The following is a 143768-nucleotide window of genomic DNA, read 5'->3' as shown; positions in this document are numbered from 1 at the left end:
TCCCTCTGGTTTGGAGACCAGCGGTGCTAGATTTGGAGCGTCTTTAACAGCTTAGGGGTAATAGGGCCTCAAATGTCCCTTTCAAAGTGGCCCTCCCCGTATCTCCACAGTATGAGAAGCTTAAGAGCCGGGCAGTTATCACTCAGCGAGCCCCCATCCTATCTTACGACAAGCAGTAATTGTTAATTCGGTGAAATCGATGTCAGCGTCGACCCCCAGCCCGGCGACTCTGCTGGTATCCTGTATCGGGCGTCCGCACGACTCTTTGACCCCTTAACTCCAGGACCGCTCTGAGGTTTTCATCCCGGCGCCGGTGCTGAAAAACAAAGAGAGCTTTCGTTCGCTCTTATCAAGATGCAGCGGTATCATCAAGAGATTGTCGAGGCTTTGTGAAGTGTGCGGGAGCAGGAGTGAAAAGAAAAGCACAATTTCTTTTTAGTGCTGCTGTGGCTCTCCTCTGCACAACTTTGGGAAGCCTTGAACGGTTTGTTCTTAGGCGTCTTTTGTTCCGGATAACAAAAACAGACAGAGAGCAAAGGGACTGTCTTTAACAATGTAGACTTCCAAATAGTGCAGGCTGCTCTTTAAACCACAAAATAGTTCCTCTGTATTCACAAATTGTGGTTCAAACTAGTGTTTTGCTCAATAATACAGGCCTGTGTCCTGTGAACAACGTGCAGAGTTGCTTCTGCATATATTTACATTAGAGCCGGGAATCATCGCTCCACCTTACAAATGCAGCATTATGACTGCTTAGAAAACCTAATTACACCTAAAACAGCTCCACAGCATGCTGCCCAGCAGGCCAGGTGTGCAAAGAAACACCTGTACACCTGTAAATGTTTGTGCATCAATCTTACCATCACATCCTCACTGACTTTAAGTGTCCTGATCGTTGACTGTATAGAAAAGATGAACCGCCAGCAGGAAAAGTTGTTGGAATAATAATTCTTGTGTAATTTGTGACCTCGACGAACGATGAAGGCGCAGCCTCGGTCACAGATTACAGTAGGAGTGAAATACATGACAAAGTAGGATTTAAGCGACTCGGTGTTTCCAAATCAGATCGGCTCGCCTGTGACATCTGGTTGGTTTTACTGAACCGGGAGCTTAGGGCTAAAATGCACTACTGGAATCCACAGAGCTGATTCATGCACGATTCTTGGCATAAAACCATTCAAGCCACAGCTGGGAGATCAAAGAAACAAAGAAACTCAGGTCACTATCCTGATAAAACCTCCGTGCAAACCAACATGGAGGACTTTATGCAGAGTATCCTAATGTGCTTTAGCATAACACCCTAAATACCGTGCTGTGGTCTGACTGTTGCCAAGTCATGGTCAGTGGACAAATGAAAGGCGCCGTGGCGGTCCAGGGCAGGCGTAAATGACTGGCAGTTTGAAACTCGAGGCGCTCGAGACTCATCCTCGAAGCTCGTGGCACCAGGCAGAGGTCTGTGGGCTGGCACGCTAACATATTTCACTGCCTGCTGGGTGCTAGCCTAAAGCCCACATGGGTTTTTGGCAAGCCTGAAGCATGGCAAACATCTCTGCAAAGAGTTCCCCCGAGTGTATTTGGAGTCTCCGTGTCTGCCTCTCGTCCTCACAGAAGGTTTTACTTTGATACCCTCGGGAAGTGGCAGAGACTCTTCACAAACTCTTATCTTCACAAACACGCACATAAATACATCAGCACACCCACGTGCACGTATCCTGCACAGGCTTGTTTGCACAGTCCTGCGTGAACGAAAGAAAAATATTAAAACGGTGGCACGATGTATGATAATGCGCAGCTAGCGAGTGTCTAAATAATCTTCATTTCTATCAATTCTCATCATCGTCACCAATTACCATCATCGCCGCAGCCTCGGTACACATTCCAGCTGATTGACATCAGAGAGGGAAATTATGGAGTGGGTGTTATGTTAAATCTTCCTCCACAAAGTGTCTCTCTTCTTCTCATTTCTCTTCTTATTTCTGTGCTTAATAGCACTTATTGAAGGGTATTACGGTTTGGTGCTCTACATGGGGCATCGCATTAAAACCCTCTTTCAAACACACACGAGCGCAGACATTCAGCAGTCCATTTGGATTCATTTGCATGGCATTTCATTTGGATTTTGCCTCAATCTACGGTTTGGGGAGAGGATAAAAAAGCATCTTTGTGTAATAGCGTTTCCTCTTCGTCTCCAGTGCACCATAAAGATAGAAAGTACTGCGGCCGGAGCCGATAAACGAGCGCGGCGCTGCCGTGAGAAGACCTGTCCCTCAGGCCTGCAAACGATAACTATTGGAGTTAATTACAGTTTACATCATCGTATTTACCCAGAGAAGAGAAACGGAGAATAAAACCGGCCTCCGAGCCCACCGAGGTGTTATTTCAGTGCACGCTGCAGCACGGCGAAGCCGAGCGCGCATTTTTTCAAGGTTTAACATCATAATGGATTTCACTCTTGACCTGTGAAAGCGGGTCCTGTATGGATGTATAGTCACACCGGTAAAAAACATCAGCGCTGTAATGAAATGCACACTGAAAAGAATTCAAGGTAATATTCACACTTCACATTGAAATGATACTCCCGGGTTTGCGCGCACGCTGAAAAAGGTTTGATCGGTTCTCTTTAGTCTTTTACACGTCTGTGAAGAGAGATGTTCACGGCACAAAAGTCCGCGGAAAGAACTGAGGGACCAAATAGGAAGTATTCCCACAGCCTCCCCCAGTGCAGTGAAGGGCTTTCGATCTGTGGTGCCAACAGCATTAAGAAGTGACATTTAAATAATTCAAAAACATCATTTCCAGAAACAGAGTCCCCGTGAACACTGCTGACAGCTGTTCTCTGATTATCTATAGTAATAGGAAGCCTGTTTCAAGAGATGTTGCTGCTGAATTTTTAAAAATGTAATCCTTCATTTGTGCAGATATTTCACAACCTGTGTGCCCAGAGACTCTCGCAGCGAGATCAAATATTTATGTGTAGTAATTTGACGGAGCTGACCGCTAACGACGACGAGTCCGTATTGGACCAAAGGAAAATATTAGGAGCCGTGTTCTTATATTTGGTGCCGAGTTATAAAAGTCCATATGAGGGAGGTTGTTTTCGAAGGCTCGGTTGCTGTGTTTGAGTGTGTTTCAGGCTCGGGTTAGCTGGAGAGCCAGCTGGTGGAGAGCCCTGAGCCATGCTGCACCTCTGACTGGGGCAGACAGAAAAAACAGGCTTTATGTGTAGACGGGAAAGAGAGGAGAGAGGCTAGTTTCTTCACTGCTCTGTTTTCCTGTAGCCCACAGGAAGCTGCAGCCATTGGCTCCTCCCTGTCTAGACAGACAAGCACATTTACACACACACACACACTCGGTGCCTTCCTCCATAGCAACTTTGATTAATTCCCAGTGTGTGGTGAGAGGAGACAACATCAGCACCATGGTCAGGGGAAAAGGCCTGCAGTCTGCTGGATGTGACAGCTCCCTGCTTCACACTGATGCCTTATCCCCTCCCAGGGTGTGTGTGCGAGTGTGTGAGAGTGAGAGCAGGTCAATAGTATGAGTGAGGAATGGGGGAGTGTGTGTGTGTGTGTGTGTGTGTGTGTGTGTGTGTGTGCGCGTTGCCTCATCTGTCCCCTCGGCCGCATCAGTGCTCAAGCATGTCTTGCTGTGACAGCCCGGCAGCCTGTGTTCCTGTCACGCACACACAAACAGAGGAGCGCTAAACGAGAGCGCAGGCAGGCACCGACACCAGCGAGGTGAAGGGTCATGAGCGACTGCCTCTCCAATGTTGTGTGAAATGTGTAGATGGCGGTCTCGGCCCATTATGTGTGCGTATATGCGACCGCATTTACGCGAGCGTGCGTGCGTGTGTGTGTGTCTCGAGGCCGGGCGGGGGGGCATCTCAAAGTAACTGGTTATTATCACCTCAATATTTTTCTTATTATGACAATTACATGCTCCAGGAGCGAATTAAGCGATACAGGACGCCAAGCGGGAGTGGTTGACAGCTATTTGGAGACTCAATGCACAGAGCAATTTGCAGCCCTGAGCCAAACAAATTGGATTTGGGCCACTTTGGATTGGGGCCCCAGATTGTTGGGCGTTTGGATCCCCCGACCGCGTGCCTGCCTGGCTAGTTAACTCGCTGGCTGCCTTTGATTCTTTGCACATGCCAGTTAGCCAGGTAGCACGCAGCCCCGTGAACGCTGACGGTGAGGACGTCGATTAAAGCGTCCCTTAAAATGCGCGTTTCTATAGTAAAGCGCACCCGGCTTTTTGGGCTGCATAGTGCTTCTTCCTTTTTGGTCTCGGGCCACACAGCTGTGCTCAAGTGTGTGTATAATCCAAATGAGCCTAACAGTCTTTAAACGAATTACTGGTACGCATTTTCCCACCCCGAAACTGCCACTGGAAAAGCTGGCAACAGCTCCCAATTAGGTGAAATGCAATTATTCCCATCCATTCACACAATTAGCCTGTGGGTTAACAACATAGCTGTACGACCGACTAGCTCTCAGTGTTTTGGAAAAGCCATCACCATGGTTACATCAACTCTCACGGTAACCCCTCTGTGTCAAACGGCATGGACCCGAGGCAGCCGGTCAGCCAAAAAATAACACTCGGTCCCATTGGCGGAGGCGGCGCGTTACATCACTGCGCTCAGAACACTGGCTGACGTGATTGGCCGGGACACAGAGTGGTACCATGGGCGAGGAAAAGAAAAGGGAAGGAGAGAGAGCATGAGAGAGGAAAGCAAGTGCCCCGTGTGCTCAGTTGAGCGGGGGTAGATAATGCCAGGCGACAGACTGGCAGGCTGGCAGAGCGGGTGGGCACTCGCAGCAGCATGATGGAAAACAAAGGCTTTGTGTGTCAGCGCCGAGATCGCATTAACCAAAACAAGCAGCCGTGGACAGACTGCCACACTGACTTGGTTGTCAGTTCCACAGGCTAAGCCACGCTTGATGGATGGAGAGAGATGGGGGACGCCTTTTTCAGTTTTTGAGATTTTACACGCTGGTAGAGGAAGGAGAAAAAAGTCGTTTCGCTGTGACACAAAGAGCCTCTGCTGCAGATAAACTCCAAGCACGCGTGCTGGTTTCAGCCCACGTTTCTCGAGTTCGCTCTGACATATGTAGAAAAACAAGCTTCGTGCTTTCTTTAAGTGAACACAATCTGAAAATACGTGTGCAAATGAGCTGATGACTAGCCTAGGAGAAAGTGCCGTTTCAACACCTTGTGTTAGATTTTCCACAGTCAACATGTCAGCACATCTTAACCATCGCCAGTGTCAGTAGGAAGGCTGTAAAACTTTCCTAACAACTTCCAAAACGGTGCGTGCTGGTGTGAAAAACAGCAAACCCCTAAAAATCATCGAGTGGCTCGACTGGAACCGCCGAACCATTTTCACATGATTTGAAGCCACTTTAAGTAGAATGGACCACATTACAGCAAACATGTCAGATATGACAGCCTCTCTGCTCGTAGGCATAGATCTGGGTTTATTCACCGTCTGTGTGCGGTGACAGGCGTGGCTGTGCACGCAGGGCTCAGGTGGTTCACGAGTACATTGGTCAACAGGCCGGGCGCTGCAGGTAGGATCAGCTGGCGTACACCCTTCCCCTTCTCCGAGCAGGCACCAGCCAGAAAACCGAGGTCATTCAGGTGACTTCCCCCACAGATATCTACAGCTGGGACAGAGCTGGCGTCCTCCGAGTGTGTGTGGCAGCCATCACATTCCATCACAGCTCATCACTTCACATCACATCCGGTCTTCTCTCTACTTCCTTCTCTCCCGGTCTGCTGTCCTTCCCGCTTCCTGCACACCTTTGTGTTGTCAGGATCCTGTCAGCGATATTCCCGGGGATTCCCTGGAATTGTTTTGGGGGGGTATCTGCTAAGTGCACACACACACACTCGCTCTACTCACCACAGGGAATGCAAACTGTAATATGAACTCACCCTTGGTCTGAACCAAAGCCCATTACAATTCATTTTCACCGCAGCAGCCGGTGTAGCGGTTTCTTCTGTGGGATTTTTTTCTCTGCCGTGTTAACCGCCGTCGTTAAGACTGCAGTGACTTTTTCTCAGGGATAAAGTAGCTCCCAGAAAAGCCACCAGCTCTTGTTCGTGCACACGCAAACTAAACCTTTAATCTTTTAACCTCTGCCACCTTATGAAATCCTGTGAAATATGTTGCATTGTTAACTTTTTGTTGTAAAGGAGGATTTCGCAGCACAGTTGTGCGTTTCTGACACGCAGGTGGAAACTTTTGCACTTGCTGAAGCTTACATTTACATTTGCCACCTGCTGCACGTCAGCTCTCATCAAATGCTCGAGCGAGCTTTGTAAATACTCACTGGAAGTCTTTTCTTCTGTTCCAGGATCTTTCCGGCTCCATCGACGACCTCCCCACCGGGGAGGCTGGCCTGGGCTCGGCCATTGGCGCTGGGGGCTCCTCCAGCAGCAGCAGCAGTAGCCAAGGGGAGCAGGGAAGCACCGGTAACCAGGGACAGTCCCCCTTCTCCCCTCACGCCTCCCCCCACCTCCCCAGCCAGAGGAGCGGGCCCTCTCCATCCCCTGTCGGCTCTCCGGCCGGCTCCACTCAGTCCCAGCAGTCCCGCTCGGGCTCGGGCCCCATCTCACCTGCCAGCGGACCCTCTGCCAACACCTCTGCACCAGGTAGGGTTCCCATTAGAGCAGAAAGTACGCGCATCCGTATCCTGATAATCTAATCTCGTCTTGATGAAATGTGCAACTTGAGTTGATAATTGTATTAGTTTAATCACTGCAAACAAACAAAACTGTCACTGACAGGATTTGCAGCTGAAAGCAGACGCTACGCCGCGTTTTACATCTTGTACCTCCGTCTTGGATTCCCTGGGAAATTTCCTAAAATTGCTTTACAGCTTAAAGGGAAATTGCTTTGTGCCACCAAACGAGGCTGTTGTTGGAAAGCAAATTAAAAAAAACTGTCAAAACACGACCCGGGCCATGCGCACTTTGACAGCTGATGAAGACGAGCAGCTGTGACATCACTGATTGGGGCGTGGCTAGGATCGTGTTTAGATGTTTCCGTTTGAGTTTTTTCTGTGCAGCATCTTTACAGCAGCTCCGTCACTGCACTTGTTGCTTCTTGGAGAAAATCCCAGTCATCACGCCCACCTCTCTGCTTGACCTTTACATTGATGCTGCTGTTTTCATTTGTTTTTAAATAGGATTTTAAAAAGGTCATGTAGAAAACTGACCCCGAAGCGGAACCGCGATTTCACAAATAACAGCGTGCCATTTGGAGGTGAGGATAAAGCTTTCGCATCAAAAACTTGAACCTAATCAGCGTCTTCGTTTAAGATGGTTATCAGGTGTTTGAAGAGCAGTTTCACCCCTTTCTTTCTCAGAGTGGCGCCGATAACCCGTCGCATAAATCTGCCAACATCTTTGTTTAATAGCATCTCTTTCTTCCCCTCGTCTCCAACTCGGCATGTAATCCATCCAGATCAATTTTCATTCTGCCGGGTAGAAGTCGGGATGAAGCTGCAGCAGAAGACTAAATAATATCAATCCCACACGTCTAGACTTTGATATCTCGGGCCCATTTGAACTCATAATTCACAGTGCTGAGGAATATTATGGCACAGGAATATGTCCTGTTCATTTCCTGCACAGTTTTTGTCCTAGCACACTAGACATTTGTTAAGTCTTTGATCACAGCGTTGTAGAAACGCGTCCCTACATGGCAGGGGAATTTTAATCACGTCCGTCTTCCTTCCACCTGTGGATCCGACATCCACGTCCGGGCGATATTTCCCATCCACTCGGAGCCTTAATGAATTGAGAGCGACTGGTAGTGGAGGACCTCCCATCGGATTTGTAGCCTTATCTGAGATATGGCAGGCTAAACAAGGCACCAACAGGATTATCAGACAATGCACGGTGTGCCTGTCTGTCTCCCAAGGCCATAGTGGAGCACATAACCATTTAGATAAACACAGAGTGTGGATTTGATTTGCCTGGAACAGGCGCGCGAGCGTGCGCGTGGCCTCGCTGTCATTCCGCCTCCTCTCCTCACAGCTGAGCGGCTGACCGGCACATCGGCATGTCTCGGACCCGTCAGTCACTCTGACGAGGCGGGGCGAAATGTCTTGAGCGAGATCCCGCCGCCACCTCCTCCTCCCCCTGCTGTTCCCCTCACAGCCGCTTACCGGAGTGATTGACGCTAATGAAAAACTGGGACAGTGGTTTTCCAGGCGCGCGTGCCAAGAATCATGACGAGAATCCGGAGTGAAGCGGCAAAGATGGGAAGCGAAACCGATCGCTGGGACGTGATTAATAAGAAAATATTCAAAAATATTCCCTGTGCCAAATAAATGGCGATAAAGCGTGGAGCAGTGAGCAACATCTGGCGTGTTTTAGAGGCTGTACTACAATCAGTTCGGATTAGATCAAGGAGCAGCCAGCCTCGCAGAGACACGGGAGAACTAATGTGGTTAGCACACATCTGATTACCAACGCCCGGTTTTCTAACACTTTGTCACAAGTTGGGACGTTTTAGCGAACGTTGTCTCTTTATTTCGGAGCGAGGAGAGATGGGAGCGCTGTTCCCAGAGTGTTGCTCCGGTGCCATCAAATCGTGCTCTTTAATATTCAAAGTAGTGCCCTTTAAAAAACAACAAAACACAAGCATTAATAAACGCTTTAATTAGTGTGAAAAACCTGTCTGCAGTAGTTTCAGCTCCACTCAAGAAGTCACAACACAACATGACTTGTTGCTCTGCTCCATTCTGCTCCATTAGGGCCGCTGTCAGCGGAAACATCGCAGCCGCTTATAAATTGCATCCCTCGGCTGACGTCAGTGTGCGCTGCTGGCATTGATGGTTTCGTCCTATTAAATTATTTACAGGCGTGCTGTATATGTCAGCACATTGTGTCATGATGCTAGGTGGACGTAGCTACCCTGACATCACACGAGAGAACTTTGGTCGTCACATCTGAAACTGCAGGAAGGAGGACTCAGGGACTCAGCTGATAGTTCCTACTGATCAGCTGATGGTCAGCTGATGCACATCCTCAGCTCCGTCTATCATGACCCTGCTCTCTGCTGTGTGACGTCCCAACACAATCAAATACAGATTACTGCAGACAGAATGAGATCAGCTCTCTTTCTGACTGAAATTAGCGACATGTTGCAGCGAGTAAGGCGTAAAAGCAGCCAAACAGCTGGACTTGTGCTGACGCCAGCTGCTGGCCATTAGGAAGAATGCAGGTCTGGAATACACTCATCTTTCTACGTGGTCTATATAATGTGTGCAGTTATTCACAAAAATATAAAAAAGTAGGTTCAAGTGTGCGTGCGCGCATGCACACATGCATGTGCGTGTGCCCCGTGTTTATTTGTCACCTGTCGGCCCCACTCGGTGGACTGATGCGACACGTCACATGGATGAGCACACACGTTACCCCTGACAACGGTCGGAGGAGAGCAACTTCATTATGTCATCCTTTCACCTGGCTGCCAAACACACACACCAGCAGAATAACACCGGAGTGAGCGCGCACAGCTGCACATAAGAACACGAATACCTATAAAAACTTGATTTCATGGTTTGACTTTACATATATTGTTGAACACATAAATCACCTCTGTATATACGCTCGCTCGGATGACTGACGGTGTCATCTGCACACGCGTGTGTGTGTGAGAGAAAATAAGAAGGAGTCGGGGTGAAAAGAGGTGGAGACTGACAGATTGCCAGCCTATCATACACCCATACACTTGCACAAATCTATCTTGTCGAAGCTCCGCAGCACGCCTGTGATTCCCTCGTCTCCTCGCTTCTCCTGTTCTTTGTCCTCTCTCTCCCTCTCTCCCTCTCGCTGTCTCTCCATGAAGCAAATCCAATACACTGTAACATTATCCGGGCCTCGCCTTGCTATTTGGATTCTCTCCCGGAGCCAAAAAGGCACACACAGGGATAAATTGATTTTCCTGTTGCGCTAGATTTGTGACAGTCAAGCAGAAATCACATTGCTCAACCGCCAACCTCCACCTCCTCTTCCTCTACCTTGTATGCACACACACACACACACACACATCTCCTTGCTCCCAGTGTCTCAGAAGCAATTCAGAGCATCTTCAGAATATTTTTCTCCCTATATGAGACTTTGGGGACGAGGCGGGCAGACATTTTTCTCTCATCCGGATGGATGGTGTGGCGGAATGGGAACGCCAGTGTTAAAGCTTCCAAAGCTGACTCTTAGCTGTGGGAAGGAGAGCCGAGTTCATCCAGTAGAAGAGCAGAGTTTTTAAAAAGCTCGCTGACTAGTCTCTATGTTAATAAAACCCCAGCAGCCCCAGAATCCATCAGACATGCTGCATCGTTTATGTGCATGTTTAAAGCTCTAAAAACTTGCATTTGCTGCAGATTTCGAGTTGTGGGTAACGCAGCGGCTGCTTTTAGGCTTGTGTGCATGCACAGGTTGGTGTGACAGGTTGTCTCCAGGTTGGCAGCCTGTCAGTGTGGCGTCACTTCCTGTCAGGATGAGGCTGACTGTCGTGTTTCCCAAACAACGAGCTGAAGACATGTTCATTACCAGACTGCATCTGATACGTATCAAACTTCACACAAACACAGCCCCGATTCCTCTTTGCTTTCCTTTGGTGTGCAGACAGTGAGTGAAGGGAAGGGAACATTTCTTCAATCACCACATATGCAAACAATACACTGTTCTTCTGCCTTTGGACCTGATTGGAAGGAGACTGTAAAAATCATGTGTGTACACCAGGGGTCCCCAATCCCAGTCCACGAGGGCCGGTGTCACTGCAGGTGTTAGATGTTCCTTGATCCAACACAGCGGATTTACATGGATAAATTACCTCCTCAACATGTCTTCAGTTCTCCAGAGGCCTGATGATGAACTAATCATGTGATTCAGGTGTGTTGACCCAGGATGAGATCTAAAACCTGCAGGGACACCGGCCCTCGTGGACTGGGATTGGGGACCCCTGGTGTACAACCTCAATTCCAAAAAAGCTGCAACACTATAAAATGCAAAATCCCCAGGATGCATTAAAGTGCAAAAATGAACTATATTAAGAAAATATGAATTTGATGGCAACAGCATGTCTGTAAAGGTCTGCAGCTTCCTACAGTCTGTGACAGAGGAGAGCAGCTGCTGCACTTTAACAGAGGAATGTTGTCCCATTGTCTGATGTGGGATTCGAGCTGCTCAGGCTTCCTGGATCTTCTTTGTCTGGTTTTGGTTTCACGATGCTGCAGATGTTCTGGAGGTTTAGCATCATCCTGCTGAAATATGAAGGGCCTCCCTGAAAGATGTCTGGATGAAGCAGATGTTGCTCTAAAATCTGTATCTACCTTTTAGCACTGATGGAGCATTTCCAGATGTGTCAGAGATGCAGCTGTTACCTTGGAGTTGGGGATGTAAATGTGTGGCTGTCTTCTTTAGTAAGATCACTGAAGAGGCAACACAGAATCTGACATAGAAATATTTGATATCCACTGTAGGTGATCAGAGATGAGCACATATGTTTCAGCACGCACGTTTATTATTCCTTCCCCACACTCTGTCCTTGAGGCCTCCACAGATTGAAACCAAAAGATGCCCGGCAGAAGATTGTCAGGTCACCGTGTTCCAGAAAACGTTCAGACAGGCCTGACCTTTTAAATCCGCCACAAAATAGCAAAACCTCACAGAACCGAGAGGGTCTGCTCCGATGAATCCCTCACAGTAACTCTGAAGGTCTTGTATTCTGCAGTGAATGTGCACCTCTAATAATTCATTCAGGTGTCAGAGAAACTTTGGATGAATCTTTCATGCTGCTGAAAAAGAAGGTGATGATGTGTTATTGAAGCTTTGTCTTGTTGGGATAATTGTTGGAAAAAAAGTGATGCAAAAAAACTACAGTGGCTGTAAGTATGCACACTGTGTCTGTGTGCCCGGCTGCTTTTGAAGGCCAAACTGCAATATTTTTCACTTTGTGCAGCTACTAATTGACACAGAGCACATCCACACTCCTGCACAGGCCGGCTCGCTCTGTCTGCTGCACAAAATCACAAATACTCTTTGTGCTTCCACCGAGGTCCTCCGAGGTCCCGCTAACAGTGTCTGCCTGCTCTCCCTCCTCCCTCTTCCATCTCTCCTCAGCCCCTCCAAGTTTTTATTTTCTTCTAATAAGGTGATTGGAGCTTGCGGGCGAGCGCTCAGGAGAGTTTAAGCTGTTTATCTGCGCTTCGCTTCAAGAGCTTCCGGGGCCCAGAAAAGGACAGAGAGGTCAGGGCGAGGGGAGGCGAGAGGGGAAGGGGGGATAGACAGAGGGAAGGCCAGATCTGTCCAGTATGTTACCTCGAGCGTCCTTTCATATGTGAATCTCCTGAAAAATGCTTTATATCCACTCCTGCCTTTACATCATCGCGCGGCCTAGTCTGTGGTTATTTTTTTAAATCTGTAATTATGGCAGTGACCACAGATGGTTGTTTTTTTTTTCCCTGTTCTGGGGTCAGAGGTTAAGCAGCGATGCCCCAAAGGTACCTGAGCGCTTACTTGCATGCAAAAAGGTGGACGTGCGGTTAAATTACTTCCCCAAAAAGCTGCAAACCATGAGCCCAGAGCAGGCTCTGCAGGGGTGCTCAGCCATAGCTCGATTTCCCCTCTGCTTGTGGTGCACGTTATTAGAAGAAAGCATGGGTAAAAGGGTGGGGGCGAGTTTTTGTGCAAGTGTGTTTTGCTGGGCAACTTTTCCAGTCACACCACTCCCTGAGAGGCTGCGTGGTGGGAACACCGCCGCTGGCTGTCCCTGTCCCTCTCTCTTTCTCTCATTATTTTCATCGTGCTCGCCTTCTCTCATGTTCCCTCTTGTGTCTCGCGTTCCCTCGTCCCCACCCTTTCCTCCCCAGCTCTGTTTGTCTCTGCTTTCTTGGCTCAGAGCGCTGCTGTGGTACAGGACTCCCACCGAGGAACAAGGCTGAATTTTCCATCCTTATTTCTGCCTCGGTTCCTCTCTCTTATTTCTCCACATCTCTCCTCCAGCTCTTTCTCTCTGAATTTGTCCTCCTTTTATTCTTCTTCATCCATCACCACTAGCAGCACAACCGCTGCCATCTAGCCAACTATTCCCTGTCTGCCTGTTGTCGTCCTGAAGGCTGCTCGTGTTCGCAGTGAAACGGCTAAACGCGCTCCCTGCAAGCATTATATTCACAAAGCACAGCGTCGGCCAAAACAGGGGAAAAACAGCACCTGCTTGCTGCGTTAGCCATTTAGAGAAATCCCATTCTAACTCTGTCCGACTGGAAAACCCTAACCGGAGCACAGTGTGCAATTATTTTCCCTCCCCAACACCTATTTTCTTGCTTTCTCTCCACTCCTTCGCGCTCTCTCTCCCCCCGCATCCCGCTCGCTATGTTTTTAGCTTAAGCTGCACTTTTGCTTTACTTACAGTTGCTGCTCAGCGTTGGAAGTAATGAGGATCTTGGGAGAGGGCTTGTTTTGCGAGCCACTGCAGGCCTGCGTTTGTCCCCTACAGGGAGTGTTAACTGACATTAGCCCCCGGCTCGGAGAGGCATTGACTCGCACCCATTGAGATCTAAACCACCATTATTGGAGCCCGCTGTTTATCTGCCTCTTTCCCCTAAAGACACGGCAAATAGGGGATATTACCTGGGTGTGTGTGTGTTTGCAGGGCGGTGCAGGTGTGTGTGCATTTATAGCCTGAGGGTTGTATTAAGAGATGGTGCTGAAGCAGCCGTTTCTCTGTATTCTGTGTCAGTCTATTAGTGCTCAACACAGTTACCTCACTTTAGCAAAAATAGCCCTCGTTGCTCCGGGGGTCGGCTATTTGTAAGAAACAGTTTGGACGTTTGTGTGTGTTTGTGTGTGTTCACGCACCGAGCGGCCACAACCTCAAATCCACCAGCGGTGAATAACAGTCATGGTCTCAGTGCCACTCGGCGGGTGCTTCTCTGACACGTGCACCTTAAAATTGTAGCAGGCCAAGCAGCACCCCCCCATCCCCCCACCCCCAGATGGAGATGGATGGCAAAAAGCCCAAGCTATTGACTCAGCTCCCAATCCACTCGAGCGTTTGCAGGATGTGCACAAGTCCGATCTACACCAGTAACCCCCACCTCAAAGGTGCTGCAGGTCTGAGCTCCTTCCTTTTAGTATTACACAGTTTTAATGTCGTGGCTGATACGTGCAAGCGTGCACACACGTCTGCTAATGCACCGGCTCTTTCTCTGGCAATTATTAAAAGCTTTTTCATTGAATCTCAGGTTGACTTCATTAGCACGCACGCACACACATGCAGAATAACTCCTAAGCTTTATATTTCCAGGGCCCTGAAAACAAAACAGAAATATGGCCACAAGTGCTCTCCCTCAGCTTTGAACTTCAGCAGCATTTGTGTTTGAAACCCTGATGAAAAAAGCTTCAAAGACCACACTCCCTCTCTTCAAAGGAGACTCGGGGTTGCCTCAACAGTCCTCGTGGAAGAGAAATTTAAAACGTGGATTGGGTTTTAGCGAGGAGCATTATCTCCAAAAACGCACTGAACTCCCATTACTCTTGGCTCGGCTGCCTTGTATCATGAGGAAAGAGTCAAAAATGGATGTGTTTGCTAAGTGGCTTTTTACAGAAAAAGGAAATTACAGTTATTCGACTTTTCCGCCGCATTCCAAAGAGCATTCCCGTGTTAGAGATCTCCTGGTTCTTCCTGCCGCAGGTTCAGTGTTTTCTCCGTCGGCACAATCGGCGTGAAGTCCTTAAAGCCCCGAGGGTCAGAGTTAAAGACAAACAGTGGCACAGGTGCAGTCAGATCTCTTATGAATGAGTCGTGTTTGAAGGCAGCAATCAAAGAAGAGTCTAAAAGAATTAAAGTACAGAGAATTAAAAATAAGAGCCCGATCCATCTTTGATACTCTCAACCTTTAAAGGGAATATGCATGGATTTGATAAACAAGCCTTTTTTTATTCATTGGAGCTGATTTCTTTGTGAGAGTGTAATTTGCAGATGAGTGGGTGAAAGTGGAGGATGAGAGCAGAGATATTCCTGCACCAGAAACATCCAGACTGTTGGAGCACATGCAGATGAACACATGAATTCTGCTCTTCTTCAAAATCACCGTCTCTCCCACCGAAGAGGAAACAACGTTGTTAAATCACACACACGTGTACCAGGATCGCCTGAACTCGGCATCATTTCTTCATCGTTTCATTCGTTTTACATTTTCATCCACAGCTGGAAGACTGCGGACACGGAGAAGCTATACTTTGAGCTCCTGCTGACATTTAGCTTTCTCTTCCGTCTCTCGGCAGCACACGGGGAAGAGCTGCACGTCAAAGATTGAGCATATGAATTATTAATGGCGTGGATTAAAAGTGCCAGGACTCGCCGTGGCGCCTGTTTGTTTTATTTGGACGTAATTATTTAATGGCACCTTGTTAAAAATGATGGTGAGGAGGGGAGAGACGAGAGCCGAGACAGGAGGGGAAGAGGGGGGAAAAAATGTGAGAAGAGACGAGAGGAGCTTTGTTTGGACATTAATTGGTAGTGAAATAATTATAAAGTGCACAAAGTTTAGTCTTTGCTGCAGAGCGGGCGGAGCTGAGGCCTCGTGTTCAGCAGTTTGCTTTTGTCGGTAATCTTCTTTTATTTTTCGGTCTTCCTCTCTCACGCACACATTTGTCTTCGCATTAATTTATCTCTGGTGACAGTTTACATGAGTATGTGGAGAGAGTAGTGGAGCATGCAGGGCAGCGTTCCCTGGGTCTACCTTGGTAGTGGTATACACACACACACACACACACACACACACACACACGCACACACACACACACACACACACACACACACACACACACACAGGCTCTGCCATCCAAACAAACAGAGGCTGACAGCAAAGCTGGTGCCTGGCATGCATCCCTACACACACACGCACAGCGAGGCCGGCCTCCATCGTTGGGTCGACTTCCGTAGTTTAGGGGTTCACTAAACTCCTGCTGACTACCTCGTCTTCCCCACCAGCCAATCTAAAGCGAGGAAACCAGAACTGCAGCTGAACATGCTCCTCCGGCTCTAACCTGCAGTGACCCTTCACGTTACTACATAAACTGTACACTGATGCACACGGAGAGTAGAACATGCAGTCTGCTCTATCTGCACTCCCTTTATTCCAACCACTATATAAATACAATAGGCAGTGATTTATTGAGCCGTATGAATCACTGTGAGATGATGGCGGTCGAGTTGCTGTACAGAGAAACGTTGTTGTTAGATGCACTTAGATTATGACAGCATCCTGTTATTAGACTGTTACAAGTGCTGCTGCTGTAATATTGCACATAATGACTTCTTTTGCGTACATTTAGCTGTGAATGGATCGAGTGTTTCTACACTGTCTTTTTCTGCCGGCACATAAAAGCGTGCAGCTGGTGTTTTTAGCGTTATCTCCGAGTCGCCTCAACACTCGCGTGCTAACTTTCCCCCCTCTCTCCTGCAACACGGTGACAGACTAACTAATCGAATATTCTCTCTTTGAAGCAGCGCCGCTGGATCTATTCATGCGTGAGGCAGGGGGTCTTTGTGTGCGAGTGTGCGCGAACGTTTCGCTGCGTACCCTATGTGGCTTTGTGCACTCACGTGCATGTCTTTGTGCACTTCACTCTGTTTATTTACACTTGTTTGTGGAAGTATTTCTGTGTGTGTGTGTGTGTGTGTGTGTGTGTGTGTGTGTGTGTAGGCGGGGGTTGGATGGAAATGTTGTTTATGTATTTTTATGCAAAGCAATTATGTTGACTTAATTGGGTTTGTTTATGTGGAGAGAGTGTCACCTCCAGTCATGTATTACCGCAGCTATGGACAGACATATAACACACACACACACACACACACTTGTGGAAAGAGCACTTTTCTACTGAGTGATTGAATAATGGGAAGTGTTTCCTCTATAATAAGGGATTTATATTCAATGTGAGTTTTCGGGAGCAGCGACAGAATTGTTTGTACTTCATCATGTGTCATCCTGAGGAAACACCTAGTTTCTTCATATATTCCCACTGAGACGGGTCAGCCCGTACTCTGTAATCTTGAAAACACGCACCGATAGTCATCACAGAACATATGTTTCCCTCATGATTGCACTCGCTGCCTGTCACTCGCTGCACATCGTATCCACAGAAAGACAGAAGCGGCGAGTTTCCCTCGCCTTTCTCCCCGTCATCGTCGCCAGCCTGAATTCGAAGATAAAAGGTTAATTTGCCATCTCTCTCCTTCCTCTGGGCCAAATCAATCCGCCGTAGTCTCTGTCTGCCATTGTCCTAATCAGACCCTCAACTCGCTATTGGATTTCAATGGAACAGGCGCAGCCCAAAGACCCGCACAACCACCTGATCGATGCTCCTGGAATGGTTCCGGTTTTCTATAGGGGATCGCTGCAGCTTTAATGCTTACACAAGGAAGTGGCACGGGGTCCAATGACTTGATATGTCTCCTGGAAGTGCATTTGTCATTTAGCTGATAGTGAATCACAAACAGCTTCATGTGTAGTAATTGTGCTGAGCCCGCTGTGCGTCTGCAAAGGCTAAATTTGGCATCAGACCCTCTGACTCGATCAATCGCTGCTCAAGAAACAAAGGCAGTCAAAAAATAACCTTCAGCTTGATACGCAGCCCTTATTGTTTTCCTTTTTTTATTCGTCAATCAAGCGGGAGAAAACTTTTTGAGAACTTTGTCCGTCTGAGACAAAAGCGGACCTTCGGGGCTTAATTGTTGCATCGCTTTTGAAGCAGACAGAAAACAAATATGAATCCGTTTCTGTTTCCTTCAGTTTTTGTGCAGAAAGCGGAATTTAAATGACACTAAACATTTTCTTTGAATGTCAAAGCTTTTCTTAAAACAACAACGTCAAAGATGTCACATCCATGTCCGCAGGTTCAGCCATGGCCCCGCAGAGCTCTGGAAACGGACCCGATGGAGGTCACCTGCCAATCACACGCTCACCTATGGCTCAGGAGAGAGGTATGTCTGTGTGTGTTAGCCCGTAAGTCAGCCTACCAGGGGCACAGCTACCCCAGGCTTAAGTTAAAGGACTGGAATCGTTGTTTTACCCAATGTTTAAGGATGTTTTACAGAAACATTTAGTGGCTAGCACACATGCTCTGTACAGTACAGAAATATATATTACAGAAAATCCACATTGTGCATCAGGCTCAGATGAAGAGCTTGTATACTTACAAAGCGGACGATGAAATAGAAATAATTTCTTTCTTTACATGAAACACAGGCGAGCGGTGCAGGAGGATTAGAGGCCGTAACAAACAGAAGACCAAAACGATATCTTAGTGCACCACGGACGAAACCAGCGACTGTAATGAAAGATTTTCTTAGGAAATATGAAGACTTGGAGTTTAAGATGTTAGCAAAGAGATGTAAACAAGTCATTTGACACAGCTACAAAGAAAGACAAAGACAGAGAAAGAACTGTGGGAATTTCCCACTCGCCACAATAGTGAGTGCTTCTCTCTAAGAAGATCATTCCTTCAGCAGTGATTTGTGGTTCTGTTCTAGGAGACCTCGTCGCTCTTCCATGGGCATAACTGAGAAGCTGTAGGCAGGTAGAGCAGCAGGAAGACCTCCAGACCTGAGCAGGCATCCGTGACAACAAGCATCACGCTGCACGACACTAAGGTGGTTTGCAAAGCAGCTTGCAGGCACTGAGCACAGTAGGCTGGCTCAAGCTTATTAAATACTGCCTTAACCTTCTATGATAGGCGACAACCCAGTGGATGCATAGGATGGTATCAGCTAAGACAAATGTGAACAGGGCCAACTGTCCAAACTGGGAGGGGCCTGAAAGCTGAAGGCTCCGCCTCCCATTCTACTGTTAGGCTATGTCTACACTAATCCGGATACATTTGAAAACGGCGTTTCCTCTGAAAACCGCGTCCACACTGTCGTTTTCAGTCGTTTTCACAGAGTTGTGCGTCCACATTGAAACGGTCGAAAACACTTACGTTCCAGATTCGACCTGCCTCATTTCTGTCTGCCACTTATTTACTTTCCACTGAGTTTTTTAAACGGACTCACAATGAGGTGGAGTTGTTGCTGCGAGTAACACAAAAGTACAAAGTTGCAAAAGCGAGTGAGAATTAAAGAATTTGAAGAAAAGCTCTGTGGAGCATGTACAGACTGATATTAGTCTTTAATAGGGCTGTCAAACAGCTGCTGTATAACGCCCTCCGCTGTCTGAGTTTAATTGGTCACATGTCTGCATCACATGACTAAAATGTGTCATCGATTCCAAAAGCCTGCGGTTACGCTGTCCACACTGCAACAAGAAAACGGCGTTTTCAAATGTATCCGCTTTGGAGAGCGTTTTCAAAGAGCTCAGTTTTCCTTGACCAAAAACGCTTAGTGTGGGCGTGGCCTTGAATACTCCAGAAACAACAAGTGAGCCTGCAGTGTGAGAGTGACGATACGAAACACCGAGGTCTTTATGTCGTGATTATTTAAGAAGAAATCTGGATTTGACAGGGAGCCAGTGAAGAGAAGATAATGTGGGAGGAAACCTTCATGTTCCTCTTTCTAGTCCCTGCTGGTTTATCAGGTTTTTAATATTATATGCAAATAAAACAACAAACACTTGTTTGTATATGTTTAAAATATTCTGCACTTCATGTAGTTTACACACACGCAGCAACATGTTTTAACTTCACTCTTATGGTAAAATTGCGGTTGTGTAAAAATGTCACAGTAAACATTGAGATAAGTCTTTCATTCAGACCCGAGCGTGCGCTCTGCCGATGGAGCCACTTCAGCTTTGGCCCCGACTCGCTGCCAAAGGCTCGTAACACGAACGCTCACCCGCAAGCCACATGTGTTGGCCAAACTGCAAAATTGTTTCCAGCAATTATGGCCACTTCTCAACTATTACTAAAAACAGCAAAATTGCTCATGTGAAAAAAAATCTGCATCCACACAACACTGAAAAACCCCTGAAAGAGTGGGATGCAACCTTAATGGAATTACTGCGATGCTCCCTCTCTATCACCCACCAAAGAGCAGTTAACATCACAGAGAGACAGAGGGAGTGGATAGATGAAGACGGAGAGAGCGGGAGCGGCACTGTAAAAGGTTATTTCCCAACATGATGAAATCAAATCGGAAATTTAGTGCTGCTCTCTAATGCCTGTAAACCTCACGCCCTCCCCAGCCCAGTCCAGGAAAACACGGCGAGGTTAACAGGGTTGGCTGTTGTTTTTGCTGTTTCCCTAGCTAGGATTAAACCTCCCACCGCCCCCCCTCGTCCTCCTCTACACGCACGCCCCACTTTGCTCAAGTGGCTGCCTCCCTAAGAGCCTCTCTCCACTCTTCATTTCCATAAATCCGCTGAATGTCCCTTTTCCCCCCCGCTTTCTCTCGCGTGCTCCGCCGCTCGCCTGTTGTTGTCCGGCTGAGAGCTTCATTCACTTTGCCCGAAAGAGAGAAAGGTTTGTGTGCGTGTTGTGTGTTTGTGTGTGAGTGTGGAGAGCGAACGAAGCAGAGAGACAGAAAAATCCTTGAATGTGTTATTTGCTTTTAGCACTGTCTGCACAATGTTCCTCTCCCCATCCATTTTCCAGGCAATTTAAAGTGCGGTATTACACACTGTATTTTTCTCCTGCTCTCCCAGAATCCCCTTACCCTAATGGAAGCAAAACATTACAATAATGTCCTCGCTCCTTAAACCCAGCACTCGCAGCCTAAGCACTTTCAGGCCCCGATCGCTCTTTCCCTCTGTTACACTGTCTTTCCTCCCACACACACTTTCTCTCTCACTGCCTCTCTTTCTGTCTTGGCCTTCATCTCTTCGCTGCACACACACACACACACTTTTATTGCTCTCTTTCTCTGTTATCTCCCCCACACACCGAGAAACACAAACACATGTGTGTGTGCGCACACAGCCATCATGCAGTGAAACTTCCATCTCCCTCTCCTCATATTTTCTCATGCTCTCTTAGCAGAAACAAGGAATTAAACAAGTGTCAACTTGCACTTTTCCAACTCTATCGTTTTTCCCTAAACCCCAAACTCGCTAAAGAGTCGGCGCCCATTCAGCAAAGCGGATCGCTATCACAGTTTACAGTCGAGCGGGCCCGATCCATTTACGCCCTAATCTGCAATCCCCCTACCGCACGCGCTCGTTTCCACACCCACGCAACCTCTCTTTTCTCTGAATGGCCGCCCGGCGACCTTTCCGCATTCGCGGTGGATCGGGAGACCTTTCTGTGGGTTTAAAAACCAACGGCGCAGCTTGAAAGAGCGAAGCCCAGGCGAGGATCTCTCCAAATGTCAATTTGAATGGTGCGGGCGAGTTTGGGCCTGAGAGGCTCTGACACATCTATTGACAAAACGGTTTAGAAAAACATAGTAGCTGCGGTCAAATCGCCGGCTATTCTGTGAAGAGTCGAGCAAACGGTTGGCTTTTTTCAACCCTGCGCACAGACTGGGCTGCGTGCGTCTTTCAGAACATGCGTACACTTGACCCTCTGCTTCTGCCCGTGCTAAAATTCTCTGAGCGAGCGAGCCTGTGTCAGCCTGCCGCTTTCTTTATGCGCCGTCTAACACCTGGACCGCGCCGTATTACTCCACAAAGTGTATCTGCGAGTAACAGGAGCCAGCGCTGAGGTAAAAGATTAGGGTCGTTATCAGAACACGGCTCTTTTTACACGAGGAAATTGAATAAATGTCCCACTTTGTTGACTTACACAACCGCTTCAGACAAATCCTCCGCTGGTATCTGCTGCTTTCATGCCTGTTTTTGTGTTTCAGGGTTCAACATGCAGAGGAACCAGGCTGCCTCTCAGTTTGCTTCTCCACAGACCGGACCTCCCATGTCCCCCCACCCATCGCCAGGGGGCCCCCTCTACTCTGGAGTGGGTCCGTACTCCCAGGGTGGCCCCGCGGGCCCTTACGGACCACACGCACCTCAGTATGGACACCAAGGTTGGTGCCTGCTATAATGTGATCGTCTGAAAACATTTAAATGAACAGAAGATTTTGGAATATTTGTTTGTCCTTTATTATTACAGGAAACAAGGATCTCACATAGTTTTCTCACAAGGTGAGAAATTGTAAAGCAGGATGTCGGGCTCAGCTGTGGAAAAGCCTTGAAATCATGATTGTTTAATGTTTTCTAAAACTGGCAATTTCGCGTTACTCTGAGCTCCTAATCTGCCGAAGACATAAGAGCTGATTCACGAGTCTATATTTAGCACGTGTCAGTTTACCAGAAACTCTGTTAAAAGTCGAGCGAGCACGAACGCCTCAAACGCGAGAGTCTAACTTTCAGGCGATAGTTTAAAAAAGCAGAGAAAACTGCGACTGCTGTCAGGCTTCGTGCTGAATTATAATCACGAGAAGCATTAACAGGCCCCACGCTGACTTTAACTGACATCACATTTGTGCAGCAGCCTCTGCTTCCTGACTGGTCCGCTGGGAGGGCGAGTCCAGCCTATCATCCATTCAGAGGGGTTACGCAGGAGTTTGGCCCCAGATTGGAGAGTCACATTTGTCATTTTTGATTACCGCTGGCCTCGCGCTCACCGTCACACCGGGCTTGACTTCGGTGTCACTGGTGTCAAAGACAGTCTGCTAATGAGGAATACAAAAAGAGTCCTTTTGAAAGACATTTCCATTGGCTGTTTCCTACAATCTCGACGCACACAGCTGTTACAGTCCTCTATCATCCTGTGTGGCAGGTCTCATCGTGGGCATTCAAAGCCAGACTATATTCATGAGACACTTGAACCCTGGACACACCTCTTGGCCCTCCTCGTGATAAGATTATGAGCTCCAGACTGACACGTCACGAGCTTCATCCACTGAATCATGATCTGGAGAAATATCGGCCTCAAAGAAAAATGAGTCGTTTTTTAAAAGAATTGAACATAATGAATCTGTTTTAGCTTCATTTCTTTCAAATACATACAGTCCAGTGTCACACCTGCAGTAGGTTATCATGTCCATAGAGAGAAGCTGAACGTGTTCCTTTAACCGATCGCAACGATGGCTTCCCTCGTTCTGATGGGGGCCGGCCTGTCTTCTAATGAGACACATGCTGTGCATAAAATGAACCAGTTCATTCATGTTTACTGGAGATCTTAGTTTAGAACAAGACGGCTGCAAGAATGAGTCACAAAAACCAGAGGAAGAAGCTTTTTGGAGCAAAATGCACAGCATGCAAACATGAGAGGGCAAATGCTTACAGCTGAAATATTCATCTAGAAACATCTCAAGAGTTAAAAGAATACATAAAGTCGAGTTGCAGATGGACTCTGCAGAGTGCAGCGTGTCTGTCTGAGAGTCTGCAGTCAGCCTCAGTTGGACCACGATTGTTGCCTCCTACCAGGTGACCTGTGCAATCAATTTGCAACCTACAGGCAACCAGTAGGTGATGGGAACTAGTTGCCATCAGTCACCAAATGCAAAAAAAGTTACAATCTGCGGTTTTTTCCTAGTCAAGCAGAGGACTTACTTTTACTGTAGTTTTACTAATGATCAAGATCCTGATAACATATTAGATCACGAGACCGGCTTTCTTATCTCTTTTTGTGCTGTGTGTGTACATATGTCGTCCTGAGGTCACATAAATGTGCAGTGATCAGTGCAGGAAATCCACATCCATCTCTTCCTGAGTATTTATTGTTTCTTTGGCCTCTGAGCAGTAATCAGATCTTCCGCCACGTTCTCTCGGCCTTTCTGACGAGCCTTGTGGCGTTCCAGTTGCACTGACCATCAGTCTAAGCTTTTTCAGATTTTTCTCAGGAGAAAAAAAACTTGGAAAAATGACGAGTCTCAGATTCCAGGAAAACTGGAAAAAAAAGAAGTTTGGATCGCTTTGTGTAATTAAACGTTCTGCGCTCGCTTGTTTCTCCAACATGAAACTCCCAGCCAGCCGGCAAACGTCGACATCTGCTGTTGTAGTTCGTTTTCTGCCTTTGGCGCCACACCAGACCAAACATTATGGTATTTTTTTGATAAATGTGTGTTTTAATGTGTCACCTTGATAAATGCACCCATCCGCGCGTGTGTTTTTCCAAATTTGCGGCGTCTCCCTCGCATTTGTTAATCTTGATTAATAGCCCTAATGCGTTTGGTATTTGGTCCTCCTTCTCCACCCACTCTTATCTCCTAATGTGACTTTGGCTGCGCTGACAGCCCAGTAAGCAGAGAGGAGAAAGAGAAATGAAGTAAGCAGAGAGCAACAGCGAGGCGGTCTAGCCTGCGAGAAGCTCTGGAGGCAGATGAGCGTGAAATCTCACTTGGACGTCAGGAGAGATGTTCCATCAAAATCAGAAGGAGCTGCTCAGACCTGCACATGTGTGCTTCATGCATGCAGATATAGCAAACGTGCAGGTATCCTGGTGTTTTCTTTATGCAAACTTGCTGGAGAGCCAAAGCCAACACCCTTAATTCACCCTTGTCCTGTAATTCTTCAGCTTCCCCCTAATTTACTCCTTTTGTGGCCGTCTGTGGTTATTTTTACAGGTAAACAGCCGAGTTCAGATTACCACTTACGTGCACTTTCACATCATAATGTTTCATATTACTTATTTTTACTTTGATGTAAACTCGTCTTAAGCTTCATATTGAGTCCAGGACATAGCCAGGGCCCCGGTCCTTAGCAGAGCGAACAGGCCAGACAGCTGTTGGTCATTGTTCTTAATGACAGCTCCATCTGCTTCCCTTCCCTCTCCCGAGCGAACCAGCAAATTAGCCAACACAGAAACTAGCTCCAAGTTCCTGAACTCTGCTCTGCTGTTTCTCTTGGCCTGTCTGTGCTGGGAGAGGTTGTTTCCATGTGTAATGGGTAACAGCATTTTGTCTTTCAGCCATTTCTCACACACACACACTAAAGCAGTTTGTAGCTCAGCAAAATACATAAAACAGTCTGGTGTCTGTAACTTTAAAGGCTACAAGACTGCTTTTGTTGTCCGCGGGTAAACGACTGTAGCTGGACTCGTGTAATCAGCTACATAAGCTCCATCCTGCACACAGTTAATGTGATACATGAGTCTGCCGGAGGACACGGCCTCTCTGCAAATAGTACTTACATATTTTTCTGCTTTTTCAAGCGATCTTTGATCAGATAACACTAACCAGAGGTTTGCTGTTTGTGACTGTGTGTTAGAGCTGTTGCAGTGAGGCGGTCCAAACATTTAAGCTGCTCCGTGTTTATCGTGGTGCTTTGAAAGGCCGCTATATCCCAAGTTTACCTGATCTCAGCTGATATCAGGCTCTCCTCGAGACTCACATGTCCTCAGCAGCTGTTTCCAAGACCTGCACTTGGACACGGTGCAGAGCAGCATGTTGAGAACAGCACACACACACACACACGGGGGAGGAGGATATTATGCTATTACAGGAAAAAGATTCAGAGACTGTCTCAGCTCTGCTTTCTCTCCCACCCATCGCATAGTTCCCTCCACCACATACCCCCCTCCAGGGGTTAAGCACTCCACTGGTAATGACCGTGCTTCAGACTTTTAAGCCTTGGTGCCTTGCCGGAGCCACAGAGTAATTCAGCCAAAAAAAAAAAGAAGAAGAAGAAAGAAAAAAGCCATGACTCAAGCCAATGCCTAAGGGAGCGAGTGGATGTTTTTGGAGGAAATTGACAGTATGTGGAGCTCAGCAGCCCCAAGGCGCACCCCAGCCCGGCTCAGGCTCAGAAACCCTGCCGGGGAAGGTGCTGAGGTGGCTGGTAGAAGATGTGGGGGCCTCAGGCAAGAGGGGATGCTGCAAAAAAAAGAAATATATATATCCATCCCACCAAGCTGTACATGAAAGCTGCAGTGTAACAGTGAGCTGTGTGAAGCAAGGAAGGAATCTGTTTTTTGTGTCTGTATTGACCCGTCTGATGTCAAACATTGGAAGTGCTAAAGCTGATTAAACAGCTTTAAACAGACTTACAGTTATTTTATTAAGTAAAGCAGTTTCATAACGATTCGAGGAGGAAACAGAGACATCCTTGCTTCCTAAAGTATGATTACCGGCTTGATTATACTTGACACACTCCCCGACTAAGCCCCACTCTCCCAGCTCACTCCCACCACATTCACAGAAAGGAAAAGAGGAAAAATGCTATTGAATTTTTGTATTTGTGTTCAGCCACATGTGCACAGCCTGCCCACGCTCCCGTCCTTGGCAGCTCAAGCATGTAGCCATGTAATCTGCATTCCACTCCTCACTGATGGAGTTCACAGGTCCAGAGGGTGCACCATCACACCTCACTCCGCCGCAGACGGCAGAGCGACCGCCTCGGCCGTTAGCGTCGGCGGGTCCGGCCTGCTGAGGAAGCAGTCGACGGTAATCTGCTCGGTCACGCTCCAGCTCTCCCGCGGGACTGCGGGGATTAAACCCGGCGCAGGATATAGCGTCCAACAAATGCGTGACCGTGCCGGGAATTTCCATGTAATTGTGAACGAAGCACCACGAGCGCTTCTCCTCCCCTCTATCGCGCTATAAATACCACCAAGACTCCCCAAAGGCACAAGTGCTGAGAAGCAGGCGAGAAACCAAGACTGAGCTACAAGGACACGAGAAGGTGCAAATAAGAAATGGCATCCTCCTCGTCCTCCTTGTCCTCCTTTTAGTTTCCAGAGCAGCAGGAGTAACAGTCAGAGTAGGCAGAGCCACGTCTGTGAATGCATTTTAATGCTAACATCGTATGCATGTGCATAATGAAAGCTAGCACTGCACATTTTGAACCTGGTTTCTCGTGCATAAAACCAGAGTCAGAAAAGATGCACATTTTTATATGAATTTCCTGACAGGATGTGCTTTTTTCTGGAAGCATTTGGAAGTTAACATTAAGTTGTACTTTTTTTCTCTTTTCCCCCTGAAGCGTTTTAAATATATCAGCACAGAGTCATTATTGCTTCTCTTTTTTCTAAATTGGACAAAATTTTACCTCAGCAATAATCCATCTTCCCCTTTTAATGTAATCTTACAGCACTTCCAAAGTCATTGAAAGCCCGAATGTCTCTTATGAAAACACCTACTGTAGGATTTTGAGGTTGAGCTCTCAGTCATTTTAAAAAGTGGGTTAGCGTGCTATCTGTCCTTGAAGAAGCATTCTGGCTCGGCACCAATCCTTCAGGAAGTGAATCATTCTTGTCAGGACAGAGCAAGGCTCTCATAGGAAAGCTTTACATTAACCCCATCCCGCAGTTACTCTGTCTTTCTGCTGTCAGCCGAGGCGACTGAGCCCACATCACTTTGAATGGTAGTACATCAAAACTGATAAGTTCCCTCAGTGCGGCGTGCCGACTTAATGACACAGTTTTTCAAAACAGATTTAGCTTAGCACCTCGCAAAAAGAAGAAATACTAAGACAGCGAGTGAACACGCTGAGATGGAAAATTCCAGACGCTTCCTCGTTTTTAGGACTTCAGGCAGAAGAATTCAGAGTCCAGATGCTATAAACGAACCCCTGGAATAGATGGCGGGCGGCCATGACGTGGGTCCCATCAGCCGTCCAGAGAGGGCTGAGAGAGGTTGCTGACCGGGGCCTTGTTCATCCAGCTGAGCAGTCGGGCTGCAGGGCACCGCTCCCAGGATTTTCCACAGCGTCTCCGCTTCATTATGAGTGGAAGAAACGTGGAAATGCGTGTTTCAGTGCTCGCAAGGTCTCCAAAGTATTACACATGCATTCACACAATCAAGCAGATGCACACACGCACACACACACACACAGAGCGCACCATACATATCCTCCTGTGTTCGTTAGCAGGCATCCTTTCTTCCTGAACGCTTCCCTATTATAGCCCCAAAACCCTTGACAGGTGTCAGCTGTACTCAGCTCACCGACTCACCAGAGCCTCCCCACAAATAATCCGCTTTTTCTTTTCCCATCTCCCACAGTAGATTTCATCACAATTTCTGGACAAATTCAGGCGGAGTTGCTGACTTTTATGGGAAAGACTTTTATTTTGATTCAGTATAAATCCTATCTCGGGGGTTGGCGGGTGGGAGCGTTTCCCCCTCCCTCGCAGTCTGTCTGTCTTCCTCTCTTTCCGCCCCCTCGTGCTCCCTCCATCTCTGTTGGACAAGCGGTCTTATGTCGTGTGGAAAGTGTCTTTGCCGAAGCAGCTCGAGGACACTGTGAAGCCATTACCATATTCAGTATCGCTCTTTCCCCCCCCCCCCCCCCCCCCCCGTGGAACATTGTCATCTAACTTTCCCTCGTTTGAGCGCACAGAAAAGCCTTCAGGTTTTAAAGAGACTTGATCCCCTTTTCCAGACATATTCTCAGGGGATTACGCAGTGAGGCCCAACTAAAGCACCCTTAATCAAATCAAAATAAATAGCCCCCTTCACAATGGAAGATGCCACTTTTCTATTTTGCGGGGGATTTGTCCCCTGTGGAAAAATCTCAGTGCCCAAATAGGGAATACGCTGTTATGCGCGCTGCGTGCCGTGGGTGTGGACGGCTCTCACATGTATAGGTGCCTGCTGCTGTGTCTGCTGCATGCGCGTGTTGTCTTTCAGCTGTTATTGAGGCTGGAGTCGAGCGAGGCTTTTAAAGCCAAAATGGAGGGGTTTAAGTGTGCCTTAGGAAAGCTCCTGGCATCGTGGCTGCGTGGCACTCCAGGGCAGCAAGAAAGCATTTACTGCAGATTAGAGCTCCTCTCAAGTGTTTCACAAAGTCAGCCTTAAGCTCGCCAATTGTTCCCAGGGCCACACAACTCACCGGGCCACACCTCAGAGAGGGTCTCCTCGCATACACAGGTTGGCGGCGGCCGTGAATCACGGTGTAATCCCGCTCTTTACGCTCCGCGGCTGTCGCGGCATTATTTTCTTGATGGATGAAATTGCTGTATGTGTCACTGTGGTAGGTATATGAGTACCAGCTGACAAGCACACCCCATTTGTCTCAAATGAGGTGATTGATAAGACCCATCTGCAGCTCCAGTTTGTCATCATCATCATCATCATCAACTTTATTTATAAAGCACTTTAAAACAACCACAGCTGACACAAAGTGCTGTACACTGGAACTGTAAAATAAAATTACATGAGATATAAATAAAAAACAAATAAAAAAAGAGTGAAATCATTAATTAAATAACTACTTCAATTAAAAGAGAAACTAAGTCTCACTGAGGTTAAAAGCCAAGGAATAAAAGTGGGTTTTAAGATGTGATTTAAAAGTGGACAGTGAAGGGGCCTCTCTAACATGCATGGGCAAATTATTCCATAATTTTGGAGCCACAATAGAGAAGGCCCCGCCCCCTCTGAGCTTCCTCCTGGATCTCGGTACCTCCAGGAGCAGCTGGTCAGTTGACCTGAGAGACCGACAGGGTATGTGGGGATGAAGAAGCTCAGAGACGTAAGGCGGGGCAAGACTGTGAAGGCATTTAAAAACAAACATAAGAATTTTAAAATGAACTCTAAAAGACACAGGCAGCCAGTGCAGAGAGGCTAGCACGGGGGTTATATGCTCTCTTTTTCGAGTTCCTGTTAGGAGTCGTGCAGCCGCATTTTGAACCAGCTGCAGACATGAGAGCAACGACTGACTGACCCCCACATAAAGTGAGTTACAGTAGTCCAGGCGGGAAGAAATAAAAGCATGGATCACTGTTTCAAGGTGCTGCCTCGAAAGAAAAGATTTTACTCTTGCCAGTCGCCTTAAATGATAAAAACAGGACTTCACTGCTCTGATTTGGTTGTCCAATTTAAAATCACTGTCCAACTTAAAACCAAGGTCAGTAACAACAAGTTTAAAATAGACTTCCAGGGATCCTAAATCAACAGAGGTGGACTCACAGGGACCACTGGATCCAAACACCAACACTTCTGTTTTCTTTTCATTAAAATTTAAAAAGTTTAGAGCCAACCAAGCTTTAATGTCATCTAGACATGTCAAGAGAGGTTTTATGGAGATGCCATTCTTGTGTTTTAGTGACAAATAAATTTGGCAGTCATCGGCATAACAATGAAATGAGATCCCATGCCTTCTAAGGATAGAACCCAGAGGCAGTAGATACAGTGAAAAGAGCAGTGGCCCTAAAATTGAGCCCTGTGGGACGCCGCATGACAGAGGAACAGAAGACGATTCGTAACCGAGAAGGCTGACAGAGAAAGTTCTATCTGATAAATAAGACCTAAACCAATTAAGTGCAGTGCCACCAATACCCACTACATCATGTAATCGAGAAATTTGAATATTGTGGTCTACGGTCTCAAAGGCAGCAGTTAGGTCAAGCAAGACAAGAACAACATGGTTACCAGAATCACATGCCAGAAGGATGTCATTAAAAACCCTTAATAATGCAGATTCTGTGCTGTGAAGGGTTTTAAAACCTGATTGAAAAACCTCAAAGATTCCATTTTCATCTAGAAAATCTTTCAGTTGACTAAAAACGATTTTCTCTAAAACCTTGGAGACTAAAGGCAGATTGGAAATAGGCCTATAGTTCGCTAAAACTGTGTGATCAAGGCCAGGTTTCTTAAGCAGTGGCTGTACTACTGCATGTCTGAAATTTGCAGGAACCATACCAGAAGACAGACTGCTGTTAATAATGTCACTGAAGCTATTTTGTGCCGTTCTCATAGCCAAATCGTGGAATTTAGGAGGACGTCTGAAACGACAGCGAGCCATGTTTTACGTTTCAGGGACACCGTCTGTGTAGCTTCTGATTTTCTGTGATCTTAATGAGCTTTTGTTGGCTGATTCACATGTCGTCTTCTTCCAGGCAACTACCCACGGCCCTCCAACTACAGCGGCACAGCCAGCACCGGCTACAGTGGCCCCGGCCCTGGCATAACCAACAGCCTGGGCATGAACGCTACCAGCCCCATGCACGGTCAGGGGCCCGGCCAGCCCATGCCCGGAGGACGCGGCCACGGCCCAGGCAGCCAGAACAGGGTGTACCCGGCCATCGGTCCCACTTCTCCCAGCGTACCCCAGCCAGCTGGGCCCGGGATGGGTCCCCCTTCTTTGGGTAGCTCTAACCGCAAGATCCAGGAGGCAGCAGCGGCTGCCGTGCCAGGATCTGCCAACTCAGTGCACAACAGGTAAGAGCGCGGCAAGGGCTCCGGCTGCAAACTCAGCACATTAGTTGTGCATATGCTGCATGTGAGTTAGTGAATGTGCATGCGAGCTAACGTATCCCAGCTGTAGCTGTAAGTGGTCTTGATGGTGAAAAATGTATTTTAGTGCGAATTGTGCCGTATGGTTACTGTACGCTACAATTCTGGGCCGTCGAGCTTCTCTGCCGTGCGTTAGCGTCTAACGAGAGGCATCGATCTGCCGGTCGTCTGTGTGCTGAAAAGCCCCGCAGAGGCTTTCTGAGCCAAACACTTTCTTTTTCTCTGAGACTCTTTTCAGACGTGCAGGCAAGAGTTGTTCTCAGGGGTTCCGCTCTTCTATGAGCCACTTGTGCAACTGTCCCTATTTTCACACATCTCATAAAGTACCTGACATTTTGATATCTGGCTCTGTGCACCGAGTGCCATTTCCTTGCAAAAAGAGATATATTGGCACGAGAGCAGGCAGCGCGGTCTCGACGCAGCACCGTCGAAACATAAGAGAAGAAAAATGCAAACTGACTGTAAAAACACCAGAGACCGCAGTGACACCGAGCACCTTAACGCACATGCACAGCTCTTTGAAGCTCTAACAGCGTGTGAGTTCAGGGTATTATTTTCCATCAGGGCGGGAGCTCTGACTGTACGAGCGCTCGCAGTGTTGGAGGCAGAGGGGTTGTTGTGGGATTGTGTGGGCAGTAAACTTTCGCTGAACCCTGCCGGGGGAACTTGTGAAAACATCGCAGTCTTCTGAGAGGAAAGATGGCTTTCTGCATTCGCGCCATTCTGGGTGCGCTTTTCCTAACAAATGCATCATGGGAGCAGCCTCGGCGGCACTCAGATTAGCGTTTGCCAGTGTTCATCGTGTGGGTTTCTCTTTTCTGTCGGCGGTCTGCAGGACGCCTCTGTGCGCGAGGCCCCCGGCCCAGACGCAGCCCACCTCCACCCGCTGGCCCACACCCCACCATTCCTCCACCTGTCCACCGCCTTCACCCCCACCCCGACCTCATCCTCCATGCATCCATTCGCATCAACATAGGTAGGTCCACGTCCATCACCACACTTGTGTGTGTGCGTGCCTTAAAATCAGTTTGTGTGTGGAAGTCGGTGTGTCATGTGACCGAGCCGCGCTAAAACGACCATGGTGGCTTTTCTCGGCGCTGCGTCTGACAGCAAAACAAGAAGAGTCATCATCATTACCATTGTAATTGCTATCATCACCTTCATCATCATCATCACTGTAGTCATCACAGGCTTCTCTTAGTCACTCTAATGGCAACAACAAGTGAGCGCCCCAGTATCTCACACACACACACACACACACACACACACACACACACACACACACACACACACACTGAGATACTCGGGGCTGCGTGCACTGTAACAGCATCGTGGGGGGAAAGGCAGGGGAGGGGAGGAGTCTGACAGGGGGGTGATTAATTGCGTGCATCCGGGAGGCCCAATGCTGTACACACACACACACACACACACACACACACACACACACACACACACACACACACACACACACACACTCACTCACTTGCAGCAATGCAAATGCTACTCGAGCCGTTAAGAGATGGCTGAGTTGTCAATAAGAAGTGGCACGACATGATCCCCACTGCTGGGACCAATCAGACGGCCTGTCAGTCTCCCCTCAGACAGCAGCGAGGTGTCGCTGGCTGCGGTGGGCCTCTCTCGCTCTCTCGCAGCGTGTTTACAAATCTGCCTGTAAAGTCTGTTCACGTCTTCATCTGTGTCTCAACCTATTTTGATTTATTGTCAGCTGTGCGAGTATCCGCGGGCTCCTTCGTTTGCCGTTTCATCTCCATCTCCAGCATTAAGCCATCGTTAATGTGTGTTTTTCCTTCTTTCGCTGCACTGCAAAGATCACACTGGAAGCAAAGAGTCCGGTGCAGTGACAGCCGTCTCCTTTTGATTCTGCTCTTTGAAACGTGTGCCGGCTCGCCAGTCGTTAGCGTTTATTTAAACCGCAGCATCACTTCCACGGCGCTGGAGAAAATAATGGAGCAGACGCCGGATGCTTAGAACAACAAAAGACTTTTATGAACTAGCTAGTGTTAAAAAAGAGAAATGTGCCAACAAATGAAACTATTGGTTTCCAAAGCAGATCGGTGTTCACAAATGTGAATAATCTGCCGCCTTCTTTATTTAGAATACCGAGTTGTTCGGATAAAAACGTAAATTAGTCTCCTCTGCTGGCAGAAGTGTGTTTTTGACTTATTCCAGACTAAAATGTGCCAGAATGTTTTGTCGTGATGGACATTTTTGCAGAGCGCCTGGCGCCTGTCTCACCTTCGCTGTTGTTCTCATCTGCTGTCGATCATTCCGATCCTTTCATCCCTCTTCGTCTGCTCCTCTTCCCTCTCCTCCCACCTGTTTCGCTCTTTTTTACCAACTGTATCGCCCTCTTTGTCTCCGTGCAGCTCTGTTCTCCTACCCAGACTGTTTTATCTCGCTCAGTCTTTCTTCCTCCCAATTTGCTTTTTCTTCTCCGCTGTCTCCAGCACAGCCTTGTTATGTTTTTCTTCCTCAGATCCCACTTTAGAACATCTGAGGGAGATCAGGAGAAAATTGGCCTCCGAAAAACCTGCAGTTAAAGGCTCCAGCACCCTGTTTGCGCTCCAGAGCTCAGTGCAACATTGTGAAACATTGTCAAACCCGGTTCTTCTCTGTCTGAGAAACAAGTTGTTAGTCGTACCGCGTGTCTAGTTTTGCTCTTTGATGCATTAACCGGGACTGCCACAGTCACCCGCTTCCAACCTTCCAAATCAGGGGCTAGTCGAGCAGTGAGATCACTGACTGGTCTCTGCTTCCTTTCCTCTTTTCCTTTAACACATGCCTTCACTACATCTCCACTAATAATCCTCCACATTTCTGCCTCTCATGCCTCATCTTCGTCCTCTGCTGGCTCACGCACTCTGGCTTCATTACACCAACCAACAGAATTTTGAAGAGAGGGCCGCGTGCAGCTGCAGGTTGGAGCTGCGTTTAAATCTTTGCAAAGTGTACAATAGGGAGCGTTCCCCCCCCCCCCCCCCGAGCCTTCCACGAATCAGAAACAAATGTTGCACTTTTGTGGGTCTGAGTCAGAGTCGAGGGATGTTCCTGTTGAACCTCATAATAAAGTTTGGTGACGATGCAGTTCAGTGGGTCTCATGGAGAACGCTGAGGTGAAAAGTTTACGTTCAAATAAGGCGAGTGAGGTCGGAGTGTGTTTGGAAAAATGCACCAGTACACTTTTTTTTGGGGGGGGGGGGAGATTGATGTTAGGGATTTTTCGTTTTTGGAAAAGAGGCAAACACAAAGTATTAAAAGGTATAAGCTTTTCTTGGCAGCAGCTTCTGAGGACAGAATTGGGTTTTCAAATGACTTTCCAACGCTGCTGGCGACACTCTACAAAAAGTTCCCGGAGCTATAGGAACGGCGAACTGTCGGAAAAATAAGCACTTAGCAGAAGAAGAGCAAAGCTCGGGAAAAAAAAGGAGCCGTAAATAAAAAGGAAATTGAAGGGAGAAAAATGTTGGAAGAGGGAAGAAGAGAAGAGAGGAGAGTGCTCCCAGGCAAATCCTCGCCAAATAATTCATTTCTGACCTCCTTAGTAAGTAAATTTGCTAAATAAATAAGAGCAGCGCTTGAATGTCAAGAACGGGGGATGCTGCCTGTGGCGCTTTGTCGCTCGCAGTCTTGGCAGCGCTGCGGAGCGCTCTGCTTTCATTAGATGGGTAAAATAAATGGCTTCTCCTCCATCCATCCATCCTGAGCCGTTTGATGTTTGGGAAGGAGGGGCGGGAGAAGGGAAGAGTAGCTTTTTTTCTGGATTTAATATGTTAAAAGCTGTCCTTTTATTTTTTGTTGGGGGTTTATTCTGGTTTACCCTGTGTGTGTGTGTGTGTGTGTGTGTGTGTGTGTGTGTGTGTGTGTGTGTGTGTGTGTGTGTGTGTGTGTGTGTGTGTGTGTGAGAGAGAGGGGGAGTTGAGTCAGGAGTTTGGAGGAGCAATGAGCCCAAGCTGCCCTGACAACAGATTGGGTCCATATATAATTCATAGCCTCCAGTCGATCCACTCCATCCTTCCATCCAGCAGCCTCTCCGGCTCTTTCTTTCGCCTCCTTCTGCACACACACACGCAGCGAGCTCAGGGATCGATGGAGAGGGCCGCTCAGTCGTCACACGGTCCTGCAGTCCGGCCGCCACCGCCGCTGTCTTGTCCGGTTAGCCGAGCCGAGACGGCGTCAGCGCGGCCTGTCACTGCAAATGAAGGACAAAGGCGCCGCCACTTCTAGAGAGACACCGTCAGCTGGTTGGCTGGCACCTCGTAACCATGGCATCCCCTTGGCAACGGCACCCACCCGAACACAAGGACACGCTCAAACACACTTCGGCACACACACTCACCCATGGTGTGAAAGTGGCCTTCTCCGATGCCCTTCACACATGTAGACTGAATAGACGAGAGCTCTCTCTGCGCGCGTGTGTGTGTTTGTGTGTGTGTGTGTGTGTGTGTGTGTGTGTGTGCGTGCGTGCGTGCGTGTGTGCGTGTGTGTGTGTGTGTGTGTAATTAGGGAATAAACGGGGGGTTAGTGAAGGACAGTGATGGTAGAGCATCAATCCGGTCGTTAAGTGATACTTCCGGGTCTAAAGTAGTCTGCGTTTAATATGGCTTTTGTGTTGTTAACATGTTTAATGTTTTGTATTTTCTTCTATTTGATCTCAAAAAGCTCCTAAAACAGTCAGTGATCACTGTTGACCTCCCTCGGCTTTTATTACTGCTAATCATTTATTTAAGCTCAGTTTTTAAAACCTTAGGATGTAACTACAGCACAGCCCATGCAGCAGTATGACTAACCTCGTATTGTGGATGGATTATCTCAGTTGTTCTCCTGGCTGAAGTTTGGTCCTTTTACAGCATCCTGCCATGCGATTACATTTGTTCCTGACCACCGAGAACACTCACATTAACTTTTATCAAGTGGAAAAAAAGTTAGCTTGTTTATATTATGCTAACATAGCTGTGTCGCTAGCGGTCACGTAGCACATCATTATATACCAGCTAGCCAAACTTCAGTAACCATACAAACGTCACTGCTGTTTAGTTTTCTGTCTTCATTTATGCTGGAAGTGATAGCAGAGCTGTACGTTTTAATTTGTTTCCAAAACCCCGCAGTCAGGACATGCTATATTGTATTTAGATAGAAGCTAGGGAGCTAACTCCCTGCTAACTTCTAACTCCGTTAAATGTCATAAATTCTGTTTTCATGGATGCCTGGATGTTAAACTCAATTGTTACACCTGGTAGAGCAGAACGCTGATCATTTTATTAAAGATGAAAGACTTTAGACAGTTTTTCAACTCTCAGTAATGCCATAGTGATCGTTTGATATATGGACCTGCAGCAGAGTTTAGGCCCAGACATGGCTAGTGACGTCAGACTTAACCAGATAGGATTCTTGCCGCTCTTAAAGTGACAGGAGTCTTTTTTTTTTTTAATCTGGAGACCCAAACAAAAGCTTGAGTGAAAAATCTGCATTTTCATGTGTTTCCCTTTTAGCACGAGAGCGCTCCAACTTAGCCAGCACTCGTCGAGTAAACTCATACTTTCCCTTCACTGTTTCACTACTTTTTTCCTCAGGCCACTCCTCGACAACAAACTGCGAGTGCAGTGGACTGATGGTGCTAGGATGGATGTTTCTGTGTGTGCGTTCCCTCAGTTTAGTCTCATGGAACAGCGATTACCTCCAGCTCTGGCTTCTTCTTCCCTAATTTCCTCCTGCCTCCTTTCTTCTCTCCTTCCTCTCCATCCCTCCTTTCTTCCCCCTCTCACTCTCTCTGCGGCAACAGGATGCTTTTTTTTCACCCGGCACAAAGGTGCCCAAGAGCAAGATGAATGCGCCGTGCTTGCCCCCACCCCCCAACCCCCGATGGCGGCACATGCATATATTAAGTGTGATTAAACGCTGTGCGGTGCCTCCATCAAGTGCTTTCTAATGGGCTTTTTTATGACATGAATTAGTCATAATGGGAGAGCGCCACAGTCGAAAACCACCAACCACTGTTGTTGTTGTTGTAGTTGATTTGGATTTTTCACCGTTCACACGAGATAGCTTAAGTTCTGGTGAGGGGCGTTTTTACAGTATGCGGATAAATGAGCTTCGGAGGCTTTTGGCGCGTTTAAACTCATTTCTCGTCGCCTGCTTTGCTTTGTGGGAGTTTGCATGCAGAATACATTTTTGCTTGCTTGAGAAGGTGCAGCGATCAAAAGGTACATTTATTTCTGTGACTTGACTCACGCGGAGCTTTTTAGGGAACACGTAGGCAGCGAACGAAGGAGTCTATGCCCCCGCCGCCGCCCCACCCCATTATAGGGAAATGGGGCCAGATAAGCGTGGATTTGGTGTGCTTGTTTCTTTGCCACGGAGCTCCCCTGTGCACCTCAGCCCCCATAGAGGGATTACATATGTATCATCAGCCGTGCTCTATGACTAATTACATCTGTGAGATGAGATTATGGGGAGGTTTACCAAGCCAATCCCTCCTCTCAGGCAATGTGTATCGGTTCCAACACGAGGTATTACATTATGTGTCTGTGTGGAAGAGAGAACGATGCCAGTTAAGGGGGATTGAGTGACAGAAATCCGCACAAACATTTTTCCTTCTTTACGTTTTCCGGCCTTTTACGTGTGGCTTCCTTCCTTCCTTTCCTCCTCTGCTCACCTCTCTTCCTCCCGCAACTCTTCCTCCCGTGTTTGAGGCCTCTCCTCACCTCACGTCCCTTTTCTCCCTCTTCATACAGTTGTCCGGGAGATAATCTCGAGTCAGCAGGAGATAGAGCAAATTGTTCCAAACACGGTGTTCCCTTTCAGCCTCTGTGTCACCGGCCTGGCATGCAATGATAGACGCCGCCTTCAATCAAACGCACATGGATGGCTGGTGTTCAGCAGGTTGCAGATAAGCCCCTCTGATGTCACTCGCGACACCATGTGATGAGCACCCGAGAGAGACGGGGGAGGCTGAGCGGCATTGATTTTTGCTGTCACTATGGCAACAAATAACATGATCCTCTCCAAAAGCACACCTTAATTAGTTAAATTATGACTTGTGTGATGGAGAGGAAGGAAGAGAGAGAGGGAGGGAGGCTGTGGAGGAGACGGAGGATAGGAGAGCTTTTCCTTTTCTGATGTTCGGTGCTCATCTTCAATCTTTTGGAAGAGCTGTGTGTTTGATCAGGGATCTGTTGCGCTCTTTGCTTTTTATCGTGACTCTCAGATATACATGCAGCTCAGTTTTCACTGCAACAATAAAGCAGCGCAGCAGTGACAGGCTGCCAAATATCATCCCTGTATGATTATGTGACTTCTGTTCCTCTGCAGCTTTCACTGTTACTCGCTTATTTCTCCACATCGTGAATCCAGCTGGAGTCAACCCGAATAAATCTCCCAATGTCGTTTTTTTCTTTCTATTGTAGGCAGAGCAACTATCAAGGCCCCGGCATGAGCCAAGCCAGCGCTGTCCCCTACAGTCAGGTGGCGGGCAGCAACGCCGCAGCCACAGGCAACGCACAAGGTCCGGGCTACAACATGCCTCCTTCAGGTATTTCACTAATGCCAGCGTGCTGTAGAGGTAAAAGCTCGTAAACACAGGCCCACAAACATTGCCATCCCCTGCAGGACATTCTCTTCAACGTCTTCTTCAGGACAGAACGCAGCTGAGCTGCAGTTTTAAATCTTTGCACTATTTGCATGCAGTTGTGTTTCTGCAGCATGAAACCTTGAAATCCCCACATGGCTCTCGTAACGCTTCCCGGGCTTCTGTGCTTTGCTGTTTTGGCCCAAAACATGTAAAATGAGCCTTTTGTATCCACACGTGTACCCCCGCCTACAGGCCGCCTTCAACACATATCCAAGGGTTGGGATCGCTCCTTCTTCCCTCCTAGCTTTACTTTAGCTTAAATTAAGTTGATACTTAGATGAAGTTACAGCTGATCTAATCTGGCTCGTCTTGAATCAGCAGAAAACATGTTGATACAATAATGTCGAACCTTTACGGCAGCATCGAAGTGACGTTTCTATCAGTGCACCTACTCAGAGACACAGCGTAGGTCACATGACAGAGTCAAAGACTAAAGAGTTTCGTTATGACGCTCTTCTGAAGAGCTGGCCCTTCGGCGAGGAGAGCGTAACGCGGTGCCTCGGTTTTTCTTTCCTGCCCGGCTGCATTGCTGCTAAACACACATCAGAGATTTTCCAAAATGAAGCTCTTATTTAAAGCCATACATCAGAACGCATGACATTTGTAAAACTTGAGCCAAATTAGAGCGCCAAGGTTCCTCAAAGCTCATCTGGTTTGCCCCTGGGCACGTAAAAAGCCTTCGGTTTGCCCGCCGCGGCACAGCGTACACCGGAGGAAATACAGAGGGGAGCCTTGCACCCAAGGACCTCTCCTTTCTGCTAATAAGAAATATGCAGCTCGCACTTTGAAAAGTAGTCTTAAGGATCTCAACTCTTCTTCACTTATAAACCTAATGAAGGCACACAAACACGTCTTGTCAGCCAACATCTCGTCAACGCTAACCTTTACATTCTCTCCGCACTTTGAATATGTGAGAACATGAATAACTTCTTCCAAGTTGACACCGGCTTGCTTTTAGTGGATTCTTATCTTATTCTCTCTCTACGTCTTCCTTAAGAAACAGTCTTTTTATACGGCTGTCTTCCATTCAGGATAAATGGGCGGACAGGCTTTAGGGAGGCCTTGAGAGCACAAAAGCAAAGAAGCTCAGCAGCCGAAAGACATTAAAGCATTTTCCATTGTCTGACTGTGCCTGTGACATTATACAGACCATTGTGCAGCAGCTTTCAGTCCACACGGTGAAGGCACCATTCATTTAAGGAGTTAAACCCAATTGAATGTAGCAGAATACACAAACATGCCTGAAATCTCTCTTTACTCTTTATTCTGCTCCGTCGTGGAAAAACTTTAAAAAAAAATGTGCAAATTCAGAGCATATTTTATGTTTGTGAGAAGTTTGGTGCAACTGCTTCGAGTCAACGTTTGCTCGTTGCTGTTGAAGGATCCACGGGAATGTCAGGAGACGGGATAATGAGCCCAGATGCCAAACCGAAAACGGAGGTGAAAGATGACGGCGGCCCCGCCAACGAGCCCCACAAACCAAAGGTAACTCCTTGACAGTCTTCCCCATTCTCCCACTTCCTCTCCCCTCTCTTTCGTTTGTAAACGTTCTTTCTAATCTTCCTCCGCTAACGAAGCAGACCAGTCCCGATCAGCGGATGCTGCCTCAGCGCAGAGGGCCGTCTCGCTGTTGTTTTCTCACCATATTTAATGATTTGTTTAACATTTACCATTCCTAATGTTTTCCTCGCTTTGTTTTTGCCCTCAGCACTCTCTTCTTGCTGATGTTTTGGCAGCCAAAGCTGCACAGACAGAGGGGGCTTGGCATCTGCAGCACACACATGTACATACACGCAAGCAAACACAGCGCCGACACACACAACATGCACGCAAAGATGGAAAACACGCACTCTAACTAGCCTTCTCCGTCTGTGTCACACACACACTGCTGACTTCTCATTTTGCCCGACAATAGCGGCTCAGCAACAGCAGAACTCTGCTCTTTGCTCTTTTCTACCCCCTCCTCTTGTTTTTCCTTAACAACAACAACACACACTGCCTCCATCACATCCACTACACATCTTTTCCCTCAAAAATCTGTGTCTTTTCTTTTGCTGATTATGGTAGTAGGTCTTCTGAATTATTTAAGGCAGTCAGAGCAGCCAGAAAGACCCCTGGTGCTCCCGAAAGAGATGATCTGTCTGCCAAGAGAGGGAAGAGGAGGGAGAACGATAAGGTTTTGCTGACATGAGCGTTCTGCACACAGTCCAGAAGCACTTGTCAAGCTGTTGTTCCCTCTTTTACACACTCTCCCTCTCACACACACAGACACACATTTAAACTGGGGAGACTAAATGCATGTTAAATTCATTATAGAGTCTTTTACATACAGACGTCTTACACATGCATGAAGCCTTGCTGTTCCTCTGCCACACACTGCACAGACTTATGGTTTCAGTAAAGCAGAAGAGGTCCAGCTTGGGTGTGTGAGGTTTTGCAGGCTGGCCCCGTGTAAACTGTTTGATTGCAGCTCGGCTCTCGGAATGAGAAGAATTCCTTTCAGCTCGTTTTTGTGAAATATTTCCGTTTCTGTGGTCCTGCTGTAACCTCAGTCCTGTTTTTGGAATTCCAGAGGAACTATTCTTGGAAATTCCTATAATATTTTTCATTAAAAACAACCAATCCCTAATGCCGCTGGAAGCTCGGGGTGTCTTTAAACAGCGCGCTTGGTGCTGTCACAGACTAGCGCTGATATTTCATTATTCGTCAGGATCAGTTTGGCCGATCTGGCTTCAGGATATGAAACAAACTCGGGGGGATGCAGACTGGTTGCATCTGTGGTATCCTGTTACAGCACCACGCTCTGATTCATCCGGTGAGATCGACCTGTTCTTTCACAGATGTTTGTAAAGGCTGAATGGCTCTGTGCTTGATTGATGTCTGCAAACAGCTGAATTCAAAGATGGGGAGGTCTGACCCAATGCTTTTGTCCGAGTAGCGACACTCATAAAGTCAGGAAAACACTCAAAATCAAATTCTCTGATGTTGTAAAGGTCTTCCCTTTAATCAGTGCACCTCTGTACTAATGATCTCCTATTTCATAAATATCCTTGAGTAGTTTTTGTATCCACAGTCCAGAAACCCAGCGGCTATCATCTGACCTCTGAGGCCTCTGTTCTGTCAGTGTGCACGGTCCACTGAGGAATGAGGATCAGTTATAATACAAAGCTAAAGCATCGTCAGGCGATAGCTGATGGTTTTGAATTGCCTTCTTTTGTTGCCTTCCACAGTGACTGTTATCCTGCATTCAGCCAATCAGATGTTTCTGTGCAGCGCTGAGCAGTAATCCCGCTGCTCTCTCTTTAACAGCTCCCGGACGTTTACGTCAACAATAACAGCAGCGGCGGCTCCCAGCAGTGCGTGTCCCAGCCACCCACTCCGGGCGGCGCCCTACCCGTGCCCTCGCCCCTCTCACCCAGCCCCGCCAGCCTCTCCTCCTACCACGGAGATGACAGCGACAGCATCAGCAGCCCCCCCTGGCCTCTCAAGATTCCCTCCAGCCCCGTAAGAACCAGACACCATCCTGCATGGATGCATTTATGCACTAAAAGCGTGTTTCCGTGTAGTCACTGGAAACCTGCTTGTTAGAGCACGGACAACCTCCTGAAGCAGGATTAAAGTTTGGTGCAATTAACTCCACCGGTTTGAACTTGAATGCTCTGTGCAGGAAGTCTGTAAAGGCTCCGGCTGCACACGCTAAACCAAATGCTTTCGACAAGTATTTATTTTTACTTGGTCATTCAACCAGCAGCCGACTCAGAATGTGTAAATAAGGAATGAATTTTTAATGATGCCCGTGGGAAGAGTGGCTTACTGTGGAAAAGAACACTATCCTGTAGAACAGAGCATGTACTGTATATCACATATAACATACACTGACTCTGAGTTTTCCTAATTAGCACGTCTTTATTTACATTATGCATCTGCATGAGAAGGCAGAAAAACTACCTGACGTAGTGCTTTTATACATCTTGTATTCAAATAAAATGTCACATATTCAGATTCAGAGTTTAATCAGGTACTTTTCTCCTCTGCTTATGTGCATCTCCAGAAAGCCAACCCTAACGCCTCTCCCTTCAGCGGCGACCGAATCGCACGGCTGTACGAGCTCGGTGGAGAGCCGGAGAGGCGAGGCTGGGTGGAGCGATACCTGAACTTCATGGAGGAGCGGGGCACACCTGTTAGTCAGCTTCCCACTGTGGGCAAGAAGCCGCTGGACCTGTGGAAGCTCTACATGGCTGTTCGGGAAATAGGAGGCCTCGCCATGGTAAGGCGCAGGAAGCGTTAGACACAGACTTGAATGTGGAGGAGCTCGTATTCTCACACAGCCAAATCATTTCGCTCCGCTCGCTCTTTGGCTGCTTAGTATTCTTCATAAATCTCCACGGCATATGGTGAGCTTGTAAATGTTGAGAAATGTTCTCAGGAGAATGAGATACATCAAATTAACCTCAGAGAAAGCTGCCTACGTCCTGAAACCAGCTCCAAGCATGTCATTCCTCATGTGATAAAAATGTGAAATTAATATACCGGCAAGGTCAGGTTGGGCAGAAGGACGGAAAACAGGAAGCAAAAGTATACGGACACCTGACAGATACTCGTGTTACACAGCGGCCGGCGTTTTCTGCTCTTTGATGGACCTGAGAGGCAGATTCTCTGCAGACGTTCAACAACACAAAATTAGGAAAAATGTTTCGTTGCTTTGGAGAAACATAAAATTTAACATGTTTTTTTTTCTTTATGTGTACAAAGATGCCGTCTAAGTGCAAATCTGTAGTTGTTTTACACCTAAAACCTGTCAGACAGTCTTCAGATGTGTTTTCCTGTCAGCTAGAATCAGCTTTTCATAGTTTTAGCAGGTTCACCACTTTAGTAAACCAGTAATATTTTTGCCCTTTTGACCTTAACCCATCACCTTTGCATTCCTCAGTTTCTACTGCTGACTTTCAGTTTGTTTAATTCTCAGCTAAAATCAGGTCCTTAGTCGAGCAAATCTTTCTACACCGTGAAAAACAGGCTGTGTGTTCAGGTCAGGCCCACATACTCTTCTCTTGTGTAACACAGTGCATTTTTTCGCTTTTACATTAAAACGTACAACGTGAAAATTATCTGCAAGTGACCTGCGACTCCTGCAAACACGGAGCGCTGAGCCGCGGGGTTGATTATTCTGATTAGATTAGCAGGATGTGATCGCCCATTCTCCAGGCGAAATTATAAGTGTGCAGCTGATACTACCAGGATGGCGCCGAGAAATTATCTCAGTTGTTACGATCTGTGCCAATCATTTCGCTTCCTAACATCGTGTTGTTCTCTGACTCAGGTAAACAAGAACAAGAAGTGGCGTGAGCTGTCCAGCACCCTGAACGTGGGTACATCCAGCAGCACCGCCAGCTCGCTGAAGAAGCAGTACATCCAGTATCTGTTTGCCTACGAGTGCAAGATGGAGAGGGGAGAAGACCCGCCAGCGGACAACAGCAGCAGTAGCAGCAGCATGGCTGGAGGGGACAACAGGAAGCAGGTCAAGATCCAGCCGCCTTCACCTGGTAAGTCCTGATAACACACTGCCTCAGCCTCCAGTCTGTCAGCATGGGGGGTGCAGAGACTCAGACCTTCCTCTGTAGCCGTGCTGAATGGCAGAAATCTGAAGTATACATTTAGAAGATTGGATGCTTTTATAAGTCTAAGAATCTGACTCCTTAACGACCCTCCGATAGCAGTGAATATTAGATTACAGTTAGGATTACATTTAAAATTAGAAATAGCGCTCAACATTACGCCCTGATTACACGTACACAACTGGAACCCCGCAGAGATGAGTGAACATTAACACTGCTTTGGTGAGATGAGTCTTGGTTTAATAGAGGTGAGCGAGATATGATCGCCACTTGTGCCTCCACGCGGAGCCTCGCCTTTATTTGATTACCCTGCGTCGGAAGGTTAAGTAATATTGTTTTGGTGCACTAGCACAACACAAAAGGTTGCTTTTTGTTTGTGCGAATTACCTGTTGGAGCCATGTGCCTCTGCGCACAATTACAACGGGAGGACGAGGACGGGAGAGAGAAGGAGTCACGTCTCTAATTTGCAGCGGAGATGAGAAAAGTGACCCTTGCTTTTAAATAGAACATTGGAGCACTTCACCCGCCTGCGACGCCACAGATTGCTTTTCCTGGTGGGCGGAAAAGAGCACCAGCCATCATTTGCATACACACACACACACACGCACGCATGCATGCATGCACATGCGAGAAGTTCACGTAAAAGTTTTACAATTCATAATTCAGTGCCTTCTCATCTATTCGAGGGGATTTAAACATCTCAGTTTTTACACAAACTCATTTTGCCAGCTGATGGTGCACGTCATCTGAGATGCAGTCTGTAAGGTAAAACGCGAAGAGGTCGACGCTCGTGACGTTTAGGTTGGCTTTTGGGTATGCAGCACTCGACTGTGAACTGCTCACGCTACGACACTCCTGCACCACCATCAGAGTGGGTGGAGAGCAGCATCTGCAGCTAGCACTGCGATTCTGAAGACCAAGAGACGTGTCTGTGCAGCAGTGTGCCCACAGTGCACTCAGACTACAGTAAAGCATGTGTTTCTAATTTGAGTTTCACTTTTACAATCGTGTTGCTGAGTCTGATTCTGTCGTTGCATTTTTTTCTCTCCTCGGTGTTTCCCTGTTTTCCTTCACCTCTGTCTTTATATCATGTCCATCCGTGTTCCTCCTGAATCATCTCCTTCATGGTTAGGATTTGATTTTTATGTTTCATTTTCAGTATTGGTCATTTGTTCATGTCCTGTTTTATTTTGATAGTCAGTTTTCTTTTGTTCATGCTTTGTTTTTTTTACTTTGACCTAATGTGTTATGAACCATAAGCAACAACATGAAACAAAGAGTGACGCCAGAGTTTTTGGATACATTGTTTCTAAATATCAAGATGAAAACAGCAGCCAGTAGAGCAAAAGGAGCCAACCACAGATGACCTTTACCCCAAACCTGTCAGGTGTAGGTAACGCCCAAAGACTGTTGCACTCCAACCAGCAGCAGAGAGGCAGAACACATCCAGGACTCAGGACCTCTCATATACCAAGCCAGACTCATACCCCTGAAACTGCAGTGATCATAGGACCGTGAGACCCACACCCAGGATAACAGACGAGCAAAACAAGCACAGCCACACACTGCAGAGAGTTTGTGAACACCTGTCGTCAGCCATCGTTCATCCTCGAAAAAACTCCCAGAAAGGAGCCCGGACGAGCCCCCAATTTATGTTACAATCCAGCTCATATCTGTGTATTTAATGAACAACTTTACTATTAGAAAAGAAAGAAAATGAAAGAGATTTTTTTTAGCATTTAATTCTGTTTTTATCTGTTTTATTTCATTAAATGTGGCAGTGGGCAAGCTTGCCCTCTGATTAGCTTTACCTTTAAAAAACAGAGTGATCTCCTGTAGACACTAACTTTGCGGTTCGTCTTTGCCCTGCAGGGCTCACTTTGGTTGTTTTATGATTAAATATCCACTCAGTGATGCACTCAAGGCATTTTTCATTTTTCCCTGTTTTGAAAACTATGAATAGAATGAAATGTTTGCAGTTTGTAATATAGACAAAGTTTAATTTAAGTGAAAGAAACTTAATAAATTTAACCATCGTGCAATAATGTTTGATGTTTAAGAAGCAGACTGAATATTTATTTATTTATAAATTTGCAAAAAGACTTTTTAATTACTGCACTTGCACATAAAAAGGGAAAATTGTGTTATGAAAAGAAGTGCGTATCGCGCGTGCACACGCCAGGAAAACCTCCCGTTTTTGTCCTTCATGTTGCTTGGTGTTAATGCGCTCTCTGCCTCTGTGCGCTTTGAACTGCCCCACTGACTCCCTGCCAGCCTATATATAGACTGACAGCCCAGTGATGTCACTGAGGGAGCGTGTCCAGCAGGGCGGGTGGGGGTGAGTGGCGGTGGGGTGTGGGGAGTGATTAATGAGGGCTGGAATGTAGAACGTAAACAAACCCGACCTCGCCGTCACCTTTCATTCACAAAACAGCTCAGCTGACTGACTTTTTTCCCCCCTTCTCCACCCCACCCCCACCCTCCCCCTTAACCGCTGCCACCCCTCTGGATTATGTCACCCGCTGACACACACGCTTTTGTGTGCGCACACATCAAACAGCCACACACACTTTTTCCCCCCTTACGTCTCGCTCTAAAAGACGAGCAGAGGGCACTTAAGTTCACGCTGTCCTCCGTCCTCATACCGCCACCACCCCCACCGCTGCCGCTCTTAGAATGGTAAACCTCTTAGCCCCGACTGACCCCGCAATTGTTTGCACTTCCCCACGCGTGCTTTCCGTTTGACGCCGGGATATCCCAGGAAGTGAAGAATCCCTAATGCTCGCTGACCCCTCTTTGCCCCCTCCTACCTCCTGCTCATAATCATGGGATAACCATCTCTCCCTGTCTCGCTCTCCTTCTCTCTGTCTCCTGTGATGTAGAGGCAGAGGGTATCATTGAATAATTCAGAATTAGCATGAATTTTTAAAGCTTAAGTCTTTCTATGGAAACGTGTGGTGCAGGGAAAGGCCACTCAGGATATTCGAGAGAAAGGCTTCTTACACTAAATGCTCATTAGGACACTTTCATATTCTCTCTGTCTCCGTCTTTGTCATGATTTCACTGGAACGGTCCACGTCTTCTGTTAAACCTGCTCCTGGGAATTTGGATCCGTTGCTTTTATCGGGCTGGGGGTTCAAATTTCTTCTGATTTCCTCATCATCAGGAGTTTAGGTGTCATAACAAAAGTTTGCACTAACCCGCTCTTAACCCCAGAGTTTCTGTGTGAAACCTCAAGCTTTCTGAAGCGTTAGCTTGAACATGTCATGATTCCATCACATTGGCTGTTTAATTTTACATCTGATACATCTGTGGCCTCGAGCTTAGCTCGCCACTTGAAGTCGATGGCACACAAAGACAAAAAAATCCAGCTAAACCGTCTTCAGACAGCTTTCACATTAAGAACAGGTCTGTGAGTGGAGGCATCCTTCCCTCTTCCTCCTGCCTCCTCTTCCTCCGCTCGCCTCCTGTAGGCTCATGTCTCGTGTAGGGCATCGCTGCGAGTGCTTTGGCCTTAAGCCCAAAGGTATCTCCCTATTACGGCACATCGCTGCAGTAAAACCAGCTCTAACTCAACCTTCAGATCGTATCTGAAGACTTGTGGAAGACCAACAGTGTCAACGTGTTCTTATGATACAGAACTAATACTCCTACTTGTGTCTCCCAGCTCATTCAGGCGGCTCCCTCCAGGGCCCACAGACACCTCAGTCCTCTGGCAGCAGCTCTACAGCAGAGGCAGCGGGGGACCTGAAGCCCCCCACACCTGCCACCACCCCCCTGGGACAGGTCACACCACTGCCCCCCAACAGGTACACACAGACGCATGCATGATGCTCCTGGTGCTGCATTTACTGACGTGTGCTGCTGACTCATTTTCTCTAAATAAGTTGTGTGTTTGTGTGATATCGTTTGTGTGTCAGCAGTCTGTTTGTTGATGTGTGGTATCCAAAAGTGTGAACATTGTCTCTAAAATTAAACAACAGCGTAGTGGAGCGAGCTTGAAATAAAAGGGGATGCTCTCAGTGTGCTGCTATGTTTAGGTGAGACTGGGATGTGTGATTTGGTTCTTTCTGCTCTTTATGTGACGATTCGAGTCGCACGCCTTCATCTCTGCTGGTTTTAATTAGAAACAGCAACAATCACGTTTGCTGAGCCTGAGAGAAGCACTGTTTAATCGGTGATGGGAGAGTGTGTGTTTGAGCTCTTTACCTGGATGTCATTATTATGCTTCCTATTTTAGATCAAAGGTTTTATTTTGCACACAGTTGACTGACGGCCTCTTGTCACATTTAAATTTAAGGTTTTTTCGTGCGCATCACAGCGGGGCTGTCAAACTCCGTTTCCTTCAGGGCCACACTGGGACACGCTGGACAGTTAATTAATGTGTTTTAATCTAATATAAAAAGCATGTCCCCCACAGCCTCCTCACAGGCCTCCCAGTCAAGTCAACAAAAGCCAACAAAAAGTAATCGACTCGATTTATTCACACAAAATAAAACAGTTTTGTTGTTGAGTCTCCGAGTTCCTGTTTCACAGTCCTGAATGTGACACATCGATGGCTGCGTGCGACCTACCTGTCCTTGTTTCCACATTAAAAACCTAAAAAAAGTTTTTTCAAATTAAATGTTGATTTTGTGTTGTTCTGTGTCCTGAGCCGCCCATTATTTCTTTCTGCTTCGTTTCCATGGAGCATACTTTCTTGTCATTTGTAACGTGGTCCTGAGTTCTCTGAAGGTCTTTCAGATTGTTTTTATTTTTTTGACATTGGCGGCTTTTTCACTCGTTTTCAATCCAGGCCTCGTACCTGTTTGTTTTTAAAGCAATGTTTTTGTTAGTTCAGCTGCATAACTCTGACCTCTGAGTCATTCATGCATAAAAAAGCTCCTTGCAGATGAAACTGTGTTGTCTCTACACATAACAGACAACCTAGCAAAGAGACTATTTTAGATGATCTCTTCATGTCACAAAAACATTTGGTCTCATTTCTTTACTGTCCTCACTTGAATCTGTGAAAAGTACCCAAGATAACACACTTTGACATGAAATAGTATTTTTGTACCAACAAAATAGCTCAATAGCTGTGAGCTGAAGAGCTGGCTTATCTCAGAAAAAAATTTGAGGAAACTGAACAAGAATCAGGAAAAAAGTAAAGACCTGATTCAGGACCTGAAAGATGTATTTGGACCTTCAGCTGATCCATCTGCTGTTCACTGAAGCTTCAGCAGAAATGATCTCAGTCGAAGGACAGCTGTCAAGAAGCCAAGACTGAGGTATTAAATTACACAAGAACTGGACTGAAAATCAGAGCAATGGGTGTGACGGTGTGAGGAATATAAATTTGAAAAGGTTTGGTTCAAATCATGGTCAGTATGTACAAGGAGGTCAGGGGGAGGTCCAACAGTGAGTCTGCAGCCATCTGTGAAGCAGGGTGGGGGGTTGAGCTGCATTTCAGCCAGTGGTGCTGGGATCTTGTCATGAATGCAGAAAAGTACCATCAGATTTTGATCCACCATGGAGTAACATGTGGAGAGCATGGCAGTGAGGCACACAGGGGAACACCATCAGTGTCCCCAGAGCCCAGACCTCAGCATTACTTGGGCAGTGTGGGATCATCCTGATAGAGAACAAAAGGCAGAAACATCCAAAGAAGAGCTTAAAACATCCTGGAGAACCCACCTGAGAGAGAGTTGAGTCTGTGCTGAAGGATAAAAGCGCTCACACCAAATGATGACCGTTAGAAATGTGCAAACTGTTTCATATTCTGCATTTCTGTGTATGTCTGCACGTTTCAGTACATCTCTGCACCTTTTTCCTATTTTCAAAGGAAAAATTAAAAAATACACGAGGAGCGGCTCAAATAATAAAATGACCAAATAGTATATGTCATGATTGACTCCCGCTCTTAAAAAATGAAACTGACAACTTTATTATTTTTGTATCCAAGCATTCAGTGTGTTGTGTCGGTGCCTCTCATCCCCCCTCACTTCCAGGAGCAGTGTGAGCGTGCAGGACCCCTTCTCAGAGGTGAGCGACCCAGCCTTCCAGAAGCGGACTCCCGCCCTGCCCCCCTCGGCTACGTACCAGCAGGGCCTCAGCATGCCTGACATGATGATGAGGATGCAGTACGATGCCAAGGACCCCTTCGCCGGGATGAGGAAGAGTGAGTGAGACACATGCAGTAATAAACCTTCACCCAAACCCGATTCTCCATTTTTATTGTCCTTAATTGAACTTTGAGGGAACAGCGTTGTTCTGAGATTCATTTAATCCACAGGTACGACAAATTAGGGGGGTCGTTCTCAACTTCATCTTTAAACTGTGCAAAAGCTTTCATTTCAGTGAATCGTGTATCCCAAAGACAGTGGGCTTTCATCTGTTTCAGTGGTCTAATTCATTATCTTGTCACTGTGTCATCTCACATCAGGACAGATGTGTGTGTTTGTGTGTGTGTTTGTGTGTGTGTGTGTGTGTGTGTGTGTGTGTGTGTGTGTGTGTTTTCCTACTAGAAGTATGAATCGAAATGAGAACTGTTTGTCGCTTTATCCAAAACACACCAGCTCGTTTTAAGTTCTTGTAGCTTAGTCTGCGTCTCATCCTAACTTTGTTCCTCCTTTTCATCCTCTTGTTTCCAACCTTTCATCCTTCCCCCCGCTGTGAAGCACCTGCTTCGACCAACTCGTGCGGTTTGGTTTTCAGAACAAACGGGAGTTTTAGAAAGAATGGCGGCTCCTCTGAAGGCTGGCGAGAATGGAGTCTGAATGAATAATATGGTGGATGATAGCTGCATAACAACTCAGAACAATAGGTTTAATCATGCAAAGTGCAGAATATTCATAGAGGCATGCTGCCACCTGCTGGTCAGCAGAAACATGGTTCGTGCATTCAGAAATGCACATTTAGATGCTGTTGGATATTTCCAGGAGAATGAAACCATTTCCCCTCCTTGTTCTTTAACGCGTTCATACAATTTAGATTATTAGGTCCAGTCTAAGGTCTTTGCTTTCCTTCCTCCACAGTGGCAGGAGCCGATCCTTATATTCCAGCCCAGATGCCCGGAAGCGGTATGCAGGACATGTATGGTCGACCCCCATCAGCCCTGAGCATGAGCCAAAGGTCACAGTACCCGTACGGGCCGGGCTACGACAGGAGGTAAAAAAACACAAAGTGGGGGAATCAGTTTCCTCTTATTTATTCTGTCCTGAACGTCGAGGCGTGGTGTACTGCACAGCATCAGTAAAGCATGTCCTGCTGTCTTTAGGCCGGACCATATGATGGGGATGGAGGGGACCATGGGCCCCCCTGGGAGTCAGACCAACATGGGACCTTCCAACAGTGAGGGCAGCATGTACTCGCCCAGCAGATACTCCTCACAGCACAGGTCAGCGCTCTCGTACGTGTCTCCAGCAGAGTGTGCGTGCCTCTCTGGAGGCCTGTGCTCTGTAACAATCAGTGAGTGATACTCTCTTTCCCCTCTGTCCTCTGCTTCAGACACGACGGCTACGGTCAGCAGTATTCCAGCATGCCGTACGGGATGCATCCATCTGGGATGTACCCACAGCAGCAGGTGAGACAGCTCGTCACGGCGCTCTCAGTCAGAGCTTTACCGTAATCATACCTGCTGTAAACAAGACGTTTGATTAGAGTGTCAAATCTCAGCCCAGAGATAATAAATTAATAAGATAACAGCACAGTGGGTGGGATGTGTTTTGTGACTGTGGTTGTTTCTTGTTGTCATTGTGATCACAATCAATTTCTGCTTTTTTGAACCATCAGAATGAAGTAAAGCAGAGCGATGATTGCTTGTTTTGAGTCCTAATAATGACCCTCATGAATGGGCCAATCAATGGTCCTCTCTCGCACGTCATTTGTCAAACTGAAGATTATTAGCCACGTAATTATGGTATCGAGTAGAACTGTTTCTTTGTGTCTCGGAGGAAAATAGTGTGAGGTAATTGGCCATTAGGTGACCGCTCTGAGCAGAAGCCATCGCGTGTTTTTGCAGCGTCCTGCTGCGTTTCTGCCACACGAGCGTGGTTTCAGATTTAGTTCACAACTCAGAATATTTCTGAGTCTTTGATAGATCGGCGGAGCTCCCGGCTGGAGGTGTAATGGAGCATCGCGGTAAAATAATTATGGTAATGGAAGTACGAGCCACGCGCCTCACCTCTCGCCCACTGACAGGTGGATGTGAAGAAAAATGGATGCTCTCGTGAGCTTTGTGTGCACGTCTCATGGAAGCATGTTTTCATCGTGTGATTGCTTTTTGTTAAGCGTCGTCGCTAACGATCTCCCCCGTTGCTTCAGCAGGGCTACAAGCGTCCGCTGGATGGAATGTACGGCCCCCCACCCAAGAGACACGAGGGCGACATGTACGCCATGCAGTACACCAACCAGCAGCCGGACATGTACAACCACTACGGCAGCGGTTACTCTGAACACAGACCGCTCCAGGGACAGTTCCCCTACCCGTACCCCCGCGACCGTATGGCCCCCTCGGGCCAGAGCCAGCACAGTATGCTGGGTGGGGGGCCCCCTCCTAATCACGCTGCCGACGGGCCCAACATGTGGCCTTCGAGGACAGACCTCGGCTACCCCTACCCCAGCAGGCCGGGATCACAAATGCCCCCGTACGGCTCGATAGGCAGAGACGACATGGACGGGCGGCCCGGGCCGGAGCAGTGGCACCGTCAGTCTCCGTACATGTCATCATCAGGCGGCATGCCCCCCCTGTCCTCGCGTCAGCCGTCGTCTTATTCCAACTCCCCGTCCATGGCCAACCACCTGCCCAGAGCGCCGAGCCCAGGGGCCTTCCAGCGCTCCATGGACTCTCGAATGTCGCCCAGCAAAGCGCCATTCATGTCCCCCATGAAGATGCCTAAACCCGGCCTGGCCATGATGGGATCGCAGGGCGGTGGACCCATCGGGCAGTTTCCTCCTAATCTGAGGAGGGACCTCAACTACCCACCGGGTTCAGTGGAGGGCACCCTGCCGATTCTCAAGCCTCGACGCAAGCTAACATCCAAGGACAGTGGTAAGATCGTGTTTTAGGTTCTCAGCAGCAGCATATTTGCAGCTTGTTTAAACCTGGTTCTTCTCCGGTGGAAGTTTTCCGTGTTTTCCAGCTGTAAAAGAAACGGTGTTTTAGCTCCCCTATCGCTGCACTGGTGCAGCTCATTGTCAGCTAACGGTAGCACAACATGAGCCAAATTTTATCAAAGAAATTACAACCATCTACTTTGGTTAGCGTCCCTCTCATCTTCAGGACGTTTGATTGCCAGTTTTTTTTCTTCCTGGTTCCAAAAATCCCACTGTTTTAATCCCAGGAACGCCTGAGGCCTGGCGCGTGATGATGTCTCTGAAGTCTGGCCTGCTGGCAGAGAGCACGTGGGCGCTAGATACCATCAATATCCTGCTGTACGATGACAGCACAGTGGCCTCCTTTAACCTCTCCCAGGTAAAACCAACCCACAGAACAGAGCCTGTCTTTATCATCATCTAGATCCTGTTTTTCTTTTGCAATAAAACTCCACGAGAGTCAAGTTAGTTATGCACCTCTGAGGTTTTGCAGTATTATATCTACTTAAAAATTCTTGGCTCGTATTCAGAGTCTGGGACTACTTGATAGCTCGTCTGACTTCTTTCTGCTCAGCATTGATCACGTTTTATTTTTCTCTGTCCAGTTGCCTGGATTCCTCGAGCTCATCGTCGAGTACTTCCGCCGTTGCTTGATTGAGATCTTTGGCATCCTGGAAGAGTTTGAGGTGGGGACTAAGAAACTGTCCTCAAGTCCAGCGTCTGCACAGAACGAAAGACCTGAGCGGGATTCTGGCTCTCCTGTCCAGCCTGAGCTCTCTAAAGCCGAGGAGACCCAGGTGGAGCGTGCCGAGGGCGTCACCGAGGAAGTGACACCTGTTGCTGCAGAGCCGGCCGAGGTGAACGGCGAAACAGAGGAGTCCAACATGAGCGTTAACAGGGAGGACAAGAGTGGAGAAGATGGTGAAAAGGAGGGAAAAGAAGAAGAAGAGGAGGCAGCAGAGTGTGAAGCAGAGACCGTGGATCGGCCCGTAGCAGAGGCGGAGCATAAACCCAAACAAGCCAGCAAATACGACAAGTTCCCCATCAAGATTGTTCACAAAGAGAACCTGACCGATGACATGTCCGGTTACCTCACAGAGTTTACCAGCGGGCTGCTGCACTGGCAGGCGGGTGGAGGCGACTCCACGGCACACATTCAGACACACTTCGAACCCCGGAGCGAAGCGCCCGAGGATGAAGGCAGGAGAAACGAGAGCAAACAGGAGAGCAAGATGGACCACGAAAAGAAGCAACCTCTGAAACACATCACCGCGACTATCGACGACGTTCTGTGCGCCCGCGTTGACGCCCTCGCTTACGGCCATCCCGCGCGCTCTCTGCCCTCTTACCCCTTCAGGGTGCACCCAGATGGGGAGGAGGACCACATCACCTTGCTGGAGGATGAGCCACGCTGCCTGGACGAGGCTCCGCTCACCACCACATCTGCCTGGCAGGACTCGCTGTCCAAGCGGTGCACCTGCGTCTCCAACATCGTCCGGAGTCTGTCCTTTATCCCGGGGAATGACTTGGACATGTCCCGCCACCCTGCTCTGGTTCTTCTGCTGGGCAGGCTGCTTCTGCTGCACCACGTGCACCCTGAGAGGAACAGGTTACCTCCCAGCTTCCAAAGAGACGAGCAGCAGGAGCGGGGGCTGTCGAGCAGTAAGGACGAGTGGTGGTGGGAGTGTCTGAGTCTGCTCAGGGAGAACGCCATGGTCACTCTGGCCAACATCGCTGGCCAGTTGGATCTCTCCACTTACCCAGATACCATCTGCCTTCCCATCCTGGACGGCCTCCTCCACTGGATGGTTTGCCCCTCAACCGAAGCCCAGGACCCCTTTCCGTCGGCAGGACCTCATTCCCAGCTCACCCCCCAGAGGCTGGTGCTGGAATGCCTCTGCAAGCTGAGCATCCAGGAGGGCAACTTGGACCTCCTGCTGGCGACGCCGCCGTTCAGCCGACAGGAGAAACTGTTCACGGTCCTGGTGCGCTACGTGGGTCAGAGGAAGGCCCAGGTGTACAGGGAGATGGCGGTGGCTGTGCTCTCCCACCTGGCACAGGGAGACCCCACAGCGGCGCGTGCCATAGCCATGCAGAAGGGCAGCGTGGGTAACCTGGTAGTTTTCTTGGAGGACGGCGTTAGCATGGCACAGTATCAGCAGAACCCTCACAGCCTGCTGCACATGGGCCATCCTCCCATTGACCCGCCCAGTATAAACATGATGTGCAGAGCAGCTAAAGGCCTGCTGGCTATGGCCAAAGTGCAAGAGAACAAGAAAGAGTTTGTACTGTATGAAAGCAGATTATTAGACATCTCCATCTCCTCGGTGCTCAATGTGGGAGTGGTCGCCATTATTTGCCAAGTCCTGTTTCACTTGGGGAAGTTATGACATGAGGAGAGGCGGGACTGGCGCGGCACACGCTGAGGCTATTTCTGTGGTTTTTCTATTTTTATTTATTAAAATGACAGAAAATGTTTGTGTTTTTTTAAAAGAAGTATCTGCATAAACAAAATGTCTCTATCTATATACACATATATATATATATATATATATATATATGTGTATAGCTTCTGGGCGATGTCGGGATTTGAAAGCTCGTTTTAATACAAATATTTAATACCTGCTGGTGTCGGATTGCTGCGTTTGGTTTGGCATTATTTTCTTTTCTTCCTTTGTTTACTTTTTCAGCCAAAGCTGCCACCAGATCTTGGTGCTCGATTCTGTGGTTCCTTTAGAGTCGATGAGATGTTTTTCAGTTTTATAAACGCCAATATGCTCATCAACTTTTTGTTAATGGAGAGTATTTATTTAAAATGTGACACTGTACAGTAGTTTGAACTTTTTGCCAACAGCGGTGGAGGAAAAAAACACAGAGAAAACACTGAGTTTTTAAACTGAAACGTCTCCATCGCTGGAACATACGTTGTGCAATAGGACTTGGAGCAAGTTGTCCCTTTGAAAACCAGAGGATGTAAAAGCTTCTGACACCTGCAGTGTGCGCTCATGGCCACGAGGAGGCAGCATTGCACCAGCCAATCGACATCAGAGAAGAGCATCCGTCAGAGAAGCGTCTAATTTATCAATCATAGCCTCAATGACTTTCACAGATGAACTTTGTGTTTCCTGATCACTTGTGTTATGTCTGTATTTTTTCATCACCGTGTATATAAACTGTTGTACACACGATTCTTTCGGTCTTTATCTAGCATAGCAGGAGACGGGACTTTCTGACTATTATAACAAATGCTTTTATTGTTGGTAAATTTGGTATTGTTATTATACATATTTTGTTAATGGGGTCAAATATTTGAACATGGCAGATGTATCTGATGTTTCACCGTTCAAAAAAAACACACAAAAACAACAAAAAAAGAAGAAAAAAATCCTGTATGCGTTGTATTATAGCTGAGAAAACAATCGCTTTGGTAATGAAACGTGGAAGTGCCAGGGTGAGGGGGTGGCTGTGGAGACGCCATGCGAGGGAACCGAACATCTTTCTGTTTGTTCACGTCCTGCGTTCATGTCAGTGGGCATATTTTTGAATCTACACGATGCTCGAAAACAAAACACGTGAAAAGATCAAAACATCCTGAAAGCTCATTGTAAAAAATGCCTTTTTTCATATGACTCCTGTCTTTTATTCAGTATACACATTTATACTCTGTGCTGCACATGTCACGAATAAATGTACGATGAACATCGTTAAGCACTGGAGACGTTACATTATGTCCAGACAATCTTAGGCCAATAAAACAAACATCAACTGCTTACGTGGGCTGTCTTTTATTGGCTGCATCCGGATCCTTCGTGGCACAGGTTCAAAAAGGTGCTGAAAACATCTGAGAGTTTGGTCCAAGCTGAGAGCTGGTAGCGTCTCACAGTTCCTGCAGATTTGTCATTTGCATCCGTAGCGAGAATCCCCCGTTGATTCTGTTGGATTGAGATCTGGACGCTGTGGAGGCCGTTTGAGTGCAGTGAACTCAACAAACCAGTTCGAGAGGATTTGAGCTTCATGACTTGGTGTGTAGAAGATGGTAGACTGGTCTAAAGGGACGGACGTTGCTCGGGTAGGCTGTGGAGCTTTAATGATGCTCAGCTGGTGCTCAGGGGCCCAAACTGTGCCGAGAAAATATCCCCACATCGTCACACCCCCACCATCCTATCCTTGTAATGATCAGCTGTTGGTACGAGGCAGGATGGATCCATGCTTCTGGTTGTTTACACCGAACTCTGACTCTAATCCAAATGTTGCAGCAGAGAAAGACTCATTGGATCCCGAAACGTTGTTCCATCGTCTGTTGTCCAGTTTTGGCGAGCCTGTGTGAATTGTAGCTCCAGTTCTCCTCTGACATCAACAAGGATTTTCTCCTGGAGAGCTGCTGCTCACTGGATTTTAACCATAGTTGTTTGGGAAAGTCCAGCAGATCAGCCCGCCTGGCACCAAAAACCTCACCACATTCAAAACACCTCAGCAGCTCACCACCACCCAAAAGCATCTGTGAAGTGCAGCCATATGATTGGCTGATTACATCTTTGTGTTAATGCAAAAATATCCAATGTTTCCCTAATAAAGTGTATAAGTGAGCACGGTGATAAGTTGCTGTTGGGAAGAGTAAACAGCAGAATGTGATGATTCTCCTGAAAGCTGACTGTTCCTTGGACAACGTTACAAACTGTACATCACAGCAGCTCTCGGGCTGTGTGTCTAACGCAGGTCTTGGCATCAGTCCCGCCCTTCAGTTAGAGTCAGATTTTATTGTGTCATGGATCATCTCACTCTTCAGGCGCTGCAGAAACACCAGCTCTCAGATTCACTGGACTCAAAGCCAAACTAATGTCCTCCAAAGACTTCATCTCACAGCCTTGAGATGCCATGAGAACAGTTGTATTACTCCGTCTGGACGTTTCCTCATAGCCGTGGAGAAAAGACAGCTGTTTGTCTTTATTCTTTATTGTGGTTTGTTTTCCACTACACACACAATGCTAAGTTCTCATATTTGTCCTGGCATTATGTGCTGTCACGTTGTTGTTTAGCACAACTGAGGTCCTGGATGAAGGTGTTATAGCCCAAACAGATCTATCGAGCAGTGGCTGCACGGCCACTGAAAATCAGGCCTGTTGACACCATGCAGGGTTTAGCTCAGTTATTTACACCCATTTTCTTAGTTAACTCTGCTAATTGTGATTAAAAATATTCTGTTTTTGTGCTGCACACTTAGATCAATGGAACATGGGAGGTACAGCTACCCTGTCTCTTTGCTGCTGCTTCCCATCTGTTATACACATTACTCCCTCGCTTTCAGAAAGCCTCCATAATTACCAGTTTCACTCATTTTGGTTTCATTTATTTTACAGTTTGCTTTGGAATTAGTTCATTAAAATGTGCAAAATTAACCAGCACAAATCAAAGAACTAAGCTGGATTTAGATTTGTAGCATCTGAAAAAGTATTTTTAGAGATGGAATTATATTCATTCTAATCTGCTCTCAGAGGAGGAACACTGAGCTCATAAAACCTTACATATGTGCATATCATCATCATAGTTTAGTCCGACAATATAAGGAACAGTCACTCTGTGCTTCCCCCTGTTTTCAAGCTTTTCACATTAAAACACTCACAGTTTGTGTTTGACCTTAAACAACTTGAGCTTTACAAGCTTTTACTTTACGAGTCCACAGAAACGTCTCAAGCTTACATCAAAGATGATAATGTTGTGACGAATGATGGAAAGCTAATTTCTTATTCTCTGCAGAAATCTGCTAATCTGCTGTGTTTCATTAATTATCACAGGTTATAAAGGTTCCTCTGTTAATGAAGACATGCACATGTGCAAACACGATCATCAGAAGTGCTTTTAGGAGCAGAAACTCATGACTGATGCACTCTGTGTACCCCCTGACTTTAATGCGTCCTCTTGCAGCGTTTCCAAGAAGGACACAAACCATCAGCCACTCATCTATCCAAGGGTGTTTGAGTTTTTACTGAATAGAGTCTACAGTTTGTTTGGTGTTTTCTCTTTTTTGTGTCTCCCCAGTGTCGTTACTTCCTCTTTAGTTGGAATTTGACGTCTCTCTCTCGTCTTCCTTTGCCAGGGGAAACATGGGTATGAAATCAAGTCCTATTTTAGGCTGATTTTAATAATAACATTCCTGAGGTTAAGAACACAGCTGATAAGTGGTCCCATCACAAGTTTGGCTTCAAAGAATGAGAGCGAGTCTGGCTGCTTGGCAGCAGAGAAGCGTGATCACTCATCTTCGTCTTATTTAACTCTTACTGACACTTTGAAATTAATTACAGCCTGCCTGAGACATGGTTAACAGTTTGATTGATCTCTAACTGAAGCCAGTTTCTGCAGAGAAGGAAATGACTGATATGCTTCTGAGCGCATCTTACAGGTACACACCTGCACATTATAAATAGCGCCCACATACTTCAGAGTGTTTTTGATTTCAGCCCGTCATTCAGAGTTTGGAGGGAAAGTGGGCTGCTGTACTTTTTTGGTGATGGAGGATGTGTTTCACGTAGGCAACCAAGCGCAGGAGAAAACCTCCCACTCTCCCGTGCCTCTGAAAAGCTGAGTCACTGAGCTCTGACAGGATGGATGTGGTGGCCGGGAGGAAACCGAACCTGTCATTGGCTACCGCTGGCTGGGGTCCGCTGCCTTGCTGCCTCTCACTGCTCTTGTAGGTAAATTAATGAGCACTGGGTGGAAACAAAACAGACAGGACTGACCTTTCTAGTGATGTGCTACAGTACACGTAAGGCAGCAGCGATGAGTCAGGTTTGACTTCATCCGGTAATTTTGACTATAGAGAGTATATTAGCCCCCTGATGAGGCTTTGATCTCGCCGTGTTCTTTCATCCAGTCCAGCTTTTTAAACTAAACAATACTGTCAGCACGAGGCCTTGGCAGGATGTAAGTCAAGCCTATGTTGTTCTTGGACTCTGACTCAAGGGGCCTATCATGTCCACCCGTTTGCCAACACAAACACGGCTCCTGCCATATGTCATCGGGCTGCTTAACGAGCTCCGTGGTTAAAGAATTAGTCTGGAGGCCTTACAGATCATTAGCAGCCATTACAAACATCCACAGCTTTGCAGCAGATCAAGTGTGGCATGTGCCACTTGGTGGATTCACATGGCCGGTGGTGGAAGCTTTGCAGATGCATGACGGAAGCATGTCGCAGCAGGGTAAAAGACCACTTCCTCGGAAAGCACACCGTGGCTGCTCACTCTGCACTCACACGGGGGGGGGAGCGTGTTAAACCTACAGCCTGAGACCGGGCGCGGCATGGCTAACACGACACCCAGCTTTCACATCAAAAATGCATTTGCAGGCTAGAAAAGTGCAACGAGAACACACAGTTTCCCTCTTTGCATGGTGTTTGATTCTGGCCAATTAAGTCTTCTCACATTAGAGGAAAAGCAGCAGAGCTCCTTTCAGAGAAAGTGGATAATTGCAGCCAGTGACTGATGATGAGGAGGTGTGTGTGTGTGTGTGAGGGGAGCATGGATGGCAGAAGAACTGTGGGCTGATGATGAAATCATCTGTACTAATCTAGCCGAACAGGAAATTGCATCACTGCTGAACTGCACTTGGCATCTCAGCAAGCACGAGTTATGTGCAGCATGGCTGCCTGTTTTCAGTAGAAACAGTAAATATGAGCAGTGGTGGCTCCATTTAACAAACAATTTACTCTCAGCAAATGTTTGTTGTCTTCAGCGCTCTTCCTTCCTGGTTAACCTGCGTGTTAGGACGTTTCTGAGGACATGCTGTGGGACATTTTTGAAGGTTGATGTCTCTTTGCAGGTGAGGACTATAAAGACAACCTACTATATGGAGTTTGCTGGAGGACACTTAAACCTGTGACACACAATATTTCACTGACTTACTGACCATTTTATTAGAGTTGGCTGAAATCATCAGTGTAATATGAGAACCTTAATATCAATGGTCTGTGTTATATGCACTGCGTATATGAATTATTGTCTCACCCTGCAGCTGCGCAAAAGACCAGTACACATTTAACTGACTGGAACTGCAGCAAAGTAACAACACAGTGAATATGAAGTGACTATATATAAATGCTGCTTCAGCTGTGCTGTCATCAGTTTTAAAGAAACAGTCATGATAGAAATCTATGGTGAAACTTTCCTTTATTCAGTTTCTTTGCTTGTTGCAGTACCACAGCAGGCCACTTGGATCTGCTTCTCTGGGTCCACCTTGAGCTGTGTATACACTCACACTGCACGTAGTCATCACAGCCGTAGGAACATAAATAAACCTGCACTCTTTTCAGTGGCCACCAAAAACTAAACAATTGTGCTCATTGGCTAACAATGTTCGACTGACATTTGAATTTATTTCAGTTAAATTCAGTTTTATTTATAAAGTTGCAAACAACTAATGACTAAATGCAAAAAATGAATTTCATATCTGAACACAGACATGAGAGTGAAGGTGAGAGGTGAGTGAAGAGGAAACAATGCATCATGGGAATCCCCAGCAGCCTACGTCTATTGCAGCATAACTAAGGGAGGATTCAGGGTCACCTGGTCCAGCCCAAACTATATGCTTTAGCAAAAAGGAAAGTTTGAAGCCTAATCTTAAAAATAGAGATAGTGTCTGTCTCCTGAATCCAAACTGGAAGCTGGTTCCACAGAAGAGGCGCCTGAAAACTGAAGGCTCTGCCTCCCATTCTACTTTTAAATACTCTAGGAACAACAAGTAGGCCTGCAGAGCGAGAGCGAAGTGCTCTAATAGGGTGATATGGTACTACAAGGTCATTAAGATAAGATGGGGCCTGATTATTTAAGACCTTGTATGTGAGGAGCAGGATTTTGAATGTGTGTTTTAGAGCCAAAAGCTCCCATCATAGGACAAGTGGGTGGATCGGTGGATCGCTATTAGCAAGCTCTGTACGGGTGCATTGCTCAGGCACAGATACTTTCTAATTAGTGCTCAGTAACACACTCATTTAGAACGAGACTGGAGGAAGAGAAGCTTTTGGCACTTTGGCTTCATTCCTCAGCAGTGGAGTTTGCTGTTTGAGTACTCACTGTGGAAAAAACTAAAACAAACCCTAGTGGCACAAGTGAAGGTAAAAGGTTGAGATGCCAACAAAGAAAAAAATTGAGTTGAGTTGGTGCAGCAGAAGCTTGTTTGTTCGATGTCTGACTCCTATCACAACAGCTGCAAAGGAGCTGCAGCGCAGAAATGAACGTCAGAGGAAACAGTCATGCCTCTTGGCCCCGATTCACTGGAGGAACCTGTAAAACTGCTAAAGTCTCACAGTGTGTAGGCACCTTTAATCGGATTTCCTCAGCCCACTTGTGGTTTGTATCACCATTCAATTTTAGCAATGTACTAATCTTCAAAAATAGATCCTATCAGTCCAATTAGCCATTCAGATATAGTTTTTAAGCAGAGTCTGAATAACTGAGGCTGTCTGTATTCACACCTTTAAAGGATTATTCTGCCCGGTGGCTTTTGGTGTGTTATGGTGGAGCTGTGCACAAAGAAATATAGTTAATGAGGCCTTGGCTAGAGCCTACACTGCCAGTGCTTATTAAAAGGATCAAAACTATAGCTGTCTTTATTTGTTATCTTTCTACTGTATTGGAAATACAGCAAGGTGTTCAAAGTACAACTTATCCCCAACATTAGGTTGGGTTTTTAAAGTCTGGCAACATTTGAGCTATCATCTGATAACAGAAGGAAAACCAGCGTCTGTGTTTGAAAAGTTAAACCAGGATTTTTCTAATGGCCAGCAGGGGGCAGCTTTTTGTGTTACAAATAAAAAGTCGGATTCTGTACACATGCATGAGATATTAGCCTGTGCTCCTGTAATCTATGACTTCAGTAAGACGTTTTCCATGACTTTATGGTCTGACTTGCTAGTTTAAGGTCTCATTTAAGGTTTAAGGTCACATTAGTATCAAGAAGGAGAATACAGCAGGCTATGCAATAAGATGGGCCTACTTTAACGGAACAATCCGGTTGTTCAGTGATGACGCGACGAATCCTACTTCCGGGTCTAAAGTAGTCTGCGTTTAATATGGCTTTTGTGTTGTTAACATGTTTAATGTTATGTATTTTTCTTCTATTTTATCTCAAAAAGCTCCTAAAACAGTCAGTGATCACTGTTGACCTCCCTCGGCTTTTATTACCGCTAATCATTTATTTAAGCTCAGTTTTTTAAAACCTTAGGATGTAACTACAGCCCAGCCCATGCAGCAGTATATGAATGACTAACCTCGTATTGTGGATGGATTATCTCAGTTGTTCTCCTGGCTGAAGTTTGGTCCTTTTACAGCATCCTGCCATGCGATTACATTTGTTCCTGACCACCGAGAACACTCACATTAACTTTTATCGAGTGGAAAAAAAGTTAGCTTGTTTATATTATGCTAACATAGCTGTGTCGCTAGCGGTCACGTAGCACATCATTATATACCAGCTAGCCAAACTTCAGTAACCCTACAAACGTCACTGCTGTTTAGTTTTCTGTCTTCATTTATGCTGGAAGTGATAGCAGAGCTGTACGTTTGAATTTGTTTCCAAAACCCCGCAGTCATGCTATATTGTATTTAGATAGAAGCTAGCGAGCTAACTCCCTGCTAACTTCTAACTCCGTTAAATGTCATAAATTCCGTTTTCATGGATGCCTGGATGTTAAACTCAATTGTTACACCTGGTAGAGCAGAACGCTGATCATTTTATTAAAGATGAAGGACTTTAGACAGTTTTTCAACTCTCAGTAATGCCACAGTGATCGTTTGATATATGGAGCTGCAGCGGAGTTTAGACCCAGACACGGCTAGTGACATCAGACTGAACAATCGGATAGACAATAACATTTCAATTCAACTTTATTTATACAGCACCAAATCACAACAACCCTGAGCTCAGTGTCTTTGGTTTTGCCATGTCTGGTGTTTTGTGATTGGGAAGAGAGGTGAACTGGATCACTGAGCATAGCCTGAATCATCCTCCTTTCTGATACCTTCAATGATGATAATTTATTGAATAAGTTGCGTTTTTCGGAGCCTTCAGTTCATCAGGTAAATGTTTACAGAGGTGAGGGACAGAGGGTCATTTCCCCATAGACTTTTATAGAATCTGTCTAATTTGCAACCACAAGTATCGCCCCCTGGTGACCACTAAAGAGAATGCAGAGTTGGGTTTTACTCTTCCTGAAGCCAACTCCACCTTTTTATACAGTCTATTGACACAGCGCAACGGTGGGGTTCAAACTGCACCCACGGTCACTTCCCCTCTGGACACACCCCTGCTCTCGGGGATTCATTATTCCGCACCTTTCGCGAAACAACCACCCGGAGGATTCCGGAGCCCGTTTTGGGAAGCCCCACTTCATCGGCTCCTCCTCCCTGTGCATCTCATCAGTGTGGTGACTCGGGCTCCAGCCTGGGTGGAAGGGGAGGAGCAGGCTGAGGCTGTGTGCTCTGCTCCCATGTTGATATTTGTTGTTTGCGAGGGTGGCAGCGACGTGCGTGGACAGGAACACAATGTGAGCGGAGGGCTGTCGACTGGCCTGGCAGCGCGTTTACCGGGAAAAGCTGTAACTTTTCTTCCAAATCCCTGGCTGGATGTTGACGGTATCCGCGGATGGTTGCTGTAGAAACAGTTGGCCATATGGCTGCTCGGTCGGTGTTGAGCGCAGGGACTCGTTGAGGATGCTGGAGCTCGTCTGAGAGCACCCCACCGTGTCTGGATTTCCCTTCGCTTCCACAACCAACTTATTTTTTTCTTTTCTTAAACCGACGAGCCAAATTAAAAACTCATTTGTTTAAACTTATTTTTTTAAAAAGATGGTGTCATTCGCTTTGTCCTCGGCTCGTAACAAACCCGGGTAACGAGAGGAGAAGCTACGCGACAGCACACCGACACGACGACTTTCCCTCGGTGAGTCGGCTCGGCGGCGGGCGGAGCAGACATACACCACCCGGGATGTCTGTGACCGTTAAGCCGAAGAGTGCCCTCAAAGGTTCCCAGGGACCATGCAGGACAGTTAGGAGTAAAAACATCGAAGTCAGTACTTGTAACTGTGTGTGGGTGAGATGACTGGCCAGAGGGCTAGTCGTTAATTGCCAGAGTTGGCCAACGTGTATAACGAGAACTTATCTCAGCAACTTGCTAGCCATGTTAGCTCCTTAGCGACACTTTGGATTCGGTTGCCGTGTCGTAGCTAGCCAGGTTGCTTGCTAACAGAGGGGCTGTTAACGTTAAGCTGTGAAATATGAGCGTAAGTTAGCTAACTTTTTTTAATAGCTAAATTTGCATTTTTTACGAACCCGGCTCCATAGCCAGGACCTGGGGCGCTACACAGGTGTAAAGTGAGCTTTAGCCGAGGTTTTATTAATAACAGGAAGTGTGTGCTGCACCCCTCACAAACTTTTTTTTTTCTTCACCCCCACCCTGTGTTTCTGTGTCGGATAAGTTGCTCTCCTAGCCTGAATGCTAAACTGAACTGGTGTATTTCCTCCACAGAGGCTGCTCTGCCCCGGGATTTGTTCAGCTCTGGGGATTTTAATCAGCTGTTGATGCATCTCGGGGTGTCAGAGTCCATGAGAGAGTGCGAGTACAGCCAGATCAGTACTCGCAGCTCGACACCGATGGAGACCCCGTACAAGAAAAGGACCCCAAAGAAGAGGAAGTGGGAGATCTTCCCGGGGCGGAATAAGTTTTACTGCGATGGCAGGATTATGATGGCCAAGCAGACGGGGGTTTTCTACCTCACCCTTATCCTCATTCTAGTCACTTGTGGACTTTTCTTCAGCTTTGAGTAAGTACTGAGCATGTGCGGTCTCCCATTTGCTCCCATCTGCTTTCTATTTGTGCAAAGCAACATTCAGGATTACATTTCATAAGAGCAGGTGCCAGAGAAACGTCTAAGACACAATTCAGTTATGTCACCGGCATCGCCGTGGAGTGGGTGTATCAGGAAAATGTTACTATAAGCCGATGGGAGAGGTGGAGGCATCCATGTTGGGTTTTTGTTGTTGTTGTTTTTTTTTATCTATTTATGTGGGAGGTGTAGCTCGCCAAGTACAGGGTGTGGGTTTCCTTGGTCTTAATCTGTTTACAGGTTATAGTTTACGTGGTTTGCGTGATGATTTCAGCCTAAAGGGGTGAAAGGCAGTGCTCAGTGTCGGCGTCACTATTTTCATGTAACTCTACAGCTAGAGTTCTTCAGGTCGTTGTGTGCAGGCATTCATTTAGCTGGAATGACCTGATCATCTTAGAGTTGCCCGATGAAATTCCAGTGATAAGTTACCCTTCTCAAAGGGAATTGTGCAAAAAATCAGGTCCCTGCTGTCGCTAGTCTTCATTTTAAAATTCCATTATGAACAACACTCCTTGAGCTGTCATTGCAGTGTTTCAGGGTAAATATCTGGAGCTATGGCTCTTTGATTATGGACACTCAGGAGGGGACCTCGGGGTAACAGGTTGAAGTCTCTAAATTGTCTGGACGTCCAGTCTCTGTCAGCAGATTTGGAGACCTGTAGAAACAGCACTTTTGCAGTTAGGGGACTGATGTCTGATCTATAGATATGTAAAACTCATAATATTCTTTACACGGTTCAAATCAGGTGAATGTGGAGTCTGGCACCTTTCTGTCATGAACTTTTTCTGCAGTTTGAGCTACAGCAGCTCATGTAGGGCCAGCCTTTGCTCCCCATTGCTGCCTGTGACTCTGTCGCTGGTTCACTACTGTTTCTTTCTTGCATCGCTTTTGATACATACTGCCCACTTCACACCCCACAAGAGCTGTGGTTCTGGAGAGGCTCTGACCCATTTGTATAGGCATCACAGTTTGGCTCTTATCAGAGTCGCTCAGATCCTTAAGTTTCCCATTTTTCCTGCTTCTAACAGATCGTCTTTGAGGCTGAAATGTTCACTTGTTCTCTAATATATCCCACCCACTAACAGGTGCCACGATGATCGGTGTTATTCACTTCACGTGCCACTGGTCATAGTGATGATTGGTGTGTCATTTCTATACAGCAGCCAAAGATTGTTTTGGAAACAGAACAAGCGGTTATGATAACCAAAATGTTTAAAAACACGTATTTGATCAACTATCAAGGAACAACTCATCATTCAACTTTTGCTGCCGGCAACCTCACCACTGATAGCTTAACTACAGGTGAAGGTTCTCAGTCTAACCGCTAATCGACCGCAGTGTCTGTCTCGAATTACAGCCCGACTATCCTAAAATAAGTCCTCTCTTTTTACTGTTTGTATAAAACTTGTAATCAACCGTCAGCATATTCTCCATTCAACCCTTCATCTTCACCTCATCACTGACTAAACCCGCTGTGGTGGAAGTGCACAATGCAGCACATACACAGACTCTGACCTCAGCTGTCTCATTAGCCCTTAACAGTCCCTGTGTCGTCTGCCATCTCTGAAACACATCTATGCTAGATAATAGTCCTGCTCTAACGTTTGCTGTTCAGTCCAAAAATAGTCTTCCTCAGGGTAAAGTGCTTCACAGCTAAAGAATGCTCTATAGGCAAAATGCAGAGGTTAATGTTATCTACACTATAGTGTTCCTAATATTGTGTCCACTGTGTGTGTAAATGGAGTTTTGAAATCTTAAAAACAGTTTTCACTGTAATACAATATCCACTTATTACGATAAACTGCATTAAAAAAAAACATAAAGGAAGCATTGCATTAGAGTAGATGAATTGCAAGACATTTAAAAATATCCCCATCTGCTCCGGAAAACAAGTGTTTTTAAGAATTTATAGTACTAACGATTTAATTGAAAAGCAATTAATGTTATCTGTTGAAAACTGAAGCGACTCTAATTTTCAGCTCTAATATTTGGCTAAACGAATGGTTGAAATGGATTTTTATGTGTGCCCTTTATTGGAACTCCTTCCCTTGCAGTGCTACACATCTGTAACCTCTGGACCACTTCATCTTTCAATAAATTGTCACTTCAGCAGATACAGACTTAACCCAAGACCAAAGGGCAGACAGCTGGAGGTCTGGACTTAAAACACCCAGCTCCCTGTACAGTGACACAGTTGATAAAATACCATAATGAGAGGTTAACTCGCCGGAGTGTCCGTTTGAACCTGGATTTCCCTCGGCACCCACATGTAGGATGCAAGGTGCTTCCTGATGATACCGCTCCCTCCCACCGGACAGCTTTGCTTCCTACGCGGTGCAGTAAGTGGAGCCGGGTGCCGGGCACTGTCCTGTTTGTTATGACGAGAGGGGGCAGTTTTCAGGGACGGTATCAGGGTTTTTCCTGCCTCAAAGTGAGCCTTTGGGGGATGACTACACAGGAAAGTAAGTAGGAAGTGAGTCCTTGATTTTAGAATCTGTATTAAATATGAACCATGCAGATAAAACAAACAACGTGTTTAGCTCTTTATTTGTAAAGCAGTTTTTAAAACTTACAGTTGCAAAGTGAAAGTTTTCAGTAAACTGACCTGATGTAAGGAGGACGGTTAAAGGGCTACAACTGCGAAGGCTGTGGATTTGAAATAAGCTGGTGGAACATCTGAAAGTCTCTGATCTGATGGGTGAAAAAGTCACAGTAAACTAGAATTGGGGGGAGAATTAAAAGGTGTAATGTGCTGTGGGGTGATGTGCATATAAGGAAAACAGAAGTGGCCCAAGGATTGAAGCCTGAGGGACGCCACATTGGAGTAGCAGATGAAAACATGTAGTGCAGATCTTAATACTATCGCTGAAGTTTATGTGGGATAAGTATAAAAACCATTCGAGAGCAGTGCCAGAGATGCAATCAATCTGTCGGCTAGAAGGACATGGTTAATGGGAGCAGCGCCTTGAGATGGTAGGCTCTTCAGTTTAGTCCAAAACATATCAGTTCATACTCATTTGATGTGTCAGACATCAACGCTCAGTGCGCTCCTGCACAAACATTCTTAATCTCACGAGTTTCACTTCCATAAAAAGATGAATGAATAAATAAAAATGAGCAAAGCAATCAAATGTTTCAGTCTGACCAAAAAACAAACTTCAGTGTGTAACCGCGAGGCCACGTTGAGCTTCACGCTGTCCACCCTGTCTAACTGTCCCTGCCTGCAGGCCGGCCGAGTCCTCCTGCCTCCCCTCCTCCAGCTTTCTCCCATCAGCTGAAAGGAGACATTTATCAGACAGGGTGATAGCAGCAGACCTGCACATTGGCTTCTGTTGTCATTAACTGTAATGCATTTCGATTAGTTGTGTTTTCCTTCCCTCGCTCCCGGTTGTCAGCATAGAGAGGAACATCTACTCACTTGCTTTCTAGTGGCTTTTGCTGTCTTTGTTGCTTCGTGTGCTATTAGTTCTTTCTTGTTTTTTCATTTTAGCCTTGGGTTTGATAACACGGGCTTTACATGTATTTAAAGACGTTCTTATTTCGGGGGCCCAGAAAGAGTCAGCAGATGGTCAGTGAGGGCTGCAGACGTGTACACTACATTAACCATATTTCCTTTTTCCTGCTTGTTTTCTTAGTGTCTGTCTGAGGGGTGCTCAGCCATGCACAATAAACCCTGTTAGTTACCGGCAGACTTTGCTCTGTTTATTGTTCTGTTGCTGGCTCCCCCAGACGTACATGTGGGCTGTTGTTCCACATGTTGCCTTCTCTCCTTTATGTCTCGTAAAAGTTCACTCAGGCAGATGTTTGAAGGGTTGTTCTGAAGCACAGTTTGGGGCTTTAATAGAGGACAACAAATTGGCTTCAGTACTGTTTGCAGCTGAAAAACTATAGACTGTTGCAATGTAGGTACTAACACAGGACTGGGTTGTGACACTGAGCAATCTGTTGAATACTGAATGACCTTTAAAGATAAATCCATTATGTAGGGTGCTGTGCATGAGGAATCAAACCAACATCTCTGTGGCTGCAGGACAGCTGCTCTACTATCCGAGCCACCAGAAATATAGTCTTGGTGACATTAGAGCTAAAAATCTAACGGGCAATTCTTCAACAGCAAAGGTGGCTATTGTCCTCCCTCTGCCCAAAGAACCAATCAAAGCATGCAGGTCATTTGTGTTGGTCGCAGGCATATCTGCTGTTATCATAGTACACATGTAGGGTAGTGGACTTAGTCTGTATTTTTATTGCTGCTGTAGTGTAACAGTGTGAAAATCGTTTAAAAATATTGAGGTCTAAAGTAGGGCAGGGTGATATGACCAAAAATATCTATCATGATATACATATGAAAATTTGCGATAACGATATTACTGACGATATAATTGACACGAGACAAAATACTTTGCAACTCCACAACTTTATTAGTGCAAAAAAAACCCCATCAATGTATTTTCACTTAAATAAGCAGCTGTTTTTTATGTGCATTACAGTAATATACAAATGTAACAGTGCAAATGCAAATTCCTCGCTGACAGTTTAACCAAAAGGCATTTCCAGTGGAAACTGGCCGACATATCCTCAGCATAACCATGTATAATATCCACAACACTTAAAAAGAGCTTATACCCACACAATACGGTAATATTACGGTATGTTGAAGCACAGCACGTATCACTCCGCGAGGCTCCGCCTACGATAGCCGTAATGCTCCGACAATCCATCAAGCGGTGCGGCTTCGTAGCTTAGGATTATAAGGGGCACTGTCGATTTTCAGAAAAATCAAAGGATTGATTTTAAGTGTGCCGTATTTTCCAAACAACACGGTAATAACGACGGCCCGCTAGCACGCTCTACCAAAAATAGTGCTTTGTTGTGTATCTGGCGGACGAAAGCTAAACCAGTTCCACACCACTGAAGTTGCAGCATTTTTACAAACCAGTTCTGGTTCATCGTTTCATTCAACGATCCGCTTTCGCTCTTCTCATTCTCCGTCGCCGCCATGCTTTTTCTGCCATGTGTGTATGAAAACAAAGGCTCTGCGCATGCGCGTTTTACCCATATTCTATCGCTATATTTCATTTTCTTATCGTTGCCCAACATTAAACTGATGTTACTGTGAACAGTATGATATGGCCCAGCACTAGTCCAAAGTCACAAAAATGTTGTTGTTGTTGTTGTTGTAGTAAAATCAGATTTGAATGTTACAGCTCTGCTTCCATTCATTCACAAAGAAATCATCCTGGACAATGACGCCAAGTTGGCGAGTTAATTCAAGACAGATTACAGTTTGAAGCAGATGGTGATTTAAAAAGACAAATCAGAAACATCCACATTGGACAGACTTAAAAAAAATCCTGTGCAGCACAATAAAGCGTGGAAGACATTTGTTGCCTCTGTATTTATATTGCTGCTGAATGATGGTGATATTGTTTATATGCAGTGGAGGCTTATTACAACCCTTAAAACTAATGCTCGCCATTGTATGTTTGAATGGTCGGCTGTGTCTTTTCCTGGACTGTTTAAGGCTGTTCTTGTGTTCCATTGAAATGATTGATTTGCATTTATCTGTCATGTATGGGAAGTTACTGTTGTCAGTACAGAGGCCCTGTCTGTCTTGAAACTCGTGCTGATTTTGGTGAAAGAGTCAGGTTGTTTTTGTACTTTTTTTTATCACCTGTCCATCAGGTGTGTTGGTTAAATAAATGTATGTACTGTGTTTAGTACCTATGAGCAGTAAGGCTGAGGCATACAAGCTTCACCAGGGGTGAAAATGATTTAGTGAAAATCAGTGAAACAGTTTGATTTTGTTATTACAGAAATGTGAACCTGCAGCAGTTTGCATAGCTGCTGTTGTCTGATTTCCATACATTCAAACTGACTTTGTAATTTCACTTTAAGCAAAACAATGTGGAAAACAGCTTTCACGTACCCGTCTTCTTTAATCCTTTCTTTCGAGTGGTGTTATTGCTGTCTTACAGTGAGAACATTGGACACGGCTCACTTGTTACCATGTGGTAATGCTTAGAAAAAGGTAATCGCCAAAACACAAGTATGTGGTCAGGAAAATGAGGCGGCACATTTACTTGATATTGGCATATGCAGGCTGCTGCTCTTTTCAGCGATACAGCTATTCGTTTGGCTCTGATTTAGCTGTTTGACATGTTTAGTCACATCTAATTTAGATCTTAAAGAAAAGAGCGGATGCTCTCAGGGAAGCAAAAAATTACAGTGTGCAGCAGGAGTGCTGTGTAACTCTACTCAGATCAGACAGGTCCCTGTACAACATACAAGAACTAAATCCCTGGATCCAGATGGACTGGTTTGATTTTTAAATGTTTTTCCCCTGATCATCGCGATGTCTCTGAAGTTTCCGTTTCATTTAATGTGTGTTTTTAAAGGCCGAGGTGAAACATTTCATTCTGCTCCATCTTGTAATTGTAAAGAATCCTTTTCAAAATTCCTGGATTGACTCCAAAGTTTAGCCAAGTCACACCTCGAATTTCATGTAAATTCATCATTAAAGTGAGTCAGCTGAGAAATCCACAAACAGGTAAACTGAGCCGATCACATGACCCGTGGAAGAAACAAGTCCAGCTGCCTCTGAGCAGCCGTCCAGCCTGCTTTGTGGCTGTCACAGCATCTTACTCACAGAAATCCTTCATTTATTTACAGCTAAGCACTACTTTACTGTAAACTAAACACTGTAACAATAATGTTAGCTAAGCACCAGCCTGGAGACCTGCTGTCAGCTGAATCTGTGATACTGGACCAAAATTACAATCTCAGATTTGCAAAGGTTTATTTATAGCTGGTACTGAAACACACAGCTCTTATTGTTGTGATTAAAATACTCTTTAAGAAAAGAATCTAAGGACACAAAAACACTGATTCTTAAATACACACAGATGTGTACACGACACAAATATGTCCTTTTTAAATTGGTGGCACATAAGTGGGATCTTGTACAGAGACGTGAAACATTTAATCCAAAATAATCGTTCTCTCTTAATGGGTTTATACAACGACCTATTAAGAGCTGAACAAACACACAGGCTGGGATCTGGTTCCGTTCGGGCATTTCTGCCATTTCATGAATCCACCAGTGCTTGTATGACTGCTCATACATGTATATACACCAGACTTGTTAGCAAAAGCCATGTTGGTGCCCTGTAGCTACAAATCTAATGTAGTGAGAACTAGGGCTGCACGATTAATCGTTAGAAAATCGCGATCTCATTTCCAAATGACAACGATTTAAAAAAAAAAAAAAAAAAAAAAGACGACGATTGTACCGCATTTTGATCCGGGACGTACTCTGCATGAAAACAAGCGCTCACTCTTCCTGCTCAACAAATGACAAGGGCGGAGCCTTATACCACGTGATACAGAAGCTGTGCCGTGTGATGCTAAAATTAGCAGGGAAAAAACAACGGAGAGCACGTCAGGGATGACGAGAGAGTGACAGGAGAAAATCCGTCCCGGTCAACCACCCAAACATCAATAACGGGAACCTTATACAGCGCTTCCCTATACCCGTCGAACTCCCGCAGGCACAAAGAAATTACGGAGGCTATTACTTATCACCTGACCAAAGATATGGCTCCCATCAACACGGTGCAAAACGAGGGATTTAGGAAAATGATCAACACCCTAGACAAACGCTACACAGTGCCGTCCCGCAACTATTTTTCTATTGTTGCACTACCTGCTCTATACACGCAGCGTCGAGCAACGGTGGAGACGGAATTTCAAGCAGTACAACAACAAAACGTGAGACATTTGTTGTTTTTATGTTTATTTATTGTTTTTATGTTCAGTCTCAACTGTTACGAAGTTGATGTGCAATTAATAAATGCAATAAATATTTATACTGGAAAAGAGAATCGTGAGAGAATCGTGATCTCAATTCAAAGCCAAAAAATCGTGATTCTCATTTTATGCAAAATCGTGCAGCCCTAGTGAGAACGATGAAATGCTAACGGTCTGTTTCTACGCTGTTGATTCTGAGTAATACCCTAGAAGAATAGTAAGTGTTTGTTGTATAGTAAGTGTTTGGAGTGTCACAAGACGAGCTGTTGCACAACAGTCTTTGTCCACAGTCACACCCAGTGTAGACAAGCTTTCCCAGGAAAAGCATTCCTTAAACTGAGCTGTCAGCAGTGCGCTGCCATTCTAGATTTACCCTCCCTGGCTTCCACTCAGCTCATTGGCAGAAATGAAACGGTTCACTTGGCGGCACGATACTCTGGTTTTACAACACAGACACTGGGCAGGTCGTACTGGACTGTTTTAGTGATGAGTAAAACTTTTTCCATCTTAGCCCCGATTCAGATACCTCATCCTCAGGCGTCTGCCAGTGCTGAATATTGATTTGATACCAGAGTTAAATGAATCAGCTGGGTTCATCAATGTTCGGAAGAGACTGGGAATAAATCCTTATGTATAAGGCAAATGAAATGCGACAGACAGTGGGACAAAAATACATTAGAAACAAAAAGCTTATTCAGGTTATTTCTTTGGGTTGTTTCAGCTCAGTGTGAGAATGCAGAGTTTATGCAGCGAGGTGACCTGATGGGCTTGCGTTTCAACTTCAGCTTTAAAATTTTGTTCAGACTTCATTGTAAAAACTTATCAGCTGGGACTCTCATGACACCACCAAAAATGGAGGAGCTCTCTGAAACTATTGAGTGTGGCTGGAGAAAATGGTAAGTTCATGCAAGTAACTCCTGTCACTCCACGTACACTCTTTGGCTATCACTAAAAAACTTCGTAGGTTCCGATTTAATCCACAGGCAGCAATTTGCCGCTCACCGCCCGGGTGGGGAATACACATCTTTCCCTGGTGACCTGTGGTTGCCAGATGACCGCTAACCTGTCTCTAGTCCCGTGTGCCTAGTGTTTCAGCTCTCTTGCTAGCAACGCTGCTGCTGCTGTATGTTTAGTAAATGGATCAGCAATAGATCGTCTCATTGACACGGATCAGCTGCTCCGGCTTTCAGAGCCAGGATGGGAGCGATATCCGATCCAGTTATCAGGTTGCCGCTGCCCAATGAAAAACCCGACAGTCTGATGTGGGTCATTTAGAAGTAAATGTGTTCTGCATACGTTTTAATCATAGCTGTCTCTTCTGCCTTTCTCCTGCGCTCAAACCACCAAGTCTGTCCAGGCTTTGCTTTGAATTCTGTCAAGCCTTTAGTCGTCGCTGCACCCACTGTTTTTCATGCCACTCTTCTGAGCTGGCACCAGCTCCCTGTGCCAGAGGTAACTGACGGGACCTCTGGCACATGTTTAAAGGTTATTCTTGTAGATGTTTCTCTAAAGCACAACTGACCGAAGCTGTGCCGCTCACTGCTGACATTTTTCTGGCGTGTAGCAGAAAGTGGTGAATGCACGAAGCAGTCTGGGCAAAAATGTAAGCATTTGCAGAAGCTTGTCATGTTCAGTTGTTTCATTGACAAATGACTTGGCCTGCAGCTAAGTGGAGGTTCACGTTCTGCCCTTGCCTCCATCCAAAGCAATCAAAATGTAATAAAAAAACAAAGCTGACAAAGCCTTGTATCCATGTAGCCCAGATGAGTAATGAGACTTTAGAATGAAAGGCCACAAAGCCAAGTGCTCCAAGTGCATTATTAACACATTGTTAAGCACATTACTGGACACTTTGGTGCTGCGATATCATGGAGGATATCTCGGGGCACAGCAGTACCATATAGTCTCCTTTCGTGAAAGCACAGATTTAAAAACAAAAAATGTCCAGGTATCGTATGTGCAGGAGGATGTCCGTGGTTGTTTTTTTTTTTTTGTTTTTTTTTTTTTAATAGATCACAGGATATAGATTTCCTTCAAAGCTGCATGACAGAAGAAGAAATAAAAAAGGGGTTTATCTCAGGTGACAGTGAAAGGACGGCGAGGGAACAGTGCTGAGTCACATGGTCACATCAAGCAGAGATGAAAGTCCCCCAAGCTTAACTCTCAGCTGAGTTTTGAAAAACTGGTCGGCATCATAAGAGGATTTAATGGGAAATGTGATAACGGTAAATCTGGATTGGATTATTGTTAAGATTAGTACACCCATTGAGAGGCAAATGAGTAGAAAAAGCTCTGTTGAGGTACAAGGCCCAAAAGTATTTGGACAGTTTGCCTTTATATTTTTGCCCGTGAGCACAGCGATTCTAAATCCCATCAGTTAAAATGAGATTGAAGTGCAGACTTTCAGCTTGAATTCCTGGGGTTTAATGAAAGAATTGCATAAATTGTTTAGGGATCCCCTGTAGTTTGTGGTTAACACGTGAAAGAGCCCCAGTTTGAAACTGGGAGGAGGCATACATCTCTGGGAGGGCATCAGTAAAAATCTGGCGAATCAAACATGCAGATCCATCTGCTGTGGTAACCTCTTGCAATTAAGGGAGCAGCTGTGAAAAGCTATTAACTGTTTAGGAATTACAGCCCCAACTTTCAGGGATCAAAAGGAGTTCAGATCATTTTAAATAGAGTGGCAGTTTTAATACTTGGATGAAAAACTGTTGTGTGCTTCCTCCCTTGAGAAGCTCTTCCTTCAGTGTTGTCTTCAGTAACTGAAAAGCTGCTCTGTTGGGTTGAGATCAGGTGACTGAATCTGAGCACAGACCTGCTCCACTGGCAGCCATACATGTTCCTCCCATAAGATTGTGTCCCTCATGTTTTACATGTGGCGTGCTTGATATACCTGATTGTAGCTTTGGCATGCTGTGGAAATAATAACTGCACAGAGGAGCCTTTAATTCAGTGGTGCTACACAGAGCATCGCAGCTAAAACGAGAGCTGTCTGTTTGCAGACCAACTGTTTGTTTAGTTTGGAGAAATCTTATAATTGTATGAATCTGACAGCAGCTGTCGACTGTCTCTACAAGTGATGTTTGCAGCATGCAGAGCTGAGTTTCAGCTGCTAATCATGATTTATTATTTATTTATTATCAATACAAAAAATATGCTGTGTGTTACGTTCCCCCCGAAAGGGTCTAGGCATGTGAGTGAGGGGACCAGTAACAAATGAGTCCAGAACAGAATGAAAGGAAAACAGACCAGTGTTTTCAGTAAATAAAATAGTCTTTATTATAGATCATCTTAACATAAAGAGCCGGCAACGCCGTTTTACCAATAACACTTGGAAAAAGAGAAAAAGGGTTGCAACAACAAAGAACACAACAACCAAACAAAAACTCCACACCACGAGGAGGTACTTCCAGGGGCCCACAAGCTCACCCTGTCACTATCAGCAGCTGGCTTTACTGCTGCCAAGGCCCACAAGCCCACACTACTCACGCAAAGCAGCTATGCTGTTTCCACAACTCCACACTTTGAGCAGGCTAACCACACACAACGCAGAGACACCAGAGAACACCCCACCCTGTTCACAGCTCATCCCCAGCTTATATGACCTCCGAGAGGTGATTGCTGACTGGGCCCAGGTGGTAAATGAGTCCAATGAGCAGCAGCTGTGTCCTGGGGAGAGAGAAGAGCAAGAGAGAGACGGGGGGGTGGAGCAAAAGAGGAGGAGGCGGAGAAAAACACCACGCCCACACAAGGGCAGTATCAGGAGGCCCAGCTAGGGCCGTAACACCCCCTCCCATAAATACAAACCAGTGGTTTGTCATAGAACGTCCTACCCAGCTTTTAAACATATCACCTACCATCCACCATAATAACGGTTAGGCATACCCTGCCGAATCTGCCAAGACCTTTTTGATGGGTTGAAAACACTGCACGGGGTTGGCTCAAGTCCCTCAACATAGTGTCCCAAATGACAGCCAAATGTTTTTTGAGCCATCACATATGGAGAACCCATCAGGCAGCTAGAAGGCCTTACAGCAACACTTCTCTGACGCTTCTTCGCTAGGTCATGGCGAAAGGCATGCGGGTTACCCAGAGGTGCAGGTTTGAGTGTTTGTGTCGTACACAATGGGTCACACTGCAGGTCATCTGGACCCGAAAGACAGTCAACAGGTGGCAGATTACAATTAGGTGATCTCTGACAGTGACCAAATGACACCACTGAGCAATTATGCTCCAACTGTTGCCTAGGACTGGCAACTTTGTCGGTTTGTGAACCACAGTTCACTCTTTTGAAAGCAGATCGATTTTGCTTTGAGTTTGCTTTCAAACAGTGAGCAACCAGGTGGCCAGGTTTGTGGCAGAAGAAACAGAGCTTTGTTTTGGCTCTTGAAACCACGCCTGTATCGGCTTTGTTAGCTGGCACACTCCTAACTCTCAAGACTGACTGTTTCTGTTTGTAGGCTCCACAATTTGCTATTAAATGGCCAGACTTTAAACAAAAAAAACACTTTCGTTTCACACTGGAATGGGACACAAGTACCTCACCCTTTCGGTACTGTGTAGCTGGCACATCACTAACCTTCACTGGGGCATCGCGCCGGTCATACCTACTGACACTGGTTTTATGGACGAGCGCGAACTCATCAGCCAGCGTCGCAGCCTGCTGTAGCGAGGAAACCTTCTGTTCATTAATATATACCGCGATGCGCTCAGCAATGCAGTTCTTAAATTCCTCTATGAGCATTAGTTCCCGGATCGAAGCCAGGTCAGTGGCTTTGCAGGCCGCACACCACCGATCGAAAAGAACACCTTTTTCCCTGGCGAAATCAAGATAGGACTGACCCTGACCTCTTCTCAACCCCCGGAAACGCTGCCTATAGGCTTCTGGGACCAGCTCATAGGCCAGCAGGATAGCCCTTTTCAGCTTGTCATAGTCCAAGCTGTCCTCAGCTGACAACGAGGAACAAACTTCTTGAGCCTTACCCGCCAGCTTACATTGGAGCAAGAGGGCCCATGAATCCCGTGGCCAGTGCAAGGCCGTGGCTATTCGTTCAAACGACTCGAAGTAGCTGTCGACCTCAGTGTCACGGAACATCGGAACCAGACGACTGTTTTTCCCTACGTCAAACGGGGTGTCCGCCTGACGAATGGAGGCGGTCGAAGGAAGGGAAACCTGCCGGAGTTCCAGCTGTCGCAACCTCACAGCTGTCTCTGCCTCCACCTCCACCTTCATCAGCTCAACCTCCCTAGCCCTAGCCAGTTCCGCGTCCAAACGCCTAAGCTCTAGCTCCCTTTTCAGCTGGAACTCTCTCTCACGCTGCTCCTTCTCCAGCTGGAGACGAGCCAGACGGACACGGAGCTTAGCATCCAGCTTCGAGCCTTCACTTGATTCAATGGAGAGGGGTTCGAAGCGAGGCACTGTCATGGGTTTGTCCTCAGGCAGCCCCTGATCAACAGGTGTCGACACCAATGGACCTACAGCTTGAGCTGGCGCCTGCAGAACGGGCTGAGACGCTGCACCACGCTCACCCTTAAACACTGCAATATCAAAGGTAGCCATTGACTCTAAAACAAAAACTACCTGAGGCTAACAATAACAACAAAGAAGCACCACCTCCAATACACAAATGAGAAACAGGCGGGAAAAGTGTGGCCACAGGTTAACCAATAAATAAAAATACCGCCAACCCTCTCCCCAGACCTGCCTACTAAAATCTTAGCCTAGTTAGCTTCTGGAGTGTACCAGGCTCGAGGCAACTTTAAAGGCTAAGCGTCAAGTGCACAAAGCACCGACAAGCCTACCCCCGACAGGGAACTAATCCCCACCCGGGATTACTCCGAAAATAATAAAGGAAAAATAAAAAATGAGTGCCTGAAGGAGGAGCTTACACTCAGCTAGACACTCCCCTTTGCTAACTGGAGAGAGAGCGCAGCAGATACCATATAACTAAACAAGCCACCGGCAAACAACTCACCAAAACTCAATTGTTGTTCCTTCCATTCATATCCCGGACGAGCCCCCACTTTGTTACGTTCCCCCCGAAAGGGTCTAGGCATGTGAGTGAGGGGACCAGTAACAAATGAGTCCAGAACAGAATGAAAGGAAAACAGACCAGTGTTTTCAGTAAATAAAATAGTCTTTATTATAGATCATCTTAACATAAAGAGCCGGCAACGCCGTTTTACCAATAACACTTGGAAAAAGAGAAAAAGGGTTGCAACAACAAAGAACACAACAACCAAACAAAAACTCCACACCACGAGGAGGTACTTCCAGGGGCCCACAAGCTCACCCTGTCACTATCAGCAGCTGGCTTTACTGCTGCCAAGGCCCACAAGCCCACACTACTCACGCAAAGCAGCTATGCTGTTTCCACAACTCCACACTTTGAGCAGGCTAACCACACACAACGCAGAGACACCAGAGAACACCCCACCCTGTTCACAGCTCATCCCCAGCTTATATGACCTCCGAGAGGTGATTGCTGACTGGGCCCAGGTGGTAAATGAGTCCAATGAGCAGCAGCTGTGTCCTGGGGAGAGAGAAGAGCAAGAGAGAGACGGGGGGGTGGAGCAAAAGAGGAGGAGGCGGAGAAAAACACCACGCCCACACAAGGGCAGTATCAGGAGGCCCAGCTAGGGCCGTAACACTGTGTCATAGATTAAACTGTGAGTATTTAAAGTAATTAGTTAACTGGTTTTCCCCGTCCAGTATGTGTGTATGTGAAGGACAACGTGAGAGCATTTTAGGGACAAAGGTCAAAAAGTTGAGCGTCCGTGTTTAATGTGAAACAGATATTGTGTGTTTGTAACAATCTTCTGATTCAACTCATTACTAGTTACTGTGTGATGTGGCTGTTTGCCTGTCATGTCATTACAGTGTTTGCCTGAGGAGTTGCCTGTTAGTTTTATTGCCGGCAAAATATAGAGATGGAGAAATCAAGCTGTACACTCACTCACCGACAGTCCCTATAAATAATTATCAGTATAAGCTGGAAAGAGAGCAGTCATCTGTCACCTTTGCAGATGGTGCGTAGGCTGTATCTAAACCACCATGACATCACCTGGTAGTTTGTCAAGTCCTCTTTTGAGGTCCTAACTTCTGCGTTTTAGCCATCATATTCATGGCTCAGTCACAGCGAAGTAAAGCTTCCCTGCATTTATTATCTAGTTTATTTTTAAAAGGAAGCATAACTAACAAAATGAGCATCATTTTATAACATCAGTGAGCTCACAGTAGAGGCATTGCTGGAAATCAGTGACATGTCGGATTTTCACATACACTTTGTGCAGTGAGAGGATTTACTCCCTGCTGCCTGTTAGGAGCACACTGCTCTTACTTCAGTGATGTTAGTAAATTAGAAATGAGGTTCAGGAAGACTGTTTTTCTTTCCCTATATTTGTACCTCTGCCTCTTTAGTTGTATGTACATGAATGCTGGAGGGGCCTGCAGAAATGTTAGCGGGCCTCTAGCAGCTGCTGAACCACAGTGGAACCGACTGGGTCGGATCATTTGTTGTTAAAACGTATCATTTCTACCTTCGTATGGGTGACAGTTAGGGCTGCCACAAACGATTATTTTGATAGTCGACCAGTCACCGATTAATTTTGCGATTAGTCGACTAATCAGATCATCATCCATTGGAAGTAAAACGTACAGCTTATTGCACCAGCAGCATCTGCTCTTATATAACTATTATTAGCTTACAGCTTTAAGTGTTTAAGGTCTGTGCTAACTAAAAATAAAGACAAGATGGTAGTTTATTAAATTTTAATGAAATTTGCAGATTGTTTCGGTGAAGTTTAATAAACTCCTTGCTATCTAAAATATAACAGGACACCTATATTCTCCAGCATCTCACACTTCTGATAATCAGCTGTCTGCTTGACATTTATTCAGCTGTGTAAAAACGTTAATCTCAGCCAAACCGATTTACTCAGGAACAAATAAAATACTGAAAAAAAAGCCAAACAATAACATTTTTAAGTTATCTAAGTGCCTTATATATCATGTTTAACCTGAGTAGCGAACGAGGGCGGTGGGTTTGAAGCCAGGAGTCCGGTGTTCTCACGGCTCTAGTGAGCCTTGCCCTGGCTAGCTATCAAGCTAGTGGGTAACAGACGTCTCCGAAAACGTCGGAGCGCTTTTGAAAATATGTGGTGTCTTGATAAACTGAGCAGATATTTGAGGTTTACACAGCTACATTCTCGCCTGAAAACATATTAAACGTTTATTTTGTGACCCAGAAAGAATAATAAGAGTAATATTAAAACTAACTAGCTGCTGCCATTGTTGGAAACTGAGCTGGGCTGCGCTATGAATTCTGGGACACAGCTTCTTCGTCTTCTTCTTCAGGGTTTAACGGCAGCTGGCATCCTTGTACATGCAATGCTGCCATCTTCTGTTTCAGTCCGTTATTACACTCTTAAATCCTACTACTTATTCCTGCGTCTTTTGTGATCTTACAAAGCTTCAAACGACGCGTCGACTATTAAATCAGTCGTTGACGATTGTGATAGTCGACTAATCGTGGCAGCCCTAGTTGACAGCACTGATGTGTCGGAGTGGACACAGCCGACTTTCTGTAAACAGGAGCTGAAACTGAGCTTTGATTTTTACATTCACATATGAAACTCTGCTGTACAGTTCACTAGACGCCAGCTTACAAAGGTCCTCTTTGGTGTGGAAACCTTTTAAATGTTTAAACAAACAGGGCAGCTGTTCATTTTAACTTGCGTTTAATAGTGAAAGTTAATTCCCCCCCCCGTACTGCTCACCGTCTTTTATCAGGATTAGTCTTTTTTAGTATAGATGACAAACGAGGAAATGAACAGGTTTTGTAAAATAACACAACAGACTCACTGCGAGCTGGGTGAACTCACAGCATTGAGTTCACTCTGCTCATAAACTTCGTCAAAGGCCCATAAACTCGTAGGTTGTAATAAATAACAGGCATTTTTTCTGTTTCACTGTCACTGCGATGATACCAACATCAGATAAGTCACTGTTTGTTCCTATTTAGGCACATGTATTGAGATTTCACCTGTGGTCTTTGTGGATCACATCAACAGCAGTTCTTTGTCTTTATTAATCAAACGATTTCTTGAGACACCTAAAAGGGCTGTATCGAAGCAATCTTGCTGTCTTGTCTCATTTTTTTTTTTTTTTTTTTTTAAATGTATTTTTGTGGGGGTTTTTTCTTGTTCCTTGGAAGCTTCAGCCTCACTCCTGTGGCTGTTTCCAGGGTAACCACATCCCCCTTCGAAATTTACCATGTCTGACATTGGATACTGTCCGTCTCCATGGCAACAAAGGCCCAGTTAAATATAAGATTTTGTGTCAAGTAAAGAGAAGTAAAGATGCAAATTTGAATTTCCTTGTGAATTTCTGCTCGTTTCAAAGCTTGAAGGCAGTGAGAGTGGCCTGTAGGCTTTACGCTCCGTGTTCGGTGGCTGATAAAGGTTTTTTTAAAGACTTTGTCAGGAAGATCTTAAACCAGGCGAGATGTTGGTTGCCTAGAGCATGTCCGTGTTTTTCTATCGATCCATGTGGATAGAAGAGGCAGGCTTCATGTCGCTCCTGTCCTGCTCCTCTAATGGCTTTAGTGCTTAATCTCTGCCCAGCTCTACCCACCTGTCACTTTCTATCACACATGACTGCCTTTTCATTATGTTCCCCATGTCTGACACATTGAGACACAGCACCTGAGGACACAGGCAGCAGGTTTTCGCTCTGCTCTCTCAGACTTCTCTGTAGGCATTCGCTGAATGACAAGTTTTGAAATGTAAGACATGTTTTTGTTTGCCACAGAGCGCACATTCACGTGCACTTTGTTGGTCAGCAGAAAGAGAACCTTCCCCGCAGTCCATCATGTATTCATTTCTAAATGATCGTTTCAGCTTGATTTTGATTACTTCAGAATTGTGCAGATCTCAGCTTTGGGTTAATTGTTACAGATGCAGCACCCTCACACGAGGTCTGCCAAGCTTTTTACAACTGTAACGATTTCCCATTAGCACTTCTAATTAGAGGATTCATTAATGTGGTGTGTGACCAATCATAGTGAATAGAGGCAAGATTGAGCAGGCGGATGAAAAGATGCTCTGTAATGACACAAGACTTTGAAATTGTGTGTTTCCATGGGACAGATGTAGACTGACAGAGGCAGGCTGTGGGTCTCTGTCAGCTGCTGTGATTCACCCTCCAGCATCAAGCTGCAGGCTCATTTATTAATGGCTAAAACAATCCCCCTGTATGCTATGCTATTGTTTTATTAGCTTAACTTATTGCTTATTGAAGTTATACAGACAGAATATCAGCGGATAATCAGATGCCCTTGATTATCTTATCATTAAGTGTAAGCAGATGTTGTAGCAGTTTGCAGATCTGGAGGATTCACGTGTGTGACGTCCACTCCTGGGTGGATGTCACAGCAAATTCCCCTCAGTCTGCAAAGCTCAGAGAAATACAAAAAAGACGGTCCTAAGTTGGCATGTTAAAGACTACAATTCACGTCAGTGCTGTTGTTTACAAGCATGAACAAGTATGGCTGGTTTGGAAGGGAAACCCTTCCCAGAACGAACAGCAGCACCTTTGGAGAAAACCCAACACCTCATACCAGCTGTCAGCACGGTGGTGGAGGGCTGATGATTTAAGCACCTGACAGACCATGAACTCCTCTCTAGAGTCAGATGTGAGGCCAGCTGTCTGGCAGCTGGAGCTCGGCCTACACTGGTTGTAAAATGCCACTACAATAAATAAAATGCACAACAATAATGCAGTAAAATATAGAAAAATAAATAAAATGTCAATAACAAAAACAACAACGACTGTTAAAACCAAAATGTTTAGGTCAACGTGTGTTTAAAGCCAGACTATAAAAATGTGTCTTTAGTAACGATTTATGATGTTTGAGCGTTTGTGCAAATCTGATATCCAGAGTCTGGGACCTGCCACAGAGAGGGTCTGTCACCATGAGACTGAAGTTTAGACCAGGGTTAGTTAAGGTTAGTTTAACCTAAAGAGAGCTGCATGTAAATAACTGCTGGGTCGCCTCCACAGTTATATGAGAGAGCGATAAAGTCACTGATTGCTCCAGCTCGCTGCTGCTACACGTGGTTATACACCCTACTGAATTATGGGAAGTACATGGCTTAGAGTCCTGAATAAACTGCCAGGATGTGTTTGAAATGAGCTTAGAGTAGATTACTAGTTTGTGCATTTTAGGTTAAAGAAAGTGAAAAAGTTACTTAGACACCACAAGGTTAAACAAACCATCAAGAGAAAAAAGCAGTTTGGACGGCATGGGAAAGTTCTGAATGTCAACACGAGAACGAGCTCGATGGAAACATTTTTTACGTTTAATGTTCTTTGCTAAAAATGTGTTTTTGGCACCAGCACAGTCCTCTCGGTGCAGTTTGATTTGTTTCCAGTCTTTCAGTTACAGCTAAGTTTCTAAAAACACACATTTTGCAGCTTCTTAGCAGTAGAGCAACTTAGAGCAGTTTCCCAGTCAGCTTGTGTCTCCCAGCTCAGAGGGATCAATGGCAGGGCCGGCTCCATAGTCCAGTTCTCCTGTCCCCGCCCCTCATGCTCCCCTCTGTCAGTTTAGCTGCACATTTAATCACTGTGCTGCTCAATATAAGAAAAGAATTTAACTGCACGTGTGTTTCACTACACGAGGAAAAAATGCTGCTCGATTTAATGAAAGAAATCTGTCGGCACAACTCTGTGAGCTTAAACTGTAAAAAGATCTGTAGATTTACAGGAACCCTTCTCAGTGCTCATTTTTCACTGTCCTGGAATTATAAAGCAGAAAGGTTTCGGTAATTCACCAAAAATACCCTGTTTTTTTTTATTTTATTTACATTCATGGATTTTACTGTGGACACGCTATTAAAAACAAACCAAAACATAAATTTCTATTGGGGGGGTGGACAACTTCTGTCATTTGTTTTTCTGTCATTGTAGTGTGAAAGACTGTGGGGACGTCCTCATCAGCAGGACGAGCAGTAAAACCTAAACTGAGAATACAGTTAGAAGACCAAAATCTGTGTCCTCCTTCACGTGTTGCAGAGATGTCCTGTGGGCCTCTTTGCCTCTTGGCCTTATGTTTAAAACCTGCAATTTATAGCATAGGCCCTAGTTGGGTTTTTATAGAAAAAAATATTATACTACTCATACATATCTATGTGATAAATACAGCACAATGAGCAATATGAGAGTATTTAAACACTAAAACACACATGGAGGTGAAGAGCAGCCTGATTTGTGCACATTTTAATATTTACAGTTGAATTGGTGATGATATTTTTTCAGATTTCTATAAATAAAAGTGGGCTGCACTGCTGCCTCGTCCCGTGACGAGAACATGCTCTGTTTGATTGGTGTTAGAGGATGATATCTCTGCTGTGGTGAGTGTAGAAGCAGGAGGGGTGAAGCACACAGAGTGTCCACGTCCTAAAAAGAGAAGGCAGCGTTTTTAAATCATTCAAAACTTATATTGACGTAAAAGAAATGAGATTCAAATTTGAATCAATGAATTACCAAGGAGAGCAGGAGAAACGGCATCCTGCTGGGAGCCGTGCCGTCTGCAGCCTCCCACTGACAGTCGAGAGTTTTCTGCTGAGCTCTGTGTCGCTGTGGATGCAGAGAGCAGCAGGACTGGACTGTCTGCACTCAGCCAGGGTACAGCTCAGGTCAGCTTCAGTCTTTCTGAGTCATAAAATCTTTTACTTGGTATTCATCTCACAGAGCCTCTTATCTAGATTTTATTTTTAACTTCACACCAAAATGAACTGATGGCGGCAGGATGTGTAACTTCTACACTCTTTTCTTATGAGAGGACAGAAGACGCTGGATCCCAGTTCAAATGTGCGTCTACTCAGACCACTATCGTTAGAAGAACCCAGCATGGCAAATCTAAATATGGCCCAGTTCAGCAGATTAATAATAATAATAATAATAATGGATTGGATTTATATAGCGCTTTTCAAGGCACCCAAAGCGCTTTACAATACCACTATTCATTCACTCTCACATTCATACACTGGTGGAGGCAGCTACAGTTGTAGCCACAGCTGCCCTGGGGCAGACTGACAGAAGCGAGGCTGCCATATCGCGCCATCGGCCCCTCTGGCCAACACCAGTAGGCAAGTAGGGTAAAGTGTCTTGCCCAAGGACACAATGACCAGGACAGAGAGCCCAGGGATCGAACCAGCGACCTTCTGGTTACAGATGCGATTCCCAACCCCCTGAGCCACGGTCGCCCTTCTTCCAGATTAACTGGTGTTGGCACATATCATACCCCTAAGGTGCTTCATCTGAAGACCAGCGTGATAAAACCAACCTGAGCTGGAAAAAGAAGCCGATGCTAAACATCTGCACTTTCTCTGCTGGCCGCTCGAGGCTGGTTCCAAGACGAGTCGAGCTGCATAGTACAGCATGAAAAACCATGTTTACTGATTCGCTGGTGTGTGTGCTTACTTAGTGGCCCATGAAGTTTATGGGTACAGCTCAGTTACCCAAAAATGTGTTCAAAATACAGAGCACAAAACTGGTGAGTGACATCACACAGCGAGTAAAAGATAACGGGGGAAAAAACATGCACGCTGCATGGTTTGCTGTTTCCATAAACTGCATAACATGTCGGCGGCATGTGCTCAGTCCTGCCAGTGTGGCAGTGCTGCTCTGCATTCCTCAGCAACATCCCTCACAGCATACGGCTGCCACATGTTCCTTCAGCCGTCCTTGTCTGGAGTAGTTCCTCTTTGCGGACCTCAAATCTGATCCAGCAGACCACAGTGTAACAGATGAAATGGGATGCAGCAGCCTGTGTCCTGCCTCTGTGGGACCTAAATGTGATTACTGTAATAACCACCTGCGCTGTTGGATGTTTAATGGGATTATGTGAGTTTGTCTCATTAAAGCAGATTAAAACACAGGGGACTGACTCTTACATGTGTGTCGGTCTATTAAGCGGTCATATCCACTTACTGGTCATTAAGCAGCGAGAGTTTGGTGTTTCCACTTCATCAGTTTCCGCGCTCGTCTCCGCTGGTGTCCGTTATGTGCTAACGATTAAATCGAGCTAGGCAGCCTGCCGGCGTTTGTCCAGTGTTACACCAAGACTGCGTTTCTGCCGTCATTGTTGCTCATCTTTTCCTCATCGCCTCTCCTTGTCCTACAGTTGTCCGTTCCTGGCGCAGCAGTTGACTCCAGTCATCCCGGTCATAGGAGGTGTGCTGTTTCTGTTTGTGCTGGGGACGCTCCTGAGAACAAGCTTCAGTGACCCCGGAGTGCTGCCCAGGGCCAGCCCAGACGAGGCCGCCGACCTGGAGAGGCAGATAGGTAAACCCCCAAAACACTGGGATCAAAACCTGTTACTGAACTGAAGTTTGCATTTTTGTGCTACAATAAAGGGAGACCTATATTGATCACATCACACTGTTTAGTTATTATTTGATTAGATTATAGGTACATGAGCACGTGGCTCATGAGCATTCTGTGTGTGTAGTGTTTGTTTTCGGGAATCCAGCTCCGACTGACTGTAACAGCACTTTACATCCAGGATGAGATGAGTTCTTGGCGCTACTTTAACCAAATGGGCTTTGATGTAACGCTTACTCATAAATTATCTTTTGATAAGTTCCAAATCTAATTTGTCATATGAAAGATAAGACTGTTGATGCATTAGGAGATACTTGATATGAGGTAAGTGAATTACTGGCAGCAGAGCACAAGCATGAGTCAAAAAACAGCCAAGATTATTTTGAGATGTGGACCTGTTAATGAAATTTGTTGCTGTGTCACTGAGTGTTTTTTTTCCTGCTGTTTGATTCTATTTTGTCACCAAAGCAAACTGCAAAATCAGCTGATATGCGGGAAAAAAACCCCGCGTGCGTAATGTCGTATCGGTGCACAGATACTGAGGCGATGCATGTACGAGTGCATTACTACAAGCTAGTGCTAGGAGGCTGCTGGCAATGTTGAGAAACGTGGACAGCAGTTAAAAATGAAGGCCCACTTCGCTGTGAGCACGCCTAAAAGTGCTGCTTCTCCCATCTGAGAGACTTGGTGGCAGTAGCAAACGTTTGATTACACATCAAAGGTGATGGCAAGCTCTGAAGTCACTGAAATTAATTCTTTTTATTTAAATTAGAGCTGCTGAAGTTGTGCTTTGTAGCTTGATCCAAGCAAAATGTAAAGGGAGGCAACTGACCTGATCAGAAGTGAATTAGACAAAGATTGATGGAAGTCACTAAACTTGTCCAACGATGGTGGGAGTGTAGTCTGCTTCCTGAGGCTTCATTCAGAGAAGGAAAGGAAACAATCAAGGGTCCTCCAGACTGGAATTTGCACTGGAAACTGTATCCATTTTAGTCACTGACTCACTGATCTGTAAATGTGTCCAGCTGCTCTGTAGCTAAATGGATTACCACCACTTAACTGATGGTTTAACTTTGCAAAGCCTATTTTTAAAGCCTTCTTTAAGTTCTGCTGTTTTTCTTTTCTTTTTTTGTTTTGTATTTGGAATGCAAAGCTCCCGTTTCCCAGCCATGGGTCTTTTTCCGTGCTTCAGGCCACTAGGGCCTCATTAAACAAACTCTGGACCGGCTTAATTAATCTCATTAGGAGACTTAAAAGCTTTTGGAGGGAAGGTACAGTACAGAGAGCTCGGAGCGGTGGGGCTGAGAAAGAGTTGTGCAGAAGTATGTTATGTTGGTATTCCAGAGGATAAACAAATGAAAGGCCGAAAATATGAAAAATGTTGACCCAAATACCTCTTTACCCCCTCTACCCCCACCCAACTGGCTTTTGTGCTGTGCATTTCCAAGCAGGCGGTCTCCAAACTGGAACCTCTTACTCACAGACTGATGATTGATGTCTGGCTGATTCTTTGTGCACAGGTTGTGAAATGATTAGAGGCATGAAGCAGCATACGATAATTTTTTTTGTTTTGGTATTCATTCCCATCATATTTAACTCTTCTTTGTAACCTGTAGATGCAGGATTTGCATGAATTAGGATAGGTTCAAACAATATTACAGTCAAATCTCTACGCGGGTCCCAAGTGAAAAAACGACAGACATGAGAATCATTAGCCGAAATGTCTTTCGGTCATTCACTAAGGTAACCTATGGGTGTATATTAAGATTGCTGTGCCACGAGAGTGTTCACCTTAATTTTTACGTTCCAGGATTGTAGTCTATATTCCATCTGCATGACAGTAGATTAATAGGCTGCCTAATTATTGGTACCATTGTAGATCTTATTATGTGCAATTTGAAAGAACCTCACCTGTAATGGCATGAGGGTCTCACACACATGCACACGCTTCATACGTGGTAAAAACTTTGTTCAAATGTGTTTTCCATAGAGCTGTCTCTTCTCACGCCTCCTGTTACTTTTTCCATTCAAACACTATCATCTCCTCCTCCTGGGTGCATGCTCTCACAGTTCTTTTTTTGGTTCTGGCGATGGCGTGGAAGCTTGATATGCAAGACATTAGCAGCCACATGTGTTAGCTCTTAACTTGATCATCCCTTTCAAGTCCCAGCAACAACTAGCCCAGCATGTGCCCGTCTCTTTCAGGCACTCTCATCTTCACAGCTGGGATTTAAAAGAGAGATTTAAAAAGCAAAAAAACAAAACCATTTTTGTCTAGTTTTCAGGTGTCAGTGAATTTCCACAGCCATGCTTTTGTCGTGCGCTCCTTCTTCAGTTCCTCCTCTCTTACTTGCAACACGACTCACTCCTGGCAGCTATATCTTCTGATTCAGACGGCTCTCATCTCTCTTCTTTTTTTAATTTTATTTCAAACCTAATATGTGCTTATGTAACTGTGCAGATATTCATAATAGCGAAGCAGCTTTGTGAGCAGGGGGAACTTCACATGCGCTGCCATAATGTAATGTCTCTGCTCCGCTCCAGGCCTGTTTCCCATGTGCTCAGGTGCTGCTTTGGTTTCTTTTTTTTCCTATAGCATTACTACAGCCAACTCTACATCCACCCTTATTTCTTTTTTTAACCATTTACTACATTTATGTTCAGTATCCACAGTACTACGCTGCTTTAGGATACATGAAATCAAACCTCTGCAAACGGCGCTGACTCAGTTTTATGAATGAGCAGAAATTGAGATGTTTTTGGAAATGGACACCTGTGTTTGTATATTGACCGAGTCGTTCGTGTGTGTGTGTGTGTGTGTGTGTGTGTGTGTGTGTGTGTGTGTGTGTGTGTGTGTGTGTGTGTGTGTGTGTGTGTGTGTGTGAGAGAGAGAGAGAGAGAGAGAATCCCAGGTAAAACAAGGTGATGGTGTTGAGCACTAAAGTAACCAAAGCTAAAACGAATTGTGTTAACGGAAATATAAATCAGAACTAGATATTTCAGGAAATTTTGAATGCATTGCATGTTTTGTGTTCTGAGTGCATATAGCGCCATAAATCCCTTACCTCATACATAAATAATGATGTTTTCAGGTTAAAGTACTGCAAGGGTCAAAAATGACACCGCTCTTATTGATCGGTTGGCTCAACACCAGAGGGGCTGATGTGTGTACGGTACGAGGCCTCTCAGCATCCCTGCATTCACGATGCTGATGCTCGACCTGTGATGCCATCGTCGTGAGCGGATATTCAGAGTGGTCGGCCTGGAGTTTTGCCTAAATTCCTGAATCAAATATGCGGCATGTTTGGACAAGCAGACATTTGAGAGTTATGAGACATAATGCAGTTTTTGTGATCCACATTCTCACTGTCCTGTCACTCTGCTTAGTGCAGTTAATCATTGGAGGAGGACGTCTGAGGTCAGGAAAGGCAGCACAGCTTGTTGTTTATCTCAACTTGAACTTGAGACAAGAGCTGATTTCTCTTCAGTTTGCTACATTTGACGTGTGTGCATGTCTGCCTGCCTGCCCAATATGTCAGGACTAGACGGGCTGGCATCAGTTCAGCTATCACATGCCAAATCCGAAAGACTCTGAAGCATTAATCAGAGGGAAGGATGGTCAGAGCTGCCGGTTTCCTTTTTCCCACTTAATGTGGTCCAGGCCAGTTGGTGAATGTCAGGACAGCCTCGCTGTTTTTCCAAAGCTACCAGCCAGACTCAAGGCCAGCAGAGGAAATAGATTTTGGAAGGCTTAAAGCGTGGACTGCTGGAGGAAGGATGGGGACATCAGTAGGGGATACAGCCACATTTAGTCTTTTCATCGCTGGGTGTTTGAAGGTAGAACCACATGAAATACATGATTTATTTTCCTTATCGCTGTACATATATCTCTCTGTGTATGGTCCTGTGATGTTCCTCGTGTCTGATTGACTAATTGATTATACAGGAGAAGAAAAAAGTTTGAAAGCACTCAGAAAACCGAATTGTGCTCAGTTTAATGGATGAAGTTATAAATGTTCCACTAAAGGCGGGATCCCTCAAGGATCCATTCTAGGTCCTTTTGTTCTTGATTAGGGATGGGTATCGTATAGGTTTATCCGATACCGGTGCCAAACCGGTACTTTTGAAACGGTGCCGGTGTTTAAACGGTGCTCAAACCGGTGCTTAAAGAATGGAGAACATAAAATTGATCCAAAAACCTCTCATGTTCAGCTGTTTTTTGTGAAAAGATAACAATGTTAGCCTTTTCTGCAGCTATGGGGCATATATGGTATCACTCTTGGCTGGAAGCAGTGCTTAAACAATGGAAAAAACACAAACTTTGTCCAAAAACCTCTCATGTTTAGCTGTTTTCCACTTTTTCTTTGGTCATTTTAGCCTTTTTGGCCAGGGTGAAGGGAGCATCTGCCATCAAACAAGAAGACAGCCGCATGTAACTATGATGATGTTTGCTAGTTCACCTTACATGCATTAATGTAATAACGTGGTTAGCCTACTCAATGTAAATTACACACGAACAACATTAAGCTACTCACGCAGAGAAGAACGGCTGCTACTGCTGCCATCATCATCAGTCATCATTTCTGCTACACTGGCAGGGCTAGGGGCCAGGACTCTCCTCTTCGTGTTTTTGGGGGATGCTGCTAACTCCGGGTCCGATAACAGGCACCACACCCGCAGTAGATGCGCTCGGTGTGAGGTCTCGCAGCAAGCTATCAAATACGGCGCATTTCTCGGCTTTAAAAAAAAAACAAAACGCTATGCGTCGCCAGGTGTTTCATCGGATTTGAGGTGTTGCCTCCTTTGACAGTATCACAGTATCAGCTTAAAGCACTTGTTGCAGGCTGCTGAGTTTGCATCTTTTGCAGTGAAGTACAGCCAGACTTTGTAATCTGTAGCTCTGCTCTAAACAGGGCTGGGCGATATGGCCTAAAATCAATATCACGATAAATTGAGCAGTTAACCTCGATAACGATAAATGGACGATAACCACCCCAAGTGCCAAAAAAAAAACAAACGTTTTTTTTTCTTTTTCTTTTGATGGGGCTGTGGCAGGCAGCATAGTTCCTCCAGTTATTTTGATAATATTATTCCCCCTAGACCTATTCATTGCAATTATATTATTACCACTTTAAAGGACTGTAAAATGTCACTGAAAATAAATGAAGACAATAGTAGTAAGTACTTTTAGTGGTTAAGATTTATTAACTGAACTGAACTTGTGTTACCTTGACTTGACGCAACAGTCTTTTTGCAGAGTTTACATTTAACAATTTTTTGATCAATATCATCCTTGTTGAATCCAAAATGTTGCCAAACGATTGATGATGCATTTTTTTTGTTAACAACCATGTCCTCTTTTTTTTATTTTTTTATTATGTTGCTCTTTGTTGTTTGCTTTCTCTTCTGTTTTTTTTTTTCTCCATACAGGTGACCCAGGTGTTTTTTTTTTTTTTCTTTCTTCTCTTTCTTCCCCCCCCCTTCTCACTGTCTCTTCTCCCCTTTGGTTTTCTTTCTCTCCCTCTCTTTCTTTCATTCTTTCTCCCTGTCCTATCCCCCAGTCATGTCTGTCCCGTTTGTAGCAACTGAAAATAAAATAAATTCATAATTATAATAAAGGTCAATCAAATGGACCAATATGGCAAGGCCATGATGATCCACTTGGTAAAATAAATCCGCTTGGCATCTTTCTTGGCCTTAAGACAACAATTCTGATGGCTAAAGATCCAAACGGGACACAAAAAAACAAAACAACCATCTCCTCTTCCTCCTCCACCAGCTCTACCTCCGTCGCTGCTGCTTCAACATTTAAATCGTCCTCCATTTGTTCACCCGTGTCTCGTCTTGTTACAGGTAGTAGAGTCATGTGACTCCACCCCGTTAAGTCTGTAATGTAGCACAGCGTCTTAAAGGGACATGAACATCGCCAACCTGCACATGCCTTTTCTTTTTTTTTTTAAATACCGAATTTACCGACATGGGCAAAATGACGTCGATGAGAGTCATAAATTTCGGTAACGATAAATTTTTGATATATCGCCCAGCCCTAGCTCTAAAAGAACGTACGTACCTGGGCCCGCCTACTATCCTGTTATCCTACGGAAACGTAAAATGATTGGCTAGAATCTAAAGTGTATCACAGCTCAGGAAAAAAAAAAAAGCACCGAAATGTGCGCTGCTTTTTGGTCTGGTTACTACCGTTTATGTCAGAACCGGTACCCATCCCTATTCTTGATACACATTTCACAGCTCGTTTTATCCTTCAGTAGTCAGTGTCGCTGTTATGCAGATGACAGTTATCCGCCCGCGATCCTTCATAGGGAAATATCCAACACTTATCATTTCAAATTGGTTCACTCGATTTTAGTCAAAGCTGAGGTGCCTCCTGTTTCTCCACTGTGCTGTGTTGTTTCTATTTTTACACTTTATGTTCTTAGGTTGAAGCTTTATGCTTTGAGGTTGACGGCTCACACCCTGTAGTAGTCCACTACGACTGTTTGTAATAGCACAACAGGCCTAAAGTGTTCTGCAGTTATTAAACACATTTCCTGTAATCTTATCACCAAACCCACATTATACTCTGCTCTCAAGTCTCTTCTGACTTGCACCCTGTTTTTAATTACTTTGTGTTTATTCTTTGCCTGCGCCTTTGGCAAAACCTTGATTTAGATGGCAAGCTCAAACACACACCCCATTACCAGAGAGAGACTAACTCGAGCCGTTCTCTATGAAGAGAGCCAGCTTAATCACATTAGATACAGCTTCCTTTGCCTGCAGTGATAAGACACTGCAAACATGCTCGTCGGATTTTTAACACCTCTTAGGTCTGCTGAGAGCATTTCATGTATTTTGGCTGGTAGCAAATTTTGAGACTGCACCACAAATAAGAGCTTTTATCCCTGAAATGATTTTTATGATCACGAGCTGCTTCTTGAGCATCATAAGATGTCTGACACGGCTCGTCTCTTCCCTTCTGGCGTATTTGGCCCTTCAATCCTGGCCATTGCACCGTTAAATGCCACTAAAAGCTGGAACTGATTTGAATTTGTTTGGTCATAGATGGTGAAGTCCACAGAGCAGTGTCGATGCTGACCCAGTCTTGACCGCTAACTCGCCAAATGTAAAAAGTGGGGATAAATGAGCCAGAATACACCAGAGGCTTTAGGAAGAGATCAGAGATGCTCTCGCAGTGACCTGCTGTATTGGGAGCTAGTTTAATTCATCCCGAAGCCTGGTTGGCTCTTTGAATTTCAAAATACCCCACGTCTGCCTGCAGTATTGCTGACACATCTGCCCCGTCTCAAGGATGAATGAATAATACCTTGTTTTAAATTACGGTCTTCTCATCATTCACGCTCAGACTTAAGCCGCCGCACGCTTCACCTCCCTCTGCTCATTGGTGGCGAGCGCCCTCGATCACATTTGTGTTTGACTTCATTGTTATTGGCCTCATAAGTAATAAGGTTTGCAGCTAGTGGAAAGAGGCTCTGTTACAAAGCTTCACTTCAGCATCTGTGAATTACTTTTACATGGATCTCCTGATAAAGGAGGGACGTCATCAAAGAAAGAAAAGCTCAACAGGGTTCATCATCACACCGAGACACAGAGAAACTGTTCGGAGGCATGGGAAGGTGTGCAGACGGCTAATTGGGAAGAAACAGAACTGACCAAAGGTGTGAGCCACAGGTGCTGCCTGTGTTTAAATGTCGTCTGAAGTGACGGTTTCTACATGTGGCATCTGCGTGCAAAGACCCAGGGCAGTGTTATGTAACAAACACACAGGTTCATCCAAACCCTTGACAGTTTGTGTCATGATCAAGTGTGCTGTGGAGTCGTTTCACTGGGGCTGATGTAAAACCGCCATCTTCTCTAGTCTTTGTCTCCTCTGTGTCGAGGCTGCTGATGGCTCGTTCGCAGATCTACAGTGACGTGGACGTGAGGAGAAAGAGATGAGTCGATGACAGAGCTGCAGGGGACTCTAACAAAGGAGTGCACACAAATAGAGCCGTCACTGTAGAGCTGTTTCACTGAAGCTCACAGGAGAAAAGAGAAATAACAGACAGTGACAAACAAACTTGGCGTGGAGCCGTTACACTGGCCTGGATTGACCCTGTCCCCTTAGATACACGGTGCAGGCCGGACCACGTGCCTAAGAATGACTTTAGCACTAGTCTTTGCCTGGTCTTTCCCGGTGGTCTCGTTGTTCTCCGGTCAGGAGTCCTCGGTGAAGCAGCAGCAGTCTCCTTCCTAGTTGTCATATCTCACACAGGCAGAGGTCACATCTCTGCAGAATCGAGTCTTCATGGTCTTTCTTAGTTTACCTCGGAGACACAGTACATAGTCTAGAAGACTAACAGTCTTAGACCCACACAAGTATGCTCTCCACGGGTCTGTGTAGGTGGTCTCTGTTCCTCCCAGATTAGCTAAGATATCATAGGTGTGACTGTGAAAGGCTGCATGCACGTCAACCTCTCATTCTGGCAAACAGTTTGGATTGTTCTAGACCGAGCTTTGACGAAAGAATCCACTCTGAAAAGTTGTTAAAGAACATGGAACATGGAGTTCAGTCCCCTGAACAGAGACCACAGCAGTTGTATTACACACACACATACAGGGAGTGCAGAATTATTAGGCAAGTTGTATTTTTGAGGAATAATTTTATTATTGAACAACCATGTTCTCAATGAACCCAAAAAACTCATTAATATCAAAGCTGAATGTTTTTGGAAGTAGTTTTTAGTTGTTTTTTTTTTAGTTTTAGCTATTTTAGGGGGATATCTGTGTGTGCAGGTGACTATTACTGTGCAGAATTATTAGGCAACTTCCTTTCCTTTGGCAAAAAGGAAAGGAAGTTGCCTAATGCACACCTGATGCACACCTGATATAGGGTGTTGATGTCATTAGACCACCCCCCTTCTCATTACAGAGATGCACATCACCTAATATGCTTAATTGGTAGTAGGCTTTCGAGCCTATACAGCTTGGAGTAAGACAACATGCATGAAGAGGATGATGTGGGCAAAATACTCATTTGCCTAAGAATTCTGCACTCCCTGTATGAAGCCTGAGTAAAAGCAGATTGGTGTGGCAAACAAAAATAAGCAGATGTTCCAGGAAAGGAGCTGGATGTTAGGTTTGAAATGCACTCGACAAACTTTGTGTCATTTTGTCAGTCCTGAACTGACGCTTTGCTGCTTTGGATGAAGGTGGAAAGTGTAATTACTAAATTATTATGTGTGAGGCTGTTTTTAAAGGAGTTCCATTTTGAAAAATATCCACTCGGTTTTAACTGTCTGACATGACAGTTTGACTTGATGTGCAGAAGGTGAACTTCACAAAGTCCAGAGTAGCTGCACTGAAGAGTCTTTTTATAACTGACTGAAGTACAGAGACTGTGTGAAAATAAATCATCAAAGCTTCATAAAAGCAAAAATGTCAAACTTGGATATTACATACACAAAAAATCTTAACCGTTACTATTATCATTATTTAGCTTGATGAAGTCAAACCAGGATCACCACAGCGTGCTTGAATGTTCCAGAACTGCTTTTTGGTTAAATGGAAACAAAGCGCTGGTCCTGCCTCGGTGTGCGCGGTGACCACAACAATGGCAGCGGCCATCATACCAGCAGCTGTTTCATAATAAAATCAAGTGTTAGGCTGTAGTTAGACCAAATATTTAACACCAGCTGATACTGATCCTTTAGAAACTGATCACAGACTCTGTTCTGCACTGGATTGTTGTTTTTAACTCGTTTGCTATAAAACTCATAGCAAACAGATGCAAATGTTTTTAAAAAGAGCTTTGTGTTTTAATACTGCTGAGACAAGCCTGTTTTTGCTATTTGAACGGGTTATATCATTGTTTTATTTGCACCTTTGTATTTCTTAGTTCTGTGCTGCACCTGGTTCCCTTTCAGTCGATTCACTCGGTACAACACATAAGTATGGGATATCACGCCCTCGCGTGTCCTGGCTGAAGAAACCTTTATTCACGCCTTTACGGCAGATGACGTGTGATGACACGCGCAAGGCCCCGCCCGCACATATAGCCGCTGCCATCACCGTCATCCCTCAGTTCTTACGCTCTTCACCTCGCTGAGAACACCTCTGCTGAGTTGGGCTAGCTAGCTACTGCTAGTTAGCTCCGTTGTCTGCCAACTTGAACCTAGCTTAACTGCCCCTGTTGGTGTTAGCCTCCACCGCCCAGCTGGTGCGTAGGCTGCCCGCGGAGCGCTATTTTCAAGTTTTTCTTGTGCAGCGTTTCGCTTTGCGTTTTGGGAATGGACTCCAAACCGAAGCGAGCAAAGCAGAAATCTTCTGTTCGCCCCTGTCCTCAGGGATGTGGTTTCTCTTTGCACGACAGCGACCAGCACGATGCCTGCCCTGTCTGCCTGGGGATCGTCCACGCTAGGAGAGCGTTGACGGAGCCCGAAGCTTGTGCGTTTTGTCGCCAGCTCCGACGCTCGACCCTGGAAAGACGGGTGACGTTTGTGGAAAGAGTGCTGGGACGCTCGGCGGTCGCACGGCATGACCCTCTTCTTTCCGAGTCTGGAGCCCCGGCTTCGTCCGAGTCCGAAGACGAAAATTTTCAGGTCGATGTCCCCGCGATTAGCTGGGCTGACCACATGGAATACGTTGACGGGTTAGCCGATGACGGACCGGAACCATGCAGGAGCGCTGACGGGCTTCAGCCTGGGTTGAAGCCCGCCAGCGCTCCCCAGGAAGACGATGACGTGCTGGACATCGGCCTGGACATCCATGGTTTGTCGGAGGATGAGCAGGAGAGCTCATTGTCGACCCAATATGCCGCCGCTGCTGCGCCGGTCGGCCACGATGACACCTCTCTTTTCTCCCTGTTTCGCCGTGCCGCTGAGAAGCTGCAGGTGGACTGGCCCTCTCCTCCACCAGCTCGGAAGCCGTCGCGGTTTGCGGGTTTTTTCCTTCCACCGGAGCCCGCAACGGCCAAAAACTGCCTCCCCATGTTCCCAGACTTTCTCTGCGAGCTAACAGCGTCATGGGACAAACCTCTGTCTACCCGCGTCACTGTGCCCGGCTATGGACAGTACATGGAATTGGACGGCGCCGAGAGAGCTGGTTTAGCTAACCCACCCCCTATGGAGCCGTCTCTGGCTGCTTATCTGGCCCCGTCCCATAACCATGGTGTCGGTGGCCCCGCAACTCTGCCGTCCAAGCACTGCAGATTCTCGGCCTCGCAGCTGGAGAAGATTTATCGGGCTCAGGCCGGCACCGCTCGAGCCATGAGCTCCGTCACCATGCTCCAGACGTACCAAGCAATGTGCCTGGCGGAGCTTGGATCGCTGGTTCCGGAGGACAGCCCGCTGTCACCTCTTCTTAACGAGGTTAGAGTCACCACGGATTACATCCTCCGTGCGTCTCGCTGTGCAGCGCTCTCCCTGGGCAGAGGGATGGCTTCGACAGTGGTGGCGCAGAGGCACCTGTGGCTGACCCTCTCCGACGTCCCTGATAGAGACAGAGCTGTGTATCTGGACGCACCAGTGTCTGCGGCTGGGTTATTCGGACATTCACTTGAAGCCATTCAGGCTAGATTCGATCTGAGGAAGAAGCAGACGGAAGCTCTGCGCGACATCATCCCCAGACGCCAGCCCCAGCCCAAGCCCACTGCTAGCTCTCACAGGCCCGCCGCTCCTCTGACAGCTGGCAAGAGACCGGCGCCCACTGCTGGAGTGGGAGGGCCGCCGGCGAGAGCACGTACTCCGGCCCGAGCTCCACGCCAGTCGGCCTGGGGCAAAGGCCCTCCCCCGGGCCCCCGACGGGACCCGACGCCCAGGAGGAAGAAGCCTCAGCCCTCCTAGCTGTGATTGCGAGTGGGGAAGGGATCCGGCAGCAGGGAGACGCTGCTCTTACCCCTCTGTTGCCGCACAAGAGGTGCCGCTTAAGTTCTGTTCAGGTTGTCAGCCCCAGAAGGCGCTGCACTTCCCTATCGCGGTCTCCCAAGCACATAACCCCTGCACACGGTTCAGATGTGTTGAATGTTCAAGCGACCACATCGAGTGTTCCCGCTGTTTTTCATTGTTATGCCCCGGAAAAGGTGCACCCAACAAAATGTATAAATGTACATGTTCCCATGTTGCAATCAATAAAGAGTGTTGTTTACTCTCAAACAATCTCAAATGCTCAACCTGCAGGCGAAATGAGCCAGGTCAGGCAGGGGATGCAGTCCCCTGCAGACACACTGGGGGGCGACGGCGCCCCGCCGTCAGTGCTGCAGGCCAGCCGGCTGGCTGCTCACTTCCCTCAGTGGCGCGCTTGCGCCCCCTCTCCGTGGGTGCTGCAAACCGTTGCCATGGGTTACCGGTTGCAGTTCCGGGTCAAGCCGCCTCGTTTCCAAAGAGTCGTGAACACGATTGTCAACCCCGAGGCAGCCTTGGTACTCAGAGAGGAAATACAGGCGCTATTACAGAAGAGAGCAATACGGGTGGTCCCCGCTTCGGAGACGGACAAAGGTTGGTACAGCCGTTATTTTGTCATTCCGAAGAAAGGGGGAGGGCTTCGTCCCATCCTCGACCTGCGAGTCTTGAACACGTACCTGCGAACGTACAGGTTCAAGATGCTAACACTCAGACAGCTCCTGAGTGCAGTCGGCCCGGGAGATTGGTTTGCGACAATCGATCTAACAGATGCTTATTTTCATGTCGCTATACACCCGAAACACAGGCAGTTTCTGAGGTTTGCATTCGAGGGCGTAGCCTACGAATACCTAGTGCTGCCGTTCGGGCTGTCGCTCGCTCCCCGCACCTTTACGAAATGTGCCGAGGCAGCGCTAGCGCCCCTCAGGAAGAGGGGCATCCGCATCTTGGCCTACCTGGACGACTGGGCTCTCGTGGCTTGCTCCAGAGAACAGGCGGAGACGCAGCTGTCGCGGGTTCTGTCACACATTCAGACACTGGGGTTCTCTGTGAACTTTCAGAAGAGCTCGCTAATCCCAGGTCAACAGATCGCTTTTCTCGGTCTGGAAATATGCTCTCTTTCCAGCCGCGCACGGTTGTCAGAGCACAGAGTGGCCGCGTTTCATCGCTGCCTCGCTCAATTTCAGCTGGGACGCAGACTGCGTTTCCAGACGATATTGCGCTTGTTGGGCATGATGGCATCTATGATCGCCGTAGTGCCGCTTGGGCTGTTGAAAATGAGAGCGTTTCAACGCTGGACTCTCTCTCACCGTTTGTGTGCTTCGCGTCACCTCCGGAGGAGGCTGCCGGTAACTGCGTCTTGCATGCTAGCTCTCCGTCCTTGGAGGGAGCCCGGGCTACTGCACCAGGGCTCTCGGATTGGGAGGGTGTTGTTTCGCAAGGTGGTGTCCACAGATGCTTCCCTAAGTGGGTGGGGAGCGCTGTGCGAGGGTGCGTCAGTGAGAGGGATCTGGTCCGCGGCTCAGCGCCAGCTGCACATCAACCACTTAGAGCTGTTAGCAGTGTTCTTAGCTCTAAAGCGTTTCCGTCCAGTCCTGCAGGGCCAGCATGTCTTAGTCAGGACGGACAATTCAACAGTGGTGTCTTATATAAACAGGCAGGGAGGAACACGCTCTCTTCCCCTGTTGCAGCTGTCTCGCTCTCTGCTGTTATGGTGCAGTGTTCATTTTCTGACTCTAAGAGCCACCCATGTCCCGGGCCACCTGAACCTGGGGCCGGACCTTCTCTCCAGGGGGGGTCCTCTGGTGAGAGAATGGAGGTTACACCCTTCAATAGTGGCTCAGATTTGGGATCTATTTGGCGAGGCGCAAATAGATCTTTTTGCTTCCAGGGTGAATGCTCACTGCCCCCTGTACTTCTCCATAATCGACCACGATGCACCCTTGGGCTTGGACGCGCTAGCGCACCAATGGCCAGACGTGCTCCTGTATGCATTTCCCCCAGTGGAAATGATATCTCCAATTCTGGAGAGGGTGCGTCGGCATTCCCTCTCTCTGATCCTGGTGGCCCCTTGGTGGCCCGCGAAGTCGTGGTATGCAGAAATAATCAGCCTGCTTGCAGCAAGTCCTTGGCAGCTTCCTCTCCGCAGGGATCTCCTCTCTCAGGCGGGGGGGGGAAGTGTTTCATCCGCGCCCGGATCTGTGGCACCTTCATGCTTACCTGCTGAGAGGTTAAACTTGGTTGCTAAGGGTCTGCCACCTAGTGTGGTAGCGACGATTCAGAGCGCCAGGGCCTCGTCTACTAGAGGCTTGTACGCTTACAAATGGCGAGCCTTCGAGCGATGGTGCCAGGACCGCCACACTCTCCCATTTCAGTGCTCTATTGTGGATGTTTTGACATTCCTGCAGGAGCTGTTGGATAAAGGCCTTTCGTTTTCGACGATCAAGGTTTATTTAGCGGCTATATCTGCTTGTCATATCGGTTTTGACGGGGTGACACCAGGTGCGCATCCCCTCGCCGTGCGTTTTCTGAAAGGGGTTCGCCGGCTGAGGCCCGTGCTTAAGTCCAGTGTCCCGGCTTGGGACTTGTCTTTGGTGCTGGAGGCCCTTTGTGGCCCTCCGTTTGAACCCGTTGAGTCGGTAGATATGAAACTTCTTTCGTATAAGACCGCATTACTTCTCGCTTTGGCCTCGGCGAAGCGAGTGGGGGACCTTCATGCGCTGTCTGTGCATCCTGCCTGCACGCAGTTTTCTCCGGATGGCCGCAAGGTCGTATTGCGTCCGAATGCCGCCTATCTTCCCAAGGTCATGCCTGCATCTTATAGTTCAATGGAGTTTGAGTTGCTGAGCTTTTGCTCCCCTCCTTTTGAATCTGAGGAGCAGAGGAGGGTGCATTCTCTTTGTCCGGTGCGTGCGCTACGCACCTACATTGAGCGCACTCGGGATGTGCGTTTGTGTGACCAGTTGTTTGTCTGCTTCGCTAATCCGAATAGAGGTAGAGCTCTGTCCAGACAGAGGCTGTCCCACTGGATTGTAGAAGCTATCTCGCTGGCATACAGCACCGGAGGTTTTGCGTTGCCCCACGGGGTGGGAGCTCATTCCACCAGGGGGATGGCGACCTCATGGGCTCTTTTTAGAGGGGTGCCTGTGGCTGATATTTGTGCAGCGGCTAATTGGGCGTCGCCGCACACTTTTGTGCGGTTTTATCGGTTGGACGTTACAGCCCCTTCGGTGGCTCATGCTGTCCTTTCTGCTGGGTCTACCACTCACTAAGGATGTGGTGGTCCCGTTCCGGTTCGGTGGCTGCTCTGCGGGGCGTGTATATAGGTCCCATACTTATGTGTTGTACCGAGTGAATCGACTGAAAGGGAACGGTTAGTTATGTCTATAACTTCTGTTCCCTGAAGGAGAGGAACGAGGTACAACACAGGGTGGCCCCACTGAGCAGTTGGCTCGGTGAAGAGCGGCTATCGAACTGAGGGATGACGGTGATGGCAGCGGCTATATGTGCGGGCGGGGCCTTGCGCGTGTCATCACACGTCATCTGCCGTAAAGGCGTGAATAAAGGTTTCTTCAGCCAGGACACGCGAGGGCGTGATATCCCATACTTATGTGTTGTACCTCGTTCCTCTCCTTCAGGGAACAGAAGTTATAGACATAACTAACCGTTTTAGTTTTAAATTTTGGCTTTCAGTTAAAGAGGTGTGTGTGTGTGTGTGTGTGTGTGTGTGTGTGTGTGTGTGTGTGTGTGTGTGTGTGTGTGTGTGTGTTTGTTTTGTACCGGAGTTGTTTTCCAGCAGACCTTGTGCAGATTCCTCTTGCGTGTACACAACACGATGGCGATTAGATTCTCTTTATACCTCAGCAGGCAGCACCAAGCCCAGTTTGGCTGACATTGAATCCTCATTTAACTTTGAGTGTGAGGGTGTAAGTGGGCACACACTGTGTACGTGTGCATGCTTGTGTGTTGTGTTACATCACTTTCCAGTCTGCCTTATTATCTCGCTTCAAGCTCTTAGACCCGGCCTATCTCTCTGAGGGATCTCCCACTAGACACTGATGTAAGGCTAAGCTTCGGCTGCCCCGTCGGCCGAGTGTAAGAACGGCTTTGTTCAGCAGAAAAGCTGCTTTGAGTGTAGCGTGCACTGAATGTTGATGGGCTGCTTAAGGTGTGCATGCTGTCGATTTGCAGTAATAGTGGCGATTAAGGCCGGGCGGTGAGTAGATTGGCATCTGTGTGAAAACATGAAGAAGGATAAAACTTTATTTTATGGCACTTTTCAAAACTGTCACAGTAGCTGACAGTACTTTACAGAGCACAGGAAATCACATCAGGAAACCTGAGCAAGAAAATAATTAAAGAAAAAACTGTAACACTTGGAGTATTTCTTAGTGCCTGATGTTCCAGGTTCAGGGGTCAGAATAGATTTTGCCGGGGGTGTCGACTGCTGAGCTAGGTGCTGTGCCAGGTAGAGCAGAGCGATATGGCCAAAAATATTTATCACGATACATTTTTGAAAATTTGCGATAACAATATAATTGACACAAGACAAAATACTTTACTCCACAACTTTATTAGTGCAATAAACCTCTTTCAATATATTTTCACTTCAACAAGCAGCTGTATTATGTGCATTAAAGTAATATACAAATGTAACAGTGCAAATGCAAATTCCTTGCTGACAGTTTAACCAAAAGACATTTCCAGTGGAAACTGGCCGACATATCCTCAGCATAACAATGTATAATATCCACAACACTTAAAAAGAGCTTATACACACACAATACGGTAATATTACGGTATGTTGAAGCACAGCACGTATCGCTCCGCCTACGATAGCCGTAATGCTCCGACAATCCATCAAGCAGTGCGGCTTCGTAGCTTAGCAAAGTCGGACTAAAACATTTTGACAGATTTTCGAGCGCCGTGTACATAAAACCATTTCGAGGTCAGTAAACACAACCAGAATTCATACATAAGGCACACGGGATTATAAGGGGCACTGTCGACTTTACAGAAAATCAAAGGATTGATTTTTAAGTGTGCCGTATTTTCTGAAAAGCACGGTAATAACGACGGCCCGCTAGCATGCTCTACCAAAAATAGTGCTTTGTTGTGTATCTGACGGACGAAAGCTAAACCAGTTCCACACCACTGAAGCTGCAGCATTTTTACAAACCAGTTCTGGTTCATCAGTTTCATTCAACAATCCGGTTTCGCCCTTGTCATTCTCCGTCGCCGCCATGCTTTTCCGCCATGTGTGTATGAAAACAAAGGCACTGCACATACGCGTTTTACCCATATTCTATCGTAGTGATGGGATTTCTGGCTCTTTTTAGAGAACCGGCTCTTTCGGCTCCGAACCGGCTCTTCAGGTTGTTTTGTTGCTCTAATTAATTTATTATTAACAATAATATACAATTATGCACAAAAGGAATTACTAATGTTAAAAAAAGTGGTTTTATTTATATATGTTTATATAAAAATATATGTGGTGGCCCCTAGAGACAAAGCACGTACAAACTCCAAAACACATTTCTAGTGTTAACTGAACTTCAAAACAGAGCTACCTACATCACTTAAATTACACAGTTGAAAGCATGTGTGTATTGTTTGTGTATTTATACACAAGCACTCATATATATTCAAATAATTTTTTTAAAAAAAGTTCATTTACCGGTTACTACCACACACCAAATCCGGTCGTTGGTACTTGCTGGCTTGTGTAGCCACTAGGTAACAAAAGCTCAACACTGCGCCCAGCATCCTGGAGCACTTCTGTTGTGTTTTTTATGTGTTTTGGAGTTTTTGTGTGTTTTGGAGTTTTTGCGTGCTGCTTTGTCTGTAGGGGCCACTGTAAATATACTTTTATTTATGCACTCCACATAAAATGAAATAAATAAATCGTATAATGCAAAAACCAACTAGTCACAGTTCAACTTTTAACTATTTAAATTTTCAGCTTTTTCCTTTTAAAACAAATTAAAAATGAAATAACACAAAACGCTGCAAACCACAACACAATTAAATATAAATTATAATATGAAAACAAAAAGAACATGCATATTCTCTGTCATATGGACCTGCATGAATAAACTTTCTGAATCCTTTATCATCTGCAACTGAAAATAGTTGTGGATGATTACTATACCTTTCTAATGTGACGATGTTGTCTCTGGCTCTCTTTCTTTCTCCCTCCCTCCCGCTCTGTTCCTGTGCTACTGCGAGTGTAACTACTGCCCCTCCCCCCTCTGTTCAGCCCAAAGCACAAGGCTCGCGTGCGGAGTGAAGCGGGAAAAAAGTGCGAGAGAGAGAGAGAGAGAGAGAGAGAGAGAGAGAGAGAACCCCACAGCTTGCGATAAGGAGCCGGCTCTAAGAGCCATTTCGTTCGCGACCGACACATCACTATTCTATCGTGATTAGGGATGGTATCGTTTAGGTTTTATCCGATACCGGTGCCAAATCGGTACTTTTGAAACGGTGCCGGTGCTCAAACCGGTGCTTAAAGAATGGAGAACACAAAATTGGTCCAAAAACCTCTCATATTCAGCTTGTTTTTTGTAAAAAGATAACAATGTTAGCCTTTTCTGCAGCTATGGGGCATATATGGTATCACTCTTGGCTGGAAGCAGTGCTTAAACAATGGAAAAAACACAAACTTTGTCCAAAAACCTCTTATGTTTAGCTGTTTCCCTCTTTTTCTTTGGTCATTTTAGCCTTTTTGGCCAGGGTGAAGGGAGTATCTGCCATCAAACAAGAAGACAGCCGCATGTAGCTATGATGATGTTTGCTAGTTCACCTTACATGCATTAATGTAATAACGTGGTTAGCCTATTCAACGTAAATTACACACGAACAACATTAAGCTACTCACGCAGAGAAGAACGGCTGCTGCTGCCATCAAATACGGCGCATTTCTCGGCTTTTAAAAAAAAAAACCCGCTATGCGTCGCCAGGTGTTTCATCGGATTCGAGGTGTTACTTCCTTTGACAGTATCACAGTATCAGCTTAAAGCACTTGTTGCAGGCTGCTGAGTTTGCATATTTTGCTGTGAAGTACAGCCAGACTTTTGACCGCTTCGCCTTGGGCATTTTTAATCTGTAGCTCTGCATAAAAGAACGTACGTACCTGGCCCCGCCTACTATCCTCGGAAACATAAAATGATTGGCTAGAAGTGTATCACAGCTCAGGAAAAAGAAGCACCGAAATGTGCGCTGCTTTTCGGTCTGGTTACTACCATTTATGTCAGAACCGGTGCCATCATGGCACCGGACACCAGTACCCATCCCTAATCGTGATATCTCATTTTCTTATCGTTGCCCAACATTATACCGGTGTTACTGTGAACAGTATGATATGGCCCAGCTCTAGCGGTAGGTGTGTGGTGGCAGCTAACATACTCTCCAACCTGGCTCTATGGTGAAGAGCAGGCGACTGACAATGTGAGCCACGCTAGCGCCCGATGACCAAGGTGTTAGCTTGCTCGAGTGGACCGTCAAGCTAGCTCTCAGGTTAGCAGTCAGGAGAGACGGGGTTTCTAAGAAGGAAGGAGGGTGGCCCCTCTGTGACACAAGCGTCACGACTGCCAGCCGATCCTGGTTGGAGCAATGATGTAGAAACTTCAGAGGATGACGCTGAGAGAGTGCTCCCCGTAGTGAGACACCGAAGTGAATGTTTGAAAGAGAACTCACAATATTCAGATTTAAAAATGTGTGCTTGACTTTCTGATTCTGCCTCTCTGCTGCTAAAAATTACTGTATGACGTGACACGAGTCTGTCAGTATGTGCCTTTCTCTTCTTTCCAGCGTTACAGAGATCAGAGAATGTGCTTGACAAAGATTTTACTCTGATGCTTCAGAAACACCCTCCGCTTATCATCGTTCTTTATTTGGCTTGATAGGAGCTAATTTAAATATAGATTTTACTGTGCAAAGAATACCTAAACGATGCAGCATTAACGCCGTGGAAGGTGAACAGAGCTCTGAGTTGTTCTCACCCTCATTTGTTTGAGTCGGCAGAGAAACGGGACGAGTGTGAGTATGAGACTGGGATGGCGCTCTCTGTAGGCAGCGACCACAATGAGACAAATTCAATAGAAGAGAACTTTGTGGCTGCATTTCCTCTGCTTGCCTTTAGAAATGTCAAACACCCACATAAGCCTGTCAGCCCGTACCCCCTGCGCGCGCGCGCGCGCACACACACACACACACACACACACACACACACACACACACACACACACACACACACACACACACACACACACACACACCACTCTGTTGGCAATGCTACAGGCTTCTGTGTAAATGATCACAAAATTATCTTCCCACTCACACAATCTCCTGCTCTCAGCATGTGTAAGAGTGCTCAAAGCAAGCAGAGCAATAATGGGATCCAGTCTATACCTTTTCACGACCGCCATCGCGCTCATCTTTACCGTTTAGCCTGTCATCTCTGCTGTCTTCCGCCACCAGAAGCCATTCAGAGCAGCTTGGCAGCGGTTTTCTTTTTTCTTTTCATAATGGAATCTGAGCATTGTTGTATTAATTCCACTTAGTAGTGCCTGACCTGGGTGCAGTTTTACAGTCAGGTTCGTTAGTATTTGAACAGCGACACACGGTGTGTAGTTTTGCCTCTGTTAACCACACAGGATCAAGACGTGATTATAGTGCAGACTTTCAGCTTTGATTCAGCAAGTGTTGCTTTAACTGTTTAGGAATTACAACCATTTCCATCTATAGTTACTCATATTCAGGCACTCAAAAGCAAACTGGATCATTTTAAATGTAAAGACCAGGATTATCAATGGATTTATCAGTTCAGTAGTGGACAGGATCACCTTTCATAACATGCATCATGCACTAGATTTTCTGTCTAATATTGAGTTAAATTTTGGCACTTCAGTAGTAATCCTGTGACAAGTATTCTCCTTGTTTTTAATGTATTTGAATCTGGTGTCACCCTACCAGTGCAGTAGTGATAACACGCCCACAGCAATAACGCCACGTGCACGCTGCAGCGTATGTGGGAGCTTTGACATCAGGTGTCTTTTCTCTTTGATCTTTATGTCTCTCTCCTTTATTTTCCCCAAGATGTGGCTAATGGCGGTACCGGCTACAGGCCCCCTCCCAGGACTAAGGAGGTGGTCATCAACGGCCAGACAGTCAAACTGAAGTATTGCTTCACCTGCAAGATCTTCAGACCACCGCGTGCCTCCCATTGCAGCCTCTGTGACAACTGTGTGGGTGAGTGGCAGTTATGCTGTTTGCAGATTAGGAATTTGGGATTTGGAGTGTCGAGACCAAGCCTGGGGCATCTATTCGCTCTCTATCCACTTCCTGGGTTATATGTATTTTAATTAAAGGTCAGTGAGGTCAGAAACAAGCTTTTATTCATCCAAGAATCAGGAAAGTCTTATGTTAAAGCAGCCAAAACATAAAATCCAGGCATGGTCAATAAACAAATTCAGGATCACAAAATAAGCTCAAATAGAAAAATCAAATCGGGCTTCATTGGGTGAGGGCCTCCAGCTCGCACTGGAACGGTTCGCAGCAGAGTGTGAAGCAGCGGGAATGAGGATCAGCACCTCCAAATCTGAGGCCATGGTTCTCAGCCGGAAAAGGGTGGAGTGCCCACTCCGGGTCGGGGATGAGTTCTTGCCCCAAGTGGAGGAGTTCAAGTATCTCGGGGTCTTGTTCGCGAGTGATGGGAGAAGGGAGCCGGAGATTGACAGACGGATTGGGGCTGCAGCTGCAGTAATGCGGACGCATCTGACGAGGATGCCTCCTGGGCGCCTCCTGGGTGAGGTGTTCCAGGCATGTCCCACCGGGAGGAGGCCCCGGGGCAGACCCAGGACACGCTGGAGAGATTATATCTCTCGGCTGGCCTGGGAACGCCTTGGTATTCCCCCGGATAAGCTGGAGGAGGTGGCTGGGGAGAGGGAGGTCTGGGCCTCTTTGCTTAGGCTGCTGCCCGCGCGACCCGGCCTCGGATAAAGCGGATGAAGATGGATGGATGGAGAAAAATCAAATCTAAATACGTTTCAGTGAGAAGCTTAATAAGTAGGATCTATTGAAATAAAAATATTAAAACATAATAGCAGAACAGATCAGCAACATAGGCTGTATAAAAAGATGGAGAGAGCCAATAAGACCGGCATGCCCCCTGGTGGCTATTAGTAGAAATGTAGGTTTAAAGTGAGATGTGGAAGCTAGCTGTCTCTGGGCAGCAATGTGTGAAAAGGTCAAATCATCACTTTGTAAAAAATGTTATTACCCCAACAAAACTAGATCGGGTTTCATTAAAGTGTTTTTGGGAGTTTTACAACCTGCAGAGAAGAAATAATAGTTTACGAAGGTAAAGATGTTTCATTAAAGCCAAAGTGTTTCATCAGAGAGCTGTAAAACAGCTGTTCTGTGCTGTGTGGCTGTGTGGGATTGAAAGCAATAGGTCTTTGGTATATTCTTTTAAATTTAACTCAAGTCACTTCCAACTGCCTTTTGTCTCACGTCATTATAGACGATACTTAGAAGCAGTGGAAGTCCGGCTCTTCCTTTTTTGTTGTTGTTGTTTTAGTGTTTTTGTCCCCAATCCTCATTATTTTTTTCTCTCTGTATAGAAAACCAGGCTATTTTAGTTCCTGGTGAACTGAAGAGACACAGAAACATGGAAAAGGAGAGGCTTAACACGCGAGGATAAAAGCAAACTGTTCAGCTTCTGCTGTCCTCTGACTCAGACCAAACCTGTTTTTTCCAACAGGAAACTACATCCTGGAAATTGTTTGGTTCAAAATGATTTTACAATCAGTTTAGTTTTGCACCTGTACATATGAACATATATGAACCTGTATATATAAATGTTTAGCTAGTGATGCAGGCCTTCTGGGAATATACAGCAGACACTGTGTGGTTGGAGGTGTTTGGCATCCACAGAGTAGACGGGAATTAGAAACCAACCGTCTGAGATGGTTTTGCTGCTCTATAAAACCACATGCTGCGTCTCCTGAGAGAACCGAGGCACAGCAAGGTAATTATTAAAAGATGGAGACAGAGATGCAGAGACCTTTGTGTCTGTATCTGTCTCATCTGGGTTTTTGTGCGCCTCACTCTTCAGAGACAGCTCAGTCTTTGAATTGTCTGTTTCCTTGTCAGAAGAGGAACTGAAAACCTGGGAGACAAAGATGAGGAAGTAGTAAACACGGGAAAAAGATGTGGCGGTAAGCAGATGTGACAGATGCACGCTGACAGGAAGGAAGATTGGAAGCTGAGCGCAGAGATAAAAGGGCAGGTATCCTGGCAAACAGAGGGGCACGTTTTAATGAATGTGTGCACTTTATATGCACGCAATCACATTGTGAAACGTAGCAGAAAAGGCCCAAAAACACACAGTGAAGTAAATGAGCAGAAAATGGAATCAAAAAGCTTTCCCCAAACCAAACATGGTCACAGAGCAGGGCGGCTCATAAAGATCCTTGGTTATGAATTCTAAACACGCCGTTTAGATTCCAGCTGTGAGTCACAGATGGAGGGAAGTGAAACGGGACAAAGAGTTGGGCTCCACGCTGCAGGTGGGTGTGGGTGATAAACTCGACTCTCCAGGCTGCTCTCTAAGCTCTCGGCCTCCACCCGACTAATGATGAAAAATGGTTTGGGAGCTGGATGACTGATAAGACTTTTTCTGGGACCTCTTCTCTCGACTGGCGTTTATTCTTAAACTGTAAATGGGGATTACTCTGGCAGTGTTTCCCTGCCTCTCGACTCTCTCGCTCCCCGCCGCTGCTGCTCTAAAAGCCAGGGGGATAACAAGCTCTTAAATAAGTAAGGAGCCAGAATGGATAGGCCCTCCCTGGTGCAAGCGGAGGATAGGAGGATGGCAGAGTCACTTCCTTTTAAGAGGGCTATCCCCTCGGGAGTCATAGAGGAAGCTTATAAAAGTGAAGCACACAGATGCCACCTCCTTTTCCCTGCAGTCGTATTCTGTTGTTTTCTGTACAGTGTGTACAGTGGGGTCTGTGATTGAGCTGTGAGTGGATGCTGTGGAAGGTGGACTTCAGGATCGTTTGCTGTGATTCATTTTTTTCTGATGCTTATTTTGTTAGATGAAGTTTTAATGACCCCATTAGGGAAATGACATTACTACGTAAGCAAAACAAACAAGAGGGCGATAGTTTTCGTTAGAGATGGCAAGATACCACTTTATAATGTCAGATACCGATATCATAAATTTGGATATCTGCCGATACCGATATAAATCCGATATAGTGTGTTTTATAATGAATAAAGCGGTTTTTAAAAAAATATCTTGCTGCATTTTGTATAAGTTGATACTCAAGTTTTAAAAAAACAAAAAAAACAAACAAGCAAAACTAAAGCTAGTCTATGCAAAAAAATACACTGCACCCAAAATATTTCATAGTTCAGCAACACTGATCAATCTAATAAACCTGCTCCATCCTCCCTATTCTGGTATGTTAAAGAGTACTTAGTGGAAATATTAAATAACCTACCTAATGGGGTTGCCAACTCCCCAGCAAAAAAAAGAAAAGTAAACACCCCCCACCCTCCGCCTCGTGATGCTTAATTGACGTAATCACCTTTAATTTAATGCACGAAAAAACAAACAAACCCCATAATGCACAGAAATCAATAATTTTTCTACAATAATTAAATAGATTCAACATCTTTCTTCAACAGAACTGCAGACTGCACAGATGGCATCTTCCCAAAGGAAAAAGTACTATAGCTTACTAGGGTATATTAGACTTAACAGTTACTATATACAGTAATGGACTTCTATACATTTTACATCAGATTAAAACTTTGGGTGTAAGATTCAGATAATTATTTATTAAAAGCTCGACATTTTATCTGAGAATAAGAAAGAAAAGTATGTCTTTGTGCCCCCTTTTCCCTGTTAATGCCCTATCGGCCCCCCTGGCTAAACTTTGCTAGATCGGCCCCTGCACAGTTACCAGCCGTCAGCTACTTAGAAAAGATCCTGGTGTAGAAAGTAATATTAAATAAATTCTTACAACAGCTTATCAAAGTTAATAGTGCTGCTGTTGTTCAGCCGCTGGTTTCCTCTTTCTGGCGCGAAGTGGGCCAAAAACAAAGAAGAGAGACGGAGTCACGACAGAAAAGCCGATCAGCTGATCATTAAGCAGTTTCACGATTGAAGTAGCGGCAGGATAGGGAGGGAGAGGCAGTCGCTCCATATATCAGTTGTTAAGCTTAATGTGGGAATGCTTTACAAACATTCAGAGATGGACTTACACACTTGCTTTACTTCTCTCTGGGATCACTTTCTTGGAGATGAAATGATTTGGTAGCGAGGCTACAAATGCTCAACCAGACCGCTGACAGGTCTCGCACGCCACAGCCGCTCTATCACGTGAGCACACTGCTCCGACGTGCTAAGGTTATGAGCTGAGTTATGCCATGTCGCAAGTTTTGTGAGGTGCTTTTGTGATATTTAATGAATCGGATTAAATTTTTTATTTTTCTCCGATATCCGATCCAGTAATATAGGTCAGTATTGGACCGATGCGTAATATCGGCTCGGTCCATCTCTAGTTTTCGTTATAGGTTAATATCACTGCCGTCTCATCTTGTGTTAGCCGTAGTCTCCACCTGATCCATAAAGTGTAAAGGTAACGAGATGAAACGGGTCTATTTTACACTTCATCCTTTAATCGCTGCAGAATATTGTTTCGTGCGCTGGGATCTGCATTTCTGCAGATTCTTTGAATTTTTAAGTTCTAAATTTGATTTTCAAAGATGATAAAGAGAGTCAAGTCGTGTATCGAGGATGGATTTTAACTTTTGTTTTTATGTTATTTAGATCTGAAAACACTCTTGAAAAAGCAGTGTCGCGACCCTGTGGTATCCCTTGAGCCAAAGAGCCCACAATTACCATATAAAACATGTTTTTCCTTCTTCCACAATCATCGGTCACCTAACGGTAACGATCGGGGGCAGACTTTGTGATCGGCAGCTTTTACTGTTAGTGTTTACAGTGTTTGTCTAAAGGGAGGCACCGGTTTAACCAGGCGTTGATTCATGGAGACAAATCGAGGTCATGTCATCTCACTAAACCAATAATGGCTCTGATTAATTAGTTAAGGGGCTACCACTGTGCACAGCTAGTGTTCCACATTCAGACATGGGACTGTGGAGTGAGACTGATGAAGTAACAGCTCTAACAGCAATCAGTGACATGATTGGTACCCTGGAGCTGCTTTCAGTTTGGCTGAATAAAATGTCACCGGCTGACTTTTAATGGTAAGGATTTCACAAGCAGCTGAAGGTTTCAAACTACATCAAGAATTACAGAGCAGTTTATCAAAAATTACCAGCAATTTTATTCAAGCAGTCGATTTCAAACATTCTTGGCTTTAACCTCGTCCCACTGTGGCAGGGAGAGTTTTACTCAGTCATGTAAGAAACACATCATTTCTCTATTAGCTCGTTATATAAATAGGAAGGTTGTCCTTTGTGAAAATGTTTTATATTATTATGCCAAGACCCAGAGGGACACTTCCCCTTTCCCCCAGTTTCCCACAGTTCAGGATTTGTGCTGTTTATCTGCACTGAAGTGACCTGGTTCTGTTTGTGAACATCTGTGCTTTATGAGAAACGTGATGTCTCAGCCAGTTTTACCGAAGCGTTGGAGGATCGCCACGTTAGGTGCGCTTGTCCTTGAAACCGGAATAAACTTGTTCGTCTCTCCCTCTCCACACAGAGCGCTTCGACCACCACTGTCCCTGGGTGGGGAACTGCGTGGGGAGGAGGAACTACCGCTTCTTCTACATGTTCATCCTCTCGCTCTCCTTCCTCACCATCTTCATCTTCGCCTTCGTCATCACGCACATCATTTTAAGTAAGTATCCACAAGGACGCGTGCTCTCAGGCGTAGTGCAGACGCACAGTCCTCCGGGCTGTTTCCAGTCAGCAGGTTGTAAGTGGGCGTCGTGAAAAGCTGCAGCTTTCTGGCTCTTTACCATATTTCCAGCTGGGAGCAGGCAGCGGGTTGTTGGGCTCCGTGTGTGTGTCTTCAGGTATTGCTCATGTTGTGGGGAGCGAGACATATCACAGAGCCTTTCTTATGGGGACACAAAACAGATTATTGTATCCTTTGCAGTTTTGGTCTTTTTCTTTGACCAAAATGTGGACGTTAAGTAGGATCGTAGATGTGTAGTCGAGCTTCTCATACAGCTAATCCTTACCAAATTATCGAAGTTTACTGTTTTCATCTCGTGTAATCAGGTGGATAAAATCATGTCTTAAAGACAGAAAATGAATACATATTAGCAGTACAACAATAACATTGTTGGTGAACCTCAAGGTTGAGCTGTAGGTCCTCTGATGTTTAGTTAATGACTGATGTGGACATACTGGAACTTTGCTCTCTTTTAAATAGGGCTGACACGATTAGTTGACTAGTCACGATTACGTCGACTATCAAAATCGTCAACGACTGATTTAACAGTCGACGTGTCGTTTGAAGCTTTGTAAGATCCCAAAAGATGCAGGAATAAGTAGTAGGATTTAAGAGTGTAATAACGGACTGAAACAGAAGATGGCAGCACTGCATTTACAAGGATGCCAGCTGCCGTTAAACCCCGAAGAAGAAGAAGCTGTCCCAGAATTAGAGCTGGGCGATAGAACGATAACGATATGTATTGCGAAATAACTTTTTCTCGATAGAAAAATTAAACTATTGCGATAGGCCTCACTGCTCTTGTCCTCTTAAAAAAAAAAAAAAAAAAAAGGAACAGCCAATCCAAATTAAGTAGTGCACAATCACAGCTGCAGCGTCACGTCACGTGACTTCTTACGTACAGCACAAGCGCCAAGCCGCACATGTGTATTTGTTTTGGAAAGCAGCCAGTCGCCGTGCCGCCCGGTAATGGAGGAAATGAGTGTGCCGACTAGAGAAAAATCAACTGAGAGCGTGACCGAAGGTTACCGAAGATAAAACAGATGATGGTTCCAATGCCGGAGAGATTGTCGAACGGAAGAGCCATAGAAGTTCCGTAGTGTGAAGGTATTTCGGCTATTTCAAGTCAAACAGAGTAGCGCACACTGTAAATTGTGTCGAAAGCAAGCCTGGAAATACAATAAAGCGGTGCATGCTCAATCTCTGACTGGAAGCACTAATTCGTCATTCGGCTTTTGTCAGATTAAAGTAACTGTTAAAACTGTTTGAAAAGCTCAGCTATACAACAAGGAGAGATTGAGAATTTCCTTTTAGTTCTCAGTTTATTTGATATTGACAAAAGTTAGTCAATTTTGTCTGTTCTTCTGTAAAACAAACTAAGATTTATTTTTATAATTAATAATTTCTAAGTGGAATTGACAATTTATTAGTCTTTTGTTTGTTCTATTTTGAAACTTAAACGCTTTAGTGGCTGCCTTTTGTGTAGTTTGCAATATTTGCCTTTATTTATCTGAAAAAGTCTCATTTTTTAAGTACATCTCCCCTGTTGAACTTATTATGGGAAATAAATATTTCAATCAAAATAAGCTGCTGATTATTTCACATTTTACTTGTGAGCAACGGCACATTTAAATCTTACAAATATAGTTATTTGGCTTATATCGTGATAGATATCGTTATCGCCTGAAATGAAAAAAACATATCGTGATATGAAAAAAATCTCATATCGCCCAGCTCTACCCAGAATTCATAGTGCGGCCCAGCTCTGCTCAGTTTCCAACAATGGCAGCAGCTAGTTAGTTTTAATATTACTCTTTCTGGGTCACAAAATAAACGTTTAACATATTTTCAGGTGAGAATGTAACTGTGTAAACCTCAAATACCTGCTCAGGTTATCAAGACACCACATATTTTCAAAAGCGCTCCGACGTTTTCGGAGACGTCTGTTACCCACTAGCTCGATAGCTAGCCGGGGTCAAGGCTCACTAGAGCCCGTGAGAACACCGGACTCCTGGCAAATCGTTTTCAAACCCACCGCTGTCTTTCGCTACTCAGGTTAAACATGATATACAAGTCATTTAGATAACTTAAAAATGTTATTGTTTGGCTTTTTTTTCAGTATTTTATTTGTTCCTGAGTAAATCTGTTTGGCTGAGATTAAAGTTATAGTTTTTACACAGCTGAATAAACAGCTGATTATCAGAAGTGTGAGATGCTGGAGAATATAGGTGTCCTGTTATATTTTAGATAGCAAGGAGTTTATTAAACTTCACCGAAACAATCTGCAAATTTCATTAAAGTTTAATAAACTACCATCTTGTCTTTATTTTTAGTTAGCACATACCTTAAACACTTAAAGCTGTAAGCTAATGATAGTTATATAAGAGCAGATGCTGCTGGTGCAATAAGCTGTTCGTTTTACGTCCAATGGATGATGATCTGATTAGTCGACTAATCGCAAAAATAATCGGTGACTGGTCAACTGTCAAAATAATCGTTTGTGGCAGCCCTACTTTTAAAACACAAGTTAGAAAAGTTGTGTCAAATTTTGTTGAGCAAATTTTAGACATTAGTAACATTGTAACTAGCGAGGCCTAAAAAGTTGCACATCAACATTGTGTCTCACCAGTTTGGACAACATTACAATCAACAGACTGAATCTGTAAGCAACAGATTCATATCAGTGTAAAATTATATCTGCATGTGTTTCTTAATTTGGGAGAATAGTTGTGTTTGAGTTTTCATATCGTGGCATCCACCTGCTCTAGATGAGTTTGTTAAAGCGAATCACAACATGCCCACATCTACCAGACAGGACTGTAAAATAGATTTGAGAAAAATACTGAACCCACACAGCTGACGACATATCTCTGACATCTTTCTCCCAGACTGTCAAACAATAGAGGAAAATTAAATCTGTCTTAATGTGAAACAGCATCCTGTAAGTCACTGTTTCTACAGATCATCTGTGGTTTAGTGATCGTGTCTTTGTGGTATTCGTATGATTCTGACCTCACCAGCCTTCAGGGACTGCAGCAAATTTACAAGATGGACCTACGTGCTCATGTTAACGTGCAATCTCCCTTTTATTTAAAAGGCTACATGCAGTTAGCTTAAGGTTGAGTTACAGTTAGACGAAGTTTGGACTAATGTCCTCTGAAGCCATGGATACATGACTGCGAGTGCTGGGAACAGCAGCGTGGGTCAGGATTAGCTTGTAGGGATGATTAAAAATGTTCCTGGCTCAGAGTGGGTATACAGGTGGCTGCAGTCCTTCATAGATACTGATTGTAACCTTTAATCCACTTTGTAAGTCTGAATGAATGAAGAACACAGTAGGTAGAGATGCTCCCTATAACCACTTATTGGGGGCCAGCTCCTTCATCTGGCTCTGTGCCGCTTCTCTACACACTTGGAAGCTAAATTGGAAAGCCAATTAAAGCGGCACACTCGGCTGAGCTCAGTTCTTCTTGTCAACTCTTAACCTTTACTCAGGACAGTGTTTGCAGCAGGTAATGGCGTAGTGCTCAGTATCTCATACAAGTCCCACATTCTGCAAACAGCAAACACGAGCTGCGTGCTGCTCTAACAGAAACTGTTTTTCCCTTTCACAGGCTCTCATCAAAACGGCTTCCTCAGCGCGCTCAAAAACAGTCCTGCCAGATATCCTTTCACTGTTCCACGTCGGTGTCGACTTAAACCTGGATATTTCTTTAAGCAGTCACGTTAATCACACATGTATCGTTGCTGTCCTTCATCTCATCAGCGTTGTTAAAAATGGCAACATCTGCCTGAGTGATGCTGGAGAACTGCTGATTATTGTCGTGGGGGTTATTGTAATTCATCATCAGACTAGAAAAACCTTCATGTGATCTTAAACACTAACTGGGACTAGAGAACATGAGACATCATATTTATCCCAAATTAGCTTCTCTGCATTGGCTGAATTTAGTTGAATAATCAGGCCCCGTCATATCTTTAGGACCTCAGTAACTCGTAGCTGTTATCCTAACAGAGCGTGTTGCTCTCGCTCTGCAGGCCTACTTGTTGTTCCTAGAGTATTTAAAAGTAGAATGGGAGGCAGAGCCTTCAGTTTTCAGGCCCCTCTTCTGTGGACCCAGCTTCCAGTTTGGATTCAGGAAGCAGACACTATCTCTACTTTTAAGATTCAAACTCTGTTTTAAAGCTTATGGATCAGGTGACTCCGTTGGTTGTCTTTCTGAGGCTCAGGTTGCTCTGGGACTTCCCAGGATGCCGAGCGCTGCTCTGGTTGTTGGATCTGTTCTATATAAAATTCCTTGAGGTGAACGCTGTGGTGAACTGGCTCTGTATAAACCTGAATTTCGGCCAGCGTTCTCACAAACATTTATATTCCCAATGATTACTCTGATGTTACACATGCAGATTATTCCATAGGTCAGATTTATCTGCATGCCTTCCATCGCTCTGCTATTTTCTCCAGCTGTGTCTCTTGCATGACTTACATGCATCTGATTAGTCTTGTACTGCGGGGCTTACGCGGCACGCAGGACAGCGAAATTTTTATGGCTCTGACTCGTCTCTGCGTCGCTCTTCAGCTGTGTCATGTGACTCAGACGGTGTGTGTGGGTGTTGTTACAATTATTGTGTTTATTGTAGCCACGTCTGGACTGTTGTAAGTCAGATAAAGTTGAGCAAAGAGGTTCATCGCAGCCTTTTAGCTGTGAACTGTTCACATGATGATTTGGAGTTAATGTGGCCTCTACTGCAGAAGGTTAGGTGGAGGCAGCAGAGCCTCGCTTTTATTCGCTTTTAATCATGAAGCAGCTCGTGACTATTTTGGCAGCCCTTTAATGCATTTTCTTCTGCTTTAAACATTTTGATGTCTTCTCTCACTTAAATACGGCGTGGGGTCGTGCGAGGTCAGGACTGATAAGCCCGTTCAGAGGTAGAAATGAAGAGCGGCTCTAAATGATCCCAGTGCTCGGTGTACAACACAAATCCGGTTCAGAGCACGGGCTGCCACACCGCCGCTCTCTCGCTGCCCTTCTCTCTGTGCCTGAGTGCGATAACTTTCTGAGGCAGAGAAATGTGCCAAGCCACGCTGATAAAGTCTGCTGTCCTACAGGGCTTTAATAAAGCTGAATTGCAGTCGATACTATCGCAGCAGGCCTTTGTGCTCGAAGAATGATGACATGTTTTGTCCTTGCTGAGGAGGAAGAGATTGGAGGAGAGAGAAGAAGAGCGTGAGGGCATTATGTAAAGTTTCTGAGAGGATGCAGTATGATGCTAACCTACTGAGCATTTTCCAGCAGCCCTTCAGGCACTTAGTTATGGTGTCTGGGTATTTGTATGTGTCATCCTTGGAGGTAGTGCACATTAAGAGTCAGCGGTGTTTGTTTGTGTAGAGGATTCATCTCGAACAGTGCGTGTATGTGGAGTAGAGAAAATGAGCAGTACGAGCCAAACGAACTGGTAACTGGGAAGTACTGGCGAGAGGAGGGCGGCCCTCAGGCTGTGGGTCAGTGTGCTCGCTGCTACGGCAGCACCTCGGTGTTCGGGCTGGCTCCGTGGGTTGTATGAGCTTTCATATTATCATCTGTCACTGCATGAACACCACAGCAGAGTTATTCCTTGACTTCTTTGTGTCACTGTGCTGGAAGTGGTGGTGTGTTTCTTCTCTGTGTGGTCCATCGTGGGCCTCTCAGGCTTCCATACCTACCTGATCAGCTCCAACCAGACCACCAATGAAGACGTGAGTATGGACACAAAGTGCATTACACCACACGCTGCAGAAACGAGGCAGAATGTTCACATGTGTCGTGTGCTAACAGACTCCATTTAAAGGGCAGGAACGCCATAAAATGTTATTTTAAATTGAAACGGCACTAAAACCATTTGATCTTTTTATTGGTTCATTCACTCATTTTCAATTCGGTGCCAGCAACTGGAAAGTAGCGGGCACACGACACGAGAAAAGTTGTGTGATACTAAAGCGTCACACCTGCTGCAGCGTCGAACTGCTCGTTAGTTTTAATATTAACGTGATTAGACTCAGTGGGGGAGGGGCTCCCCACAGGAAGCCCGAGGCAGCGGATCAGAGCTTTACTGGCCCGAGAGAAGAAAACGAGCCCATTTTTGTAATAGTACAACAACACAGCGTCTTTATTCATCGTCATATTCTACATCTGCCAAATCATTTCAATCGAAAGATTTTAAGTATATTTAGCGGAGGGCTCGCAGGGTTAGGCTTGATTTTAATTTATGCGTGAAAGACTTTTTCTTCATGTTGAAGCTGACTGAGCAGCTGCTTTGAATTTTAGCCCAGGATGGTAACAGAGGCTCCGTCTCCATGTTAAAGTACACATGTGATCGCCTTTTCACTGTGGAGAAACAGAAGCCAAGTCTTTGAAAAGTTGTTATTCACAGAGAACACTTTTCTATTTGTTGTCACAAATGTGAGGGGAAACGCTCGTTCTCACATCCTGCAGCACACGCGGTGCCTTCCTGCAGTTTCCTCAACACTAAGCAACGTTTCTTTATTTCATTTTCCTGAAACGGTTTCTTCAATTTTAAATTCTGATAGAAATGATCAAAAATATTGATGAGTTGTTTAAGCCGGTTTGCTTCACAAGTAACATAAGGCCAGTAGCTGGCCCTGAGCCATCGGGTCACTGAGTACACTGACCTCTGGACCAAATATTTATGGGTAACAAAATTGGACCATTTGGGAAAGAGGAGAGCGAACAGTTCAGGAGCCGACACCGTGAGTGTGCGTTGGTGCAGCTTGAATCAAACGTGTAATGGCCTCATTAATGCTGAAGTGTGGGTGTGGCTTATTTCACATTCTGCAAAAAAACAACATAAACACGTCCGCGTCCCAACTTTTTTCAGAAGCATATTCCCAGCATACAATTCAAAATTAGCTTCTAAAATTCCAGCTCATCACATGTAGTTGTTATTTTTTACTGTTTCAATGATTTTCAGGTTTTAATCTGAAAGATGGCGCCGGTGCACTTGGCTTGCCGTCCGTCTCGCCGCTTTTTACCCTCCCTTTTTCCCTTACCTTCCCTTATGGACCTCGGCACTGTGTTTTTTATCTTTATTTTTCTAGTCTTATGTTTATCTAGTGGTTGTGGACTGATTACATATGACAGGCAAATACTTTTAAATATTCGTTCTTTAAAGTTCTCAGTGACGTTGGTTCCTTGCTAGCCTGAAAATCTGGGAACTACAAACACGCTGATGTGTGCATTTTAATCCTTTTAAAAGAAGCGTTTTTAATGGAGTTTCTGATTATTTGCTCATCTGTATGGTGTGTGTTCATTAGCTGCACAGAAGCATGGACTCACAGCTGTAACTCCTTTTCACCTCAGACTGTGAGTGAGTGGTGCTCGAGCTTCGCTGGTGAGCTCAGCTGATTCGAGAATGGCGATGATAATTTTCAAGGTCACGGGACAGAAGTGCGCACGGCCCGCTTGAGCTCCAGACTAGACACAAACAGCAGCGTCTGTTTATCGATGACACTTTGGATATTTATCTGTCTCACTGAAGCTTTGCATCTCTGCAGATAAAAGGTTCATGGTCATCTAAAAGAGGGAAGGACAACTATAACCCCTACAGCTATGGAAACATATTCACCAACTGCTGCGCAGCGCTGTGTGGACCCCTGCCACCGAGGTAGGCTGGGTGTGGGTGTTTGTGTTTCTGTGAGGCGATGTACGCATTCCTCGTTCCTCGATGGTCAGATGAGGACAAAGAGCCCATCGTTCCCTGCTCTGGGGGGAAAAAGCCATCTCAGTGTCATCGTAGTTTCCCATTTTCTCCAGAGGCAAAAATAAAACTGTTACTCAGAAGTGTTTGATGTGAGGAGCTGCTGTGAAATGAGCCTGCCTGCAGCCTTTTCTCTAAACATAGCAAAGATACTGCAAAGCATTTCAGGCCTATTTGAACCAAATCCGAGATCAAAGTTTCCCACATTGATTAGATTTTTATACTTTTCTGCCCATGTGATTGAACAAAAACACAGCAGCTGTCAGCTCGTGTCTGTGCGACTGCACGTTGCCCCCCGGCATTGTTCTTATGTGCTACGGTAGATTTCAGTTCCCCATCTGTATATGTCGACATACTGCTCCTTCATATGCCTGCACATGTGGACAACCTTTAAAACTTATTACATGAAGGAACAACACAGCAAGTCATTACTTTAGTTTCCCATCGTACAACTCCACGTTCTGTCAAACACTTCATCCATGTTCCTTACTTTGTAGATTACAAATTGTAGTTCTTGTCATATTTTTCCACTAAAGGAGAGTGAAAGGTCTCCCCAGTATACCACAGTCCACCTTTAAATACCGAACCTTTGAAAAGCTTAAAGACAAAGTGTCCTGAAAGCAAACTGGACTCGATCATTTACATGAATAAAGATTATGTAGGTAAGCAAATTCTGCCTGAAACAAGGAATCGGTAGTTTGATGAATTCTGTCTCCATTCCTCATTTGTTTTTCTTCCAGTTCCATCTTCCTTGTTCTTATTGCGGTTTCTTTTCTCTGGTGCGGGTTTAACAGAGATTCAAAGTTTTCTCTGTGGTGGGTTTTAATGTTTCAGAAGATGGTGACTATTGTGCAAATTCATTACTTTACAAACCCGTCTCTGCCAGTGCCCATTCTCATTACTCATCCGTGAATCTGAAGTCGCCGTTTCCTCTGATTTTTATGGCTTGGTGGTTAGAAATGAGGCGCCACCTTGGATCGACTCTGTCAGAACAGCACAAATATCTTTTTATCCTGAGGAATTTTCAGCTTTTAACGTTGCATTTAAGTACCTGCAGAGTTCCTCAGTATATGCACATGTATAAGAACAGCAATGATGTGTCAGTGTGTTTGACTCTTCTGTGATTTTGCCGTCACAAGCTATGCATCTCCCATAACGGCTGCAGCGGGTGGCAAAGGAGAGTCCTCGGCTCACAGGTGTGTGTGTGTGTGTGTGTGTGTGTGTGTGTGTGTGTGTGTGTGTGTGGCGCCACAGGTGTCGCACAGCTGGCCTCACCTGCCTCTTGGACTGAGCGAGCTCAGACCCACAGAGACAAAAGCCTTTTGTGTTTTACTCCCTGCACAGATTCTCCACTCAGACTTTCAAATGCATCAAACTGCAGGTTTCTGCTTCATTCCAGCTCAGTCCTGCTGGAGCTCACCGTCAGCACTTTGTGTTAAATTCTTATCGAGCTTGATGCCTCAGCTGTGTCCGATCGGCCTGTGTTTGGCTGATAAACAGCCCCTATCATCACACGGAGGCATCACTGTGCAAAGTTCAGCAGGTTCTTCTCTAACCAGCAGAGCTGTGCAGCATTAACCTTGGGTTGGAAATGATGGTTCACTCCACAGATGAGCGACTGTACAGTCACACTTAACAGAAAGTACGCCCTCATTCACTTCCAAGGTGCTGCATATCAGGACATAATAAGATTAGCTGCTCTTAAAATGAGGTAAATACAACCTCAGGTGACATAGTACGGTCTCAGTAATTATTTAACAAAAACTAAAACCATCCCTTCTGTAAGTAACAGCCAGCAGTGTGAGCACTTTGATAAAAGCAGAAGTTTTGGTGGTTTGTTGATCTGAAGCATCCGAGCATGACCGATTGTCAGTAGGGTGTCAGAGGGCAATGTGCCCAGAGCCACAGGGTATCGGCACGAGGTCATCAACAGGACAGTGATCCCACACACGGCAGCAACGGTCCAGTGAAAGTCCAACCTCAACCCTGACTGAATGCTGTAGTGGCACCTTCAGAGAGATGTCTGCACAACTGACTGAGAGCAACGCTGCAAAGAAAGAGGACAACACTGTCACAGAAAATCATTACTGTAAATTACTGCAGCCAAAGGTGTCGCCACAAGCTACTGAATCATGGGGCGGGCTCAGTTTTTCACAGGGCCGTTTGTTAAATGATGACATGCTGGAACGGGTCATGTGTTGTGCATCTGAGACTGTATTTAAATCATTTTAGAAGCTGGTATTTCCTGACCTGCAGCAGTGGTATCAGAAAATAGTTCACACCGCACACAGTAGTTATCTTTGCTTTTATTGTCAACAGTAAAACCACAGGGTCAGAGTTTAATAAAAGTCTCTCTGTTAGAGCGACAAAGCTCTTTTGTTCATTTGTTTCATTCCGTTTCTTTCTTTGGTCGTCTGCTGACCCACAGCGAGATCAACTCGACCTTTTCCTTTCTGGTTAAAGCAGGACGGGCCTGTCGGAGCTGTGTGTTGTGTTATTGTGCTGCTGAGTGACCTTTGCTGTGTAATGTTTGCTGACGGTAACGATGTTCTCGGCTTTTCTCCCATTAGTCTCATCGACAGACGCGGCTTCGTCGAGGCAGACGTGCCACAGTTGGCACCACCAACCAATGGTATCACTATATATGGCTCCACCCAGTCTCAGCAGAGCCACACGGTAAGACTGTTGACCGACGCCGCCACCACCCCCCTCCCACCTCCCTCTCCCCTCCAAATGCAGCTTTATGCATCACTTTGTCAGAAATGGCACAGAACAGTGTTTCATCTCTTTTCATGGTGAAACGATAACCAAATAAACTAAACCACGAAATTCATGTTTTTTGTCATGTTGTTTAGACGTGTATACCTGTAACTGCTTCACAATAAGAGCCACCCTGTGCAAAGAGCAGGATAATAAAGCACGCAGGATTTCAGCAACTATGAGCTAAAATACTTTAAAGAGTCTGCCTTCAGGTTCATTTTATCCTCAAGCTGCTTCCTAACGTTAGAGTTTATATAAAGTTGCAGTGAGTGTTGAAATCTGCACCTGATTTGTTCTGCACGTGTGAAAAGGCCTTCTTCCTGTTCCTTCCTTTCACAGTAAAAGCCCTTAGCATTTACACACTGACTGCTGTAAGGTGAAATGGCTTGTTTAAGCATTACATACAATTTTAACTTTGATTTCACTGGTTATGAAATAGAATATTTATTATTGTTATAAATAAAAAATTAATTACTTTTTCTTACTTCTCATATATGGAACTAATTAAACAAACTAAATTCTCCTTTTCAAGTGAACTTTTTGATCCATGTACACAAATTGTGAAGTTTATAATTATAATAATTATTATTATTATTGTAGAGGTCTAGCATAGATTATTTTATCAGTGTGTATGGCTGGAGAATTAGACCAACGAAGATCAAATGTTGCTTTATTTGTAAAATCTGAAACGTCCTAATAAACTGACTCGGAGAGGGGAGACGTGCTTCAGTAATATAAAGTTACAGCTGTCAGGTAGAAACAGTTTTAATAGTTTTAATCCGACTCTTGCATGAAAAAAAAAAATTTATGAGTTAATTATTTTTGTAATTTTAGCATTGACAGGAAGTACGTCTGTTTTCGCACACGTGTAGAACAAATCTGGTTTCCTGGCGTGGATCAGGTTGTCCTGCCCTCGTGCGGCTGCCGTGAACGATGCCGACGGTCGACTCTCTAATGATGATCTCAGATTTAAGAATGTAGAGGCATCCCGCGCTGGCCCGGATAACTGGGCCCAGGCACGGAGGCTGGACGCCGCTGAATCACACACAGCTTGGTTTTTTTCTGGTCTGGGAAAGTAAATCCAGTTAGTGTCTCTCATCGCTAGATTGAGATGGATGAAGCTGCTCTAGATTACAGCAGGCGAGTTCTCAGAGTCTGCACGAACCACGTCGTGTTTCTTTAAATCAGGTCGGCAGGTGGGGGTTATGTTGATGTGGTGGCCTGGAGTCTCTGATTTCTGGTCAGCTGCTCATAAGACGCTCACTCTGAAATCTTATGGAAACTCCTGGAATCGGCACATTTGGAGGATGCTTGTTCAACTTTTTCACTTTGCAGTTGTTTTTATTAAATACACCTGAACATTCTGGCTGTCAGATTATTTTGAATAATGCTATTTATTCCAAATTAAGTGAAGGAAAAATGATGATTTCCTTTATTCGAATGGATTTTGTTGTGCTGAATCTAAATATGATAAAAAAAAAACTAAAACAGCTGATTGATTACAGTTTAATTGTTGCACATTATGTGCTTATAAGCTCATGCCTTGTCACCTGTTTATGTTATGTTACAGATTAGCCAACGCTTTGTGCACAAACTAACACAAAATACTGTCAGTATTGAGGACAAACACAGAGCCAAGATTCCACAGGAGGCAGGGACGCGGTCTTTGGAGTTTCCTTTGCACAAAATATAGAGAAGAAAATATTTAAATCAAGTGTTTAAACAGTTACAAAGTTTGAGATGCAGTTTACTGCAAATTGCACAGGCCGTGAACAGGTTTTTGTGCAGTGTCAGGCTGAGTCCCGACACACTCGTGGCGTCCAGTTTACCTCCTCGCACACAGCTACTGAACACCTTTCCCTCTGCCGTGTCCTTGTTGGCACAGAGGCTCGACCTCGTCCTGGTTATTCTCACCGAGATGTTAAACGCTGACGTCATCAGTCATGATCTCTTGAATGGACCGTTGGGCTGAAAGCCACGGGAACATTCCCCAATGTTAGCACGTCCACAAATAACCACCATCTGTCTCCTGTAGCGGTCATGATGAGCAGCCGCAGTCGTCCTGGCTGTTTGCCTGGACGCCGTCAGTGCTTAACGTGTAGCTGTCCAGGTCTGGGACCTGTGTGTGTGTGTGTGTGTGTGTGTGTGTAAACGAGTTCTTTAGTGTATTTAAATCAGATTTTTGATTAAAAGCAAACAGTTGTTGGTGTGTGTCGCACGTTAAGCCGGGCATTTTTAGCTCCGTGTTGGCAAACGCGCGTTTGTTTCTTTGTGATGCAGCTTTAAATCGACGGAGACTTTTTAAGCTGTTGCCACGGTAACTGCGTGTGAAACGATGTCATTGCACTTTGATAAACAAACCCTGCTTTCTGGATTTGACTCAGTAAAAGGAGAGAGACTGACTGCAGTCATCACAGGCCTCCCTGAGAGGCTCACATCAGTTCCCACTTTAAGGAGGGGAGATCTCACAAAGCATCTCCGGACTTTAAAGCGCTCTGGTCAGATGTTCGAATGTCCCAGACCACTGTGTGACTTATTATCCGTTAATGTTGTCGGGAATAACACGCGTCACTCTAATCTCTCCAGTCCTCTTCAGATTTGTTTAAATATGAAACACAAGTAGAATCAGCTTTGTACAGCACGCTGCGAGAGCTGACACAAAAACTGTTTACCTGGCTGTACGAGACATGTGACTGCAAATAAAACTGTCCTAAATACCTGTAGAAACCTTGCTGTGCTCCTTCAGCAGGGCGTCAGTGTCTGAGTCACTCTGAGAGGGGGAGAGAGGCTCGCACATTAGCGGTAGAGGTCAGATTTACTGACACCAAAAGATTACTCTCAGGTTTGGTGCTCTGTGGTTCAGAGAAAATCCAAGTTTTTGGACATCTGAATAAAGCAGTGCGTCTCCTGACGACGTCTCAGGAACAGAGAAATGACTGTCTTCCTGTCATAGTATCCTTCTACTGAGGCAAAACCAGAGTAAATGTGGGCTGAATGTTGGGATTACAGGAATGTGAAAGCCCAACACGGCCTGTGGTCAGCAGCCCGTCTAGGTATTGTTTCTGCCTTGCTGCTAATGAGTCAGTCGGTGTTCACAAAGCCTGACAGCACTCTATTTTCCATCAAACACCAATGACGTAGCCTGGCGCTAACGTGGAGGTGAGCGTGTTTCCTGTCGTTGCAGTGCAACAACCTGAGCCTAGCTTCCATAAGTCGATACATGGAGGACTGATAACACTTAAAAGCACATCTGTTCTGCTGTCAAAGGTCGCTCGGCCTGTGTTTACATCATGTCTGTAATCTGCTCTTTTCAGGTCAGTGAGATTGAGGCAGAAAGGTGAGATGTGGAGGACGAACCTCTGTGCTTCCCATTTCCTCCCCGTGAGGCTTTGGGGTGGTGTGGGGCGGGAGGCTGCGTCACGGGGCTCTTCCTGATTATTATGCTTTTAATTTCTGGTACCTCTCACACCCTGTGGGCTTTTCATCTGCAGCTGCTCTGTAATATTGATGACTTTGTGGTGACAAACGGCTAACAGGGTTAAAGCTAACCTCTCTGTGGCTGATGTGTGTTATCGCCGACTCGGCGTCCTAACCCAGTTACCGCTCGTTATTGACACATCCACAGCGAGGCGATCAATAGGCCATGAAGCAGGGACTTAATAGCAGCTCTGTGTATTGAGCTGAGCGGCTGTGGCTCTGCATCCTAACGGGACACTAACACCTTCTCTTTCTTTCTCTCCCTTCCCTCCTTTGTCGTCTTCACGCCTTCCTTTCGTTTGTGTTTTCTTCTTTGCAATTTTCAAATTCTGCGTCACTGCCATCTCTCCCCCCCAATGTCTGTTGCTTTGACCCGCACACCCCCTCCCTCCTCCCTTCTCCTCGTTGGCGCTTTCTCTCAGTGTGACCAAGACCAGTGCATTCAGAGCACCAAATTCGTTTTGCAGGCCGCCGCCACCCCGCTACTCCAGCACCAGAGCAGCGAGCCTGTCATCCTAACCACATCCCCCGAAAACGGAGGGACGCTACCTGGCCGCGCCTCCCTCGCCCTGACGGGGCCCTGCACCTCACTGCCCCTCGGCCAGCCCACCCCTCCGACCTCCACCTCCAGCTTAAGCTGCCACGAGGCCGCCGACAAGCTGCCGGTCCATGGACACACCCTCACACACAACCACAGCAACCCCCTGCAGGAGTCGTTGTTCCAGCACCACTTCCTTACGCCAGAGGAAGTGCCGTCGCCGCCCGGCATGCTTCACTGCGGCAGCCCCATGGGCCACAGCCACACCACGCAGGCCGGCTTCTACGACCCGGCCAGCCAGGACTCGCTGCACGAGGACTCCGTCAGAGGGCTGGTGAAGCTCAGCTCCGTCTGACGCCCCCAATGAAAACACTGAGATCACCGAAGTCTGCTGACCCCCACCCACGCTCACAGGTGGTGGTTTAAACTCAGCTGTTGGAACCTGTGGACCTAAATCAGATTTGTCTTCTGACGTTTTTCTTCCCAAACGTTGCCGCTGGAGCTGGAAGATCCTTCCTGTTATTTTTGTTTGAAACTCCGGGGAAGTTTAATCCGTTAACTCTTTGGAAACTTCACAGGAGACGTTTCAGGTTTTTGTTCCACTTCAATCCAAAATAAAAGTTTGGGTGAGAAGGCTGAGCGTCGCAGCTCTGACTCACTACTTTTCTAAAACCTTCTCCTGTGTGCCCGTTGCTGATTGGACGGTGTCTTCTTGCCTTTTTTTCTTGGACATGGTCAGCAGTGCGATGGTTGATGTCTTCATGTTGCATATCATCAGGCTTTTCTATGTAAAAGAGACTGTTGTATTGTACTATGGTTATTACAACTTACAGATTATATTTCCTGTGGATATTAATAAAACCATCTTTTTATCACATTCGGCTGCGTTTCTATCGAAGGCGTTTGTGTGACAGTCATGTGATGCTGACGTTTTAACATTTATGGATGATTTTGAGCTCTTAGCTGGACGCACAGAAAAGGCCTGAAACAGAAGAGCTGTGGGTCCACACCTCAGAGGGTCAGTCTGTGGCCAAAGACGCTGATGGTTTGGTAGAAACTGACACTCCCACTTTAATGCTCTTCCACCCCCTTGTGGTCGAGCAGAAACACTGCAGCTAAGATTTAAATTTACATACTCTTATGAAACCAAGAGGAAAGGATATCAGCCTCATCTTTACTAACATTAGTGTGATGTCACACCAGCTGTAGGCTGACTTTAAAGGCTAAAAGACGGCGTGATGACTCACAGTTCTCTGTTGGTCTGCTGAGACGAACAAAAATCACATTATTATTTAAGGATCCCTGAATTTCAGTTTTTGACCAACAAAAGCCACAAAAATATCTGAGCCTCGTCATCAGTCTGTGACCCCTCTGTGGGCGGTTACAGTAAAACCATGTTTGTGTTTGGGAAGTTAAAGAATTGCAAACACAATTCCTGAAAGTTGGGAGGAATTAAAATGTAAATAATAAGATTTAAGGATATTCTTCTTAAACCCATAATTTATTCATAATAGAATATAAACAAAAAAACATTTCAAATATTCAAACTGAGAAGATGAAGCGCATTGGCTAATTTTGATTTTGAGGGCAGCAACATGTTTCTAAAAGTCTGCACACGTTTGAAATCTTCACATTTGTGTCAGGAACATTTTATAAACTGTTTTTTGTGAACCTCTGTTCTGTGTATTTTTTATTTTTTTTTAGTACCCAGTCACATGACTGCGCTGCTGAAAAATGTTCCTCCAGCTGCTTTTTAACCTTTTTCTCTTTGACGTTTTGCTGTCATCAAATTCAAAATGAGCTTTACATTTGATGTTTTCCTTTCTGTTATGAATGAAATTCAGGTTTATTTTGTTTTTATTTACGTGTTTTATTACTGGCGAGACAATTATGGAGAGCACACTTTTAAATCTTTGCTATGGGGGTCCAAATCCACGGAGGCCGGCGAACATGTGAGGCTATAAAATTTAAAAAAGGCTCCCGATGATGGATCTGAGGAGGTGAAGAATCGCTGAAGGCTGCTGATCATCCTCAGGTTTGAATGATAACAGCAGGATAACAGGAACACGTTTGTCATTAAATAATGTGTGACACATGCAGCCTGACTGGGTTACATTTTTAACCACAGGTGATTATAAAGGAGACGAGAGGGAACCTCAGATTACTGGAGCAGGACTCGCTCCTCTGACGGACCTGTCAGTTATTTAAATCTTATTATCTCGCGCTGCACAGAGTGCTGCCTGTCAGGTGTGTGGGACATTTTCATGTATTTCAAATATTATTTTAAAGTGATTAAAAACTAATGCAAATGAAAGCTGTGACTTCAATGATGCAGTAAAAACTGCACTTCCTGGATTTTGTTTTCTATGTGAGCTGTACAGAAGAATGCAGTCCTTGTATTTATTTCACTGTTTTGCTGACAGTCTTATAATTAACACGTAAGCAGAGCCAGGTGTCGAGAGCTTCTTAACATTCACATTTATTTCCGGGTTTAGTTACACAGGCTGTATCACAGCAGAGATGCACTAGAGACAAGAAAAGAAACGGTCCAGGGACACCACAGTCAGCTGCAGCACGGCTTACTGTCATGCATCATCCAGTCTCAGCTGGAAACCGTTCATTTAAGACCCGTCCACGGCCTCCGTGCCAGACTAGCTTAGAACCATCCACGCCCAGGTTGCTGTGGCTAAGCTAATTTAGCACGATAACCAGAACCCAGGAGCATCGGTGACGCCGGTTTCCATGCGAGTCACCACAGCTTGACGTCGGTGAGCTCCAGGTCTCCCATGATCTCCAGCTGGTCGATGCTGCTCAGGTCCTGCACCCGGTGTCTGAACTCGAACAGGTGCGAGCCGTTCACCGCCAGCTTGAACCGATGTGGCTGACAGAGGAGAAGGATCTGAGGAAGAAATTTTTAAAAAAGAGTCTCTGAAGAAGCAGAAGGCCTTTAAAAGCGTTGAGAAGCTGCAGGTGGTCCTTACCTCAAAGTATTCTCCTGAGGAGAATGGAAAGAAGGGCAGCTCCCGCTCCTCCTGACCCCAGGACTCACCCAGGTACGAGTTCCTGATGAACACGCTGGACTTCATGCGGGGGTTCAGGTGGAGAGCGATGTTCTCCGTCCGGCTGTTCCGGAGGTTCACGGTAAAACTGGAGCAACGTATGAGCGTGCATCACTGTGAGATGGGCGGTCCTGGATAACTCGCACACAGATTCATATACGTGTCTGAATGTTTACCTGTGAGGATACATGCTGACCTGCCCTTTGATTGTGATGTGCTGTCCTGGGCTCAGGCCTTTGAGGATGCTGCCTTTGTAAGGGAGGCTCTGAAACAGCAGTGAAACCTAAACGTCTGATAAGAGTTTGGACATGTGATCGAGTTTTAGCAGTTTAAAGGTAAAAACTCACCAGGTCCCCTGATTCTGAGAATATTGCCTGAGAGGGAGAAAACACATTTAGACACGAGCGGCAAAAAACCTGAAATATGAGAAAGACATGTACTCACTGAGTTTGGGATGTAGCCGATAGCGTTCACCCTGACTTTCCCACAGATGGAGAAGGTGTCAACCCTGTTCAGAGGAATTCTGTGCTTGTATTCCAGCAGGTGCGCTCCATTTACCGCCACCTGCAGGTGAACAAGGAGCGTTATCTTTCGGTTCCACATGCAGGCCTACCATCTCCACCAGCTCGGGCTCACAGACCTTGAAGGCGTCTTCATGCACCAGGATGATCGTCTCGAAGGGGGCGCCGCGCTTGTAGGGCAGCTGGTGGAGCGTCTCCTCTCTGCCCCAGCTCTCCTGCAGCAGGGAGTTGCACACCACACAGGGCGAGCCCTTGAAGCGAGGGCTGAAGTGGAGGGCGACGTCAGAGCGTGGTTTGGTGCTGCAGCCACTCGACAGGTCGATCTGAAACCTGCACAAAGTTTAACTGCCCATTAAATCATGTCGTGCATCAACGTTTAACTTAAACTCCACGTGGATGTAACTCCATCCTTTTATTCTGAACCCAGTTGGCAGAACAGCTGAGCTCTCAGATGTGATTTAAAGAAAAGAGAGAGAGACTTTGAGTGGTCTGACTGTAGCAGAGCTGGGAGCGATGCATGATCACCGAAGAGAATAACAACCTCATTGATATCAGCCAAACTGATCCTGGACCTGTTCTCTGCAACTGGAATTGAATGTGCACAGATCAGCACATCCAGGGTAACTTCTCAGCGATCCCAGTAAACCCAGCAGGAGGCGGGGTTTCAGCATCTGACCAATCAGGTTTACTGACAGTGAAGTGGCTGAGTGTACAGATGAAGACAAAGCTGACGAGTTAAATACAGACTGAGTGTGTGTGAGCATCCAGAGCTTTGCTCAGTCAGTCTGTGTTCATAAAGTTTATTTGAATCAGGAAGGAAAGAGTTGGCAGTGAACGGATCTTCATTAACCTCCTAAGACCTGAACTCTTCCACAGCAGCATTTTTAATTTCTCTTTGATATTTGGGCTCATTGGGGCCCGATGAATGTAAAAACAAAGAATTACCAGATTTTCTTTTTTACCTTATTTTTGTTTTTAAGAAAAATCAGAGCCACATATGAGGATATTCATTTAAAATTCTGATAGAACAGTGGCAGCATAATGTCCTCGTAAGTGGATATCAGGCCCTCGTAGAGCAAAATTGAGTATTTTGGTCTAAATAACCCAAAATGTGATGTCCACATATGTGGATGGAGGTCCTAGGAGGTTAAAGGAACATTTAGATGTGAGTGAGACATTTGATTGAGCTGCAGTGTCGGAGCTGTTTAAGGAAAGAGGAAATGTAAATAAATCAGGAATTAAGTTTCTATAGTTCTCACTGATGCTCATGACATAAAGACTTTGGATGGTAAAAACCGTCAGACCCTGTGAGGGTCCAGGAACAGCGGCACTTTTCTGATTGGCCAGCAGACGATGATTTCAAACCTGCTGATCTCTAATCTAGAAACAGAACTGAGCAGATTGGGTCTCCAGCATGAGTGAGAAGTGAACAGCTCTGTGAGAGGCTCCGGAGTTTTTGGGTCCTTGCTGCTACATCGTACCTAAACAGACACACAACCCCCCACGCACACTGTACACACCAAAATAATATCACATATCAATAACCAGTAACCTCAACATCGTTTCACCTTTTGATCAGAACCACGGACAGCACCTGCAGTCAGAGACGTTTGTGCTACAAACTCACAGCAGAAAGATTTAAGTTTCGTTTTATCAGCGAACATAAAACAGCTGTAACATCTGGAAACAACAAACCACAGGAGGCCTCGCTGTGTGTGGAAACACTATTTCAATAAAAACAAACTATTCACCATCACTTCCTCTTTTCAGCTTCACTCATTTGCTTCACATGTAATGCTGCTGCTTTCACCAAAATATGAATTACTGAATATTTCACGTCAGCAGGTTCTCGAGCATTTCCCCTCTGTGACAGAGCAGCATCGGTAACATGTGACAGCACACCTGCACAGATACAAGCTACCCTGCAATATAAAAATCATCTCAATCAGCAGCAGCTAGAACATTAAAGTTATACAAAGATCAATAATTATGGTTCAATAATATAATCTATATGATTGTGAAAGGTGCCACAGTTTATAATAAGCACTTTAAATATCCTTTGATTATACAACTTGTGAAACTATTAAGTATAAATAATTTTACAAATCAACACAAAATGAAGTTTTTGAATCTGCAGCAAAATCCATAAACCAAACTTGACAGGTGAGGGGCAGCCAATCAGAACAAAGGGGGCTTGTTTCAGGCAGGATGGACTGAGATGCTGCACTTAGTCCCAGAATAATATACAGAAGGATTATTGTGGACTTTAAATCAAGCAAAGCAGGTATGGAAGAGTTCAGTAATACAGTAAATATCACACACACCTGAAAACAGCGTCATGGGTCAACTTTCATTCTCTTTTAGCTGAAAATGTTTGCAGGGGGAGATTTTTTCTTTGTTAGTTTTCCTGCATGAACAGAACAAACTGCTGCTGTTTGATTTGAATCTTACCTGTCAGCATCGGGGGGGACGGTGCCCTGGACGATGATGATCTCCCCGGGGTGCAGGCCACCAGGTATGGGTCCAGTGTATGGGATCACCTGCAGAGCGGACATGGAAACCTCAGAGAGCCTCGTGTCTTCATTCGAGTGTGGTCAGACAGACAGATGTGGACAGGTGTGTGGGCAGATGTGCGGACAGCGCTAGAAACTGCATGCGTGCAGACAGCAGAGCATGCAGCCATCAGAGGGCTGATGGAGATGATGATAATAATAATCCGCTTACCGGATTCAGAACCGTGTGTTTAGCGTTAGCCACGGACATCGGGCCTCTCGTGTCGGACTGCGGCCTGCAGCTGTGCGGAAAAACGGCAGTCTGCGCAATGCGCGCCAAACGGGAGCGGGCTGGAGCTCTCCTGCGCTACACGGGGATGGAGGCAGTGGGCATCTTCTCTCCATCAGCCATTAACAGCTCGCGCATGCGCAAAATCCTACCATGTGATCGGCACCCGATCAACAACAACACGGATGAAGCCCACCCACGTGACCGTGAGAGCGTCACGTGAACCTGCAGGAAGTACATGACGTCAGTCATAATCTATCTGAGAACCTGGGAACATAACCCACGTAAAAATGTTAATAACTTATTTGTTAACTTTGTATGGAAGAATAAGCACCATCATCTAAAAAAATCATTGTTTGTGGACCTAAAGATAAAGGTGGTTTTGGCCTTCTGGACTTCATGGGTCCTGGACTATACATTTAAGGTGAAATGGCTAAAAGAACGCTTAAAATCTCCTGGATCATTATTGCATTTCATTCCACATAACATTTTTAGAAATGTTGGAGGTTTACACTTCCTATTGTCTTGTAGTTACAGTATATCAAAGTTACCAGTTAAAATGTCTGCATTTTATCAACAGGCATTGTTGGCTTGGAAATTATGTTATTCACATAACTTTTCTCCACATACATCTATTATCTGGAATAACGAATGTATTACTAAGAGGAACAAATCACTATATTTGCAGAATTGGATTGATAAAAATATAATCTATTTAAAAGACTTATTTGACTCTGAAGGCCAGCTACTTAGTTACAATGACTTTATTACAGAAAAAACATTCCCTATCAAATTTAAAGATTTTAGCTCTGTAATAAAGTCCGTTCCCAGCGGACTGACTGAGTTGATGAAAAGCTACAAAAACAGAACACACCACATGCATCCGTTAACACTCTTTATATAAATGGTATTGATTTCTTAAGCAAGAAATGCACCAATAAACATATTAGAGAATGTTTGTTTAATGCAAAGAAAATAACTCCAAGAGGGAAGTTTTTTTGGAATGCTATTTTTGATAATATCAACTGGGATAAAGCGTGGCTTGTTCCTTTTAGATTTTGTATTACAAACAAAGTTAGAGAATTACATTTGGAAATATTACATAACATATATCCATCCAACATGTACATTTCAAGATTCTGTGACATTGATAGAAAATGTACCTTTTGTAAAACTGAACTTGAAAGTGTTACTCATTTGTTTTATGGCTGTTCATATAGTGCTACATTTTGGAGAGAGCTTGAAAATTATATACTGTGCAAGACAACATACGAAATCAAAATTGAAGGGAAAAACATTATCACTTATTTTGAAACTAAAGAAAAAAAAAAGTGCCATTGTCAATGTTTATATCTTATTAGGGAAATTCCATATACATAAATGTACATTTCAAAACTCAACCCCATCATTTAATTTGTTTTTGATTGAAATTGAATATTATTTAAACTCTCTTAAATTAACTTCCAATAAAAAAGGTTTATCATTGATTGAAATTCATTCAGAAATGTTTAACAAATGAGCTGTCACGACTTTCAAGTACTAAATTATGAAGTCTGTCACATCCCCCCCCCTTTTTTTCACTTCTTTTTTTCTTTTTTTCCTTTATTTATTTGTCCTTCTTATTTCATTGTACTGTATATTGTTACTTTTATTTGCCTTGTATGTCTACTGTTCAGGCTGAACTGGAATGACTGGCTGTTCACTTTGTAATTTCAATAAAGTTTGAAAAAAAAGAGAACATAACCCACGTGATCTCCGGTGTTTTAATTAAATATCAGGATTCATTCAAAGGATTTAAAGAGTCTAATTAATTAATTGAACACCTGGTCCTCACCTGCAGGCAAGACGAGCAGCGGGAAGTATTTGAAACAATAATAATAATAATGCTGATGATGATGATGATGTTCAGGCTGTATAAAGTCTTCAAACCAAATATTAAAACGTGTGTTTGAGCGAACATTAGTACAACATTAGTACAACATTAGTACAACAAACCTTCGTTAATAATTTTATAACTTTTGTTAGTTTAAAAAATATTAACGTGAAGTTTAAACGTCTCGTGTTTTTAAACTAAACAAGATTTCTGAGTTTTTATTCTTTTTGTATGAAGCTGCCGGTTCGTCCCGATGACATGGGGAAGCAAAACTACGGAATCCCGGCAGGATCATGCATGAAGCATTAACACGTTTGCAGCAGTTACAGCAAGTGACCGTTAGAGGGCGCCATTTATTCATGATAGGTCAATATAATATAATATAATATAATATAATATAATATAATATAATATAATATAATATAAATATAAATATAATATAAATATAATGCAAATCTAAGATTGGACGATTGTGTGTCAAACACAAAGAAACATCATCTACCCGAGCAGCTTCTCAGGTGTCTAAGACCAAAACAATATCATTCATAATATTTGTGATAAAATCAACGAGAGATCAAATTCAAAAAACACAATCAAGAGCCATCAGTGAAGCTCTCATCTCAGTCTTCAAGGAGACGGTGAAGCTGATGAAAAGATAACAGAGCTGCAGAATAAATGAATGAGTTCCTCAGGCTCTGTTGAGACCATCAAAGAGGAGTGGAGGAGATCTGGTCCCTCAGGCCAATCGCAGCACCTCAGCTGTGCTGGACGTGGCACATCATCAGGAGAAACCACGACCTGTGATCACAGGATTCACCTCTTCTCCCCACACAGAGCCTTAGTATGGAACAATAAGGACATCTCATATAAACACCAGGTTCTCCTTTATCACATGTGGTTTGGTGACGGAGATGTGACCGTGGGTCAGATGTTTAATCAAAATGATTTTCTGTCTCATGCAGAGCAGTTCACACCGTATCGCCTCCTGTCAGTTGTTTCTTATTTAAAGACACACAGTCATCACTCATCATGTCCTACTGAACCAAACCAGCCTACACTTTATTAATGAGCTCAAACAGCACTGAGAAGACCCAACCTGGTCAAATCAAGACAATATGTTCGTGACACCCTCAACATATGAGACTTTTGTTAAATTATATCCAACTTTTTTTTTGCCATGCTTTGTTTTGGAGGATAGAAAAATCTGTCTCCGAAGCCACCAGGCTCCTGACAGGTGGAAGGCTCATCCTGATTGGACAAAGCAGACATCCTTCATGGAGATGAACTCACGCAGGTGCCAACGGCTGTGTCCCAACTCAGGGGCTGTGTCCCAATTAAGAGACTGCACGCTTGAAGTACGCATTTTAAGTGCGGTTACGTCACCGCCACGCGACGACGGCTGTCCCAGTTCGAAGTGTGCTTCAAATGCATACTCCAAATGCGCCGTCGATTCCCCCAAATATCAAGCGTGGTCCGGTGCACGCTTCGTGGTCCCATATATCCCACAATTCATAGCGTGGCGGTGGGTGTGGATAATTTTGCTGCAAATTACGGCAGAAGGGAGCGGCCGAAGAGGGGTTTTCTTTTCAAAACTTTATTGAAATTATAAAGCGAACAGTCAGTCATTCCAGTTCAGTTTGTACAGTAGACATACAAGGCAAATAAGAGTAACAATATACAGTACAATGAAATAAGAAGGATAAATAAATAAATGATAAAAAAAAAAAAGAAAAAAGGGGGGGAATGTGACAGACTTCATAACAACTTTGTACTTGAAAGTTGTGACAGCTCATTCCTTAAACATTTCTGAATGAATTTCAATCAATGATAAATTAACTTCCAATAAAAAAAGTTTAAGAGTTTAAGTAATATTCAATTTCAATCAAAAACAAATTAAATGATGGGGTTTAGTTTTGAAATTGACATTTATGTATGTGGAATTTCCCTAATAAGTTGGAGCGGCCGAAGAGTGAACTGTCAAAAGTACTGAATATGACGACACTTATGTGCTAATGTTTAATAATTAAAGTCAGTCATATGTCCACAAACACACAACAAGCTGAAAGTCAGTGATATATGGACACACACACACACACACACACACACACACACACACGGAGTGCAGAATTATTAGGCAAGTTGTATTTTTGAGGAATAATTTTATTATTGAACAACAACCATGTTCTCAATGAACCCAAAAAACTCATTAATATCAAAGCTGAATGTTTCTGGAAGTAGTTTTTAGTTTTAGCTATTTTAGGGGGATATCTGTGTGTGCAGGTGACTATTACTGTGCATAATTATTAGGCAACTTAACAAAAAACAAATATATACCCATTTCAATTATTTATTTTCACCAGTGAAACCAATATAACATCTCCACATTCACAAATATACATTTCTGACATTCAAAAACAAAACAAAAACAAATCAGCGACCAATATAGCCACCTTTCTTTGCAAGGACACTCAAAAGCCTGCCATCCATGGATTCTGTCAGTGTTTTGATCTGTTCACCATCAACATTGCGTGCAGCAGCAACCACAGCCTCCCAGACACTGTTCAGAGAGGTGTACTGTTTTCCCTCCTTGTAAATCTCACATTTGATGATGGACCACAGGTTCTCAATGGGGTTCAGATCAGATGAACAAGGAGGCCATGTCATTAGTTTTTCTTCTTTTATACCCTTTCTTGCCAGCCACGCTGTGGAGTACTTGGACGTGTGTGATGGAGCATTGTCCTGCATGAAAATCATGTTTTTCTTGAAGGATGCAGACTTCTTCCTGTACCACTGCTTGAAGAAGGTGTCTTCCAGAAACTGGCAGTAGGACTGGGAGTTGAGCTTGACTCCATCCTCAACCCGAAAAGGCCCCACAAGCTCATCTTTGATGATACCAGCCCAAACCAGTACTCCACCTCCACCTTGCTGGCGTCTGAGTCGGACTGGAGCTCTCTGCCCTTTACCAATCCAGCCACGGGCCCATCCATCTGGCCCATCAAGACTCACTCTCATTTCATCAGTCCATAAAACCTTAGAAAAACCAGTCTTGAGATATTTCTTGGCCCAGTCTTGACGTTTCAGCTTGTGTGTCTTGTTCAGTGGTGGTCGTCTTTCAGCCTTTCTTACCTTGGCCATGTCTCTGAGTATTGCACACCTTGTGCTTTTGGGCACTCCAGTGATGTTGCAGCTCTGAAATATGGCCAAACTGGTGGCAAGTGGCATCTTGGCAGCTGCACGCTTGACTTTTATCAGTTCATGGGCAGTTATTTTGCGCCTTGATTTTTCCACACGCTTCTTGCGACCCTGTTGACTATCTTGAATGAAACGCTTGATTGTTCGATGATCACGCTTCAGAAGCTTTGCAATTTTGAGACTGCTGCATCCCTCTGCAAGATATCTCACTATTTTAGACTTTTCTGAGCCTGTCAAGTCCTTCTTTTAACCCGGTTACCCAAAGGAAAGGAAGTTGCCTAATAATTATGCACACCTGATATAGGGTGTTGATGTCATTAGACCACACCCCTTCTCATTACAGAGATGCACATCACCTAATATGCTTAATTGGTAGTAGGCTTTCGAGCCTATACAGCTTGGAGTAAGACAACATGCATGAAGAGGACGATGTGGACAAAATACTCATTTGCCTAATAATTCTGCACTCCCTGTATATATATATATATATATATATATATATATATATATATATATATATATATATATATATATATATATATTTACATTACCACAGTGAGTTGACTTTAGTCTCATGAACAACATTAACTAATTATTATTTACTAACTAATCTTAAATGACTGTTCAGCACAGAAATGAAGCCCAACAATCATGTTTTACAGTCCCGTGGTCTCAGCCTCAGATACTCAACTAATCAAAGTGATGTCATGACAAAAATGAATGACCAACAAAACATTTTTCTCCTTCATTTCTGTCAAACAAAGCTGTATGTAACGTGTCTCGCGGTTAGTATCATGGTTGCTAGGCAACCTGAACAGCGCGACGAAGCGTATACCGTCCCATTTTACAAGCCTCTCACTTCCGCACTTCTCGTACTCATAGTACGCACCGTACGTAGTACGCGTAGTGCGCGTACTTCAAGCGTGCAGACCCTGAATTGGGACATAGCCAACGACTCAGACAGATAGAAGCATGCAGACATAAATTTCATCACATGCAATAAATAACTGCAAAAAATGTACTTTTTTTTACAATTTGTTGTACTTTTCGGTTTGTTTGGTTGTTCTGGATCATCATTGGTTAAATATGTGTTTACAAATAAAAACAACATTAGGTGTTAAACATGATCACGGTTGACTTGAGAAGCGACATCTGCGACATCCCGTGAACGCAGCAGATAGGGGTGTGTCGAGGCGTGGGGGCTATAAAAGGTGGGCTGTGCGCCTCTGTGATCAATCACCTTTCCTCCCCCCAGCAGAGCACAGCCGACATGAAGACGCTGCGTGTGGTCGTCCTCGCATCGCTGCTGCTGATTCTCCAGCTCAGCTCACAGGTGAGTTACGTTTTTGTCCAAGTGTGGTGAGTGTCGTGTTCGTGCTGAGGAGTTGCATTACGTTAAGAAGCTTTAAATGTCGCGTGGAGGGGCAGGAGAGGCTGCGGGACAAACTTTTTGTCAAACGTTAAATTTAAACACCTGATCAAAGGTGGAGGTAACTCTAAGGGCCTCTCAGCCTCCCCACGGTGTGCAGCCGCACTTCCTCAGCTTCATGGCGTCTCTTGTGTTGCAGATGGCCCGGGGGCACGTGTCCACGGCGTCCCCAGCGTCCACGATCAAGTCGTCCACGATCAAGTCCTCCACGGTCAGCCCGTCCACGGCGTCCATGATCAAGTCCACGATCAAGTCCTCCACGGTCAGCCCGTCCACGATCAAGTCCTCCACGGTCAGCCCGTCCACGATCAAGTCCTCCACGGTCAGCCATTCCACGGCGTCCACGGTCAAGTCCTCCACGCTCAGCGCATCTACGTTGTCCACTATGACCGCGGTGTCCACAGTAAAGTCCTCCACGGTGAAGGCAGTCTCTGCCACGGCGTCCACACTTTCCACTGTGAAGACTGCGACTTCTCCAAGAAGCAGGCCTCCGACAGGGACCGGCTCCCGGGGACCCGCCGCCTGCACTCCGCTGCTGGCTCTGTTGGCTCTCCTCCACAGCTGGTCCGGATGACTGGATCCGGATCGGCCTGGACTCCGTGGAAACTTGGAAAGGAGGTTTAATAAAAAGCTGTTTCCTCCTGAACTCTGAGAACAGGAGTGAGTCATGGAGGTGCTCCTGTTTCCGGTGTCACTGACTATGAAGTTTGTCTAAATGCTGTAAAACATTTGGGACTGAAAGGCTGTGCTTTGATGTCAACTGAATAAAACTTAAAATCTAAGACCACGTGACTGTTTCCTTCCTGTGCGGGAAAAGTGAAGCTGCATGAGTGAGTTCAGAGCCCCGATGGTCTGACCCGCTGTGGCTCAGTCACACCAGGTCTGATTATCAGGCTCCTTCAGCCTCTTAATCTGGTTTCAGCTATTTTAAATTGGCACCCTAACCCTGACGAGAAAATCTGAGCTTCCTGTGGTAATGCTAGTCAACACAGGGCACACCTGCTGCCTCACATGTGGTGAACT

At 45.5% G+C, this 143768-nt stretch overlaps 4 protein-coding genes across 14 annotated transcripts in view; 3 read left to right on the top strand and 1 right to left on the bottom strand.

Annotated features, from left to right (window-relative positions):
* LOC146646335 (AT-rich interactive domain-containing protein 1B-like) overlaps positions 1-57253 on the top strand; it is a 162647-nt gene extending 105394 nt beyond the window's left edge. For 2 of the 8 annotated variants that reach the window (XM_085391331.1, XM_085391329.1), the window contains exons 5-22: positions 6363-6660; positions 17921-18007; positions 21803-21976; positions 30730-31051; positions 31962-32102; positions 38551-38675; positions 40156-40259; positions 42084-42278; positions 42826-43041; positions 44095-44317; positions 48058-48199; positions 50381-50550; positions 51407-51539; positions 51649-51768; positions 51879-51954; positions 52695-53421; positions 53714-53844; positions 54071-57253. In XM_085391331.1, the coding sequence (XP_085247457.1) occupies positions 6363-6660; positions 17921-18007; positions 21803-21976; positions 30730-31051; positions 31962-32102; positions 38551-38675; positions 40156-40259; positions 42084-42278; positions 42826-43041; positions 44095-44317; positions 48058-48199; positions 50381-50550; positions 51407-51539; positions 51649-51768; positions 51879-51954; positions 52695-53421; positions 53714-53844; positions 54071-55855 (5169 nt within the window). In that variant the 3' untranslated portion in view covers positions 55856-57253. The remainder of the gene's footprint in view (positions 1-6362; positions 6661-17920; positions 18008-21802; positions 21977-30729; positions 31052-31961; positions 32103-38550; positions 38676-40155; positions 40260-42083; positions 42279-42825; positions 43042-44094; positions 44318-48057; positions 48200-50380; positions 50551-51406; positions 51540-51648; positions 51769-51878; positions 51955-52694; positions 53422-53713; positions 53845-54070) is intronic. The other 6 variants (XM_085391335.1, XM_085391334.1, XM_085391332.1 and 3 more) reach the window with 5 other exon arrangements.
* Positions 57254-64837: 7584 nt separating this feature from the next.
* On the top strand, positions 64838-130767 carry LOC146646334 (palmitoyltransferase ZDHHC14-like). 4 transcript variants are annotated; one of them, XM_085391624.1, is made up of 10 exons: positions 64838-65393; positions 65979-66273; positions 88335-88495; positions 109519-109671; positions 115166-115303; positions 118978-119026; positions 120995-121097; positions 122913-123022; positions 125686-125791; positions 129775-130767. In XM_085391624.1, exons 2-10 carry the CDS (start codon positions 66032-66034, stop codon positions 130243-130245), a joined length of 1533 nt encoding a protein of 510 aa, XP_085247750.1. In that variant the 5' UTR covers positions 64838-65393; positions 65979-66031; the 3' UTR covers positions 130246-130767. The 4 variants fall into 4 exon arrangements, with proteins under 4 accessions (XP_085247750.1, XP_085247754.1, XP_085247752.1 ...); XM_085391628.1 differs by having other exon boundaries at positions 64840-65393; positions 129820-130767; XM_085391626.1 differs by having other exon boundaries at positions 65386-65519.
* Positions 130768-132345: 1578 nt separating this feature from the next.
* lgals8b (galectin 8b) lies at positions 132346-136464 on the bottom strand. The gene is made up of 8 exons (XM_085391629.1): positions 136195-136464; positions 135922-136010; positions 133590-133800; positions 133394-133513; positions 133297-133323; positions 133126-133214; positions 132872-133037; positions 132346-132789 (listed from the first exon to the last, which is right to left on the bottom strand). Exons 1-8 carry the CDS (start codon positions 136231-136233, stop codon positions 132640-132642), a joined length of 891 nt encoding a protein of 296 aa, XP_085247755.1. The 5' UTR covers positions 136234-136464; the 3' UTR covers positions 132346-132639.
* Positions 136465-141957: 5493 nt separating this feature from the next.
* Positions 141958-143517, top strand: LOC146646332 (uncharacterized). Its single transcript, XM_085392284.1, has 2 exons — positions 141958-142649; positions 142885-143517. The coding sequence occupies exons 1-2, from the start codon at positions 142587-142589 to the stop codon at positions 143317-143319; spliced, it is 498 nt and encodes a 165-aa protein (XP_085248410.1). The 5' UTR covers positions 141958-142586; the 3' UTR covers positions 143320-143517.
* Positions 143518-143768: the final 251 nt, after the last annotated feature.

The sequence above is a fragment of the Rhamphochromis longiceps genome, linkage group LG19 (genome assembly GCF_057381845.1).
Source record: "Rhamphochromis longiceps isolate RC_006_pf linkage group LG19, R_longiceps_female_GT1.1, whole genome shotgun sequence".
In the NCBI taxonomy this organism is placed as follows: Eukaryota; Metazoa; Chordata; class Actinopteri; order Cichliformes; family Cichlidae; genus Rhamphochromis; species Rhamphochromis longiceps.
Note: the sequence above shows the minus strand (reverse complement) of the source record. Positions and strands in the feature narration are given on the sequence as shown.

Coding starts and splice junctions, on each gene's coding strand:
- LOC146646334 (XM_085391624.1), top strand. CDS start 66,032: ATGCATCTCGGGGTGTCAGAGTCCATGAGAGAGTGCGAGTACAGCCAG. Junction 66,274..88,334: donor GGACTTTTCTTCAGCTTTGA/GTAAGTACTGAG, acceptor CTTGTCCTACAG/TTGTCCGTTCCTGGCGCAGC. Junction 123,023..125,685: donor TGTGGACCCCTGCCACCGAG/GTAGGCTGGGTG, acceptor TTCTCCCATTAG/TCTCATCGACAGACGCGGCT.
- lgals8b (XM_085391629.1), bottom strand. CDS start 136,233: ATGTCCGTGGCTAACGCTAAACACACGGTTCTGAATCCG. Junction 133,801..135,921: donor GTCCCCCCCGATGCTGACAG/GTAAGATTCAAA, acceptor AACTTTGTGCAG/GTTTCAGATCGACCTGTCGA. Junction 132,790..132,871: donor CCTCAGGAGAATACTTTGAG/GTAAGGACCACC, acceptor TTTCTTCCTCAG/ATCCTTCTCCTCTGTCAGCC.
- LOC146646332 (XM_085392284.1), top strand. CDS start 142,587: ATGAAGACGCTGCGTGTGGTCGTCCTCGCATCGCTGCTGCTGATTCTC. Junction 142,650..142,884: donor TTCTCCAGCTCAGCTCACAG/GTGAGTTACGTT, acceptor CTTGTGTTGCAG/ATGGCCCGGGGGCACGTGTC.